The 112,979-nt window shown below is 47.3% G+C and overlaps 3 long non-coding RNA genes across 3 annotated transcripts; all 3 read left to right on the plus strand.

The window, feature by feature from the left end:
• Nucleotides 1-3,212: 3,212 nt before the first annotated feature.
• On the plus strand, nt 3,213-30,713 carry LOC144736216 (uncharacterized). Its single transcript, XR_013588736.1, has 2 exons — nt 3,213-3,318; nt 30,169-30,713. It is a non-coding gene; the product is annotated as an uncharacterized LOC144736216 (long non-coding RNA).
• Nucleotides 30,714-41,211: 10,498 nt separating this feature from the next.
• LOC144736218 (uncharacterized) lies at nt 41,212-70,624 on the plus strand. Its single transcript, XR_013588737.1, has 3 exons — nt 41,212-41,393; nt 42,334-42,436; nt 70,455-70,624. It is a non-coding gene; the product is annotated as an uncharacterized LOC144736218 (long non-coding RNA).
• An 8,384-nt stretch (nt 70,625-79,008) lies between these two features.
• LOC144736192 (uncharacterized) lies at nt 79,009-106,480 on the plus strand. The gene is made up of 2 exons (XR_013588729.1): nt 79,009-79,114; nt 105,936-106,480. It is a non-coding gene; the product is annotated as an uncharacterized LOC144736192 (long non-coding RNA).
• Nucleotides 106,481-112,979: the final 6,499 nt, after the last annotated feature.

The raw sequence follows: 112,979 nt of genomic DNA on the forward strand, positions 1-112,979 counted from the left end.
CGGCTTACTCACGCACTCACCCACTCATATCTGCTCACGCACCCACGCATGAAATTTTAAATGCAGGCTACGCAAAGCATCGTGATCAATTTACACCAAAATCTACTCTCAACCACTTAAACCACATATTCGTAAATGATGCGCACCCTAATCAGCCACTATGGCTGTGTGCAGGGTGTTGTGATGTCACGTAGTACGACGTTTTTCTTGCTCCCCCCCCCCACCCCGTTATAACGCGTTGTCTATCTATGGCCTCGTCACATTGGCCTTAATGGACGCGTGGTGATGGTGAAAAATGATTCGGCGGTGGACACTGAATTACCGGAGCCCCATTTAACATTCAGGTGACACGGGGCACGGTACGTGAAGAACCTCTTATGTCCTGTAAACAGACTTCTCTGCGTGGGATAGTTAACACCTCCTAATGCACAGACAACCGCCAACGCAGCCTCGCCTGCCGGAGGAGCTCGCTGATGATCGGACAGTGTTCAGATCTCTCAAGGATCTGTGAGCTACTCGCACACAAAGATCCACGTGTAGCCTTTAACAGACTGTTGGGGCAAGTGCTTTATAACATCATCAAAGGGGCGCTGCAATACGATGCAATCAAAATCACCGATCAGAGATTTTCCCATATATGGTCTTTGTTGATTGTGAATTGATACTAATTGTATTGATTCCACTCAGTCGATACAGCAGCAAGCCTGGTTTGTATGTACTTTTTATAAAAAAATAAATTCATGTAGTCTATCAGACCTTTGTATTAAATCGCTCTGCAAAAAGTCATTTTGTATGCTAGTAAATCAATGTTATGCTAATGCAAAATTTCATCATAGCCGCGACTCGGTTTACTCCGATGTGCAATGTCATCTTCATCTCGATCCTGTGAGTGTACAATTTTATATTAAACTTCATTTACTGAGTGAATACAAGACCACTTATATGCTGATGTCCATTTTTATCATAGCTGTGATTCATTCAGCCATTCACTCACTCAGCCACAAACTCACTCAGCCACACACTCACTCAACGACTCACTCAACTACTCAGCCGCTCACTCACTCAGATATTCACTCACTCAGCCACTCACTCAGCCACTCACTCACTCAGTCACTCAACCACTCGCTCACTAAACCACTCGCTCATTCAACCGCTCGCTCACTCAACCATTCACTCACTCAACCACTCGCTTGCTCACTCAACCCCTCACTCAACCTTTCACTCAACCCCTCACCAAACCACTCACTCAACGACTCACCAGAATCCTCTCGGCTTGGGGACTCACTTAACCATTCACTTAACCACTCACTTAACCATTCACTTAACCACTCATTAGAGCAACCACTCACTCGCTTAATGACTTACTCAACCACTCAACCAATTACTTTCTCACTCCCTCAGCCGCTCACTCCTTCACTCAGCCACTCACCCTTTCACTCAGCCACTCACTCATTTAGCCACTCACTCAGCCACACACTCAACCACTCAGCCGCGCACTCACGAAGTTACTTACTCACGAAGCTACTTACTCACTCAACCACTCACTCACTTAATCACTTACTCAACCACTCAACCATCACTCTTTAACTCACTCAACCATTCACTCAATCAGCCACACTCACTCAACGACTCACTAACTTAACCGCTCAGCCGCTCAGTCAATATCTCAATCACTCAACCAGTCGCTCACTCAGCCACTCACTCCCTCAACCACTAACTGACTGAACCACTCACTCATTCAACCATTCCCGAATTCATTCAACCAGTCACTCAACCATTATGTCGCTGGACGAGTCCCACCTTGATAGGTCTGCGACGTTTCCTTCCAGAGTTATTGCCAAAAAACCACAAACATCCCAGAATCCTCTCGGTTTGGGGTCCAAATTTTGTCGCTTATTATATCCCATGAGAAACATCGCATCGAATAAATGTGATTGGATTCTCCCCGCCTGGACGAGCAGAATTGAATATGTAAGCGTCAGGGTTTGGATCAAACCTACAACCTCCTGTATACCGGGCGAAGTAGTGAACTTCTCGTCACCCGGGTCACCCTAATCCATTCCCGTATCTCTTCTTCTGTGTGTGTGCTACAGGCGGGTGTCTCAGATTGCCAGCACCATGTGATGGGAGCTCCAGGGCATGCTGCGTGCTCGCCAGGAGGGGCTGGGCAAGATGGTGTAGTCGCTGGAGCAGCTGCGGGCGCGGCACCGCCGCTCTCACCCTGGCGGAGTGCAGCAACACAGTGGGGCGGCACCAGCGGGACACTCTGGACAACGCAGGCAAGCTGCGCGCCAGCCACTCACTCACTCATCCACTCGCTCACTCACTCACTCAGCCACTCATACAACCACTCACTCACTCAGCCACTCATACAACCACTCACTCACTCATCCACTAACTTAAACCACTCACTCAACTACTCATTCACTCAAACACTCACTCAACCATTCACTCAACCATCCACTTACTCAACCACTCAATCAATCACTCACTCAGTCATTAACTCAACCACTCACTCAACCACACACTCATGCACTCAAACACTCACTCATTGGTTCAAACACTCACTCATTCAAATACTCATTCAACCACTCACTAATTCACTCAACCACTCACTCACTGAACCACTCACTCGCTCACTCAACCACCCGCTCGCTCACTGAACCAATCGTTCCATAAATCACTCATTCAGCCACTCACTCAACTATTCACTCACTCACTCACCCAGCCACTCACTCAACCAATCAGTCACTCAATCATGAATTAAACCGCTCACTCACTCAACCCCTTACACACAGACTCATCACCTGTGTCTCAACCATCTTACTGAGTAACATAACTCTTTTTTTAGAAGTGACCTGGCCACAAATGATAGGTCAACAACGTGCCTTATGTGGAAATTTATAGCAGCCAACTACTCTAAACGCCTGTTTCTAAATGTGTAGGGACCAGAATAAACATCCACTTGACCACGGAGAGAACATGCAAACTCCAAATATACAGGTGTCAGGGTTGGGATCTAACCGACAACCTCCTGTATACCAGACGAGGTAGTTAACATTGTATCCGGGCAAGCCGTACATCGAGCTGGAGTGGACCATGCGGTCCATCCCTATCGCGTGAGTGGCTCCCACTGTTGTTATTGTGTTCATATGTGTGTGGTCTGCTTGTGTGTATGTGTGTGCCGCACTGCGCTATGAACCCAACATGACCAGGCTGTTGCCCCGCTCGCCCGACTCGTTGAGAGGCTTGACCACCCCCCAGGGCGTTGTCGTGAAGATACCGCTGGAGGAAGAATATCTCACAATACTGGAAGAGGTGAGGACTACACAGTGATTAACTGAGTGGGTGTGTGAGTGAGTCGGTGGGTGAGTCGGTGGGTGAGTCGGTGGGTGAGTCGGTGGGTGAGTCGGTGGGTGAGTCGGTGGGTGAGTCGGTGGGTGAGTCGGTGGGTGAGTCGGTGGGTGAGTCGGTGGGTGAGTCGGTGGGTGAGTCGGTGGGTGAGTCGGTGGGTGAGTCGGTGGGTGAGTCGGTGGGTGAGTCGGTGGGTGAGTCGGTGGGTCAGTGGTTGAGGGAGTAGGTGAGTGAGTGTGTTAGAGAAGTGGGTGTGTTGAATGGAAGGAGTGGATTGTTGAGTGAGTCGTTGGGTGAGTGAGTAGGTGGGTGTGGGTTAGAGATTGAGTGGGTGGTGGGAGATTGTGTGAATTAGTGGGTGGGTGGGTGAGTGAATGGTTTGAAGTTATTTATTAGGTGAGGGTCCCTATCGCGTGAGTGGCTCCCACTGTTGTTATTGTGTTCATATGTGTGTGGTCTGCTTGTGTGTATGTGTGTGCCGCACTGCGCTATGAACCCAACATGACCAGGCTGTTGCCCCGCTCGCCCGACTCGTTGAGAGGCTTGACCACCCCCCAGGGCGTTGTCCTGAAGATACCGCTGGAGGAAGAATATCTCACAATACTGGAAGAGGTGAGGACTACACAGTGATTAACTGAGTGGGTGTGTGAGTGAGTCGGTGGGTGAGTCGGTGGGTGAGTCGGTGGGTGAGTCGGTGGGTGAGTCGGTGGGTGAGTCGGTGGGTGAGTCGGTGGGTGAGTCGGTGGGTGAGTCGGTGGGTGAGTCGGTGGGTCAGTTGTTGAGGGAGTAGGTGAGTGAGTGTGTTAGAGAAGTGGGTGTGTTGAATGGAAGGAGTGGATTGTTGAGTGAGTCGTTGGGTGAGTGAGTAGGTGGGTGTGGGTTAGAGATTGAGTGGGTGGTGGGAGATTGTGTGAATTAGTGGGTGGGTGGGTGAGTGAATGGTTTGAAGTTATTTATTAGGTGAGGGAGTGGGTTAGAGGTGGGTTGGTGAGTGGATGAGAAAATTGGTGGGTTAGAGATTGAGTGGGTGGGTAACTAGGTGATTGGGAGGGTGAGTGGGTGAGTGGCTTAATGGGTGATTAAGTCGGTGGGTGAGTAGGTGAGTGCCTGGATAAGTAAGTGAGTGTATGGGAGCATGAGTGGGTGGATGGTTGAGTAGGTGGGTGAATAGGTGAGTGGGTGGTGGGCGGGTGAATTAGTGAATGACTGTGTGAGTGAGTGCGTGGGTAGGTCAGTGCGATATTGTGTGGGGGAGTGGGTGAGTGAGGGGTTGAGTGAATAGGTTAGTGGGCGGGTGAGTAGATTGTTGGGTGAGTGGGTGGGTGAGTCAGTTAGTGGGTGGGTGAGTGAATATCGAAGGTTGAGCAGGTGAGTTGTTAGTGTGTGATTGGGTGCGTGGGTGAATCAAAGAGTGAGGCACCACGGTGGCGAGATGTTAACTACCTCGCCTAGTATACAGGATTTTGTGAATTAGATCCCATCCCTTCCACCTGTATATTTGGAGTTGGCATGTTCTCCCTGTGGTCGTGTGGATTTTTCTCCGGGTCCTCCCGGTTTTCTCTCCATATTTAAAATCAACATTCATTTAGAGGATGTGGCTGCAATAAATGTCTCCATGATAATCCACTTCGTTAACCTATCATTTGTAACCAGGTCACTTCTGAAAAATATTAATTTAGTTATCTGAACCAGAGGTCGCAACCGGGTACCCGATACCCGTACCCTACCCGATACCCGGCTACCCGTACCCGGCCGGGTACGGTACGGGTAACCGTTTGCGACCCTGGGCGGCCGGGTACGGGTACGGATAGGCCGTGAGTCACTGGTGAGTAACCGTTTGTCACTCATTTTGGGTAGGGTACGGGTACGGGTAGGGAACGGGTACCCGTACCTCTGATCTGAACCTTTTCTGGTAAAATAAAAAAATATTGTTTAATTTAGTTTATTGGGTGGGTGAGTGGGTAGGTGGGTTATTGAGTGATTTGGTGGGTAGGTTAGAGATTGAGTGGGTTAATGGGTGGGTGTGTGAGTGGGGGTGTGATTAGTTGAGTAGGTGAGTGGGTGAGTAAATTGTTGAGTGAGTGGATTAGAGATTGAGTGGGTGGCAGGGTGAGTGGGTTTGTGAGTGGGTTGGTGGGTGGTTTTGAATGGGTGAGTGGGTGGAGTGCCGTGGTGGCGAGCTATTAACTACCTCGCCTTTTATACAGGAGGTCGTGAGGTCGATCCCGACCCTGACACCTGTATATTTGCATGTTCTCCCCATGGTCGCGTGGAATTTTCTCCAGGTGCTCCGGGTTCTCCCTCCACATTTAAAAACATGCAATTATAGAATTTGGCTGCTATAACTTTATACGTGAAAAGCCACTTAATTGAGTTGAATATTTGTGGTCAAATGGTTTTTGAAAAATATCTATATAGCTGAGTGCCTTACCTGGTAAAATAAAAAAGCGTAATTTTCATTTAGTGTGCAGAGGAGTGGCTGGGTGGGTGAGTGGATGAGTGAGTGCGATGTTTGATGGGTGTTTTATTTTACTTTTATTAATTTACATTTTTTTTTACCCATGTGACTTTACCGAAAAAAACCTAAGAATAGTTTGATGGGTAGTAGGTCAGTGGTGGGGTGAGTGAGTGTGGGCTATAGATTGAGTGGGTGGCTTGGTGAGTGGGTGGGTGAGTGCGTGCTTGGCTCGGTGGTTGAATGAATGGATGGTTGAGTTAGTGGGTGGGTGTTTGAGTGTGTGTTATCGTGGGTGGGAGAGTCAGAGAGTGGAGTGCCATGTTGGCAAATTGTTAACTATCTTGCCTGGTATTTTTAAGTTCGTAGGTTCGATCCAAACCCTGCTTCTCAAAACAATCTATATAGCTCAGTGGGCCTTACCTGGGGAATTTTTTTTTTTAGTTAAGGGTGTTGGTGAGTGGGTGGGTGGGTGAGTGCATCAGTGTGGGTTTGAGATTTAGTGGGTGGCTTTGTGAGTGGGTAAGTTCGAGTAACTCAGTGGTTGAGTTTGTGGGTTGTTACGTTAGTAGGTGATTAAATTAGTGGGTGGGTCAATAATTACGGTGGTAGTGGGTGAGTAGCTGAGTGGCTGAGGGAGTAGGCGGGTGGTTGGCTGGGTGGGTGGGTGAGAGTAGGTGGGTTATAAATTGAGTAGGTGGCAGGGTGAGTGGATCTGAAAGTGGGTGAGTGAGTAGGTGCACGGCTGGGTGAGTTAGTGAGTGGATGGTTGAGTGAGTGGGTGCATGGATGTGTGGGTGGGTGAGTGTGTGTGGGTAGGAGGTTAGGTGGGTAGTGCGTGAATGGATGGGTTAGAAATCGAGTGAGTGGGTTAGTCACTGGGTGAGTGAGTGGATGGGTGGGTTTATGAGCTTTGGTTAAGAGATTGAGTCAGTAGCAGGGTTTGTGTGTGGTTTAGAGATTGAGTGGGTGGTTGGGTGAGTGGGTGGTTGGGTGAGTGGGTGGGTGGGTGATTCAGTAAGTGGGTGAGTGAGGGGTTGGGTGAGCGATGGGTTGAGTGGGTGTGTTTTTTGTTCGTGAGTTTGTGGGTGGGTGAGTTGGTCAGTTAGTGGTTGGGTGAGTAAGTAGGTGGGTGAGCAAGTGAATGGTGTGTTGGTAGGTGAGTGTGTAGCTTGGTGAGTGGTCGTAGGGTGAGTGGGTGGGTGAGAAAGTGGTTAACGGAGTGAGTGGTTGGGTGGGTGGGTGAGTTGTTGACTGAGTGGGGTCAGCGAGTGGGTGGGTGAGTTGATGTGGGAGGTTGAGTGGGTACGTTAGCGTGTGAGTGATTGGATGGGTGAGTCAGAGAGTGAGGCATCAAGGTGGTGAGACGTGCACTGCCTCGCCTGGTATACAGGAGGTTGTGGATTCGATCCTGACCCTGTCGCCTGTATATTTGGAGTTTGCATGTTCTACACATGGTCGCGTGGATTTTGCTGCAGGTCCTCCGGGTTTTCCCCTCTGCATTTAGAATCAACATGCGTTTAGAGGATTTGGCTGCAATACATGTCTATGTGATAAGCCACTTCGTTTATCTATAATTTGTTCACAGGTCTATTCTGATAAGGATCTATATAGCTCAATGGGCCTTACCTGGTGAAATAAAAAGTAGTTTAGTTTAGGGGGCTCGTTGGGTCGGTAGGTCTGTTGCAGGTCGAGTAGGTGGCAGGGTGAGTTGGTGAGTAGGTAAGTGGCTAGGTGAGTGGGTGGACTGGTGAGTGTGTGAGTTAGAGATGGGGTGGGTGGATGGGTGGGTGTATGATTGGGGGACTGAAATGGTGAGTGGATGGGTGAATGAATTGTTGAGTGAGTCAGTGAGTGGGTGTGTAGGTGGGTGCGTAGGTAAGTGGTTAGCAAGGTGTGTGGGTCTTTGAATGGGTATGTGGCTGAATGGGTAGGTGGCTGAATGGGTATGTGGCTGAATGGGTATGTGGCTGAATGGGTAGGTGAGTGGGTGGCTGCGAGTCAGAGAGTGGAGCCCCATGGTGGCGAGATGTTAACTACCTTACCTTTTGTACAGGAGGTTGTGGGTTCGGTCTCGATCTTGATGCCTGTATATTTGGAGTTTGCATGTTCTCCTCGTGGTTCATGGATTTTTCTCCGAGGCCTCTGGGTTTTTTGTGGCCACGTTGCTTCTGAATAAGATCTGTATAGCTCTGTGGGCCTTACCTTGTAAAAAAAAATGTGTTTACAGTTGGGTGAGTGGGTATTTGAGTGCGTATGTGGGTGAGTGAGTTGGTGGGTGGTTAGGTTAGTAGGTGAGGGGCTGGGTGAGTGAGTTGTTGGGTTAGATATGGAGTAGGTCACAGTGTGAGTGGGTGGGTTGGTGCGTGAGTTGGTCAGGGAGTGGGTGGGTGAGTTAATGGGTGGGTTGTTGGGTGAGTGAGTTAGTGAGTGCATGTGCAGGTGGGTGCGTGGATGAGTGGCTTAGTGAGTGGGTTAGAAATTGAGTGCGTGGCAGGGTGAGTGGGTTTGTGAGTCGGTTAGTGGGTGGCTTTAGTAGTTGAGTGGGTGAGTCAAAGAATTGAACGCCACGGTGGCAAGATGTTAACTACCTCGCCTACTATGCAGAATGTTGTGGGTTCGATCCCGACCCTGACGCCTGTATATTTCACTCCACATTTAGAAACATGTAATAAGAGGAATTGGGTGCAATAAATGTATACAGCGACTTTGTTGAACTATCATTTGTGGCGAGGATGCTTCTGAAAACAATCTTTATAGCTCAGTGGGCCTTAGTTGGTAAAAGAATATCTCACATTACCAGAAGAGGTAAGGACTACATATAGAGTGGGTGATTAACTGGGTGGGTCTGTGAGTGTGGGTCAGTGATTGAGGAAGTAGGTGAGTGAGTGTGTTAGAGATTGTGGGTGATAGGGTAAGCCATGGGTGACGTGAGTGGGTGTGTTGTTTGGGAGTGAATAGACGAGTGGTTGGGTGAGTGGCTGGGTGAGTGGCTGGGTGAGTGGGTGGGTGGGTGGGTTAGAGATTGATTGGGTGAGTTAGTGGGTGGCTGAGTGGGTGGGTGGGTGAATGGGTTTAGAGATTGAGTGGGTGGTGGGTGGTTGGGTGGCTGAGTGGGTGGGTGGGTGAATGGGTTTAGAGATTGAGTGGGTGGTGGGTGGTTGGGTGAATGAGTGGGTGGGTGGGTTTGTGAATGGTTGAGGTGAGTGAGTGGGTGGGTCAGCGCGTGAGTGGGTGGGGGAGTGGGTGAGAGGTGGGTTGGTGAGTTGGTGAGAGGATTAGTGAATTGGTGGGTTCGAGATTGCGTGGCTGGGTGAGTGAGTCGGTTAGAGATTGAGTGGGTGGCAGGGTAAGTGGGTGGGTTGCTTAATGGGTGTGTGAGTGGGTGGATGAATAGGTGAGTGGATAAGTGCATGGTTTAGTGGGTGGGTGAATAAGTGAGTGGGTGGGTTAGTGGATTGTTGCGTGAATGTGCGGGTGGTTGAGTTTTTGGGTAGATGGGTGTGTGAATATGGGAGGTGAGTTCGTGTGCTAGTAGGTGGGTGAGTCGGAGAGTGAGGCACCACGGTGGCGAGATGTTAACTACTTCGCCTGGTATGCAGAAGGTTGTGGGTTTGATCCCGACCCTGACACCTGTATATTTCCCTCCACATTTAAAATCAACAAGAATTTATAGGATTTGGCTGCAATACATGTCATAAGCCACTTCGTTGACCTATAACTTTTAACCAGGTAATTTCTGAAAAAGATGTTTAGCTCTGTCGGCCTTACCTGGTAAAATAACCACAATTTAGATTTAGTTTAGTGTGTTGGTGAGTGGGCGGGTGAGTGGATGGGTGGGTGGGTGAGTGGGTGAGTGTGAGTGGCTCGGTGGTTGAGTTAGTGGGTGGTAGTGGGTGGTTGAGTTAGTGGGTGGTGGAATGTTTTGGTGGTTGAATTATTGGGTGGTTGAGTGATGGGTGGGTGGGTGAATAATTACGTGGTTAGTGGGTGAGTTGCTGAGAGAGTGGTTGGGCGAATGGGTGGGTTAGAAATTGAGTGGGTGGCATGGTGAGTGGATGTGTATGTGACTGGGTGAGTAGGTGAGTATGTGAGTGGATGGATGAGTGAGGGGGTGAGTGGGTTTGTGGATGAGTGAGTGTGGGTAGGAGGTTACGTGGGTAGTGGGTGGGTTATAAATTAAGTGAGTGGGTTAGTGACTGGGTGAGTTGTAGTTGAGAGAGTCAGTTTAAAAGTGAGTTGGTGGGTTAGAGATTGACTGGCTCGGTGAGTGAGTGCTGGGTGGGTTAGTGAGTTGTTGGGTGGGTGAGTGTTAGTGGGTGGATGATCGACTGGGTGGGTGGTTGAGTGAGGGTGTGGGTGGGTGGGTTGCAGTGACGTGTGGTGGAGAGCCAGATTCACACACTGAGGGGGACGTGGCCTCACGGAGGGGGGCGTGTTAGACGCATCACCCTCAGTGAGGCAAATGTGATGGCTGCCTCCCCTGGTGCTTTTTCATTGCAGTTTCATGACGAGACCAGCGAGCCTAAATATCTTTATACACATACGTGAAATATGTTACCTGGAGTATGGAAGGCGAGGACATGAAATGAAGGGGTCTACAAACATTACATTGGTGACATACTGTGATAGTAACAGGCACGCGCTTATTGCGCGCGCTCCATCCAGTTACTGAGGGGTTGCGTAATCAGGGGAGGCTGAGCTCGTCGCTGCCTCACCTCTCGTCTCTTCCTGTATTTGCAGCGGAGCTCCGCAAATTTGGCGATTTTGACTATAAAAATGATTGGAATCATACAGAAATGACATTTATAACACAGATCAGTGGAAAAATCTTAATTTTTCTTTTATTATTCTCTTTTTTTTACTTTTCATAACAACTATTGTCATTGGAGTATGACAGGTGAGGCTCTGCCTTCCCTGACCGCACGTCGCTGGTGGGTTGGTAGGTTGGTGAGGAAGTGAGAGAGTTAGTGGGTACGAGATTGAGTGGGTGGCTGGCTGAGTGGTTGAGAAGATGGGTGTGCGATTTCATGGGTGAGTGAGTCGGTAAGTGAGTGGGTGAGTGGGTTTTTGTATGGGTGAGTGCTTCAGTGGGTTCATGAGTGAGTGGATGGGTTATTGAGTGAGAGGGGTGGGTATTTGAGTAAGTGGTGTGCGTGAATAGGTGAATGGGTGGGTGTTTGAGTGAGTGAGTCAGAGAATGGAGTGCCACGGTGGTGAGATGGTAACTTCCTTACCTAGTATACAGGAGGTTGTCGATTCGATCCCGACCCTGTCGCAAGTATATTTGATTGTGCTTGTTCTCCTCGTGGTCGTGTGGATTTTTTTCCAGGTCCACTGAGTTTTCGCTCTGCATTGAGAATAAACTTGCATTCAGAGGATTTGGCTGCAATGCATGTGTATGTGATAAGCCACTTAGTTAACCTGTCATTTGTAACAAGGTCGCTTTTGAAAAAGATCTATATAGCCCTGTGGGCCTTACCTGGTAAAATAATAACAGTTTAGTTTTTGTTTCGTGGGTGAGTGAGTGAATGGGTGGGTTGGTGGTTGGGTGGTTGAATGGGGGTTGGGTGGGTAAGCTGGTGGGTGTTCGAGTCAGTGGCTGGGTCATTGTGTGAGTGGATGGGTATTTGAGTAAGTGGTGCGAGCCAGTAGGTGAATGGGTGGGTGTTTGGGTGAGTGGCTGGTAGGTGGGTGAGTAAGTTAGTGTAGGAGGTTGAGTGGGGAAGTTAGTGTGCGAGTGGGTGGGTGAGTGAGTCAGAGAATGGGGCACCACGGTAGTGAGATGTTAACTACCTTGCATAGTATACAGGAGGTCATGGAATTGATCCCGACCCTGCCGCCTGTATATTTCGAGTTTACATCTTCTCTCTGTGGTCACGTGGATTTTTCTCCGGGTCATCGGGGTTTTACATCTGCATTGAGAATAAACTTGCATTCAGAGGATTTGGCTGCAATAAATGTATATGTGATAAGCCACTTTGTTTACCTGTAATTTGTAACAAGGTCGCTTTTGAAAAAGATCTATATAGCTCTGTGGGCCTTAGCTGGTACAATGAGAAATAGTTCAGTTTTCGTTTATTGGGTGGGTGAGTGGTTGGTGGGTAATTGATTGAGTGGGTGGTTGGGTTGGTGGGTGAGTGAGTGTGTGAGTGTGTGAGTGGGTGGGTGGATAGGTGGATGAGTGGGTGGGTGGATGGGTGGGTGTGTGAGTGGGGGAGTGAATAGGTGAGTGGGTGGGTGAGTGGAGTCTAGAGTGAGTGAGTGAGTGGGTTGGTGGGTGGGTCGTTGAGTTAATGAATGGGTGTGTAGGTGGGTGCACAGGTATGTTCTTGAGTGGCTGTGTGTGTGCTTGAGCGAGTGAGTTAGCAGTTGAGTGGGTGGCAGGGTGAGTGGGTGAGTGAGTGTGTGGGTGGCTTTCGTAGTTTAGTGGGTGGGTGAGTCAGAGAATGAGGCGCCACAGTGGCGAGATGCAAACTCCCTCGCGAAAGTCGACGTGTTAAACTGGTTTATTGGAATTCGTATTTTTGACCCCAACCCTGATGTCTGTATTTTTGGAGTTTGCATCTTCTCCCGTGGTCACGTCGATTTTCCTCTGATTCCTTCGGGTTTGTTTAACACGTAGACTTTCGCGACCAATATCATCCATAATAGAGGTTTCTTTTTTGGGTTAGATCGCGTAAATATATAAATGTGTCGTTAAAACCCACCACCACCCGACACAGCCAACTAGTAAGGGTTGTCACGTACGCAGAACATGCCAATTTGTAACTAGTACAGCTCACGGTGTGTTGGAGAGTCAAGCCACAACATTTACAATCTGAGTACGACGTTTCGCCAGTAATTACAACTAGATTCATCAGGCAACAGCCAGATTTGTGGAGACATTCACCTGTTTCGTTCCTTATGTAGAGGCGTAGATGTGGTGCCTGTTTTTTTTAATTTGCCTGTTATCATTCGCCTGTTATTAAGTTAAAAGTAGAAATAGTTATTATTATTGTAATCACGTTATAAGTAGAAATAATTGTTATTTCGTTAAAAGTAGAAATAATTATTGTTATCAAGTTCTAAGTGGAAATAATAATTACTGTTCGCCTGTCGTTATCATTTGCCTGTTGTTATTTTTCGCCTATTGTTATCAAGTTAGAAGTAGAAAGTTATTATTGTTATCATTCGCCTGGTGTTGGTAGCGCACGTCTCTAATCCAGCACTGTGGAAGGTAGCGAGGGTTGGTGAATCACCGCACAATGATGTTGGCAAATCACCTTCCCGTGGGCGTCGAGGTGCCATAACCTGACTCGCCAGGAGAAGGCAGTAGAGCAAGTGGACTAATCGCCATCTTCACCTGTACAGGGATAGAGTGTTTCACCCTCGCACGCATGGGTTTTCTCCGGGTTCTCCGGTTTCCCCCACTTGTGTAAGAACTCATCATTCATTCGTCGAAAACTTAAAAAAAAAAAAAATTCAGGACCCGACTGTGACTCAGTGTGGATTTCCTGGAGTAAGTCTATTTTATTATTAAAGATTTGAAGGGGCTGTTTGATGACACGACTAGAGAGCTGGCTTGCACTGCAGGGAACTTAATATTCAACTTGGATTCCCTAACCCTCAATGGCCATTTTAAGTTAAATTTGTGCATGTAAGACTCGCACAAACAACCATACCCAGAAACCCATAGACTCCAACAGAGACCCATACATTCCTACAGACACTCAGACTCACACAGCGACCCCATACTCACAGAGACCGATAGACATGCACAGAGACCCATCGCCTCGCACAGAGATCCATACACTCAAAGGCCCAAAAACTCACACAGAAATCCATATATTCGCACAGAGGTCAATAGAATTAGAATTTGAATATTTATTCATACTGGATCAATCTGATGAGCTATAACGATCTGTTTTCACAGACGTCCAATCGGGTGGGTCAGAAAATAACAACAAAAATACAATACAAAAACATCACAGGAAAGATAAACAAACTGTTTCGAAATATACAAATTAAACTGAACTCTTTTTATCTTACCATAGACTCATACAAACCTGTTGGACTCGCACAGAGACCTTAACCACTAAACCTCGAACAATTAAAACCCTCTAAACCCCTAACTATCTAAATCCATAACCATCTAAACCGCTAACCCTCTCAACCCCTTTACCCTTAAAACCATATCCGTCTAAACTCACCCTTTTAAATCCTAACCCAAATACACCGAAAACCCTAACCCTCTAAACCCCTCAACCTCTAACATACTCAACCCCGAAACATCATAACCCTTGAAACACCCAAAACCTCTAAACCCCTAAGCCCATAACCTTATAAACTCCTAACCCTCTAAACCACTAACCCTTTAACAATCAAACCCCATAAATCCTCTAAACACCTAATTATCTAAACCGAGAACCCTTTAAACCCATATCCTTCTAAACTGTAACCCTCTAAAACCCAACCCTCAAAACCCCTTTACCCTTAAAACCATAACGGTCTAAACCCATCACCCTCTAAAATCCTAACCCATAAACCCCCAAACCTCTAACCCACTGAACCCTTAACCTAAACCCTTACAGTGAGGGAAAAAAGTATTTGATCCCCTGCTGATTTTGTACGTTTGCCCACTGACAACGAAATTATCAGTCTATAATTTTAATGGTAGGTTTATTTGAACAGTGAGAGACAGAATAACAACAACAAAATCCAGAACAACGCATGTCAAAAATGTTATACATTGATTTGCATTTAATGAGGGCAATAAGTATTTGACCCCCTCTCAATCAGAAAGATTTCTGGCTCCCAGGTGTCTTTTATACAGGTAACGAGCTGAGATTAGGAGCACACTCTTAAAGGGAGTGCTCCTAATCTCAGCTTGTTACCTGTATAAAAGACACCTGTTCACAGAAGAAATCAATCAGATTCCAAACTATCCACCAAGGCCAAGACTAAAGAGCTCTCCAAGGATGTCAGGGACAAGATTGTAGATCTACACAAGGCTGGAATGGGCTACAAGACCATCGCCAAGCAGCTTGGCGATGAGGTGACAACAGTTGGTGCGATTATTCGCAAATGGAAGAAACACAAAATAACTGTCAATCTCCCTCGGCCTGGGGCTCCATGCAAGATCTCACCTCGTGGAGGTGAGAACTACACAGGAGGATCTTGTCAATGATCTCAAGGCAGCTGGGACCATAGTCATCAAGAAAACAGTTGGTAACACACTACGCCGTGAAGGACTGAAATCCTGCAGCGCCCGCAAGGTCCCCCTGCTCAAGAAAGCACATATACATGCCCGTCTGAAGTTTGCCAATGAACATCTGAATGATTCAGAGGACAACTGGGTGAAAGTGTTGTGGTCAGATGAGACCAAAATGGAGCTCTTTGGCATCAACTCAATTCGCCGTTTTTGGAGGAGGAGGAATGCTGCCTATGACCAAGAACACCATCCCCACCATCAAACATGGAGGTGGAAACATTATTCTTTGGGAGTGTTTTTCTGCTAAGGGGACAGGACAACTTCACCGCATCAAAGGGACGATGGACGGGGCCATGTACCATCAAATCTTGGGTGAGAACCTCCTTCCCTCAGCCAGGGCATTGAAAATGGGTCGTGGATGGGTATTCCAGCATGACAATGACCCAAAACACACGGCCAAGGCAACAAAGGAGTGGCTCAAGAAGAAGCACATTAAGGTCCTGGACTGGCCTAGCCAGCCTCCAGACCTTAATCCCATAGAAAATCTGTGGAGGGAGCTGAAGGTTTGAGTTGCCAAACGTCAGCCTCGAAACCTTAATGACTTGGAGAATTTTTCGATTTAAAGCTTTCGTGACTGCAGGGATTCATATTCTTGGTTCTTTCGGTAAAGTCACGTAGAAGGGAAGTAATAAAATAATAAAAATAAAACATAATAAAACAATTCTCACGACGTTTCGGCCACAACGCAAGCAGCCGTCCTCAGGTGAAAACCAGGTCTGTCGAGGCGACAGCGCCTGAATGAAACAGCACACGTGCTTGGAGCATATATAAGCTGGGTTGGAAGGGGGGAAAAGGGCGCCTTGACAAAAGAATATGCATATCAAGAGGAATTTAGCATATTTATGGGAAATGCAGGTATGTGATTAGTAATACTTATGCCCGTGCATTATGCAGGATTAGCAGCATCAAAGGGAGGGGATATGGGAAATGCAGGTATGTGAATAGTACTACTTATGTCCGTGCATTATGCAGGATTAGCAGCATCAAAGGGAGGGGATAGGGGTAGCATTAATAAAGGGAAGGAGTGTTAATAGTATGTAGCTGCAGTAACTAAAACCACCACGTAAACAACTAAAGTATAAACTACATAGTATCATCAGTATACTAAATATACTCTACAATAAGCTGAGTTACTAACAGTAAGTAATACATTACAATTCTACGTCGTAAAAAATATATAATATGCTTCCATCTAAACTTTATTCTCTTACATCACACGAGTCTACACCGTACTATATACTGCCATAGACAAACGCAACATTAAATTACATACTGTATTGCTATAAACCACCTTATACATTGTAATATTACACTATGTATTATTCTACCCACCCTAATGTATATCACACTGCTGTATATTGACTATACAATTACGATACTATATATTACTTTGTACATTGTATTAAGCATATAAATGTTATACTATTTGTTATTATACACTGTACCATTGACCGTCGTGTGAAAGATACTAAGAGGAAGCAACGAAATATGTCAATGGGTGAGTAGGGGTAGGAAACTTGCAGCGGAGCAAAGAATCCATTCCCTGCGGAGAATACAATGCCAGTGAGTGGAACGCGGTCTGAAAGTCACCGTAAACGTGAACACAATCAGTTAAGATCCGAAATGGTTTATTACGTCCTTCCAATGATTGCTAAGCCAGAATCCATCTTCTCGGTTGAAATTGTCTCTGTGTTTGTGTATGTGGATCGCCTCATGAACAAATCTCTCATGGTAGCCAGATGGCTTGCAGAGACCCTCTGTCTTGGAGAAGTCAATATCATGTGAGCCCACTGAATTGTAACAGTGATCTGCCACGGCTGAGGTGTTTGTCCTACCGTGTTTCAAGTCTGCTTTATGTTCACGGATGCGGTCCGAGACATGTCGTTTGGTTTCTCCAATGTAACTGCTACAACAGAGGCAACTTAGTTTGTAGACGCCAGGGTACTGTATGTCTGGAACCACATATTTTACAGACGGGACCAGATCACGGATTTTATGTACTGTGTTGAATCGGACCTGGATCTTGTGTTTTATCAGGATTTTGGAGATCTTTTTTGTGACCCCAGCAATGTAGGGTAAGGTGATGGTCTTGAAAGGCTCCTCAACAGGATCCTTCTTGATGGTTGGAGTGATGGCTTTGCGGATTGTGTAGTCGGAGTAACCATTAGCCTTAAGAGCTTGGCGTACGTGTTTGAGTTCACTGGCAATGTGTTCCTGGTCGGATATGCATTGGGCTCTATGGTATAGAGTCTTGATGAGGGAATTCTTCTGGGATGGATGGTGGTGGGAATCCGGTTTTAGGTAAGCATCCGTATGGGTGGCTTTCCTGTAGACAGTGGCTCATTGAACCATCAGGTCTCCTTTTAATTAGGACATCCAAAAAGGGTAGCTTGCCATCTTTTTCGACTTCCATGGTGAATCTGATGGCTGGGTGTATGGAATTGATGTGGTCGAGAAATTGGTCTAGAGCAGGCCGGCCATGTGGCCAGATGACAAAAGTGTCATCTACGTACCTCTTCCATAAGGTCAGGCGTAGAGTGGCAGTCTGGATGGCGTCAGTCTCAAATTTCTCCATGAACACGTTGGCTACAACCGGAGACAGGGGGGGGGCCCATTGGGGTGCCCTCAGTTTGCTTGTAGAAAGTTCCATTCCAGGTGAAGTATGTATTGGTTAAGCAGTGTCTCACCAGGGGGGGTACCCCAGCGTTCAGTCCTTGATGAACCAAGTCTTCAATGATTGCGATGGTGTCAGGTACAGGAACTTTGGTGAATAAGGAAACCACATCAAAACTGACAAGCAGGTCGTCTGGGGACAGGGAAATTCCCTTGATTGTCGATACCAGGTCAGTAGAGTTTAGTACCGCAGAGGTGGTTTTTCCAGTGAAAGGCCGTAGGATTTCAGACAAAAAACGAGCCAGTTTGTAGGTGGGGGAGTTGATAGTAGAGACAATGGGACGAAGAGGTGTATCTTCTTTATGTATCTTTGGCAAGCCGTATAATCTTGGTGGCCTGGCTGCACAAGGTTTCAACGAGAACTGTTTGGTCTGATCAATTAATGCGGTTGAAGCAGAAATGCTTTTGTTGGTTTTAGAGACGAGGCTGTTGGTGGGGTCTCTTTTTATTTTTGTATAGCTGCCATCGTTGAGTAGTTCTTGAATTTTGTTGTTGTATTCTATTTTGTCCATGATGACAGTGGCATTGCCTTTGTCGGCTGAGAGGATGACAATGTCATCCCTCTTTTTTAATTGAGCTAATTCAAAACGCTCATCTTTGCTGATGTTGCTTAGCTGGCATCTTAGCGTTTTTGAGGGTTGCAGAGATTTCAGATCTTGCTACGTCTGCAGCGATGTGACTCAGGCCCTTGAGAGCTACATCTACTCTAGCAATTATATCATTAACTGGTATGTGTCTAGGTGTGACTGCAAAGTTCAGTCCTTTAGCTAAAACGGATTTCAGACCTTCAGAAATAGAACTGTTATTGCGATTAATTACGACTTTATTAACGTCTAGCTTTTCAATGTGTGGGTCCGGTCTCTTGTTTGAGAGGCGGTTGAATTTGGAAATCAAGTTGTCCTTACATTTGGTCGACATAGCGGCAGCTGAAGAGGCAGTCATTTTGTCTACATGTTCCCAATCCGATGTGGACATTGTTGCACTCAAAGATAAGTGTGATTTGTAGAGTGTCTTGTCTAACTGATCTAGATCGGTGCGCGTAAGTCTGATTTTCTCTGAGATAAGAGCTAAGCTAGTTCTAGATAGAATTCGTTTAGCATTATCTCAGAGAAAATCAGACTTACGTGCACCGATCTAGATCAGTTAGACAAGACACTCTACAAATCACACTTATCTTTGAGTGCAACAATGTCCACATAGGATTGGGAATATGTAGACAAAATGACTGCCTCTTCAGCTGCCGCTATGTCGACCAAATGTAAGGACAACTTGATTTCCAAATTCAACCGCCTCTCAAACAAGAGACCGGACCCACACATTGAAAAGTTAGACGTTAACAAAGTCGTAATTAATCACAGTAACAGTTCTATTTTTGAAGGTCTGAAATCCGTTTTAGCTAAAGGACTAAACTTTGCAGTCACACCTAGACACATACCAGTTAATGATATAATTGCTAGAGTAGATGTAGCTCTCAAGGGCCTGAGTCACATCGCTGCAGACGTAGCAAGATCTGAAATCTCTGCAACCCTCAAAAACGCTAAGATGCCAGCTAGCAACATCAGCAAAGATGAGCGTTTTGAATTAGCTCAATTAAAAAAGAGGGATGACATTGTCATCCTCTCAGCCGATAAAGGCAATGCCACTGTCATCATGGACAAAATAGAATACAACAACAAAATTCAAGAACTACTCAACGATGGCAGCTATACAAAAATAAAAAGAGACCCCACCAACAGCCTCGTCTCTAAAACCAACAAAATCATTTCTGCTTCAACCGCATTAATTGATCAGACCAAACAGTTCTCGTTGAAACCTTCTGCAGCCAGGCCACCAAGATTATACGGCTTGCCAAATATACGTAAAGAAGATACACCTCTTCGTCCCATTGTCTCTACTATCAACTCCCCCACCTACAAACTGGCTCGTTTTTCGTCTGAAATCCTACGGCCTTTCACTGGAAAACCCACCTCTGCGGTACTAAACTCTACTGACCTGGTATCGACAATCAAGGGGATTTCCCTGTCCCCAGACGACCTGCTTGTCAGTTTTGATGTGGTTTACTTATTCACCAAAGTTCCTGTACCTGACACCATCGCAATAATTGAAGACTTGGTTCATCAATGACTGAACGCTGGGGTACCCCCCCTGGTGAGACACTGCTTAACCAATACATACTTCACCTGGAATGGAACTTTCTACAAGCAAACTGAGGGCACCCCAATGGGCTCCCCCCTATCTCCGGTTGTAGCCAACGTGTTCATGGAGAAATTTGAGACTGACGCCATCCAGACTGCCACTCTACGCCCGACCTTATGGAAGAGGTACGTAGATGACACTTTTGTCATCTGGCCACATGGCCGGCCTGCTCTAGACCAATTTCTCGACTACATCAATTCCATACACCCAGCCATCAGATTCACCATGGAAGTCGAAAAAGATGGCAAGCTACCCTTTTTGGATGTCCTAATTAAAATGAGACCTGATGGTTCAATGAGCCACTCTGTCTACAGGAAAGCCACCCATACGGATGCTTCCCTAAAACCGGATTCCCACCACCATCCATCCCAGAAGAATTCCCTCATCAAGACTCTATACCATAGAGCCCAATGCATATCCGACCAGGAACACATTGCCAGTGAACTCAAACACGTACGCCAAGCTCTTCAGGCTAATGGTTACTCCGACTACACAATCCGCAAAGCCATCACTCCAACCATCAAGAAGGATCCTGTTGAGGAGCCTTTCAAGACCATCACCTTACCGTACATTGCTGGGGTCACAAAAAAGATCTCCAAAATCCTGATAAAACACAAGATCCAGGTCCAAATCAACACAGTACATAAAATCCGTGATCTGGTCCCGTCTGTAAAAGATGTGGTTCCAGACATACAGTACCCTGGCGTCTACAAACTAAGTTGCTTCTGTGGTAGCAGTTACATTGGAGAAACCAAACAACATGTCTCGGACCGCATCCGTGAACATAAAGCAGACTTGAAACACGGTAGGACAAACACCTCAGCCGTGGCAGATCACTGTTACAATTCAGTGGGCTCACATGATATTGACTTCTCCAAGACAGAGGTTCTCTGCAAGCCATCTGGCTACCATGAGAGATTCGTTCATGAGGCGATCCACATATACAAACACAGAGACAATTTCAACCGAGAAGATGGATTCTGGCTTAGCAATCATTGGAAGGACGTAATAAACCATTTCGGATCTTAACTGATTGTGTTCACGTTTACGGTGACTTTCAGACCGCGTTCCACTCACTGGCATTGTATTCTCCGCAGGGAATGGATTCTTTGCTCCGCTGCAAGTTTCCCACACTACTCACCCATTGACATATTTTGTTGCTTCCTCTTAGTATCTTTCACACGACGGTCAATGGTACAGTGTATAATAACAAATAGTATAACATTTATATGCTTAATACAATGTACAAAGTAATATATAGTATCGTAATTGTATAGTCAATATACAGCAGTGTGATATACATTAGGGTGGGTAGAATAATACATAGTGTAATATTACAATGTATAAGATGGTTTATAGCAATACAGTATGTAATTTAATGTTGGGTTTGTCTATGGCAGTATATAGTACGGTGTAGACTCGTGTGATGTAAGAGAATAAAGTTTAGATGGAAGCATATTATATATTTTTTACGACATAGAATTGTAATGTATTACTTACTGTTAGTAACTCAGCTTATTGTAGAGTATATTTAGTATACTGATGATACTATGTAGTTTATACTTTAGTTGTTTACGTGGTGGTTTTAGTTACTGCAGATACATACTATTAACACTCCTTCCCTTTATTAATGCTACCCCTATCCCCTCCCTTTGATGCTGCTAATCCTGCATAATGCACGGGCATAAGTAGTACTAATCACATACCTGCATTTCCCATAAATATGCTAAATTGCTATTGATATGCATATTCTTTTGTCAAGGCGCCCTTTTCCCCCCTTCCAACCCAGCTTATATATGCTCCAAGCACGTGTGCTGTTTCATTCAGGCGCTGTCGCCTCGACAGACCTGGTTTTCACCTGAAGACGGCTGCTTAGGTTGTGGCCGAAACGTCGTGAGAATTGGTTTATTATGTTTTATTTGTATTATTTCCCTTCTACGTGACTTTACCGAAAGAACCAAGAAGACTTGGAGAATATCTGCAAAGAGGAGTGGGACAAAATCCCTCCTGAGATTTGTGCAAACCTGGTGGCCAACTACAAGAAACGTCTGACCTCTGTGATTGCCAACAAGGATTTTGCCACCAAGTACTAAGTCATGTTTTGCAGAGGGGTCAAATACTTATTTCCCTCATTAAAATGCAAATCAAGTTATAACATTTTTGACATGCGTTTTTCTGGATTTTGTTGTTGTTATTCTGTCTTTCACTGTTCAAATAAACCTAGCATTAAAATTATTGACTGATCATTTCTTTGTCAGTGGGCAAACGTACAAAATCAGCAGGGGATCAAATACTTTTTTCCCTCACTGTAAACCCAAAACCCTATAAACCCCTAACCCTCTGAACCCCCTTTACCCTGAAAACCCTAACCCTCTAAACCTCTAACTCTCGAATCCCCTCAACCCCTGACACTCTCAACACCTAAACCCTATAACCCTCGAAATCCCGAAACCTCTAAACCCCTTATCCCTGAAATAACCCAAAACCTGTGGAATGTGGTGGGGGTGGCATCATGGGGTGGGTGGGTGCAGGGTGTGTGTGGTGTGCGGTGGGTGGTGGGTATTACAGGGGGGTGAATGGGTGCAGGGTGTGTGTGGTGGGTATGGTGATAGTGGTCGTGGTTCACAACGATCCGTGACCACCACCACCACCTCTACTGTGTGGTGGACCGGCCACCACACAGCAGCACGCGTCGGAGGAGTGAACGGATGGTTCTCGCTATGCGGGCCAGACTCCCTCGCTTCCTCTTCTCCTCCTGCATCACCATCACCTGATCCTCTTTCCTTGTCATCTCCTTCTCCACCATCTTCTCCACCAATGTCTCCTCCACCTGCACCACCATCTCCTCCTCCTGCTCCTTCGTCCATACCTCCTCTGTCTCCCCCCTCATCTCTTCTTCCTGCACCATCAGCTCTTCCACCATGGTCTCCTCCTCCTGCACCACCAGCTCCTCCACCAGGGTCTCCTCCTCCTGCACCACCAGCTCCTCCACCAGGGTCTCCTCCTCCTGCACCAACAGCTCCTCCACCAGGGTCTCCTCCTCCTGCACCACCAGCTCCTCCACCATGGTCTCCTCCTCCTGCACCACCAGCTCCTCCACCAGGGTCTCCTCCTCTTGCACCACCAACGCCTCCACCAGGGTCTCCTCCTCCTGCACCACCAGCTCCTCCACCAGGGTCTCCTCCTCCTGCATCAACAGCTCCTCCACCAGGGTCTCCTCCTCCTGCACCACCAGCTCCTCCACCAGGGTCTCCTCCTCCTGCACCAACAGCTCCTCCACCGGAGTGTCCTCTTCCTCCACAACAACCGTCAGCCATTTAGAGGCCTGGGCAAGCGCGGAGGATGGGGGCAGCGCCGGCTCCGCTCTGTAAAGAGATGCGCACGACACCGTTCCAACTTCCTGCTACAGCAGAGATTGCACTCCCCCCCCCCACCATCGTGCGGAGATAGATTAACCAGGTTAATAACGATGCTGCAGTAACACAGCATACCTTTGCCCATCGTGGGTCTGGTTACAAAATTGGCATTAGTCTTGCGATATCACACTGGATGAAAGGCTACATGGCAAATATATGGCTGCTTCATTATTTGTCCTCACCCAGAAACCAATTATAAAAATACATCCGTATATAACCGAATGTACACGTGGGGTTTGAACTGTACATGTGTTCGTTTGCAGGCGGCAGGGCTGGAACTCAGTCAGAGGGACCTGGGTTTGATGCCCAAACTTGGGCCACTTTCTCCGTGTGGAATGTGGAAAATTACACTGGTCAACACTTTTTCTGGCATAAGGTATTCCAACGGGTTTAAGGTAATTTTGGGGTGCTGATTCCAAATCTGGCTTCAGTTTTTGTCTATCACATCAGGTTTTTGAGATCTCAAATATTGCACTTTCAATAAAAACTGCAGAAGAAAAATATTAAATAAATGTGGATATCTACATAAAATGATATTATAAACACACTATCCTAAAAATACAGCACCATATTTTAACACTAAAGCAGTCACTGACTCGCAACAACTTGCAATCATAAGTGACAGAGTTAATTTCAGATAAAAGCAATGAAAATGGGGTATGCCGATAGCATAAAAATGAGATGTGATCGAGCAAATCTGAGATAAGATTTGGAATCAGCATACTGAAATTAGTCTAAAACAGCTGCAAAAGTCCAGGCCAGAAAAACATGTTTTTTTTGTTGACCAGTGTTATTTAGACTGGATGAAGAGGAATCCGATAAGCTATGAAGCTCTTCTTTCACAGATATGCAGTCGAGGCACAAGGTCAGCAAGTTACAACAACAAACATAAGAAAATGAGTGCAACGTGTAAATATGTAAGAAAGTCACAAAATAATTCAGCATATAAGCACAAAGTACGTAAAATCCTGCCAGTTTTTCAACACTAAATACAAACTTGGGCAAGGCAGCAAAACATCAACAAAAACAGCCCCAGACCTCACCAAGACAACACACAGTCCCTCAATGAAATTGTACATTAAAATGTAACTTTCATTCCTTGGGGTTTGGCATTTTCCTCCACGTAACCGAACCCTGACACACACGCCACACAACCAGTGTTGGATGGACATCCTCGGCAGTGTTAGAAATTGAACCCCCAAATCACTCAATAGGAATCGCATAGCAGCAGTAACAAAAGCAAATTTGTTCTGTACTGCAAACAACTTGGCAGGACTCTAATTAAAAAGAGTCTTGAGACTGAGTGAGGCTCATGCTGGCTAAATCAGGGTAGTAGTAATCAATATAGAGCCGGGTACGGTGTACTGGGGAAACCGCCCCGGGCACCGTGCTTCTGGCGGCCCTGTGCTTCGATGTCACGGTGTCAGACGTAATGTCTTTTTAACACGTAGGCTTTCGTACCAGATTGGCTCACAAATGATGACATCACATTTCTCCACAATTCTCCCCGGCAAAATGTCGTACTCGAATTGTAAATGTGGTGGGTTTACTTTCCAACACACTGGTGTGCTGATCTAGTAACTAATTGTCACATTTTGTTTACATGATTCAGACGCTGTCTCCCCGACAGACCTGATCTTCACCTGAGGACGGCTGCTTGCGTTGTGGCCGAAACGTCGTGAGAATTATTTTAGTATGTTTTATTTGTATTATTTTATTACTTCCCTTCTACGTGACTTTACCGAAAGAACCAAGAAGATGATACACCTTATTAATTGGCTGTGGTGGGTGATGGTGGGTTTAACAACACACGTATATCTACGCGATATAACCGAAACAAACCTGTATTATTAGTAATACTTCCGGTTTAATTGTGACTTGCCCCGGGCTCCACACCTCCCTATGGACTGTCTTGAATATTTGACAAGCAGATCGTGGCTTACCGTCGCTCAGCAGCTCCAAAACACTGTACACTGCCAGGAGTAGCAGTGGTGGTGGCGTTGCTGGTGGTGCTGGTGGCCGCGGTCCGGAGCCAGCTGTGACCCAGCGCCTGCGCTGGCGTCATGCGACAATCCGGATCCCATCTGTTGAGAGACACACGGGGGTCACACGCGGCGCACATGATGAGGCGTGGTGAGAGCATTGACGTTCCTTCCCTTCTCCCACGAGGTCCAGGAATGCACGGCAGCAGCGGTAGTCGTGGTAGCAGCGGGAATCCTTCAATACGCAGTACTCTAAAAATGCCCTGAGCCTCGCACTGCCGAGTAGAATCTTTAATGAGCCTCCAAAGAGGGCGATCTTAACACCGGTGGTACTGGTCATCGGCAGGTTCACTCAGCTCCACATCTTCCTGGTGATCGAAGGAGAGCGATCGTTGATCACCTTGGTGGGGGAAATCCTCATGGGGAGGGGGGAGGGGGATGATTCTTACCGCAGGCAGGAGCTGACGAAATCAACAAACTCCGGGTCGTGGCTATTGAGTGCCCCATGAAGTGACAAGCTCCCTGGCACCCTTCTCTTGACTGGGCAGAACATCATGCCCACACGATCTGCAGGAGACATGCACAGCAGGAGAGACACACAGTCACCAACCACCACTTTGCCCACCTACCCACTTACCCACCCACCCACTCTCCCACACAGCCATTTACCCACCCACTCACCCAAGGAATTGAAAATACAAAGAGGCCCCCCCCATGGCCACCCCAACAGCTCCAGGCCACACCCTAACACTGAATCCGGTCGGTTGCTCGCCCCACCCTTCAACTCACCAAAGTAGTGCATTCCGTCAGGAGCTGCATCCATCATACATCTTGGAGGCAACCCGAGGATCTGCACATGGTTGAGATAAAGGCAAATGTCACCCGTGTAGGCGCAGCAAACTGTAGGGGCAAGTGCTTTTAGTAGTGAGTAGAAACAGCAGCAACAGCAGCGGCACCTGTTGAGGGCCAGGACTGTGGTACACACAGAGAGGGGATGGTTGGCCATATTGAAGCAGGTACACACCGCACCAGGTACTCATTTGAGGCTGAGTCGAACTCGGGGATGTCCAGTACCGGTTCAGATAATCCTCACTGATGTTGGCCGTGATTTGGAATCAAACTCGCATTACCGGGTTTGTAGCTGAGCACGCTAACCGCTGCACCACCGCTTCCCCCACACATACAAGACACACACATGTACACACATACAACATACGATGGCTGCCATTCGCCAGGTCACCAAGTACCCAATCGCCCCCCCCCTCTCCTTACAACTTTAAGGAAGGGGAGGGGGGAATCACGAGTGGGTGAACGCCCAGTTGGAAATACCTCCATGCAGCACGGGAGGTGGTCGTCGCGGCTGTCCGACTGGAATAATTCCCTGCCGGTCACCAACTCCGCCACCGTGCAGCCCAGTGCCCACATGTCCACTGCACAGGTCAATCTGTAGCCCAGCAATACCTCCGGAGATTGGAATGGCCTGGTCCCACCAGCATACAGAGCTGCACAACAATCACAACAACAACAAATATGTATGTATGTGTGTACTCACTATGTCATGAACAGCATCGTTATCACACACTGTCACATGTACAGACACTAAGAGACTTGCACACACACTGGTACACAGACACACCCACACGCAGAAACTCACACCCAGGTGAGGTTACTCACGTTGACGTTTCACAAAAAAGCTGGTGCCAAAGTCCGTGACCCTGATGGTGCCGGTCACGGTGTCCTTGATTAGAACATTTTCCTAAAGGAAGAGAGGCAGAAGGAATTCACACTCGAAGGTTACGCCAATAGCATTCAGCCAGCAGTGGATCAATCACGTACCACAGTACATACTAAACAGGGGAACTAGGTGAGGCGTAGCGCCGTCGTCAACCTTTAGTCAAGTGCAACATTCCCTGTTTTCTGCGTCAAGACGAGCGATGTTCGTCGAGGCTCATCACATGTAAAGCTCTCTGAAGCACCATCTAAGTAAAAGGGTGCGGCTCTATAGACAACTTATCCTAGTTGCTCACAGCTGTCCGTTAACGAGTTACGAACCAAAAACCACACTCGAGGGCGCAAGGATTTAGTGACGATTTGGGAAGTTTTCCATTCACAGCATGGAAGCCGACAATGGGCACCTGTCAGTTCAAACGCGTGTTTGGCACGTTTTGAAAATCATTCTTTTCAGCTCCGGTTTGTGTTTGCCAAAGTTTGTGGCAACGCTGTGATCTACATTGCTGGTTTTCTCTGTGGCGAGTCCCCCAATAGCGACACGACTCTACACGACAGTTTAATTCATACCGGATCATCACCAGAGGTAACGTGACCCTGTCTCCTTCCAGATAGACGGACAGAGCTAACACATCGACCCTGTGACCAACGTGGGCGGTTTTCTCTATGGTCCGAGTCCCCAATAATGACACAACTCCGGAACAAAGTCGCGCTGAATGCTGTGTCCACTCACTGGCTTGATGTCCGCATGGATGATGCTCCTGGCCTTGGTGTGGCAAAGGAACTTGAGGATGCCCCTGGTGTAAGTTTTCACCATCCCCATGTGCAATTGCCGGAGCCCCGCTTCCTTAATCACATCATGGAGGCTCTCCCTGTGAAAGAGGCAGAAGCAACAACAACAATTACAACAACGACGCAGTGTCAGTGTCATACCCTGCAATACTACGTGGATTATGATAACGACAATATTAATATTCTATTTGCACATTCACGACTAATATGAGTCATAGCTCCGTGTGGGTTTAGGTCATTGGTTTGCTGATAAACCGAATCAGCTAGCACATCTGACCACTTGCTTTCATTGGCTCTGTTTCCGGGTGGTGGAGTTCTCTATTAGGAGATACAAACTCCACGCAGAAAGGCGTCCGTGTTGAGAATCAAACTCAGGGATTTTCACCGAGGGGCACAAGCGTCACCACTGCGCTGCAGCCAACCTGCTGATCGAGTGGAGGCGTGGCTATATAAAAGTGGGCGGTGCTGATTGAGAAAAGAGGAGTGGCCTCTAGTGCACCTGGGGCACATGACAGCTCCACAGTATCGCAATACGAGGTTGGCACGGGAATCCCAGAAGTAACATCTAGCCCCGGTGGTGTGATGTTATCACCCCCCCTGGTGTGGAAGAGATCGGGGCTTTGATCCTGACCCTGACGCATGTATATTCTGAGTTTGCATGTTCGCCCCCTGGTCACGTGGATTTTTCTCCGGGTCCTCTGGTTTTTCCCTCTACATTTAGAAACATGTGTTTAGAGTATTTGGCTGCCATACATTTCCACATCAGCCACTTTTTTGAGCTATAATTTGTAGCCAGGCCGCTTGTGAAAAATAACTAATCGGGCAGTGGGCTTTACCTGCTAAATAAAATAGTTTTTGTTTAGCTAATGAAGTTAACCACGCCAAGGGGGGGGGGGGCGGTGGGAACACATGGTACGTACTTCAACAGCTCCAGGACAATGCAGTGGTGTCCTCTGAAGTCAAAATATTTCAGGACTTTGACGACGTTGTAGTCCTCATCACTGTCCTTGCCCTGAAGTGCCAGAGCCATCTTGATCTCCATTCTCTGAAATTTATCACGCTTGGAGCTGTGCAGAGAAAATCCACAAATGAATCATGACTTAGACTTGCTTAAGGAATGACCAGAAACAAATTATATTCAGAATTAAATAATTATACGTTCCCCAAGTGTAATGTCATTGTGAGTTCCAGTAGCGCGCTCATGGAAGGTTCCAGAAAGGATAGGGAAGAGGATCAAATAAGCAAGGGATAGAGGGGGGTTTGGGGTGCTGCCTTAACGTAGTGATTCCCTAATGTGTGAATTGAGCCGACTCCGAGCATGGCCCCAGCCACACTCAGGATTTCCAGGAGCTGAGCCAAGCCACGGCTGAGCCACTCGTGTATCTTTATCAGCAGCTGAGTGGCTCAAGCCTGAGCCAAACCACGGCTGAGCTGGAGCTGAGCCTGAGTTTTAGAGACTGAGCCATAGCTGATTCGTGACTGAATGTGGCTCTCACAAAGCAAGGCATTATAACGTGGAACATCATGGGACCTCCTTTGCTAATACCAAAATATGAGAATAGATTTTCCCCTTTTTCCTGGCAACAAAACAGGTGTTAAGATGTAAAAAAAAACTTAAACCTTTTACAAGGAATCATGTCTGAATTAACCACAATACTTGTGGTCAGTATGCAAAAAAAAACACTCCGATAATATATGCATTGTCTTTTAAACTGATTGGTCCACACTAGACAGCTTTCTGTTGAGTCTAGTCTCAAAACGGTGTTAAACCAGAGGACGCCAAAAGGCGTACAGCACAAAGACAAACACTAACAGAGGAATGAGAGCTCGGGGTGAGCAGCTACATCATGGGACCTCCTTTGCCAGTATATCTTTGGTACTGGCAAAGGAGGTCCCATGATGTAGCTGCTATAACGCAGAACGCACATGTTATAACACGGAACGCGCCCGTTATGACATGGGACAACCTCATTAAAGCGTGGAACGTGCCTTTTATTGCGTGGAACGTGCCCATTATAACGTGGAAGGCTCCCGTTATAACGCGGACCGCACCCATTATAATCCGGAATGCATCTGTTCTAATGCAAGAAAGTGCCCATTATAACGTGGAATGTGCCCGCTATGAAACTGCACGGCTGAGCGGTATGATACAGTAGGCGGAATGCGGAATGATAACGTGACGTGACAGCATACCCTCCATTATTGGTATCTTCATATCACTGTGTGCGTGTATTATATCTTGCAAAACTTTATCGTTACATTATATATGGGGATATTATGTTTGCTTAATGTGCTTTCCCTTAACGCGGCACTTTTCAGGAATGCATCTACCAGGTGAAATGAAGAATTTATGTAATGTAAGAGTGAGCTGATCCAGAACAGGAGGAGAACATACAAACTCCACGCAGGAGGGCACCCGAGTCAGATGTCGAACCGGGGACCCTCTGTGAGGCACGAGTTGTCACCACCTCATCACACGGCCGCCCACAGCAAAGGACTGAACAACAACGTCGTCCTTGTGACAACACCGCTCTGAATTCTTACCTCAATGGTGATACCAAGATCTTCACGGCCACCAGGGTGTTCCTCATGTGGTCAAGGCACCGGATCACCTGGCCTTGACCTCCGTACCCAATCTTCTTCAGCACCTCATAGCGGTAGTGGAGGTGCTCATGCTGGACCTGCACCAAATTACAATCATTTGGACTGTCTATATTTTACGAAATAATTGTTTTATTAAGTGTTTGGTTTTCTTAAATCTGTAATTGTGGAATGCTCTGATGTCTGCTGGCTGAGACACCCTTAAAAAAAGCTCATTAGCTCAATGGGCTTAGCTTGTGAAATAAACTTGATTGTGAAGTGTGTGGGAGAGTGCATGTGTGCTGTCTCTGGTTGGTTGGTACTTCAGGTGCAATGACAAGAAGCCACGAACCTCGCGACCGCTGCGCCTGTGACCGCCCCCACGGCGTGGGGGCTTTGTGGCGAGTCTCACCGGAATGTAATGATGTTCGTGGTCGTCGTATCCATCGTTGTTTGGTCCCCGGGATCTGTTGCGGAGCGCAAAGTACCATACTTCCTGTATGGCGACAAGCTCCAGCTTCTCCCGGTGGGTCATTTGAGAGCCAAAGAGAGCCAGGATTGCTGCAGGCAAGAGAATAACAACAACAGCTGTCGGTGATCATTTGTTTAGATTCCTTTTCAGGAGGTTCCTGCAGATTTATAGAGAATGGGGGTGACGCTGCTGCCATTACGTCTGCTGTGTGATGCCAATTTGAGGAGTTTGCAGGGGATTTGGATGTTTTGGCCAATACCAGTTATGTCTGTATGTTGAACTTATTTTGCACCGTGCTTCGGCAACCCTGCTAATCAGAAGTGAGGGGGAAGGACAATAAACTAAAAAGTTCGCAAAAATTATAGATTTAAAAGAACATCGCTCCAGTGGCTTCCTAATGTCAGAAGAGCATTCCAGATGACTGCAGAAGCACATCTGAAAACGTGCGATGCAGTGACCATCTTCGTTCGATGTCCAGCTATATGCAGCTTTGATGACGTCTTAGGTTGCTTGGATTTGACAACGGGGTTAATGAATTAGATAAACATAACACAGATATGCCAAGGATTTTATGAAATAAGAATAGCTTTTACCCTTTCTGGCACAAAAACAGGTGTTAATATGTTCAAACACCAAATAGATACCTTTTGCAAGGCATCAAGTCTGCATTTACCACACATACTTGTGGAAAAATATGCAAACAAACATGCTCCGATAATATATGCAGTCTTTGAAATTGACTGGCCTGCACCAGAGACAACCTTCTTTATGACTTTGTCTCGCCGGTGTGAAACCAGAGAACGGCAAAAGTCGAACGGTACATCACCCATGCAACATGGCCACCATGAAGTCCCCCATGCATCATGGTCACTGTCACGTCCCCCTTGAAACATGACCATCGTGATGTCCCACCATTCAGTGTGGCCATCTTGACGTCACTCATTTCTGTTCTTACCTTGTGGCGATTTGCTGCGGATGGAGGCGGTGCGCGCTGAGGACAGCGCACTCCACGTGGTGCAAGACTCGCCGTTACTCCGAGCCTCTCCAGCTCGGCTGATCTACACACACACACAAAAAGGTCCACCACTAGAGCTTGAGGAGTGAGTGGGACTCGGGCAGGACGAGCCATGGCCAGGATGGACAACAATGGCTGACAGTCAAGAATAATAACAGCGACAACCAAGGAACGGAACACATCAGAGAGGAGAGCCGCCAGAGAGATGGTGCGACGAAACCGGCGCTTGGCGGATTATTCCATCACAGGATGTGAGGGGTAGCAGGGTCTCAGGGAGCGAGGCATTCATCCATCAGTGGATAGATAACAGTGCTGTAGATGCTCACGCGTAGACAGGCATGTACACCAACAGGATCTCGGAGAGACACTGATAGACGCACACACACTCAGGCGGGCAAGGAGAAGCACATCCAGGTATACAGGTCACAGGTAGGCACACGCAGAGGGGAGAACACACGTCCACCCATACTTCACCACACAAGTCGAGGAGCCACATGTACCTCCATGGTAGCAACTTGCAGACGAGGGTGCTCAGAGCTCACGGTGTCTCTCGCGCGGTCCGGGTCTCTGCGTGGAGAGCGGGAGACAGAGGCGAGGGTCACAGAGTCGAAGGGGCGTGACACGCCCACGTCTAAACACACGTCACTTCACAATGCGGACTCTCATCATCAACACAGACTCACCAGTCACCCACAATACGAAAAACACAAAAAGCAACAACTGCCTTTCCTCAGCATCTCTGGCAAGGCGGTGTTGAATAATCCTTGCCAGGACCTTTCCCGGCACACTGAGGAGTGAGATGCCCCTGTAGTTGTTACAGTCTGTGCGGTCTCCCTTCTTAAAGATGGGGACCACCAGGGCATCCTGCCACCTCACTAACACCACCACCACTAATACCACCAACACCACCATCACTAACACCAGTAACACCACCACTATCACCACTAATAACAACCACAATCACTAACACCACCACCATCACAAGCACCACCCCCACTAATACCACCAACATTAACACCACCAACATTAACACCACCACTCCTCCCCCTGCCAGTATGGGACAACAAAGACAAAGAAGGCTCAGCTAATCGAGTCTCTCATCTTTCTAAAGAGATGCCGCGACTCTAAGGTAATACCAATCGCATTTACATTAACCTCTGCTGCTGTAACTTCTTCTAATGCTAAACGAATTCTGTATAGAACTAGCTTAGCTCTTATCTCAGAGAAAATCAGACTTACGCGCACCGAACTAGATCAGTTAGACAAGACACTCTACAAATCACACTTATATTTGACTGCAACAATGTCCACATCGGATTGGGAACATGTAGACAATATGACTGCCTCTTCAGCTGCCGCTATGTCGACCAGATGTAAGGACAACTTGATTTCCAAATTCAACCGCCTCTCAAATAAGAGACCGGACCCACACACTGAAAAGCTAGACGTTAACAAAGTCGTAATTAATCGCTAATCCTACATACTGCACGGGCATAATATGACTTTGAAACCCCCCGCCAAACCTCCTACGCATTTCACAAGTAGTACTAATCACATACCTGCATTTCTCATAAATATGCTAAATTCCTCTTGATATGCAAATTATTTTGTCAAGGCGCCCTTCCACCCTTCCAACCCAGCTTAAATATACGCTCCAAGCGTGGTGGTGTTTCATTCAGACGCTGTCTCCCCTACAGACCTGGTCTTCACTTGAGGACGGCTGCTTGCGTTGTGGCCGAAACGTCGTGAGAATTATTTTATTATGTTTTATTTTTATTATTTTATTAATACCCTTCTACGTGACTTTACCGAAAGAACCAAGAAGATGAATCCCTGCAGTCACGAAAGCTTTAAATCGAAATAAAAACAAAGATCCCCATAGAGACTTAACAGTCTGTAGGGGAAAGTGCTGTTAGCCAGCAGTACGTATGAAGGCTGACACGACACCACGCCCGGCCGCCTTTGTCTCCCTAGTGGCGATCTTTACACACCGCACCAGGTACTCATTCGAGGTTGAGTCGACCTAGGGGAGGCCCAGCACCGGTTCAGATAATCGTCACTGCTGTTGGCCTTGAGAGAGAATCCACCTCGGGGTCTCCCAGTTAATAGCGCGGCGCGCTGTCAGCTACACGACCGTTCCACACACACAGACTCACACAGATAGTCTCACACACACAGACTCACACAGAGAGACTCACACACACACACACAGACTCACACACACAGACTCACATAGAGAGACTCACACAGAGAGACTAACACCACCACCACCACTCGCCCACAGCTCGGTTCTACTCCTCACCTGCTCTGGGGTCTGTCCGCGCCTCTCTAACGGGCAAACTGCCAGTGGGAAGCACGTGGCGCGAGACGCGGGGGCGGTACAAGTTAACCACGCCCCCCCGTGATGTCACAGCCATGAGCTCCTCCCCCCCACCTGAGCTCCTCACCCCATGCCTCCTCTGCCCCCCACCCGAGACCCCCATGCCCCCCCTCAATACCCCCACCATGACCGTTCCACACAGACAGACTCACACACACACAGACTCACACGGAGAGACTCACATACAGAGACTCACACAGCCACCACTCACCCACAGCTCGGTTCCACTCCTGCAGAAGACCGACTCAGGGAAGTCCCAGGGCTTGCGAGCTGGTTTTCAATCTTCAACGGCTCTTCTGCTCCAACGACTGCCTCGAGCTCTCTCGCGCACCGCCTTATATAGCCAACTGCCCCCGAGGGGCGGGGCTGTATGCGGACGTTGATGTAGACACCCCACGCACAGACCGTGATATAGACACCGCAACGTAATGGCTTGCTACACCCGGTACGTAACACCTCTACATCTCGATTTAAAGCTTTCGTGATTGCAGGGATTCATCTTCTTGGTTCTTTCGGTAAAGTCACGTAGAAGGGAAATAATAAAATAATAAAAATAAAACAATAAAATTATTCTTACGACGTTTCGGCCACAACGCAAGCAGCCGTCCTCAGGTGAAGGCCAGGTCTGTCGGGGAGACAGCGTCTGAATGAAAGACCACCACGCTTGGAGCGTATATTTAAGCTGGGTTGAAAGGGGGAAAGGGCGCCTTGACAAAATAATTTGCATATCAAGAGGAATTTAGCATATTTATGGAAAATGCAGATATGTGATTAGTACTACTTGTGAAATGCGTAGGAGGTGGGCGGGGGGTTTCAAAGTCATATTATGCCCGTGCATTATGCAGGATTAGCAGCATCAAAGGGAGGGGATAGGGGTAGCATTAATAAAGGGAAGGAATGTTAATAGTATGTAGCTGCAGTAACGAAACCACCACGTAAACAACTAAAGTATAAACTACATAGACATCTCTAACGGCCAAATTGCCAGTGGCGCGAGACGCGGGGGCGGTACAAGGTAACCACGCCCCCCCCGTGATGTCACAGCCATGAGCTCCTCCCCCCATGCCCCCCCTGCCTCCCCTCGCGACCATCTTCCATGTCCCCTCCCCCCCTCGCGAACCCCCCATGCCCCTCCCCCCTCATGACCCACCCCCTCACCCCCATGCCCCTCCCCCTCACCCCCCATGCCCCACCCCCCTCCCCCCGCTGCTACTTCCGCTGGGGCCGGGGACGAGTGGAGGCGGCGCGCGCTGTGGATTGTGGGTGGCGAGCGGCAGATTTTGATTCCCGCTCACGGCCACCGTCAGTGGCGAGCGAAAGCTTCTGAAGCGGCGGCTCGCTGGGCCTCCTCTACGTCGACTCAGCCTGAAGGTGAGAACCTCGCGCGGTGTGTCCACATCAGCAGTGGCGGCGGCGGTGGGAGGAGACAGAGGAGGCGCCTGGCCCACAGCCGTCACGTTCTGCGGAGTTCACGGCGCAGCTTCAAGCAGAGCTCGTCCCTGCTGCTGCTGCTGCTGAGAGGCACTCCCAGACGGCCGCGTGGCTGATAGTTGTGGTTACATTATAGTTGTGGTTGCAGTTGTTGGTCGTGGTTATTGTTGTGATTATAGTTGTGTGGTTGTTACTGTGGTGGTTGTGCAGGTGGTGGCACACGAGTTAACCCATAGCACCAGGGTCTAGCCCTCCTCTTGTACCGAGCCAGGCAGAGCAGTCGGCCCATGGCACCTGAGTCTGGCCCGTGACCTCCTCCTGCACTTAGCCTGGCACAGCCGTCAATCCATGGCACCTGGGTTATTGTGGTGACGTCACCGCCACGTAGTGGTGAATGGCGACTGTTGATGTGTGTGGGATTGTGTGTGAGTATGATGGTGAATGCGAGAGTATGATGGTGAGTATGATGGTGAATGCGTGAGTATGATGGTGAGTATCATGGTGAGTGTGATGGTGAGTGTATCATGGTTGGTGAGTAATACTGAGTGTGAGTTTGACTAATTATCTTCCCTCTCGCTGTCTCTGCTTTCCCCCCTAACTACCTCGCCTGGTATACAGGAGTTTGTAGGTTCTATCCCGACCCTGATGCCTGCTGTATATTTGGAGTTTGCGTGTCTCTGTCTCTCCCCGTGGTCGCGTGAATTTTTCTCCGGGTCCTCCGGTTTTTCTCTCCACATTAAGAAACATTCGTTTAAAGTTTTGACTTTAAACTTTCGTGACTGCAGGAATTCATATGCTTGGTTCTTTTGGTAAAGTTACGTAAATAGAAAAAAAAATCTATTTTTTTTAAATAAAAAAATATACAAAATAAGATTAATTGAAAATAATAAAAGCAATTTCTTATTTCTTTTATTTTCATTACTAATTTTTTTATTTTTTGGTTTTCTATTTACGTGACTTTACTGAAAGAACCAAGAAGATGAATCCCTGCAGTCACGAAAGCTTTAAATCGAAATTGTTTGGCTGCTATAAATTACACGTGATGATGAGCCACTAAGTTGAGCTATCATTGGTGCCAAGTCGCTTCTGAATGAGTAATATTTAAAATAACTTTTTTTTAAAACACGCTTTAATTAAATGAAATGTACCACGACTCCAGGAAGTGGCCCCGAGGCTTGCCATAACGTAAGGGATCGTGGTGATTTACAGCCAACGTCAGTTGAGCGTGGACAATTAGACCCAAGCCGAAACATAACATATAAAAATGAATGTTTAAACATACTTTTTTTATAGAATGTAGTTTATGCATCAGTATGACATAAGTATACCAAGTTGTCAGTCGATACCACATTGGGAAGTGGGTTAAAATTGAGTTGCAAGATTTGAGGATACGACAACAACAGACTGAGTGAATTAAATTAAAGTGCATAATAAAAGAGATGTTTATCTCAGTGGACCTTACCTGGTAAAATTAAAATCGTTGAGATTTTAGTCTAGTTTTATCTCCTTCCCGAGCACAACAACAAGCAGGAGTAGTGGGAGGAGCTTTTTCCACTAAGTGGTCGTGACGACACCACGGCGCTTGTGCCAGGATATGTGCACCACAGATATCCATCACATAGAGACCCATAGAGTCATCACACATAGACCTATACACTCACTACGCACAGACCCTCAGACTTGCACAGAGAACCATAGACTCACAACAAAGACCCATATACTCATCAGACAGAGAATCACAGACTCAAACAGATCCACAGACTCGCACAGAGCCCTATAGACTCACCAAACAGAGACATAGACTCACCACAGAGAGACACATAGACTCACCAGACAGATACCCATAGACTCAATCGTACCCATACTCGCACAGAGACCCACAGACTCGCCACACATACCCATATAATTACCACACAGAGACCCATAGATCTACACAAAAGCGCATAGACTCATCACACAGAACCACAGACTCAAACACACCCACAGACTCGCACAGAGGTCTATAGACTCACCACACAAAGACACGGACTCACCACAGAGCCCCATAGACTCACCACAGAGCCCCATAGACTCACCACAGAGACCCATATACTCACCCCACAGAGACCCATAGACTCACCCCACAGAGACCCATAGAGTTATACAAAAACGCATAGACTCATCACACGGAGAACCACCAACTCAAACAGACTCACACAGAGCCCTATAGACTCACAAAGCAGAGACACATAGACTCACCACAGAGAGACACATAGAGTCACCAGACAGATACCCATAGACTCAATCGTACCCATACTCGCACAGAGACCCACAGACTCGCCACACATACCCATATAATTACCACACAGAGACCCATAGATCTACACAAAAGCGCATAGACTCATCACACAGAACCACAGACTCAAACACACCCACAGACTCGCACAGAGGTCTATAGACTCACCACACAAAGACACGGACTCACCACAGAGCCCCATAGACTCACCACAGAGCCCCATAGACTCACCACAGAGACCCATATACTCACCCCACAGAGACCCATAGACTCACCCCACAGAGACCCATAGAGTTATACAAAAACGCATAGACTCATCACACGGAGAACCACCAACTCAAACAGACTCACACAGCCCTATAGACTCACAAAGCAGAGACACATAAACTCACCACACAGAGACACATAGACTCACCTCACAGAGACCCACGGACTATCACAGAGACCCATAGACTCACCACACAGAGATCCATCGACTCACAGAGAGACCCAAGGGCTAGCACGTGAATGTGTGGTGATTTAGTTGAAGGTGGAGGGGGGTTACCAGCCCCTCGCACCCATCCAGAACTCCCCGTGGCCACTGGTGGCTGCGGGCAACGTGAGGTGGTTCACAGCTGGTCAGGGTTGGCACCCCCCCCCCCCCCCCCCCCAAAATGGCATTTCTCACAACCACCGCTGCATTATCAATCGTCACCATTCGCCAATAAGTGACAGTGACGTCACCACAGCGCCTGTGCCAGGCCAGGTGCACTTTGAAGCCACGTGAAGTGTCGAAGGCTCGCTGACCGGAGGTCCTGGAACAGACCCAGGTGCCATGGGTTGGCCGACTGAGATGACTGGCAGCTGTGCCAAATTGCTGCATATTTATCATCCGGTGTTCCGCTCGTTGTTGTGAGTGTCACTCCTCCGTTGTTGTTGGAGGGCGATTGTCGCCAACTGCCAAGTAGAAGCATCCTTCACGAGCCTCCCTGCAGAGGCCGATCTCGACACCACCAGTACCAGTCGTCGACAAAGCCCACTCAGCTCCACATCCTCCCGTACCGCATCAGTCCACCTCCACTCCAGCCCATGCCGTGCCCGCCCAGCTCCCTCCATCCACCCACATACTCACTTACCGGCTTACTCACGCACTCACCCACTCATATCTGCTCACGCACCCACGCATGAAATTTTAAATGCAGGCTACGCAAAGCATCGTGATCAATTTACACCAAAATCTACTCTCAACCACTTAAACCACATATTCGTAAATGATGCGCACCCTAATCAGCCACTATGGCTGTGTGCAGGGTGTTGTGATGTCACGTAGTACGACGTTTTTCTTGCTCCCCCCCCCCCCGTTATAACGCGTTGTCTATCTATGGCCTCGTCACATTGGCCTTAATGGACGCGTGGTGATGGTGAAAAATGATTCGGCGGTGGACACTGAATTACCGGAGCCCCATTTATCATTCAGGTGACACGGGGCACGGTACGTGAAGAACCTCTTATGTCCTGTAAACAGACTTCTCTGCGTGGGATAGTTAACACCTCTTAATGCACAGACAACCGCCAACGCAGCCTCGCCTGCCGGAGGAGCTCGCTGATGATCGGACAGTGTTCAGATCTCTCAAGGATCTGTGAGCTACTCGCACACAAAGATCCACGTGTAGCCTTTAACAGACTGTTGGGGCAAGTGCTTTATAACATCATCAAAGGGGCGCTGCAATACGATGCAATCAAAATCACCGATCAGAGATTTTCCCATATATGGTCTTTGTTGATTGTGAATTGATACTAATTGTATTGATTCCACTCAGTCGATACAGCAGCAAGCCTGGTTTGTATGTACTTTTTATAAAAAAATAAATTCATGTAGTCTATCAGACCTTTGTATTAAATCGCTCTGCAAAAAGTCATTTTGTATGCTAGTAAATCAATGTTATGCTAATGCAAAATTTCATCATAGCCGCGACTCGGTTTACTCCGATGTGCAATGTCATCTTCATCTCGATCCTGTGAGTGTACAATTTTATATTAAACTTCATTTACTGAGTGAATACAAGACCACTTATATGCTGATGTCCATTTTTATCATAGCTGTGATTCATTCAGCCATTCACTCACTCAGCCACAAACTCACTCAGCCACACACTCACTCAACGACTCACTCAACTACTCAGCCGCTCACTCACTCAGATATTCACTCACTCAGCCACTCACTCAGCCACTCACTCACTCAGTCACTCAACCACTCGCTCACTAAACCACTCGCTCATTCAACCGCTCGCTCACTCAACCATTCACTCACTCAACCACTCGCTTGCTCACTCAACCCCTCACTCAACCTTTCACTCAACCCCTCACCAAACCACTCACTCAACGACTCACCAGAATCCTCTCGGCTTGGGGACTCACTTAACCATTCACTTAACCACTCACTTAACCATTCACTTAACCACTCATTAGAGCAACCACTCACTCGCTTAATGACTTACTCAACCACTCAACCAATTACTTTCTCACTCCCTCAGCCGCTCACTCCTTCACTCAGCCACTCACCCTTTCACTCAGCCACTCACTCATTTAGCCACTCACTCAGCCACACACTCAACCACTCAGCCGCGCACTCACGAAGCTACTTACTCACGAAGCTACTTACTCACTCAACCACTCACTCACTTAATCACTTACTCAACCACTCAACCATCACTCTTTAACTCACTCAACCATTCACTCAATCAGCCACACTCACTCAACGACTCACTAACTTAACCGCTCAGCCGCTCAGTCACTATCTCAATCACTCAACCAGTCGCTCACTCAGCCACTCACTCCCTCAACCACTAACTGACTGAACCACTCACTCATTCAACCATTCCCGAATTCATTCAACCAGTCACTCAACCATTATGTCGCTGGACGAGTCCCACCTTGATAGGTCTGCGACGTTTCCTTCCAGAGTTATTGCCAAAAAAACACAAACATCCCAGAATCCTCTCGGTTTGGGGTCCAAATTTTGTCGCTTATTATATCCCATGAGAAACATCGCATCGAATAAATGTGATTGGATTCTCCCCGCCTGGACGAGCAGAATTGAATATGTAAGCGTCAGGGTTTGGATCTAACCTACAACCTCCTGTATACCGGGCGAAGTAGTGAACTTCTCGTCACCCGGGTCGCCCTAATCCATTCCCGTATCTCTTCTTCTGTGTGTGTGCTACAGGCGGGTGTCTCAGATTGCCAGCACCATGTGATGGGAGCTCCAGGGCATGCTGCGTGCTCGCCAGGAGGGGCTGGGCAAGATGGCGTAGTCGCTGGAGCAGCTGCGGGCGCGGCACCGCCGCTCTCACCCTGGCGGAGTGCAGCAACACAGTGGGGCGGCACCAGCGGGACACTCTGGACAACGCAGGCAAGCTGCGCGCCAGCCACTCACTCACTCATCCACTCGCTCACTCACTCACTCAGCCACTCATACAACCACTCACTCACTCAGCCACTCATACAACCACTCACTCACTCATCCACTAACTTAAACCACTCACTCAACTACTCATTCACTCAAACACTCACTCAACCATTCACTCAACCATCCACTTACTCAACCACTCAATCAATCACTCACTCAGTCATTAACTCAACCACTCACTCAACCACACACTCATGCACTCAAACACTCACTCATTGGTTCAAACACTCACTCATTCAAATACTCATTCAACCACTCACTAATTCACTCAACCACTCACTCACTGAACCACTCACTCGCTCACTCAACCACCCGCTCGCTCACTGAACCAATCGTTCCATAAATCACTCATTCAGCCACTCACTCAACTATTCACTCACTCACTCACTCACCCAGCCACTCACTCAACCAATCAGTCACTCAATCATGAATTAAACCGCTCACTCACTCAACCCCTTACACACAGACTCATCACCTGTGTCTCAACCATCTTACTGAGTAACATAACTCTTTTTTTAGAAGTGACCTGGCCACAAATGATAGGTCAACAACGTGCCTTATGTGGAAATTTATAGCAGCCAACTACTCTAAACGCCTGTTTCTAAATGTGTAGGGACCAGAATAAACATCCACTTGACCACGGAGAGAACATGCAAACTCCAAATATACAGGTGTCAGGGTTGGGATCTAACCGACAACCTCCTGTATACCAGACGAGGTAGTTAACATTGTATCCGGGCAAGCCGTACATCGAGCTGGAGTGGACCATGCGGTCCATCCCTATCGCGTGAGTGGCTCCCACTGTTGTTATTGTGTTCATATGTGTGTGGTCTGCTTGTGTGTATGTGTGTGCCGCACTGCGCTATGAACCCAACATGACCAGGCTGTTGCCCCGCTCGCCCGACTCGTTGAGAGGCTTGACCACCCCCCAGGGCGTTGTCGTGAAGATACCGCTGGAGGAAGAATATCTCACAATACTGGAAGAGGTGAGGACTACACAGTGATTAACTGAGTGGGTGTGTGAGTGAGTCGGTGGGTGAGTCGGTGGGTGAGTCGGTGGGTGAGTCGGTGGGTGAGTCGGTGGGTGAGTCGGTGGGTGAGTCGGTGGGTGAGTCGGTGGGTGAGTCGGTGGGTGAGTCGGTGGGTGAGTCGGTGGGTGAGTCGGTGGGTGAGTCGGTGGGTGAGTCGGTGGGTGAGTCGGTGGGTGAGTCGGTGGGTGAGTCGGTGGGTGAGTCGGTGGGTGAGTCGGTGGGTGAGTCGGTGGGTGAGTCGGTGGGTGAGTCGGTGGGTGAGTCGGTGGGTGAGTCGGTGGGTGAGTCGGTGGGTCAGTGGTTGAGGGAGTAGGTGAGTGAGTGTGTTAGAGAAGTGGGTGTGTTGAATGGAAGGAGTGGATTGTTGAGTGAGTCGTTGGGTGAGTGAGTAGGTGGGTGTGGGTTAGAGATTGAGTGGGTGGTGGGAGATTGTGTGAATTAGTGGGTGGGTGGGTGAGTGAATGGTTTGAAGTTATTTATTAGGTGAGGGAGTGGGTTAGAGGTGGGTTGGTGAGTGGATGAGAAAATTGGTGGGTTAGAGATTGAGTGGGTGGGTAAGTAGGTGATTGGGAGGGTGAGTGGGTGAGTGGCTTAATGGGTGATTAAGTCGGTGGGGTGAGTAGGTGAGTGCCTGGATAAGTAAGTGAGTGTATGGGAGCATGAGTGGGTGGATGGTTGAGTAGGTGGGTGAATAGGTGAGTGGGTGGTGGGCGGGTGAATTAGTGAATGACTGTGTGAGTGAGTGCGTGGGTAGGTCAGTGCAATATTGTGTGGGGGAGTGGGTGAGTGAGGGGTTGAGTGAATAGGTTAGTGGGCGGGTGAGTAGATTGTTGGGTGAGTGGGTGGGTGAGTCAGTTAGTGGGTGGGTGAGTGAATATCGAAGGTTGAGCAGGTGAGTTGTTAGTGTGTGATTGGGTGCGTGGGTGAATCAAAGAGTGAGGCACCACGGTGGCGAGATGTTAACTACCTCGCCTAGTATACAGGATTTTGTGAATTAGATCCCATCCCTTCCACCTGTATATTTGGAGTTGGCATGTTCTCCCTGTGGTCGTGTGGATTTTTCTCCGGGTCCTCCCGGTTTTCTCTCCATATTTAAAATCAACATTCATTTAGAGGATGTGGCTGCAATAAATGTCTCCATGATAATCCACTTCGTTAACCTATCATTTGTAACCAGGTCACTTCTGAAAAATATTAATTTAGTTATCTGAACCAGAGGTCGCAACCGGGTACCCGATACCCGTACCCTACCCGATACCCGGCTACCCGTACCCGGCCGGGTACGGTACGGGTAACCGTTTGCGACCCTGGGCGGCCGGGTACGGGTACGGATAGGCCGTGAGTCACTGGTGAGTAACCGTTTGTCACTCATTTTGGGTAGGGTACGGGTACGGGTAGGGAACGGGTACCCGTACCTCTGATCTGAACCTTTTATGGTAAAATAAAAAAATATTGTTTAATTTAGTTTATTGGGTGGGTGAGTGGGTAGGTGGGTTATTGAGTGATTTGGTGGGTAGGTTAGAGATTGAGTGGGTTAATGGGTGGGTGTGTGAGTGGGGGTGTGATTAGTTGAGTAGGTGAGTGGGTGAGCAAATTGTTGAGTGATTGGATTAGAGATTGAGTGGGTGGCAGGGTGAGTGGGTTTGTGAGTGGGTTGGTGGGTGGTTTTAAATGGGTGAGTGGGTGGAGTGCCGTGGTGGCGAGCTGTTAACTACCTCGCCTTTTATACAGGAGGTCGTGAGGTCGATCCCGACCCTGACACCTGTATATTTGCATGTTCTCCCCATGGTCGCGTGGAATTTTCTCCAGGTGCTCCGGGTTCTCCCTCCACATTTAAAAACATGCAATTATAGAATTTGGCTGCTATAACTTTATACGTGAAAAGCCACTTAATTGAGTTGAATATTTGTGGTCAAATGGTTTTTGAAAAATATCTATATAGCTGAGTGCCTTACCTGGTAAAATAAAAAAGCGTAATTTTCATTTAGTGTGCAGAGGAGTGGCTGGGTGGGTGAGTGGATGAGTGAGTGCGATGTTTGATGGGTGTTTTATTTTACTTTTATTAATTTACATTTTTTTTACCCACGTGACTTTACCGAAAAAAACCTAAGAATAGTTTGATGGGTAGTAGGTCAGTGGTGGGGTGAGTGAGTGTGGGCTATAGATTGAGTGGGTGGCTTGGTGAGTGGGTGAGTGCGTGCTTGGCTCGGTGGTTGAATGAATGGATGGTTGGGTTAGTGGGTGGGTGTTTGAGTGTGTGTTATCGTGGGTGGGAGAGTCAGAGAGTGGAGTGCCATGTTGGCAAATTGTTAACTATCTTGCCTGGTATTTTTAAGTTCGTAGGTTCGATCCAAACCCTGCTTCTCAAAACAATCTATATAGCTCAGTGGGCCTTACCTGGGGAATTTTTTTTTTTAGTTAAGGGTGTTGGTGAGTGGGTGGGTGGGTGAGTGCATCAGTGTGGGTTTGAGATTTAGTGGGTGGCTTTGTGAGTGGGTAAGTTCGAGTAACTCAGTGGTTGAGTTTGTGGGTTGTTACGTTAGTAGGTGATTAAATTAGTGGGTGGGTCAATAATTACGGTGGTAGTGGGTGAGTGGCTGAGTGGCTGAGTGGCTGAGGGAGTAGGCGGGTGGTTGGCTGGGTGGGTGGGTGAGAGTAGGTGGGTTATAAATTGAGTAGGTGGCAGGGTGAGTGGATCTGAAAGTGGGTGAGTGAGTAGGTGCACGGCTGGGTGAGTTAGTGAGTGGATGGTTGAGTGAGTGGGTGCATGGATGTGTGGGTGGGTGAGTGTGTGTGGGTAGGAGGTTAGGTGGGTAGTGCGTGAATGGATGGGTTAGAAATCGAGTGAGTGGGTTAGTCACTGGGTGAGTGAGTGGATGGGTGGGTTTATGAGCTTTGGTTAAGAGATTGAGTCAGTAGCAGGGTTTGTGTGTGGTTTAGAGATTGAGTGGGTGGTTGGGTGAGTGGGTGGTTGGGTGAGTGGGTGGGTGGGTGATTCAGTAAGTGGGTGAGTGAGGGGTTGGGTGAGCGATGGGTTGAGTGGGTGTGTTTTTTGTTCGTGAGTTTGTGGGTGGGTGAGTTGGTCAGTTAGTGGTTGGGTGAGTAAGTAGGTGGGTGAGCAAGTGAATGGTGTGTTGGTAGGTGAGTGTGTAGCTTGGTGAGTGGTCGTAGGGTGAGTGGGTGGGTGAGAAAGTGGTTAACGGAGTGAGTGGTTGGGTGGGTGGGTGAGTTGTTGACTGAGTGGGGTCAGCGAGTGGGTGGGTGAGTTGATGTGGGAGGTTGAGTGGGTACGTTAGCGTGTGAGTGATTGGATGGGTGAGTCAGAGAGTGAGGCATCAAGGTGGTGAGACGTGCACTGCCTCGCCTGGTATACAGGAGGTTGTGGATTCGATCCTGACCCTGTCGCCTGTATATTTGGAGTTTGCATGTTCTACACATGGTCGCGTGGATTTTGCTGCAGGTCCTCCGGGTTTTCCCCTCTGCATTTAGAATCAACATGCGTTTAGAGGATTTGGCTGCAATAAATGTCTATGTGATAAGCCACTTCGTTTATCTATAATTTGTTCACAGGTCTATTCTGAAAAGGATCTATATAGCTCAATGGGCCTTACCTGGTGAAATAAAAAGTAGTTTAGTTTAGGGGGCTCGTTGGGTCGGTAGGTCTGTTGCAGGTCGAGTAGGTGGCAGGGTGAGTTGGTGAGTAGGTAAGTGGCTGGGTGAGTGGGTGGACTGGTGAGTGTGTGAGTTAGAGATGGAGTGGGTGGATGGGTGGGTGTATGATTGGGGGACTGAAATGGTGAGTGGATGGGTGAATGAATTGTTGAGTGAGTCAGTGAGTGGGTGTGTAGGTGGGTGCGTAGGTAAGTGGTTAGCAAGGTGTGTGGGTCTTTGAATGGGTATGTGGCTGAATGGGTATGTGGCTGAATGGGTATGTGGCTGAATGGGTATGTGGCTGAATGGGTATGTGGCTGAATGGGTATGTGGCTGAATGGGTATGTGGCTGAATGGGTATGTGGCTGAATGGGTAGGTGAGTGGGTGGCTGCGAGTCAGAGAGTGGAGCCCCATGGTGGCGAGATGTTAACTACCTTACCTTTTGTACAGGAGGTTGTGGGTTCGGTCTCGATCTTGATGCCTGTATATTTGGAGTTTGCATGTTCTCCTCGTGGTTCATGGATTTTTCTCCGAGGCCTCTGGGTTTTTTGTGGCCACGTTGCTTCTGAATAAGATCTGTATAGCTCTGTGGGCCTTACCTTGTAAAAAAAAAAGTGTTTACAGTTGGGTGAGTGGGTATTTGAGTGCGTATGTGGGTGAGTGAGTTGGTGGGTGGTTAGGTTAGTAGGTGAGGGGCTGGGTGAGTGAGTTGTTGGGTTAGATATGGAGTAGGTCACAGTGTGAGTGGGTGGGTTGGTGCGTGAGTTGGTCAGGGAGTGGGTGGGTGAGTTAATGGGTGGGTTGTTGGGTGAGTGAGTTAGTGAGTGCATGTGCAGGTGGGTGCGTGGATGAGTGGCTTAGTGAGTGGGTTAGAAATTGAGTGCGTGGCAGGGTGAGTGGGTTTGTGAGTCGGTTAGTGGGTGGCTTTAGTAGTTGAGTGGGTGAGTCAAAGAATTGAACGCCACGGTGGCAAGATGTTAACTACCTCGCCTACTATGCAGAATGTTGTGGGTTCGATCCCGACCCTGACGCCTGTATATTTCACTCCACATTTAGAAACATGTAATAAGAGGAATTGGGTGCAATAAATGTATACAGCGACTTTGTTGAACTATCATTTGTGGCGAGGATGCTTCTGAAAACAATCTTTATAGCTCAGTGGGCCTTAGTTGGTAAAAGAATATCTCACATTACCAGAAGAGGTAAGGACTACATATAGAGTGGGTGATTAACTGGGTGGGTCTGTGAGTGTGGGTCAGTGATTGAGGAAGTAGGTGAGTGAGTGTGTTAGAGATTGTGGGTGATAGGGTAAGCCATGGGTGACGTGAGTGGGTGTGTTGTTTGGGAGTGAATAGACGAGTGGTTGGGTGAGTGGCTGGGTGGGTAGGTGAGTGGGTTAGAGATTGATTGGGTGAGTTAGTGGTTGGCTGAGTGGGTGGGTGGGTGGGTGAATGGGTTTAGAGATTGAGTGGGTGGTGGGTGGTTGGGTGAATGAGTGGGTGGGTGGGTTTGTGAATGGTTGAGGTGAGTGAGTGGGTGGGTCAGCGCGTGAGTGGGTGTGGGAGTGGGTGAGAGGTGGGTTGGTGAGTTGGTGAGAGGATTAGTGAATTGGTGGGTTCGAGATTGCGTGGCTGGGTGAGTGAGTCGGTTAGAGATTGAGTGGGTGGCAGGGTAAGTGGGTGGGTTGCTTAATGGGTGTGTGAGTGGGTGGATGAATAGGTGAGTGGATAAGTGCATGGTTTAGTGGGTGGGTGAATAAGTGAGTGGGTGGGTTAGTGGATTGTTGCGTGAATGTGCGGGTGGTTGAGTTTTTGGGTAGATGGGTGTGTGAATATGGGAGGTGAGTTCGTGTGCTAGTGGGTGGGTGAGTCGGAGAGTGAGGCACCACGGTGGCGAGATGTTAACTACTTCGCCTGGTATGCAGAAGGTTGTGGGTTTGATCCCGACCCTGACACCTGTATATTTCCCTCCACATTTAAAATCAACAAGAATTTATAGGATTTGGCTGCAATACATGTCATAAGCCACTTCGTTGACCTATAACTTTTAACCAGGTAATTTCTGAAAAAGATGTTTAGCTCTGTCGGCCTTACCTGGTAAAATAACCACAATTTAGATTTAGTTTAGTGTGTTGGTGAGTGGGCGGGTGAGTGGATGGGTGGGTGGGTGAGTGGGTGAGTGTGAGTGGCTCGGTGGTTGAGTTAGTGGGTGGTAGTGGGTGGTTGAGTTAGTGGGTGGTGGAATGTTTTGGTGGTTGAATTATTGGGTGGTTGAGTGATGGGTGGGTGGGTGAATAATTACGTGGTTAGTGGGTGAGTTGCTGAGAGAGTGGTTGGGCGAGTGGGTGGGTTAGAAATTGAGTGGGTGGCATGGTGAGTGGATGTGTATGTGACTGGGTGAGTAGGTGAGTGGCTGGGTGAGTATGTGAGTGGATGGATGAGTGAGGGGGTGAGTGGGTTTGTGGATGAGTGAGTGTGGGTAGGAGGTTACGTGGGTAGTGGGTGGGTTATAAATTAAGTGAGTGGGTTAGTGACTGGGTGAGTTGTAGTTGAGAGAGTCAGTTTATAAGTGAGTTGGTGGGTTAGAGATTGACTGGCTCGGTGAGTGAGTGCTGGGTGGGTTAGTGAGTTGTTGGGTGGGTGAGTGTTAGTGGGTGGATGATCGACTGGGTGGGTGGTTGAGTGAGGGGGTGGGTGGGTGGGTTGCAGTGACGTGTGGTGAGGTCAATGGCTGGGGAGGCACTGGCTTGTGTCAGAGCCAGATTCACACACTGAGGGGGACGTGGCCTCACGGAGGGGGGCGTGTTAGACGCATCACCCTCAGTGAGGCAAATGTGATGGCTGCCTCCCGTGGTGCTTTTTCATTGCAGTTTCATGACGAGACCAGCGAGCCTAAATATCTTTATACACATACGTGAAATATGTTACCTGGAGTATGGAAGGCGAGGACATGAAATGAAGGGGTCTACAAACATTACATTGGTGACATACTGTGATAGTAACAGGCACGCGCTTATTGCGCGCGCTCCATCCAGTTACTGAGGGGTTGCGTAATCAGGGGAGGCTGAGCTCGTCGCTGCCTCACCTCTCGTCTCTTCCTGTATTTGCAGCGGAGCTCCGCAAATTTGGCGATTTTGACTATAAAAATGATTGGAATCATACAGAAATGACATTTATAACACAGATCAGTGGAAAAATCTTAATTTTTCTTTTATTATTCTCTTTTTTTTACTTTTCATAACAACTATTGTCATTGGAGTATGACAGGTGAGGCTCTGCCTTCCCTGACCGCACGTCGCTGGTGGGTTGGTAGGTTGGTGAGGAAGTGAGAGAGTTAGTGGGTACGAGATTGAATGGGTGGCTGGCTGAGTGGTTGAGAAGATGGGTGTGCGATTTCATGGGTGAGTGAGTCGGTAAGTGAGTGGGTGAGTGGGTTTTTGTATGGGTGAGTGCTTCAGTGGGTTCATGAGTGAGTGGATGGGTTATTGAGTGAGAGGGGTGGGTATTTGAGTAAGTGGTGTGCGTGAATAGGTGAATGGGTGGGTGTTTGAGTGAGTGAGTCAGAGAATGGAGTGCCACGGTGGTGAGATGGTAACTTCCTCACCTAGTATACAGGAGGTTGTCGATTCGATCCCGACCCTGTCGCAAGTATATTTGATTGTGCTTGTTCTCCTCGTGGTCGTGTGGATTTTTTTCCAGGTCCACTGAGTTTTCGCTCTGCATTGAGAATAAACTTGCATTCAGGGGATTTGGCTGCAATGCATGTGTATGTGATAAGCCACTTAGTTAACCTGTCATTTGTAACAAGGTCGCTTTTGAAAAAGATCTATATAGCCCTGTGGGCCTTACCTGGTAAAATAATAACAGTTTAGTTTTTGTTTCGTGGGTGAGTGAGTGAATGGGTGGGTTGGTGGTTGGGTGGTTGAATGGGGGTTGGGTGGGTAAGCTGGTGGGTGTTCGAGTCAGTGGCTGGGTCATTGTGTGAGTGGATGGGTATTTGAGTAAGTGGTGCGAGCCAGTAGGTGAATGGGTGGGTGTTTGGGTGAGTGGCTGGTAGGTGGGTGAGTAAGTTAGTGTAGGAGGTTGAGTGGGGAAGTTAGTGTGCGAGTGGGTGGGTGAGTGAGTCAGAGAATGGGGCACCACGGTAGTGCGATGTTAACTACCTTGCATAGTATACAGGAGGTCATGGAATTGATCCCGACCCTGCCGCCTGTATATTTCGAGTTTACATCTTCTCCCTGTGGTCACGTGGATTTTTCTCCGGGTCATCGGGGTTTTACCTCTGCATTGAGAATAAACTTGCATTCAGAGGATTTGGCTGCAATAAATGTATATGTGATAAGCCACTTTGTTTACCTGTAATTTGTAACAAGGTCGCTTTTGAAAAAGATCTATATAGCTCTGTGGGCCTTAGCTGGTACAATGAGAAATAGTTCAGTTTTCGTTTATTGGGTGGGTGAGTGGTTGGTGGGTAATTGATTGAGTGGGTGGTTGGGTTGGTGGGTGAGTGAGTGTGTGAGTGTGTGAGTGGGTGGGTGGATGGGTGGGTGAGTGGGTGGGTGGATGGGTGGGTGTGTGAGTGGGGGAGTGAATAGGTGAGTGGGTGGGTGAGTGGAGTCTAGAGTGAGTGAGTGAGTGGGTTGGTGGGTGGGTCGTTGAGTTAATGAATGGGTGTGTAGGTGGGTGCACAGGTATGTTCTTGAGTGGCTGTGTGTGTGCTTGAGCGAGTGAGTTAGCAGTTGAGTGGGTGGCAGGGTGAGTGGGTGAGTGAGTGTGTGGGTGGCTTTCGTAGTTTAGTGGGTGGGTGAGTCAGAGAATGAGGCGCCACAGTGGCGAGATGCAAACTCCCTCGCGAAAGTCGACGTGTTAAACTGGTTTATTGGAATTCGTATTTTTGACCCCAACCCTGATGTCTGTATTTTTGGAGTTTGCATCTTCTCCCGTGGTCACGTCGATTTTCCTCTGATTCCTTCGGGTTTGTTTAACACGTAGATTTTCGCGACCAATATCATCCATAATAGAGGTTTCTTTTTTGGGTTAGATCGCGTAAATATATAAATGTGTCGTTAAAACCCACCACCACCCGACACAGCCAACTAGTAAGGGTTGTCACGTACGCAGAACATGCCAATTTGTAACTAGTACAGCTCACGGTGTGTTGGAGAGTCAAGCCACAACATTTACAATCTGAGTACGACGTTTCGCCAGTAATTACAACTAGAAGGTAGCGAGGGTTGGTGAATCACCGCACAATGATGTTGGCAAATCACCTTCCCGTGGGCGTCGAGGTGCCATAACCTGACTCGCCAGGAGAAGGCAGTAGAGCAAGTGGACTAATCGCATCTTCTCCCGTGGTCACGTCGATTTTCCTCTGATTCCTTCGGGTTTGTTTAACACGTAGACTTTCGCGACCAATATCATCCATAATAGAGGTTTCTTTTTTGGGTTAGATCGCGTAAATATATAAATGTGTCGTTAAAACCCACCACCACCCGACACAGCCAACTAGTAAGGGTTGTCACGTACGCAGAACATGCCAATTTGTAACTAGTACAGCTCACGGTGTGTTGGAGAGTCAAGCCACAACATTTACAATCTGAGTACGACGTTTCGCCAGTAATTACAACTAGATTCATCAGGCAACAGCCAGATTTGTGGAGACATTCACCTGTTTCGTTCCTTATGTAGAGGCGTAGATGTGGTGCCTGTTTTTTTTAATTTGCCTGTTATCATTCGCCTGTTATTAAGTTAAAAGTAGAAATAGTTATTATTATTGTAATCACGTTATAAGTAGAAATAATTGTTATTTCGTTAAAAGTAGAAATAATTATTGTTATCAAGTTCTAAGTGGAAATAATAATTACTGTTCGCCTGTCGTTATCATTTGCCTGTTGTTATTTTTCGCCTATTGTTATCAAGTTAGAAGTAGAAAGTTATTATTGTTATCATTCGCCTGGTGTTGGTAGCGCACGTCTCTAATCCAGCACTGTGGAAGGTAGCGAGGGTTGGTGAATCACCGCACAATGATGTTGGCAAATCACCTTCCCGTGGGCGTCGAGGTGCCATAACCTGACTCGCCAGGAGAAGGCAGTAGAGCAAGTGGACTAATCGCCATCTTCACCTGTACAGGGATAGAGTGTTTCACCCTCGCACGCATGGGTTTTCTCCGGGTTCTCCGGTTTCCCCCACTTGTGTAAGAACTCATCATTCATTCGTCGAAAACTTAAAAAAAAAAACAATTCAGGACCCGACTGTGACTCAGTGTGGATTTCCTGGAGTAAGTCTATTTTATTATTAAAGATTTGAAGGGGCTGTTTGATGACACGACTAGAGAGCTGGCTTGCACTGCAGGGAACTTAATATTCAACTTGGATTCCCTAACCCTCAATGGCCATTTTAAGTTAAATTTGTGCATGTAAGACTCGCACAAACAACCATACCCAGAAACCCATAGACTCCAACAGAGACCCATACATTCCTACAGACACTCAGACTCACACAGCGACCCCATACTCACAGAGACCGATAGACATGCACAGAGACCCATCACCTCGCACAGAGATCCATACACTCAAAGGCCCAAAAACTCACACAGAAATCCATATATTCGCACAGAGGTCAATAGAATTAGAATTTGAATATTTATTCATACTGGATCAATCTGATGAGCTATAACGATCTGTTTTCACAGACGTCCAATCGGGTGGGTCAGAAAATAACAACAAAAATACAATACAAAAACATCACAGGAAAGGTAAACAAACTGTTTCGAAATATACAAATTAAACTGAACTCTTTTTATCTTACCATAGACTCATACAAACCTGTTGGACTCGCACAGAGACCTTAACCACTAAACCTCGAACAATTAAAACCCTCTAAACCCCTAACTATCTAAATCCATAACCATCTAAACCGCTAACCCTCTCAACCCCTTTACCCTTACAACCCTAATCTTTAAACCCCTCGCCCTCTAAAAGCTTAACCTCTAAACCCCCAAAACCCTAACCATCTCAACCCCTAACCCTCTAAATTCCTATACCCCTAACCCTCAACCCCTTTACCCTTAAAACCCTAACCCACCAAAACCCTCGCTCTCTAAACCCCTTATTCTTTTAACCCTAACCGTCTAAGCCATTAATAACCAAACCCTCTAAACCCTCTGAATCCCTAACCCTCTAAACCTTGAAACCCTAACCTTCTAAAACCATAAATCCGTAACCTAATTCCAACACATTTAAACCCCAACCCTCTAAAGAACGAACCCTCTAGACGCATAACCCTTAAAACACCTATGCCCCTAAAATGCTAACCCTCTAAACACATAATCCACTAAACCCGTAACCCTCTAAACCCATAAAGGGTTTTTTTGTTAGATTATGTAAATATAAACGTGTCGTTAAACCAACCACCACCCGCAACAGCCAATTAGTAAAATTTGTCACATCAACAAAAAGTGCCATTAAGTGTTGGAGACTAACGAAAAAAACCCACTTTATTACGGACAATATTAGTTGTGAAAGTCTAGGTGTTAACCCTCAACTCTCAAACCACTAAACCCCTAACACTGTAAATCACTAACCCTTGAAACCCCGATACCTCTAAACCCCTAAACACATACCCTTATAACCTCCTCAACTTCTAACCATCTAAACCATTCAACATCCAACAATTGAAACCCATAAACCTCTAAACACGTAACTCTCTAAACCCCTAACCCTCTAAAACCTATAAACCTCTAAACATGTAACTCTCTAAACCCTCAACTCAAAACGTTCTAAACTCTAACCCTCTAAACACCACATCCTCTGAAGGACTTTCCCCTTAAGACCCCAACCGTCTAAACACCTCACCCTATAAAACGGCAACCCATAAACCCCCAACACTCTTAACTGCCTAAACCCTTAACCTTATAAACCCCAAACCGTCGAAACCCCTAAACCTGTAAAACCGTAATCCACTAAACATCAAAACCTCTAAACCCATAACTTTCTAAAACTCCTAACCTTGTAAACCAATACACCGAGCAATCAAAACCCATGAACCCTCTAAACCTCTAAACACCCAACTCTCTAAACCCCAAACCCTCTAAACTCAACCCCTTTACCCTTAAAACCATATCCGTCTAAACTCACCCTTTTAAATCCTAACCCAAATACACCGAAAACCCTAACCCTCTAAACCCCTCAACCTCTAACATACTCAACCCCGAAACATCATAACCCTTGAAACACCCAAAACCTCTAAACCCCTAAGCCCATAACCTTATAAACTCCTAACCCTCTAAACCACTAACCCTTTAACAATCAAACCCCATAAATCCTCTAAACACCTAATTATCTAAACCGAGAACCCTTTAAACCCATATCCTTCTAAACTGTAACCCTCTAAAACCCAACCCTCAAAACCCCTTTACCCTTAAAACCATAACGGTCTAAACCCATCACCCTCTAAAATCCTAACCCATAAACCCCCAAACCTCTAACCCACTGAACCCTTAACCTAAACCCTTACAGTGAGGGAAAAAAGTATTTGATCCCCTGCTGATTTTGTACGTTTGCCCACTGACAACGAAATTATCAGTCTATAATTTTAATGGTAGGTTTATTTGAACAGTGAGAGACAGAATAACAACAACAAAATCCAGAACAACGCATGTCAAAAATGTTATACATTGATTTGCATTTAATGAGGGCAATAAGTATTTGACCCCCTCTCAATCAGAAAGATTTCTGGCTCCCAGGTGCCTTTTATACAGGTAACGAGCTGAGATTAGGAGCACACTCTTAAAGGGAGTGCTCCTAATCTCAGCTTGTTACCTGTATAAAAGACACCTGTTCACAGAAGAAATCAATCAGATTCCAAACTATCCACCAAGGCCAAGACTAAAGAGCTCTCCAAGGATGTCAGGGACAAGATTGTAGATCTACACAAGGCTGGAATGGGCTACAAGACCATCGCCAAGCAGCTTGGCGATGAGGTGACAACAGTTGGTGCGATTATTCGCAAATGGAAGAAACACAAAATAACTGTCAATCTCCCTCGGCCTGGGGCTCCATGCAAGATCTCACCTCGTGGAGGTGAGAACTACACAGGAGGATCTTGTCAATGATCTCAAGGCAGCTGGGACCATAGTCATCAAGAAAACAGTTGGTAACACACTACGCCGTGAAGGACTGAAATCCTGCAGCGCCCGCAAGGTCCCCCTGCTCAAGAAAGCACATATACATGCCCGTCTGAAGTTTGCCAATGAACATCTGAATGATTCAGAGGACAACTGGGTGAAAGTGTTGTGGTCAGATGAGACCAAAATGGAGCTCTTTGGCATCAACTCAATTCGCCGTGTTTGGAGGAGGAGGAATGCTGCCTATGACCCCAAGAACACCATCCCCACCATCAAACATGGAGGTGGAAACATTATTCTTTGGGAGTGTTTTTCTGCTAAGGGGACAGGACAACTTCACCGCATCAAAGGGACGATGGACGGGGCCATGTATCATCAAATCTTGGGTGAGAACCTCCTTCCCTCAGCCAGGGCATTGAAAATGGGTCGTGGATGGGTATTCCAGCATGACAATGACCCAAAACACACGGCCAAGGCAACAAAGGAGTGGCTCAAGAAGAAGCACATTAAGGTCCTGGACTGGCCTAGCCAGCCTCCAGACCTTAATCCCATAGAAAATCTGTGGAGGGAGCTGAAGGTTTGAGTTGCCAAACGTCAGCCTCGAAACCTTAATGACTTGGAGAATTTTTCGATTTAAAGCTTTCGTGACTGCAGGGATTCATATTCTTGGTTCTTTCGGTAAAGTCACGTAGAAGGGAAGTAATAAAATAATAAAAATAAAACATAATAAAACAATTTTCACGACGTTTCGGCCACAACGCAAGCAGCCGTCCTCAGGTGAAAACCAGGTCTGTCGAGGCGACAGCGTCTGAATGAAACAGCACACGTGCTTATAGCATATATAAGCTGGGTTGGAAGGGGGGAAAAGGGCACCTTGACAAAAGAATATGCATATCAAGAGGAATTTAGCATATTTATGGGAAATGCAGGTATGTGATTAGTAATACTTATGCCCGTGCATTATGCAGGATTAGCAGCATCAAAGGGAGGGGATATGGGAAATGCAGGTATGTGAATAGTACTACTTATGTCCGTGCATTATGCAGGATTAGCAGCATCAAAGGGAGGGGATAGGGGTAGCATTAATAAAGGGAAGGAGTGTTAATAGTATGTAGCTGCAGTAACTAAAACCACCACGTAAACAACTAAAGTATAAACTACATAGTATCATCAGTATACTAAATATACTCTACAATAAGCTGAGTTACTAACAGTAAGTAATACATTACACTTCTACGTCGTAAAAAATATATAATATGCTTCCATCTAAACTTTATTCTCTTACATCACACGAGTCTACACCGTACTATATACTGCCATAGACAAACACAACATTAAATTACATACTGTATTGCTATAAACCACCTTATACATTGTAATATTACACTATGTATTATTCTACCCACCCTAATGTATATCACACTGCTGTATATTGACTATACAATTACGATACTATATATTACTTTGTACATTGTATTAAGCATATACATGTTATACTATTTGTTATTATACACTGTACCATTGACTGTCGTGTGAAAGATACTAAGAGGAAGCAACGAAATATGTCAATGGGTGAGTAGGGGTAGGAAACTTGCAGCGGAGCAAAGAATCCATTCCCTGCGGAGAATACAATGCCAGTGAGTGGAACGCGGTCTGAAAGTCACCGTAAACGTGAACACAATCAGTTAAGATCCGAAATGGTTTATTACGTCCTTCCAATGATTGCTAAGCCAGAATCCATCTTCTCGGTTGAAATTGTCTCTGTGTTTGTGTATGTGGATCGCCTCATGAACGAATCTCTCATGGTAGCCAGATGGCTTGCAGAGACCCTCTGTCTTGGAGAAGTCAATATCATGTGAGCCCACTGAATTGTAACAGTGATCTGCCACGGCTGAGGTGTTTGTCCTACCGTGTTTCAAGTCTGCTTTATGTTCACGGATGCGGTCCGAGACATGTCGTTTGGTTTCTCCAATGTAACTGCTACAACAGAGGCAACTTAGTTTGTAGACGCCAGGGTACTGTATGTCTGGAACCACATATTTTACAGACGGGACCAGATCACGGATTTTATGTACTGTGTTGAATCGGACCTGGATCTTGTGTTTTATCAGGATTTTGGAGATTTTTTTGTGACCCCAGCAATGTAGGGTAAGGTGATGGTCTTGAAAGGCTCCTCAACAGGATCCTTCTTGATGGTTGGAGTGATGGCTTTGCGGATTGTGTAGTCGGAGTAACCATTAGCCTTAAGAGCTTGGCGTACGTGTTTGAGTTCACTGGCAATGTGTTCCTGGTCGGATATGCATTGGGCTCTATGGTATAGAGTCTTGATGAGGGAATTCTTCTGGGATGGATGGTGGTGGGAATCCGGTTTTAGGTAAGCATCCGTATGGGTGGCTTTCCTGTAGACAGTGGCTCATTGAACCATCAGGTCTCCTTTTAATTAGGACATCCAAAAAGGGTAGCTTGCCATCTTTTTCGACTTCCATGGTGAATCTGATGGCTGGGTGTATGGAATTGATGTGGTCGAGAAATTGGTCTAGAGCAGGCCGGCCATGTGGCCAGATGACAAAAGTGTCATCTACGTACCTCTTCCATAAGGTCAGGCATAGAGTGGCAGTCTGGATGGCGTCAGTCTCAAATTTCTCCATGAACACGTTGGCTACAACCGGAGATAGGGGGGGGGGCCCATTGGGGTGCCCTCAGTTTGCTTGTAGAAAGTTCCATTCCAGGTGAAGTATGTATTGGTTAAGCAGTGTCTCACCAGGGGGGGTACCCCAGCGTTCAGTCCTTGATGAACCAAGTCTTCAATGATTGCGATGGTGTCAGGTACAGGAACTTTGGTGAATAAGGAAACCACATCAAAACTGACAAGCAGGTCGTCTGGGGACAGGGAAATCCCCTTGATTGTCGATACCAGGTCAGTAGAGTTTAGTACCGCAGAGGTGGTTTTTCCAGTGAAAGGCCGTAGGATTTCAGACAAAAAACGAGCCAGTTTGTAGGTGGGGGAGTTGATAGTAGAGACAATGGGACGAAGAGGTGTATCTTCTTCATGTATCTTTGGCAAGCCGTATAATCTTGGTGGCCTGGCTGCACAAGGTTTCAACGAGAACTGTTTGGTCTGATCAATGAATGCGGTTGAAGCAGAAATGCTTTTGTTGGTTTTAGAGACGAGGCTGTTGGTGGGGTCTCTTTTTATTTTTGTATAGCTGCCATCGTTGAGTAGTTCTTGAATTTTGTTGTTGTATTCTATTTTGTCCATGATGACAGTGGCATTGCCTTTGTCGGCTTAGAGGATGACAATGTCATCCCTCTTTTTTAATTGAGCTAATTCAAAACGCTCATCTTTGCTGATGTTGCTAGCTGGCATCTTAGCGTTTTTGAGGGTTGCAGAGATTTCAGATCTTGCTACGTCTGCAGCGATGTGACTCAGGCCCTTGAGAGCTACATCTACTCTAGCAATTATATCATTAACTGGTATGTGTCTAGGTGTGACTGCAAAGTTCAGTCCTTTAGCTAAAACGGATTTCAGACCTTCAGAAATAGAACTGTTATTGCGATTAATTACGACTTTATTAACGTCTAGCTTTTCAATGTGTGGGTCCGGTCTCTTGTTTGAGAGGCGGTTGAATTTGGAAATCAAGTTGTCCTTACATTTGGTCGACATAGCGGCAGCTGAAGAGGCAGTCATTTTGTCTACATGTTCCCAATCCGATGTGGACATTGTTGCACTCAAAGATAAGTGTGATTTGTAGAGTGTCTTGTCTAACTGATCTAGATCAGTGCGCGTAAGTCTGATTTTCTCTGAGATAAGAGCTAAGCTAGTTCTAGATAGAATTCGTTTAGCATTATCTCAGAGAAAATCAGACTTACGTGCACCGATCTAGATCAGTTAGACAAGACACTCTACAAATCACACTTATCTTTGAGTGCAACAATGTCCACATAGGATTGGGAATATGTAGACAAAATGACTGCCTCTTCAGCTGCCGCTATGTCGACCAAATGTAAGGACAACTTGATTTCCAAATTCAACCGCCTCTCAAACAAGAGACCGGACCCACACATTGAAAAGTTAGACGTTAACAAAGTCGTAATTAATCGCAGTAACAGTTCTATTTCTGAAGGTCTGAAATCCGTTTTAGCTAAAGGACTAAACTTTGCAGTCACACCTAGACACATACCAGTTAATGATATAATTGCTAGAGTAGATGTAGCTCTCAAGGGCCTGAGTCACATCGCTGCAGACGTAGCAAGATCTGAAATCTCTGCAACCCTCAAAAACGCTAAGATGCCAGCTAGCAACATCAGCAAAGATGAGCGTTTTGAATTAGCTCTCAGCCGATAAAGGCAATGCCACTGTCATCATGGACAAAATAGAATACAACAACAAAATTCAAGAACTACTCAACGATGGCAGCTATACAAAAATAAAAAGAGACCCCACCAACAGCCTCGTCTCTAAAACCAACAAAATCATTTCTGCTTCAACCGCATTAATTGATCAGACCAAACAGTTCTCGTTGAAACCTTCTGCAGCCAGGCCACCAAGATTATACGGCTTGCCAAATATACGTAAAGAAGATACACCTCTTCGTCCCATTGTCTCTACTATCAACTCCCCCACCTACAAACTGGCTCGTTTTTCGTCTGAAATCCTACGGCCTTTCACTGGAAAACCCACCTCTGCGGTACTAAACTCTACTGACCTGGTATCGACAATCAAGGGGATTTCCCTGTCCCCAGACGACCTGCTTGTCAGTTTTGATGTGGTTTACTTATTCACCAAAGTTCCTGTACCTGACACCATCGCAATAATTGAAGACTTGGTTCATCAATGACTGAACGCTGGGGTACCCCCCCTGGTGAGACACTGCTTAACCAATACATACTTCACCTGGAATGGAACTTTCTACAAGCAAACTGAGGGCACCCCAATGGGCTCCCCCCTATCTCCGGTTGTAGCCAACGTGTTCATGGAGAAATTTGAGACTGACGCCATCCAGACTGCCACTCTACGCCCGACCTTATGGAAGAGGTACGTAGATGACACTTTTGTCATCTGGCCACATGGCCGGCCTGCTCTAGACCAATTTCTCGACTACATCAATTCCATACACCCAGCCATCAGATTCACCATGGAAGTCGAAAAAGATGGCAAGCTACCCTTTTTGGATGTCCTAATTAAAATGAGACCTGATGGTTCAATGAGCCACTCTGTCTACAGGAAAGCCACCCATACGGATGCTTCCCTAAAACCGGATTCCCACCACCATCCATCCCAGAAGAATTCCCTCATCAAGACTCTATACCATAGAGCCCAATGCATATCCGACCAGGAACACATTGCCAGTGAACTCAAACACGTACGCCAAGCTCTTCAGGCTAATGGTTACTCCGACTACACAATCCGCAAAGCCATCACTCCAACCATCAAGAAGGATCCTGTTGAGGAGCCTTTCAAGACCATCACCTTACCGTACATTGCTGGGGTCACAAAAAAGATCTCCAAAATCCTGATAAAACACAAGATCCAGGTCCAAATCAACACAGTACATAAAATCCGTGATCTGGTCCCATCTGTAAAAGATGTGGTTCCAGACATACAGTACCCTGGCGTCTACAAACTAAGTTGCTTCTGTGGTAGCAGTTACATTGGAGAAACCAAACAACATGTCTCGGACCGCATCCGTGAACATAAAGCAGACTTGAAACACGGTAGGACAAACACCTCAGCCGTGGCAGATCACTGTTACAATTCAGTGGGCTCACATGATATTGACTTCTCCAAGACAGAGGTTCTCTGCAAGCCATCTGGCTACCATGAGAGATTCGTTCATGAGGCGATCCACATATACAAACACAGAGACAATTTCAACCGAGAAGATGGATTCTGACTTAGCAATCATTGGAAGGACGTAATAAACCATTTCGGATCTTAACTGATTGTGTTCACGTTTACGGTGACTTTCAGACCGCGTTCCACTCACTGGCATTGTATTCTCAGCAGGGAATGGATTCTTTGCTCCGCTGCAAGTTTCCCACACTACTCACCCATTGACATATTTTGTTGCTTCCTCTTAGTATCTTTCACACGACGGTCAATGGTACAGTGTATAATAACAAATAGTATAACATTTATATGCTTAATACAATGTACAAAGTAATATATAGTATCGTAATTGTATAGTCAATATACAGCAGTGTGATATACATTAGGGTGGGTAGAATAATACATAGTGTAATATTACAATGTATAAGGTGGTTTATAGCAATACAGTATGTAATTTAATGTTGGGTTTGTCTATGGCAGTATATAGTACGGTGTAGACTCGTGTGATGTAAGAGAATAAAGTTTAGATGGAAGCATATTATATATTTTTTACGACATAGAATTGTAATGTATTACTTACTGTTAGTAACTCAGCTTATTGTAGAGTATATTTAGTATACTGATGATAGTATGTAGTTTATACTTTAGTTGTTTACGTGGTGGTTTTAGTTACTGCAGATACATACTATTAACACTCCTTCCCTTTATAAATGCTACCCCTATCCCCTCCCTTTGATGCTGCTAATCCTGCATAATGCACGGGCATAAGTAGTACTAATCACATACCTGCATTTCCCATAAATATGCTAAATTGCTATTGATATGCATATTTTGTCAAGGCGCCCTTTTCCCCCCTTCCAACCCAGCATATATATGCTCCAAGCACGTGTGCTGTTTCATTCAGGCACTGTCGCCTCGACAGACCTGGTTTTCACCTGAGGACGGCTGCTTAGGTTGTGGCCGAAACGTCGTGAGAATTGGTTTATTATGTTTTATTTTTATTATTTTATTATTTCCCTTCTACGTGACTTTACCGAAAGAACCAAGAAGACTTGGAGAATATCTGCAAAGAGGAGTGGGACAAAATCCCTCCTGAGATTTGTGCAAACCTGGTGGCCAACTACAAGAAACGTCTGACCTCTGTGATTGCCAACAAGGATTTTGCCACCAAGTACTAAGTCATGTTTTGCAGAGGGGTCAAATACTTATTTCCCTCATTAAAATGCAAATCAAGTTATAACATTTTTGACATGCGTTTTTCTGGATTTTGTTGTTATTCTGTCTTTCACTGTTCAAATAAACCTAGCATTAAAATTATTGACTGATCATTTCTTTGTCAGTGGGCAAACGTACAAAATCAGCAGGGGATCAAATACTTTTTTCCCTCACTGTAAACCCAAAACCCTATAAACCCCTAACCCTCTGAACCCCCTTTACCCTGAAAACCCTAACCCTCTAAACCTCTAACTCTCGAATCCCCTCAACCCCTGACACTCTCAACACCTAAACCCTATAACCCTCGAAATCCCGAAACCTCTAAACCCCTTATCCCTGAAATAACCCAAAACCTGTGGAATGTGGTGGGGGTGGCATCATGGGGTGGGTGGGTGCAGGGTGTGTGTGGTGTGCGGTGGGTGGTGGGTATTACAGGGGGGTGAATGGGTGCAGGGTGTGTGTGGTGGGTATGGTGATAGTGGTCGTGGTTCACAACGATCCGTGACCACCACCACCACCTCTACTGTGTGGTGGACCGGCCACCACACAGCAGCACGCGTCGGAGGAGTGAACGGATGGTTCTCGCTATGCGGGCCAGACTCTCTCGCTTCCTCTTCTCCTCCTGCATCACCATCACCTGATCCTCTTTCCTTGTCATCTCCTTCTCCACCATCTTCTCCACCAATGTCTCCTCCACCTGCACCACCATCTCCTGCTCCTTCGTCCATACCTCCTCTGTCTCCCCCCTCATCTCTTCTTCCTGCACCATCAGCTCTTCCACCATGGTCTCCTCCTCCTGCACCACCAGCTCCTCCACCAGGGTCTCCTCCTCCTGCACCAACAGCTCCTCCACCAGGGTCTCCTCCTCCTGCACCACCAGCTCCTCCACCAGGGTCTCCTCCTCCTGCACCAACAGCTCCTCCACCAGGGTCTCCTCCTCCTGCACCACCAGCTCCTCCACCAGGGTCTCCTCCTCCTGCACCACCAGCTCCTCCACCAGGGTCTCCTCCTCCTGCACCACCAACGCCTCCACCAGGGTCTCCTCCTCCTGCACCACCAGCTCCTCCACCAGGGTCTCCTCCTCCTGCATCAACAGCTCCTCCACCAGGGTCTCCTCCTCCTGCACCACCAGCTCCTCCACCAGGGTCTCCTCCTCCTGCACCAACAGCTCCTCCACCGGAGTGTCCTCTTCCTCCACAACAACCGTCAGCCATTTAGAGGCCTGGGCAAGCGCGGAGGATGGGGGCAGCGCCGGCTCCGCTCTGTAAAGAGATGCGCACGACACCGTTCCAACTTCCTGCTACAGCAGAGATTGCACTCCCCCCCCCCCCCCCACCATCGTGCGGAGATAGATTAACCAGGTTAATAACGATGCTGCAGTAACACAGCATACCTTTGCCCATCGTGGGTCTGGTTACAAAATGGGCATTAGTCTTGCGATATCACACTGGATGAAAGGCTACATGGCAAATATATGGCTGCTTCATTATTTGTCCTCACCCAGAAACCAATTATAAAAATACATCCGTATATAACCGAATGTACACGTGGGGTTTGAACTGTACATGTGTTCGTTTGCAGGCGGCAGGGCTGGAATTCAGTCAGAGGGACCTGGGTTTGATGCCCAAACTTGGGCCACTTTCTCCGTGTGGAATGTGGAAAATTACACTGGTCAACACTTTTTCTGGCATAAGGTATTCCAACGGGTTTAAGGTAATTTTGGGGTGCTGATTCCAAATCTGGCTTCAGTTTTTGTCTATCACATCAGGTTTTTGAGATCTCAAATATTGCACTTTCAATAAAAACTGCAGAAGAAAAATATTAAATAAATGTGGATATCTACATAAAATGATATTATAAACACACTATCCTAAAAATACAGCACCATATTTTAACACTAAAGCAGTCACTGACTCGCAACAACTTGCAATCATAAGTGACAGAGTTAATTTCAGATAAAAGCAATGAAAATGGGGTATGCCGATAGCATAAAAATGAGATGTGATCGAGCAAATCTGAGATAAGATTTGGAATCAGCATACTGAAATTAGTCTAAAACAGCTGCAAAAGTCCAGGCCAGAAAAACATGTTTTTTTTGTTGACCAGTGTTATTTAGACTGGATGAAGAGGAATCCGATAAGCTATGAAGCTCTTCTTTCACAGATATGCAGTCGAGGCACAAGGTCAGCAAGTTACAACAACAAACATAAGAAAATGAGTGCAACGTGTAAATATGTAAGAAAGTCACAAAATAATTCAGCATATAAGCACAAAGTACGTAAAATCCTGCCAGTTTTTCAACACTAAATACAAACTTGGGCAAGGCAGCAAAACATCAACAAAAACAGCCCCAGACCTCACCAAGACAACACACAGTCCCTCAATGAAATTGTACATTAAAATGTAACTTTCATTCCTTGGGGTTTGGCATTTTCCTCCACGTAACCGAACCCTGACACACACGCCACACAACCAGTGTTGGATGGACATCCTCGGCAGTGTTAGAAATCGAACCCCCAAATCACTCAATAGGAATCGCATAGCAGCAGTAACAAAAGCAAATTTGTTCTGTACTGCAAACAACTTGGCAGGACTCTAATTAAAAAGAGTCTTGAGACTGAGTGAGGCTCATGCTGGCTAAATCAGGGTAGTAGTAATCAATATAGAGCCGGGTACGGTGTACTGGGGAAACCGCCCCGGGCACCGTGCTTCTGGCGGCCCTGTGCTTCGATGTCACGGTGTCAGACGTAATGTCTTTTTAACACGTAGGCTTTCGTACCAGATTGGCTCACAAATGATGACATCACATTTCTCCACAATTCTCCCCGGCAAAATGTCGTACTCGAATTGTAAATGTGGTGAGTTTACTTTCCAACACACTGGTGTGCTGATCTAGTAACTAATTGTCACATTTTGTTTACATGATTCAGACGCTGTCTCCCCGACAGACCTGATCTTCACCTGAGGACGGCTGCTTGCGTTGTGGCCGAAACGTCGTGAGAATTATTTTAGTATGTTTTATTTGTATTATTTTATTACTTCTCTTCTACGTGACTTTACCGAAAGAACCAAGAAGATGATACACCTTATTAATTGGCTGTGGTGGGTGATGGTGGGTTTAACAACACACGTATATCTACGCGATCTAACCGAAACAAACCTGTATTATTAGTAATACTTCCGGTTTAATTGTGACTTGCCCCGGGCTCCACACCTCCCTATGGACTGTCTTGAATATTTGACAAGCAGATCGTGGCTTACCGTCGCTCAGCAGCTCCAAAACACTGTACACTGCCAGGAGTAGCAGTGGTGGTGGCGTTGCTGGTGGTGCTGGTGGCCGCGGTCCGGAGCCAGCTGTGACCCAGCGCCTGCGCTGGCGTCATGCGACAATCCGGATCCCATCTGTTGAGAGACACACGGGGGTCACACGCGGCGCACATGATGAGGCGTGGTGAGAGCATTGACGTTCCTTCCCTTCTCCCACGAGGTCCAGGAATGCACGGCAGCAGCGGTAGTCGTGGTAGCAGCGGGAATCCTTCAATACGCAGTACTCTAAAAATGCCCTGAGCCTCGCACTGCCGAGTAGAATCTTTAATGAGCCTCCAAAGAGGGCGATCTTAACACCGGTGGTACTGGTCATCGGCAGGTTCACTCAGCTCCACATCTTCCTGGTGATCGAAGGAGAGCGATCGTTGATCACCTTGGTGGGGGAAATCCTCATGGGGAGGGGGGAGGGGGATGATTCTTACTGCAGGCAGGAGCTGACGAAATCAACAAACTCCGGGTCGTGGCTATTGAGTGCCCCATGAAGTGACAAGCTCCCTGGCACCCTTCTCTTGACTGGGCAGAACATCATGCCCACACGATCTGCAGGAGACATGCACAGCAGGAGAGACACACAGTCACCAACCACCACTTTGCCCACCTACCCACTTACCCACCCACCCACTCTCCCACACAGCCATTTACCCACCCACTCACCCAAGGAATTGAAAATACAAAGAGGCCCCCCCCATGGCCACCCCAACAGCTCCAGGCCACACCCTAACACTGAATCCGGTCGGTTGCTCGCCCCACCCTTCAACTCACCAAAGTAGTGCATTCCGTCAGGAGCTGCATCCATCATACATCTTGGAGGCAACCCGAGGATCTGCACATGGTTGAGATAAAGGCAAATGTCACCCGTGTAGGCGCAGCAAACTGTAGGGGCAAGTGCTTTTAGTAGTGAGTAGAAACAGCAGCAACAGCAGCGGCACCTGTTGAGGGCCAGGACTGTGGTAGACACAGAGAGGGGATGGTTGGCCATATTGAAGCAGGTACACACCGCACCAGGTACTCATTTGAGGCTGAGTCGAACTCGGGGATGCCCAGTACCGGTTCAGATAATCCTCACTGATGTTGGCCGTGATTTGGAATCAAACTCGCATTACCGGGTTTGTAGCTGAGCACGCTAACCGCTGCACCACCGCTTCCCCCACACATACAAGACACACACATGTACACACATACAACATACGATGGCTGCCATTCGCCAGGTCACCAAGTACCCAATCGCCCCCCCCCTCTCCTTACAACTTTAAGGAAGGGGAGGGGGGAATCACGAGTGGGTGAACGCCCAGTTGGAAATACCTCCATGCAGCACGGGAGGTGGTCGTCGCGGCTGTCCGACTGGAATAATTCCCTGCCGGTCACCAACTCCGCCACCGTGCAGCCCAGTGCCCACATGTCCACTGCACAGGTCAATCTGTAGCCCAGCAATACCTCCGGAGATTGGAATGGCCTGGTCCCACCAGCATACAAAGCTGCACAACAATCACAACAACAACAAATATGTATGTATGTGTGTACTCACTATGTCATGAACAGCATCGTTATCACACACTGTCACATGTACAGACACTAAGAGACTTGCACACACACTGGTACACAGACACACCCACACGCAGAAACTCACACCCAGGTGAGGTTACTCACGTTGACGTTTCACAAAAAAGCTGGTGCCAAAGTCCGTGACCCTGATGGTGCCGGTCACGGTGTCCTTGATTAGAACATTTTCCTAAAGGAAGAGAGGCAGAAGGAATTCACACTCGAAGGTTACGCCAATAGCATTCAGCCAGCAGTGGATCAATCACGTACCACAGTACATACTAAACAGGGGAACTAGGTGAGGCGTAGCGCCGTCGTCAACCTTTAGTCAAGTGCAACATTCCCTGTTTTCTGCGTCAAGACGAGCGATGTTCGTCGAGGCTCATCACATGTAAAGCTCTCTGAAGCACCATCTAAGTAAAAGGGTGCGGCTCTATAGACAACTTATCCTAGTTGCTCACAGCTGTCCGTTAACGAGTTACGAACCAAAAACCACACTCGAGGGCGCAAGGATTTAGTGACGATTTGGGAAGTTTTCCATTCACAGCATGGAAGCCGACAATGGGCACCTGTCAGTTCAAACGCGTGTTTGGCACGTTTTGAAAATCATTCTTTTCAGCTCCGGTTTGTGTTTGCCAAAGTTTGTGGCAACGCTGTGATCTACATTGCTGGTTTTCTCTGTGGCGAGTCCCCCAATAGCGACACGACTCTACACGACAGTTTAATTCATACCGGATCATCACCAGAGGTAACGTGACCCTGTCTCCTTCCAGATAGACGGACAGAGCTAACACATCGACCCTGTGACCAACGTGGGCGGTTTTCTCTATGGTCCGAGTCCCCAATAATGACACAACTCCGGAACAAAGTCGCGCTGAATGCTGTGTCCACTCACTGGCTTGATGTCCGCATGGATGATGCTCCTGGCCTTGGTGTGGCAAAGGAACTTGAGGATGCCCCTGGTGTAAGTTTTCACCATCCCCATGTGCAATTGCCGGAGCCCCGCTTCCTTAATCACATCATGGAGGCTCTCCCTGTGAAAGAGGCAGAAGCAACAACAACAATTACAACAACGACGCAGTGTCAGTGTCATACCCTGCAATACTACGTGGATTATGATAACGACAATATTAATATTCTATTTGCACATTCACGACTAATATGAGTCATAGCTCCGTGTGGGTTTAGGTCATTGGTTTGCTGATAAACCGAATCAGCTAGCACATCTGACCACTTGCTTTCATTGGCTCTGTTTCCGGGTGGTGGAGTTCTCTATTAGGAGATACAAACTCCACGCAGAAAGGCGTCCGTGTTGAGAATCAAACTCAGGGATTTTCACCGAGGGGCACAAGCGTCACCACTGCGCTGCAGCCAACCTGCTGATCGAGTGGAGGCGTGGCTATATAAAAGTGGGCGGTGCTGATTGAGAAAAGAGGAGTGGCCTCTAGTGCACCTGGGGCACATGACAGCTCCACAGTATCGCAATACGAGGTTGGCACGGGAATCCCAGAAGTAACATCTAGCCCCGGTGGTGTGATGTTATCACCCCCCCTGGTGTGGAAGAGATCGGGGCTTTGATCCTGACCCTGACGCATGTATATTCTGAGTTTGCATGTTCGCCCCCTGGTCACGTGGATTTTTCTCCGGGTCCTCTGGTTTTTCCCTCTACATTTAGAAACATGTGTTTAGAGTATTTGGCTGCCATACATTTCCACATCAGCCACTTTTTTGAGCTATAATTTGTAGCCAGGCCGCTTGTGAAAAATAACTAATCGGGCAGTGGGCTTTACCTGCTAAATAAAATAGTTTTTGTTTAGCTAATGAAGTTAACCACGCCAAGGGGGGGGGGGGGGGGGTGGGGGCGGTGGGAACACATGGTACGTACTTCAACAGCTCCAGGACAATGCAGTGGTGTCCTCTGAAGTCAAAATATTTCAGGACTTTGACGACGTTGTAGTCCTCATCACTGTCCTTGCCCTGAAGTGCCAGAGCCATCTTGATCTCCATTCTCTGAAATTTATCACGCTTGGAGCTGTGCAGAGAAAATCCACAAATGAATCATGACTTAGACTTGCTTAAGGAATGACCAGAAACAAATTATATTCAGAATTAAATAATTATACGTTCCCCAAGTGTAATGTCATTGTGAGTTCCAGTAGCGCGCTCATGGAAGGTTCCAGAAAGGATAGGGAAGAGGATCAAATAAGCAAGGGATAGAGGGGGGTTTGGGGTGCTGCCTTAACGTAGTGATTCCCTAATGTGTGAATTGAGCCGACTCCGAGCATGGCCCCAGCCACACTCAGGATTTCCAGGAGCTGAGCCAAGCCACGGCTGAGCCACTCGTGTATCTTTATCAGCAGCTGAGTGGCTCAAGCCTGAGCCAAACCACGGCTGAGCTGGAGCTGAGCCTGAGTTTTAGAGACTGAGCCATAGCTGATTCGTGACTGAATGTGGCTCTCACAAAGCAAGGCATTATAACGTGGAACATCATGGGACCTCCTTTGCTAATACCAAAATATGAGAATAGATTTTCCCCTTTTTCCTGGCAACAAAACAGGTGTTAAGATGTAAAAAAAAAACTTAAACCTTTTACAAGGAATCATGTCTGAATTAACCACAATACTTGTGGTCAGTATGCAAAAAAAAAACACTCCGATAATATATGCATTGTCTTTTAAACTGATTGGTCCACACTAGACAGCTTTCTGTTGAGTCTAGTCTCAAAACGGTGTTAAACCAGAGGACGCCAAAAGGCGTACAAGCACAAAGACAAACACTAACAGAGGAATGAGAGCTCGGGGTGAGCAGCTACATCATGGGACCTCCTTTGCCAGTATATCTTTGGTACTGGCAAAGGAGGTCCCATGATGTAGCTGCTATAACGCAGAACGCACATGTTATAACACGGAACGCGCCCGTTATGACATGGGACAACCTCATTAAAGCGTGGAACGTGCCTTTTATTGCGTGGAACGTGCCCATTATAACGTGGAAGGCTCCCGTTATAACGCGGACCGCACCCATTATAATCCGGAATGCATCTGTTCTAATGCAAGAAAGTGCCCATTATAACGTGGAATGTGCCCGCTATGAAACTGCACGGCTGAGCGGTATGATACAGTAGGCGGAATGCGGAATGATAACGTGACGTGACAGCATACCCTCCATTATTGGTATCTTCATATCACTGTGTGCGTGTATTATATCTTGCAAAACTTTATCGTTACATTATATATGGGGATATTATGTTTGCTTAATGTGCTTTCCCTTAACGCGGCACTTTTCAGGAATGCATCTACCTGGTGAAATGAAGAATTTATGTAATGTAAGAGTGAGCTGATCCAGAACAGGAGGAGAACATACAAACTCCACGCAGGAGGGCACCCGAGTCAGGAGTCGAACCGGGGACCCTCTGTGAGGCACGAGTTGTCACCACCTCATCACACGGCCGCCCACAGCAAAGGATTATTAAGTGTTTGGTTTTCTTAAATCTGTAATTGTGGAATGCTCTGATGTCTGCTGGCTGAGACACCCTTAAAAAAAGCTCATTAGCTCAATGGGCTTAGCTTGTGAAATAAACTTGATTGTGAAGTGTGTGGGAGAGTGCATGTGTGCTGTCTCTGGTTGGTTGGTACTTCAGGTGCAATGACAAGAAGCCACGAACCTCGCGACCGCTGCGCCTGTGACAGCCCCCACGGCGTGGGGGCTTTGTGGCGAGTCTCACCGGAATGTAATGATGTTCGTGGTCGTCGTATCCATCGTTGTTTGGTCCCCGGGATCTGTTGCGGAGCGCAAAGTACCATACTTCCTGTATGGCGACAAGCTCCAGCTTCTCCCGGTGGGTCATTTGAGAGCCAAAGAGAGCCAGGATTGCTGCAGGCAAGAGAATAATAACAACAGCTGTCGGTGATCATTTGTTTAGATTCCTTTTCAGGAGGTTCCTGCAGATTTATAGAGAATGGGGGTGACGCTGCTGCCATTACGTCTGCTGTGTGATGCCAATTTGAGGAGTTTGCAGGGGATTTGGATGTTTTGGCCAATACCAGTTATGTCTGTATGTTGAACTTATTTTGCACCGTGCTTCGGCAACCCTGCTAATCAGAAGTGAGGGGGAAGGACAATAAACTAAAAAGTTCGCAAAAATTATAGATTTAAAAGAACATCGCTCCAGTGGCTTCCTAATGTCAGAAGAGCATTCCAGATGACTGCAGAAGCACATCTGAAAACGTGCGATGCAGTGACCATCTTCGTTCGATGTCCAGCTATATGCAGCTTTGATGACGTCTTAGGTTGCTTGGATTTGACAACGGGGTTAATGAATTAGATAAATATAACACAGATATGCCAAGGATTTTATGAAATAAAAGCTTTTACCCTTTCTGGCACAAAAACAGGTGTTAATATGTTCAAACACCAAATAGATACCTTTTGCAAGGCATCAAGTCTGCATTTACCACACATACTTGTGGAAAAATATGCAAACAAACATGCTCCGATAATATATGCAGTCTTTGAAATTGACTGGCCTGCACCAGAGACAACCTTCTTTATGACTTTGTCTCGCCGGTGTGAGACCAGAGAACGGCAAAAGTCGAACGGTACATCACCCATGCAACATGGCCACCATGAAGTCCCCCATGCATCATGGTCACTGTCACGTCCCCCTTGAAACATGACCATCGTGATGTCCCACCATTCAGTGTGGCCATCTTGACGTCACTCATTTCTGTTCTTACCTTGTGGCGATTTGCTGCGGATGGAGGCGGTGCGCGCTGAGGACAGCGCACTCCACGTGGTGCAAGACTCGCCGTTACTCCGAGCCTCTCCAGCTCGGCTGATCTACACACACACACAAAAAGGTCCACCACTAGAGCTTGAGGAGTGAGTGGGACTCGGGCAGGACGAGCCATGGCCAGGATGGACAACAATGGCTGACAGTCAAGAATAATAACAGCGACAACCAAGGAACGGAACACATCAGAGAGGAGAGCCGCCAGAGAGATGGTGCGACGAAACCGGCGCTTGGCGGATTATTCCATCACAGGATGTGAGGGGTAGCAGGGTCTTAGGGAGCGAGGCATTCATCCATCAGTGGATAGATAACAGTGCTGTAGATGCTCACGCGTAGACAGGCATGTACACCAACAGGATCTCGGAGAGACACTGATAGACGCACACACACTCAGGCGGGCAAGGAGAAGCACATCCAGGTATACAGGTCACAGGTAGGCACACGCAGAGGGGAGAACACACGTCCACCCATACTTCACCACACAAGTCGAGGAGCCACATGTACCTCCATGGTAGCAACTTGCAGACGAGGGTGCTCAGAGCTCACGGTGTCTCTCGCGCGGTCCGGGTCTCTGCGTGGAGAGCGGGAGACAGAGGCGAGGGTCACAGAGTCGAAGGGGCGTGACACGCCCACGTCTAAACACACGTCACTTCACAATGCGGACTCTCATCATCAACACAGACTCACCAGTCACCCACAATACGAAAAACACAAAAAGCAACAACTGCCTTTCCTCAGCATCTCTGGCAAGGCGGTGTTGAATAATCCTTGCCAGGACCTTTCCCGGCACACTGAGGAGTGAGATGCCCCTGTAGTTGTTACAGTCTGTGCGGTCTCCCTTCTTAAAGATGGGGACCACCAGGGCATCCTGCCACCTCACTAACACCACCACCACTAATACCACCAACACCACCATCACTAACACCAGTAACACCACCACTATCACCACTAATAACAACCACAATCACTAACACCACCATCACTAAAACTAACACCACCACCATCACAAGCACCACCCCCACTAATACCACCAACATTAACACCACCAACATTAACACCACCAACATTAACACCACCACTCCTCCCCCTGCCAGTATGGGACAACAAAGACAAAGAAGGCTCAGCTAATCGAGTCTCTCATCTTTCTAAAGAGATGCCGCGACTCTAAGGTAATACCAATCGCATTTACATTAACCTCTGCTGCTGTAACTTCTTCTAATGCTAAACGAATTCTGTATAGAACTAGCTTAGCTCTTATCTCAGAGAAAATCAGACTTACGCGCACCGAACTAGATCAGTTAGACAAGACACTCTACAAATCACACTTATCTTTGACTGCAACAATGTCCACATCGGATTGGGAACATGTAGACAATATGACTGCCTCTTCAGCTGCCGCTATGTCGACCAGATGTAAGGACAACTTGATTTCCAAATTCAACCGCCTCTCAAATAAGAGACCGGACCCACACACTGAAAAGCTAGACGTTAACAAAGTCGTAATTAATCGCTAATCCTACATACTGCACGGGCATAATATGACTTTGAAACCCCCCGCCAAACCTCCTACGCATTTCACAAGTAGTACTAATCACATACCTGCATTTCTCATAAATATGCTAAATTCCTCTTGATATGCAAATTATTTTGTCAAGGCGCCCTTCCACCCTTCCAACCCAGCTTAAATATACGCTCCAAGCGTGGTGGTGTTTCATTCAGACGCTGTCTCCCCTACAGACCTGGTCTTCACTTGAGGACGGCTGCTTGCGTTGTGGCCGAAACGTCGTGAGAATTATTTTATTATGTTTTATTTTTATTATTTTATTAATACCCTTCTACGTGACTTTACCGAAAGAACCAAGAAGATGAATCCCTGCAGTCACGAAAGCTTTAAATCGAAATTGTTTGGCTGCTATAAATTACACGTGATGATGAGCCACTAAGTTGAGCTATCATTGGTGCCAAGTCGCTTCTGAATGAGTAATATTTAAAATAACTTTTTTTTAAAACACGCTTTAATTAAATGAAATGTACCACGACTCCAGGAAGTGGCCCCGAGGCTTGCCATAACGTAAGGGATCGTGGTGATTTACAGCCAACGTCAGTTGAGCGTGGACAATTAGACCCAAGCCGAAACATAACATATAAAAATGAATGTTTAAAAATACTTCTTTTATAGAATGTAGTTTATGCATCAGTATGACATAAGTATACCAAGTTGTCAGTCGATACCACATTGGGAAGTGGGTTAAAATTGAGTTGCAAGATTTGAGGATACGACAACAACAGACTGAGTGAATTAAATTAAAGTGAATAATAAAAGAGATGTTTATCTCAGTGGACCTTACCTGGTAAAATTAAAATCGTTGAGATTTTAGTCTAGTTTTATCTCCTTCCCGAGCACAACAACAAGCAGGAGTAGTGGGAGGAGCTTTTTCCACTAAGTGGTCGTGACGACACCACGGCGCTTGTGCCAGGATATGTGCACCACAGATATCCATCACATAGAGACCCATAGAGTCATCACACATAGACCTATACACTCACTACGCACAGACCCTCAGACTTGCACAGAGAACCATAGACTCACAACAAAGACCCATATACTCATCAGACAGAGAATCACAGACTCAAACAGATCCACAGACTCGCACAGAGCCCTATAGACTCACCAAACAGAGACATAGACTCACCACAGAGAGACACATAGACTCACCAGACAGATACCCATAGACTCAATCGTACCCATACTCGCACAGAGACCCACAGACTCGCCACACATACCCATATAATTACCACACAGAGACCCATAGATCTACACAAAAGCGCATAGACTCATCACACAGAACCACAGACTCAAACACACCCACAGACTCGCACAGAGGTCTATAGACTCACCACACAAAGACACGGACTCACCACAGAGCCCCATAGACTCACCACAGAGCCCCATAGACTCACCACAGAGACCCATATACTCACCCCACAGAGACCCATAGACTCACCCCACAGAGACCCATAGAGTTATACAAAAACGCATAGACTCATCACACGGAGAACCACCAACTCAAACAGACTCACACAGAGCCCTATAGACTCACAAAGCAGAGACACATAAACTCACCACACAGAGACACATAGACTCACCTCACAGAGACCCACGGACTATCACAGAGACCCATAGACTCACCACACAGAGATCCATCGACTCAGAGAGACCCAAGGGCTAGCACGTGAATGTGTGGTGATTTAGTTGAAGGTGGAGGGGGGTTACCAGCCCCTCGCACCCATCCAGAACTCCCCGTGGCCACTGGTGGCTGCGGGCAACGTGAGGTGGTTCACAGCTGGTCAGGGTTGGCACCCCCCCCCCCCCCAAAATGGCATTTCTCACAACCACCGCTGCATTATCAACCGTCACCATTCGCCAATAAGTGACAGTGACGTCACCACAGCGCCTGTGCCAGGCCAGGTGCACTTTGAAGCCACGTGAAGTGTCGAAGGCTCGCTGACCGGAGGTCCTGGAACAGACCCAGGTGCCATGGGTTGGCCGACTGAGATGACTGGCAGCTGTGCCAAATTGCTGCATATTTATCATCCGGTGTTCTGCTCGTTGTTGTGAGTGTCACTCCTCCGTTGTTGTTGGAGGGCGATTGTCGCCAACTGCCAAGTAGAAGCATCCTTCACGAGCCTCCCTGCAGAGGCCGATCTCGACACCACCAGTACCAGTCGTCGGCAAAGCCCACTCAGCTCCACATCCTCCAATACCGCATCAGTCCACCTCCACTCCAGCCCATGCCGTGCCCGTCCAGCTCCCTCCATCCACCCACATACTCACTTACCGGCTTACTCACGCACTCACCCACTCATATCTGCTCACGCACCCACGCATGAAATTTTAAATGCAGGCTACGCAAAGCATCGTGATCAATTTACACCAAAATCTACTCTCAACCACTTAAACCACATATTCGTAAATGATGCGCACCCTAATCAGCCACTATGGCTGTGTGCAGGGTGTTGTGATGTCACGTAGTACGACGTTTTTCTTGCTCCCCCCCCCCACCCCGTTATAACGCGTTGTCTATCTATGGCCTCGTCACATTGGCCTTAATGGACGCGTGGTGATGGTGAAAAATGATTCGGCGGTGGACACTGAATTACCGGAGCCCCATTTAACATTCAGGTGACACGGGGCACGGTACGTGAAGAACCTCTTATGTCCTGTAAACAGACTTCTCTGCGTGGGATAGTTAACACCTCCTAATGCACAGACAACCGCCAACGCAGCCTCGCCTGCCGGAGGAGCTCGCTGATGATCGGACAGTGTTCAGATCTCTCAAGGATCTGTGAGCTACTCGCACACAAAGATCCACGTGTAGCCTTTAACAGACTGTTGGGGCAAGTGCTTTATAACATCATCAAAGGGGCGCTGCAATACGATGCAATCAAAATCACCGATCAGAGATTTTCCCATATATGGTCTTTGTTGATTGTGAATTGATACTAATTGTATTGATTCCACTCAGTCGATACAGCAGCAAGCCTGGTTTGTATGTACTTTTTATAAAAAAATAAATTCATGTAGTCTATCAGACCTTTGTATTAAATCGCTCTGCAAAAAGTCATTTTGTATGCTAGTAAATCAATGTTATGCTAATGCAAAATTTCATCATAGCCGCGACTCGGTTTACTCCGATGTGCAATGTCATCTTCATCTCGATCCTGTGAGTGTACAATTTTATATTAAACTTCATTTACTGAGTGAATACAAGACCACTTATATGCTGATGTCCATTTTTATCATAGCTGTGATTCATTCAGCCATTCACTCACTCAGCCACAAACTCACTCAGCCACACACTCACTCAACGACTCACTCAACTACTCAGCCGCTCACTCACTCAGATATTCACTCACTCAGCCACTCACTCAGCCACTCACTCACTCAGTCACTCAACCACTCGCTCACTAAACCACTCGCTCATTCAACCGCTCGCTCACTCAACCATTCACTCACTCAACCACTCGCTTGCTCACTCAACCCCTCACTCAACCTTTCACTCAACCCCTCACCAAACCACTCACTCAACGACTCACCAGAATCCTCTCGGCTTGGGGACTCACTTAACCATTCACTTAACCACTCACTTAACCATTCACTTAACCACTCATTAGAGCAACCACTCACTCGCTTAATGACTTACTCAACCACTCAACCAATTACTTTCTCACTCCCTCAGCCGCTCACTCCTTCACTCAGCCACTCACCCTTTCACTCAGCCACTCACTCATTTAGCCACTCACTCAGCCACACACTCAACCACTCAGCCGCGCACTCACGAAGTTACTTACTCACGAAGCTACTTACTCACTCAACCACTCACTCACTTAATCACTTACTCAACCACTCAACCATCACTCTTTAACTCACTCAACCATTCACTCAATCAGCCACACTCACTCAACGACTCACTAACTTAACCGCTCAGCCGCTCAGTCAATATCTCAATCACTCAACCAGTCGCTCACTCAGCCACTCACTCCCTCAACCACTAACTGACTGAACCACTCACTCATTCAACCATTCCCGAATTCATTCAACCAGTCACTCAACCATTATGTCGCTGGACGAGTCCCACCTTGATAGGTCTGCGACGTTTCCTTCCAGAGTTATTGCCAAAAAACCACAAACATCCCAGAATCCTCTCGGTTTGGGGTCCAAATTTTGTCGCTTATTATATCCCATGAGAAACATCGCATCGAATAAATGTGATTGGATTCTCCCCGCCTGGACGAGCAGAATTGAATATGTAAGCGTCAGGGTTTGGATCAAACCTACAACCTCCTGTATACCGGGCGAAGTAGTGAACTTCTCGTCACCCGGGTCACCCTAATCCATTCCCGTATCTCTTCTTCTGTGTGTGTGCTACAGGCGGGTGTCTCAGATTGCCAGCACCATGTGATGGGAGCTCCAGGGCATGCTGCGTGCTCGCCAGGAGGGGCTGGGCAAGATGGTGTAGTCGCTGGAGCAGCTGCGGGCGCGGCACCGCCGCTCTCACCCTGGCGGAGTGCAGCAACACAGTGGGGCGGCACCAGCGGGACACTGGACAACGCAGGCAAGCTGCGCGCCAGCCACTCACTCACTCATCCACTCGCTCACTCACTCACTCAGCCACTCATACAACCACTCACTCACTCAGCCACTCATACAACCACTCACTCACTCATCCACTAACTTAAACCACTCACTCAACTACTCATTCACTCAAACACTCACTCAACCATTCACTCAACCATCCACTTACTCAACCACTCAATCAATCACTCACTCAGTCATTAACTCAACCACTCACTCAACCACACACTCATGCACTCAAACACTCACTCATTGGTTCAAACACTCACTCATTCAAATACTCATTCAACCACTCACTAATTCACTCAACCACTCACTCACTGAACCACTCACTCGCTCACTCAACCACCCGCTCGCTCACTGAACCAATCGTTCCATAAATCACTCATTCAGCCACTCACTCAACTATTCACTCACTCACTCACCCAGCCACTCACTCAACCAATCAGTCACTCAATCATGAATTAAACCGCTCACTCACTCAACCCCTTACACACAGACTCATCACCTGTGTCTCAACCATCTTACTGAGTAACATAACTCTTTTTTTAGAAGTGACCTGGCCACAAATGATAGGTCAACAACGTGCCTTATGTGGAAATTTATAGCAGCCAACTACTCTAAACGCCTGTTTCTAAATGTGTAGGGACCAGAATAAACATCCACTTGACCACGGAGAGAACATGCAAACTCCAAATATACAGGTGTCAGGGTTGGGATCTAACCGACAACCTCCTGTATACCAGACGAGGTAGTTAACATTGTATCCGGGCAAGCCGTACATCGAGCTGGAGTGGACCATGCGGTCCATCCCTATCGCGTGAGTGGCTCCCACTGTTGTTATTGTGTTCATATGTGTGTGGTCTGCTTGTGTGTATGTGTGTGCCGCACTGCGCTATGAACCCAACATGACCAGGCTGTTGCCCCGCTCGCCCGACTCGTTGAGAGGCTTGACCACCCCCCAGGGCGTTGTCGTGAAGATACCGCTGGAGGAAGAATATCTCACAATACTGGAAGAGGTGAGGACTACACAGTGATTAACTGAGTGGGTGTGTGAGTGAGTCGGTGGGTGAGTCGGTGGGTGAGTCGGTGGGTGAGTCGGTGGGTGAGTCGGTGGGTGAGTCGGTGGGTGAGTCGGTGGGTGAGTCGGTGGGTGAGTCGGTGGGTGAGTCGGTGGGTGAGTCGGTGGGTGAGTCGGTGGGTGAGTCGGTGGGTGAGTCGGTGGGTCAGTGGTTGAGGGAGTAGGTGAGTGAGTGTGTTAGAGAAGTGGGTGTGTTGAATGGAAGGAGTGGATTGTTGAGTGAGTCGTTGGGTGAGTGAGTAGGTGGGTGTGGGTTAGAGATTGAGTGGGTGGTGGGAGATTGTGTGAATTAGTGGGTGGGTGGGTGAGTGAATGGTTTGAAGTTATTTATTAGGTGAGGGTCCCTATCGCGTGAGTGGCTCCCACTGTTGTTATTGTGTTCATATGTGTGTGGTCTGCTTGTGTGTATGTGTGTGCCGCACTGCGCTATGAACCCAACATGACCAGGCTGTTGCCCCGCTCGCCCGACTCGTTGAGAGGCTTGACCACCCCCCAGGGCGTTGTCCTGAAGATACCGCTGGAGGAAGAATATCTCACAATACTGGAAGAGGTGAGGACTACACAGTGATTAACTGAGTGGGTGTGTGAGTGAGTCGGTGGGTGAGTCGGTGGGTGAGTCGGTGGGTGAGTCGGTGGGTGAGTCGGTGGGTGAGTCGGTGGGTGAGTCGGTGGGTGAGTCGGTGGGTGAGTCGGTGGGTCAGTTGTTGAGGGAGTAGGTGAGTGAGTGTGTTAGAGAAGTGGGTGTGTTGAATGGAAGGAGTGGATTGTTGAGTGAGTCGTTGGGTGAGTGAGTAGGTGGGTGTGGGTTAGAGATTGAGTGGGTGGTGGGAGATTGTGTGAATTAGTGGGTGGGTGGGTGAGTGAATGGTTTGAAGTTATTTATTAGGTGAGGGAGTGGGTTAGAGGTGGGTTGGTGAGTGGATGAGAAAATTGGTGGGTTAGAGATTGAGTGGGTGGGTAACTAGGTGATTGGGAGGGTGAGTGGGTGAGTGGCTTAATGGGTGATTAAGTCGGTGGGTGAGTAGGTGAGTGCCTGGATAAGTAAGTGAGTGTATGGGAGCATGAGTGGGTGGATGGTTGAGTAGGTGGGTGAATAGGTGAGTGGGTGGTGGGCGGGTGAATTAGTGAATGACTGTGTGAGTGAGTGCGTGGGTAGGTCAGTGCGATATTGTGTGGGGGAGTGGGTGAGTGAGGGGTTGAGTGAATAGGTTAGTGGGCGGGTGAGTAGATTGTTGGGTGAGTGGGTGGGTGAGTCAGTTAGTGGGTGGGTGAGTGAATATCGAAGGTTGAGCAGGTGAGTTGTTAGTGTGTGATTGGGTGCGTGGGTGAATCAAAGAGTGAGGCACCACGGTGGCGAGATGTTAACTACCTCGCCTAGTATACAGGATTTTGTGAATTAGATCCCATCCCTTCCACCTGTATATTTGGAGTTGGCATGTTCTCCCTGTGGTCGTGTGGATTTTTCTCCGGGTCCTCCCGGTTTTCTCTCCATATTTAAAATCAACATTCATTTAGAGGATGTGGCTGCAATAAATGTCTCCATGATAATCCACTTCGTTAACCTATCATTTGTAACCAGGTCACTTCTGAAAAATATTAATTTAGTTATCTGAACCAGAGGTCGCAACCGGGTACCCGATACCCGTACCCTACCCGATACCCGGCTACCCGTACCCGGCCGGGTACGGTACGGGTAACCGTTTGCGACCCTGGGCGGCCGGGTACGGGTACGGATAGGCCGTGAGTCACTGGTGAGTAACCGTTTGTCACTCATTTTGGGTAGGGTACGGGTACGGGTAGGGAACGGGTACCCGTACCTCTGATCTGAACCTTTTCTGGTAAAATAAAAAAATATTGTTTAATTTAGTTTATTGGGTGGGTGAGTGGGTAGGTGGGTTATTGAGTGATTTGGTGGGTAGGTTAGAGATTGAGTGGGTTAATGGGTGGGTGTGTGAGTGGGGGTGTGATTAGTTGAGTAGGTGAGTGGGTGAGTAAATTGTTGAGTGAGTGGATTAGAGATTGAGTGGGTGGCAGGGTGAGTGGGTTTGTGAGTGGGTTGGTGGGTGGTTTTGAATGGGTGAGTGGGTGGAGTGCCGTGGTGGCGAGCTATTAACTACCTCGCCTTTTATACAGGAGGTCGTGAGGTCGATCCCGACCCTGACACCTGTATATTTGCATGTTCTCCCCATGGTCGCGTGGAATTTTCTCCAGGTGCTCCGGGTTCTCCCTCCACATTTAAAAACATGCAATTATAGAATTTGGCTGCTATAACTTTATACGTGAAAAGCCACTTAATTGAGTTGAATATTTGTGGTCAAATGGTTTTTGAAAAATATCTATATAGCTGAGTGCCTTACCTGGTAAAATAAAAAAGCGTAATTTTCATTTAGTGTGCAGAGGAGTGGCTGGGTGGGTGAGTGGATGAGTGAGTGCGATGTTTGATGGGTGTTTTATTTTACTTTTATTAATTTACATTTTTTTTTACCCATGTGACTTTACCGAAAAAAACCTAAGAATAGTTTGATGGGTAGTAGGTCAGTGGTGGGGTGAGTGAGTGTGGGCTATAGATTGAGTGGGTGGCTTGGTGAGTGGGTGGGTGAGTGCGTGCTTGGCTCGGTGGTTGAATGAATGGATGGTTGAGTTAGTGGGTGGGTGTTTGAGTGTGTGTTATCGTGGGTGGGAGAGTCAGAGAGTGGAGTGCCATGTTGGCAAATTGTTAACTATCTTGCCTGGTATTTTTAAGTTCGTAGGTTCGATCCAAACCCTGCTTCTCAAAACAATCTATATAGCTCAGTGGGCCTTACCTGGGGAATTTTTTTTTTTAGTTAAGGGTGTTGGTGAGTGGGTGGGTGGGTGAGTGCATCAGTGTGGGTTTGAGATTTAGTGGGTGGCTTTGTGAGTGGGTAAGTTCGAGTAACTCAGTGGTTGAGTTTGTGGGTTGTTACGTTAGTAGGTGATTAAATTAGTGGGTGGGTCAATAATTACGGTGGTAGTGGGTGAGTAGCTGAGTGGCTGAGGGAGTAGGCGGGTGGTTGGCTGGGTGGGTGGGTGAGAGTAGGTGGGTTATAAATTGAGTAGGTGGCAGGGTGAGTGGATCTGAAAGTGGGTGAGTGAGTAGGTGCACGGCTGGGTGAGTTAGTGAGTGGATGGTTGAGTGAGTGGGTGCATGGATGTGTGGGTGGGTGAGTGTGTGTGGGTAGGAGGTTAGGTGGGTAGTGCGTGAATGGATGGGTTAGAAATCGAGTGAGTGGGTTAGTCACTGGGTGAGTGAGTGGATGGGTGGGTTTATGAGCTTTGGTTAAGAGATTGAGTCAGTAGCAGGGTTTGTGTGTGGTTTAGAGATTGAGTGGGTGGTTGGGTGAGTGGGTGGTTGGGTGAGTGGGTGGGTGGGTGATTCAGTAAGTGGGTGAGTGAGGGGTTGGGTGAGCGATGGGTTGAGTGGGTGTGTTTTTTGTTCGTGAGTTTGTGGGTGGGTGAGTTGGTCAGTTAGTGGTTGGGTGAGTAAGTAGGTGGGTGAGCAAGTGAATGGTGTGTTGGTAGGTGAGTGTGTAGCTTGGTGAGTGGTCGTAGGGTGAGTGGGTGGGTGAGAAAGTGGTTAACGGAGTGAGTGGTTGGGTGGGTGGGTGAGTTGTTGACTGAGTGGGGTCAGCGAGTGGGTGGGTGAGTTGATGTGGGAGGTTGAGTGGGTACGTTAGCGTGTGAGTGATTGGATGGGTGAGTCAGAGAGTGAGGCATCAAGGTGGTGAGACGTGCACTGCCTCGCCTGGTATACAGGAGGTTGTGGATTCGATCCTGACCCTGTCGCCTGTATATTTGGAGTTTGCATGTTCTACACATGGTCGCGTGGATTTTGCTGCAGGTCCTCCGGGTTTTCCCCTCTGCATTTAGAATCAACATGCGTTTAGAGGATTTGGCTGCAATACATGTCTATGTGATAAGCCACTTCGTTTATCTATAATTTGTTCACAGGTCTATTCTGATAAGGATCTATATAGCTCAATGGGCCTTACCTGGTGAAATAAAAAGTAGTTTAGTTTAGGGGGCTCGTTGGGTCGGTAGGTCTGTTGCAGGTCGAGTAGGTGGCAGGGTGAGTTGGTGAGTAGGTAAGTGGCTAGGTGAGTGGGTGGACTGGTGAGTGTGTGAGTTAGAGATGGGGTGGGTGGATGGGTGGGTGTATGATTGGGGGACTGAAATGGTGAGTGGATGGGTGAATGAATTGTTGAGTGAGTCAGTGAGTGGGTGTGTAGGTGGGTGCGTAGGTAAGTGGTTAGCAAGGTGTGTGGGTCTTTGAATGGGTATGTGGCTGAATGGGTAGGTGGCTGAATGGGTATGTGGCTGAATGGGTATGTGGCTGAATGGGTAGGTGAGTGGGTGGCTGCGAGTCAGAGAGTGGAGCCCCATGGTGGCGAGATGTTAACTACCTTACCTTTTGTACAGGAGGTTGTGGGTTCGGTCTCGATCTTGATGCCTGTATATTTGGAGTTTGCATGTTCTCCTCGTGGTTCATGGATTTTTCTCCGAGGCCTCTGGGTTTTTTGTGGCCACGTTGCTTCTGAATAAGATCTGTATAGCTCTGTGGGCCTTACCTTGTAAAAAAAAATGTGTTTACAGTTGGGTGAGTGGGTATTTGAGTGCGTATGTGGGTGAGTGAGTTGGTGGGTGGTTAGGTTAGTAGGTGAGGGGCTGGGTGAGTGAGTTGTTGGGTTAGATATGGAGTAGGTCACAGTGTGAGTGGGTGGGTTGGTGCGTGAGTTGGTCAGGGAGTGGGTGGGTGAGTTAATGGGTGGGTTGTTGGGTGAGTGAGTTAGTGAGTGCATGTGCAGGTGGGTGCGTGGATGAGTGGCTTAGTGAGTGGGTTAGAAATTGAGTGCGTGGCAGGGTGAGTGGGTTTGTGAGTCGGTTAGTGGGTGGCTTTAGTAGTTGAGTGGGTGAGTCAAAGAATTGAACGCCACGGTGGCAAGATGTTAACTACCTCGCCTACTATGCAGAATGTTGTGGGTTCGATCCCGACCCTGACGCCTGTATATTTCACTCCACATTTAGAAACATGTAATAAGAGGAATTGGGTGCAATAAATGTATACAGCGACTTTGTTGAACTATCATTTGTGGCGAGGATGCTTCTGAAAACAATCTTTATAGCTCAGTGGGCCTTAGTTGGTAAAAGAATATCTCACATTACCAGAAGAGGTAAGGACTACATATAGAGTGGGTGATTAACTGGGTGGGTCTGTGAGTGTGGGTCAGTGATTGAGGAAGTAGGTGAGTGAGTGTGTTAGAGATTGTGGGTGATAGGGTAAGCCATGGGTGACGTGAGTGGGTGTGTTGTTTGGGAGTGAATAGACGAGTGGTTGGGTGAGTGGCTGGGTGAGTGGCTGGGTGAGTGGGTGGGTGGGTGGGTAGGTGAGTGGGTTAGAGATTGATTGGGTGAGTTAGTGGGTGGCTGAGTGGGTGGGTGGGTGAATGGGTTTAGAGATTGAGTGGGTGGTGGGTGGTTGGGTGGCTGAGTGGGTGGGTGGGTGAATGGGTTTAGAGATTGAGTGGGTGGTGGGTGGTTGGGTGAATGAGTGGGTGGGTGGGTTTGTGAATGGTTGAGGTGAGTGAGTGGGTGGGTCAGCGCGTGAGTGGGTGGGGGAGTGGGTGAGAGGTGGGTTGGTGAGTTGGTGAGAGGATTAGTGAATTGGTGGGTTCGAGATTGCGTGGCTGGGTGAGTGAGTCGGTTAGAGATTGAGTGGGTGGCAGGGTAAGTGGGTGGGTTGCTTAATGGGTGTGTGAGTGGGTGGATGAATAGGTGAGTGGATAAGTGCATGGTTTAGTGGGTGGGTGAATAAGTGAGTGGGTGGGTTAGTGGATTGTTGCGTGAATGTGCGGGTGGTTGAGTTTTTGGGTAGATGGGTGTGTGAATATGGGAGGTGAGTTCGTGTGCTAGTAGGTGGGTGAGTCGGAGAGTGAGGCACCACGGTGGCGAGATGTTAACTACTTCGCCTGGTATGCAGAAGGTTGTGGGTTTGATCCCGACCCTGACACCTGTATATTTCCCTCCACATTTAAAATCAACAAGAATTTATAGGATTTGGCTGCAATACATGTCATAAGCCACTTCGTTGACCTATAACTTTTAACCAGGTAATTTCTGAAAAAGATGTTTAGCTCTGTCGGCCTTACCTGGTAAAATAACCACAATTTAGATTTAGTTTAGTGTGTTGGTGAGTGGGCGGGTGAGTGGATGGGTGGGTGGGTGAGTGGGTGAGTGTGAGTGGCTCGGTGGTTGAGTTAGTGGGTGGTAGTGGGTGGTTGAGTTAGTGGGTGGTGGAATGTTTTGGTGGTTGAATTATTGGGTGGTTGAGTGATGGGTGGGTGGGTGAATAATTACGTGGTTAGTGGGTGAGTTGCTGAGAGAGTGGTTGGGCGAATGGGTGGGTTAGAAATTGAGTGGGTGGCATGGTGAGTGGATGTGTATGTGACTGGGTGAGTAGGTGAGTATGTGAGTGGATGGATGAGTGAGGGGGTGAGTGGGTTTGTGGATGAGTGAGTGTGGGTAGGAGGTTACGTGGGTAGTGGGTGGGTTATAAATTAAGTGAGTGGGTTAGTGACTGGGTGAGTTGTAGTTGAGAGAGTCAGTTTAAAAGTGAGTTGGTGGGTTAGAGATTGACTGGCTCGGTGAGTGAGTGCTGGGTGGGTTAGTGAGTTGTTGGGTGGGTGAGTGTTAGTGGGTGGATGATCGACTGGGTGGGTGGTTGAGTGAGGGTGTGGGTGGGTGGGTTGCAGTGACGTGTGGTGGAGAGCCAGATTCACACACTGAGGGGGACGTGGCCTCACGGAGGGGGGCGTGTTAGACGCATCACCCTCAGTGAGGCAAATGTGATGGCTGCCTCCCCTGGTGCTTTTTCATTGCAGTTTCATGACGAGACCAGCGAGCCTAAATATCTTTATACACATACGTGAAATATGTTACCTGGAGTATGGAAGGCGAGGACATGAAATGAAGGGGTCTACAAACATTACATTGGTGACATACTGTGATAGTAACAGGCACGCGCTTATTGCGCGCGCTCCATCCAGTTACTGAGGGGTTGCGTAATCAGGGGAGGCTGAGCTCGTCGCTGCCTCACCTCTCGTCTCTTCCTGTATTTGCAGCGGAGCTCCGCAAATTTGGCGATTTTGACTATAAAAATGATTGGAATCATACAGAAATGACATTTATAACACAGATCAGTGGAAAAATCTTAATTTTTCTTTTATTATTCTCTTTTTTTTACTTTTCATAACAACTATTGTCATTGGAGTATGACAGGTGAGGCTCTGCCTTCCCTGACCGCACGTCGCTGGTGGGTTGGTAGGTTGGTGAGGAAGTGAGAGAGTTAGTGGGTACGAGATTGAGTGGGTGGCTGGCTGAGTGGTTGAGAAGATGGGTGTGCGATTTCATGGGTGAGTGAGTCGGTAAGTGAGTGGGTGAGTGGGTTTTTGTATGGGTGAGTGCTTCAGTGGGTTCATGAGTGAGTGGATGGGTTATTGAGTGAGAGGGGTGGGTATTTGAGTAAGTGGTGTGCGTGAATAGGTGAATGGGTGGGTGTTTGAGTGAGTGAGTCAGAGAATGGAGTGCCACGGTGGTGAGATGGTAACTTCCTTACCTAGTATACAGGAGGTTGTCGATTCGATCCCGACCCTGTCGCAAGTATATTTGATTGTGCTTGTTCTCCTCGTGGTCGTGTGGATTTTTTTCCAGGTCCACTGAGTTTTCGCTCTGCATTGAGAATAAACTTGCATTCAGAGGATTTGGCTGCAATGCATGTGTATGTGATAAGCCACTTAGTTAACCTGTCATTTGTAACAAGGTCGCTTTTGAAAAAGATCTATATAGCCCTGTGGGCCTTACCTGGTAAAATAATAACAGTTTAGTTTTTGTTTCGTGGGTGAGTGAGTGAATGGGTGGGTTGGTGGTTGGGTGGTTGAATGGGGGTTGGGTGGGTAAGCTGGTGGGTGTTCGAGTCAGTGGCTGGGTCATTGTGTGAGTGGATGGGTATTTGAGTAAGTGGTGCGAGCCAGTAGGTGAATGGGTGGGTGTTTGGGTGAGTGGCTGGTAGGTGGGTGAGTAAGTTAGTGTAGGAGGTTGAGTGGGGAAGTTAGTGTGCGAGTGGGTGGGTGAGTGAGTCAGAGAATGGGGCACCACGGTAGTGAGATGTTAACTACCTTGCATAGTATACAGGAGGTCATGGAATTGATCCCGACCCTGCCGCCTGTATATTTCGAGTTTACATCTTCTCTCTGTGGTCACGTGGATTTTTCTCCGGGTCATCGGGGTTTTACATCTGCATTGAGAATAAACTTGCATTCAGAGGATTTGGCTGCAATAAATGTATATGTGATAAGCCACTTTGTTTACCTGTAATTTGTAACAAGGTCGCTTTTGAAAAAGATCTATATAGCTCTGTGGGCCTTAGCTGGTACAATGAGAAATAGTTCAGTTTTCGTTTATTGGGTGGGTGAGTGGTTGGTGGGTAATTGATTGAGTGGGTGGTTGGGTTGGTGGGTGAGTGAGTGTGTGAGTGTGTGAGTGGGTGGGTGGATAGGTGGGTGAGTGGGTGGGTGGATGGGTGGGTGTGTGAGTGGGGGAGTGAATAGGTGAGTGGGTGGGTGAGTGGAGTCTAGAGTGAGTGAGTGAGTGGGTTGGTGGGTGGGTCGTTGAGTTAATGAATGGGTGTGTAGGTGGGTGCACAGGTATGTTCTTGAGTGGCTGTGTGTGTGCTTGAGCGAGTGAGTTAGCAGTTGAGTGGGTGGCAGGGTGAGTGGGTGAGTGAGTGTGTGGGTGGCTTTCGTAGTTTAGTGGGTGGGTGAGTCAGAGAATGAGGCGCCACAGTGGCGAGATGCAAACTCCCTCGCGAAAGTCGACGTGTTAAACTGGTTTATTGGAATTCGTATTTTTGACCCCAACCCTGATGTCTGTATTTTTGGAGTTTGCATCTTCTCCCGTGGTCACGTCGATTTTCCTCTGATTCCTTCGGGTTTGTTTAACACGTAGACTTTCGCGACCAATATCATCCATAATAGAGGTTTCTTTTTTGGGTTAGATCGCGTAAATATATAAATGTGTCGTTAAAACCCACCACCACCCGACACAGCCAACTAGTAAGGGTTGTCACGTACGCAGAACATGCCAATTTGTAACTAGTACAGCTCACGGTGTGTTGGAGAGTCAAGCCACAACATTTACAATCTGAGTACGACGTTTCGCCAGTAATTACAACTAGATTCATCAGGCAACAGCCAGATTTGTGGAGACATTCACCTGTTTCGTTCCTTATGTAGAGGCGTAGATGTGGTGCCTGTTTTTTTTAATTTGCCTGTTATCATTCGCCTGTTATTAAGTTAAAAGTAGAAATAGTTATTATTATTGTAATCACGTTATAAGTAGAAATAATTGTTATTTCGTTAAAAGTAGAAATAATTATTGTTATCAAGTTCTAAGTGGAAATAATAATTACTGTTCGCCTGTCGTTATCATTTGCCTGTTGTTATTTTTCGCCTATTGTTATCAAGTTAGAAGTAGAAAGTTATTATTGTTATCATTCGCCTGGTGTTGGTAGCGCACGTCTCTAATCCAGCACTGTGGAAGGTAGCGAGGGTTGGTGAATCACCGCACAATGATGTTGGCAAATCACCTTCCCGTGGGCGTCGAGGTGCCATAACCTGACTCGCCAGGAGAAGGCAGTAGAGCAAGTGGACTAATCGCCATCTTCACCTGTACAGGGATAGAGTGTTTCACCCTCGCACGCATGGGTTTTCTCCGGGTTCTCCGGTTTCCCCCACTTGTGTAAGAACTCATCATTCATTCGTCGAAAACTTAAAAAAAAAAAAAATTCAGGACCCGACTGTGACTCAGTGTGGATTTCCTGGAGTAAGTCTATTTTATTATTAAAGATTTGAAGGGGCTGTTTGATGACACGACTAGAGAGCTGGCTTGCACTGCAGGGAACTTAATATTCAACTTGGATTCCCTAACCCTCAATGGCCATTTTAAGTTAAATTTGTGCATGTAAGACTCGCACAAACAACCATACCCAGAAACCCATAGACTCCAACAGAGACCCATACATTCCTACAGACACTCAGACTCACACAGCGACCCCATACTCACAGAGACCGATAGACATGCACAGAGACCCATCGCCTCGCACAGAGATCCATACACTCAAAGGCCCAAAAACTCACACAGAAATCCATATATTCGCACAGAGGTCAATAGAATTAGAATTTGAATATTTATTCATACTGGATCAATCTGATGAGCTATAACGATCTGTTTTCACAGACGTCCAATCGGGTGGGTCAGAAAATAACAACAAAAATACAATACAAAAACATCACAGGAAAGATAAACAAACTGTTTCGAAATATACAAATTAAACTGAACTCTTTTTATCTTACCATAGACTCATACAAACCTGTTGGACTCGCACAGAGACCTTAACCACTAAACCTCGAACAATTAAAACCCTCTAAACCCCTAACTATCTAAATCCATAACCATCTAAACCGCTAACCCTCTCAACCCCTTTACCCTTAAAACCATATCCGTCTAAACTCACCCTTTTAAATCCTAACCCAAATACACCGAAAACCCTAACCCTCTAAACCCCTCAACCTCTAACATACTCAACCCCGAAACATCATAACCCTTGAAACACCCAAAACCTCTAAACCCCTAAGCCCATAACCTTATAAACTCCTAACCCTCTAAACCACTAACCCTTTAACAATCAAACCCCATAAATCCTCTAAACACCTAATTATCTAAACCGAGAACCCTTTAAACCCATATCCTTCTAAACTGTAACCCTCTAAAACCCAACCCTCAAAACCCCTTTACCCTTAAAACCATAACGGTCTAAACCCATCACCCTCTAAAATCCTAACCCATAAACCCCCAAACCTCTAACCCACTGAACCCTTAACCTAAACCCTTACAGTGAGGGAAAAAAGTATTTGATCCCCTGCTGATTTTGTACGTTTGCCCACTGACAACGAAATTATCAGTCTATAATTTTAATGGTAGGTTTATTTGAACAGTGAGAGACAGAATAACAACAACAAAATCCAGAACAACGCATGTCAAAAATGTTATACATTGACTTGCATTTAATGAGGGCAATAAGTATTTGACCCCCTCTCAATCAGAAAGATTTCTGGCTCCCAGGTATCTTTTATACAGGTAACGAGCTGAGATTAGGAGCACACTCTTAAAGGGAGTGCTCCTAATCTCAGCTTGTTACCTGTATAAAAGACACCTGTTCACAGAAGAAATCAATCAGATTCCAAACTATCCACCAAGGCCAAGACTAAAGAGCTCTCCAAGGATGTCAGGGACAAGATTGTAGATCTACACAAGGCTGGAATGGGCTACAAGACCATCGCCAAGCAGCTTGGCGATGAGGTGACAACAGTTGGTGCGATTATTCGCAAATGGAAGAAACACAAAATAACTGTCAATCTCCCTCGGCCTGGGGCTCCATGCAAGATCTCACCTCGTGGAGGTGAGAACTACACAGGAGGATCTTGTCAATGATCTCAAGGCAGCTGGGACCATAGTCATCAAGAAAACAGTTGGTAACACACTACGCCGTGAAGGACTGAAATCCTGCAGCGCCCGCAAGGTCCCCCTGCTCAAGAAAGCACATATACATGCCCGTCTGAAGTTTGCCAATGAACATCTGAATGATTCAGAGGACAACTGGGTGAAAGTGTTGTGGTCAGATGAGACCAAAATGGAGCTCTTTGGCATCAACTCAATTCGCCGTTTTTGGAGGAGGAGGAATGCTGCCTATGACCAAGAACACCATCCCCACCATCAAACATGGAGGTGGAAACATTATTCTTTGGGAGTGTTTTTCTGCTAAGGGGACAGGACAACTTCACCGCATCAAAGGGACGATGGACGGGGCCATGTACCATCAAATCTTGGGTGAGAACCTCCTTCCCTCAGCCAGGGCATTGAAAATGGGTCGTGGATGGGTATTCCAGCATGACAATGACCCAAAACACACGGCCAAGGCAACAAAGGAGTGGCTCAAGAAGAAGCACATTAAGGTCCTGGACTGGCCTAGCCAGCCTCCAGACCTTAATCCCATAGAAAATCTGTGGAGGGAGCTGAAGGTTTGAGTTGCCAAACGTCAGCCTCGAAACCTTAATGACTTGGAGAATTTTTCGATTTAAAGCTTTCGTGACTGCAGGGATTCATATTCTTGGTTCTTTCGGTAAAGTCACGTAGAAGGGAAGTAATAAAATAATAAAAATAAAACATAATAAAACAATTCTCACGACGTTTCGGCCACAACGCAAGCAGCCGTCCTCAGGTGAAAACCAGGTCTGTCGAGGCGACAGCGCCTGAATGAAACAGCACACGTGCTTGGAGCATATATAAGCTGGGTTGGAAGGGGGGAAAAGGGCGCCTTGACAAAAGAATATGCATATCAAGAGGAATTTAGCATATTTATGGGAAATGCAGGTATGTGATTAGTAATACTTATGCCCGTGCATTATGCAGGATTAGCAGCATCAAAGGGAGGGGATATGGGAAATGCAGGTATGTGAATAGTACTACTTATGTCCGTGCATTATGCAGGATTAGCAGCATCAAAGGGAGGGGATAGGGGTAGCATTAATAAAGGGAAGGAGTGTTAATAGTATGTAGCTGCAGTAACTAAAACCACCACGTAAACAACTAAAGTATAAACTACATAGTATCATCAGTATACTAAATATACTCTACAATAAGCTGAGTTACTAACAGTAAGTAATACATTACAATTCTACGTCGTAAAAAATATATAATATGCTTCCATCTAAACTTTATTCTCTTACATCACACGAGTCTACACCGTACTATATACTGCCATAGACAAACGCAACATTAAATTACATACTGTATTGCTATAAACCACCTTATACATTGTAATATTACACTATGTATTATTCTACCCACCCTAATGTATATCACACTGCTGTATATTGACTATACAATTACGATACTATATATTACTTTGTACATTGTATTAAGCATATAAATGTTATACTATTTGTTATTATACACTGTACCATTGACCGTCGTGTGAAAGATACTAAGAGGAAGCAACGAAATATGTCAATGGGTGAGTAGGGGTAGGAAACTTGCAGCGGAGCAAAGAATCCATTCCCTGCGGAGAATACAATGCCAGTGAGTGGAACGCGGTCTGAAAGTCACCGTAAACGTGAACACAATCAGTTAAGATCCGAAATGGTTTATTACGTCCTTCCAATGATTGCTAAGCCAGAATCCATCTTCTCGGTTGAAATTGTCTCTGTGTTTGTGTATGTGGATCGCCTCATGAACAAATCTCTCATGGTAGCCAGATGGCTTGCAGAGACCCTCTGTCTTGGAGAAGTCAATATCATGTGAGCCCACTGAATTGTAACAGTGATCTGCCACGGCTGAGGTGTTTGTCCTACCGTGTTTCAAGTCTGCTTTATGTTCACGGATGCGGTCCGAGACATGTCGTTTGGTTTCTCCAATGTAACTGCTACAACAGAGGCAACTTAGTTTGTAGACACCAGGGTACTGTATGTCTGGAACCACATATTTTACAGACGGGACCAGATCACGGATTTTATGTACTGTGTTGAATCGGACCTGGATCTTGTGTTTTATCAGGATTTTGGAGATCTTTTTTGTGACCCCAGCAATGTAGGGTAAGGTGATGGTCTTGAAAGGCTCCTCAACAGGATCCTTCTTGATGGTTGGAGTGATGGCTTTGCGGATTGTGTAGTCGGAGTAACCATTAGCCTTAAGAGCTTGGCGTACGTGTTTGAGTTCACTGGCAATGTGTTCCTGGTCGGATATGCATTGGGCTCTATGGTATAGAGTCTTGATGAGGGAATTCTTCTGGGATGGATGGTGGTGGGAATCCGGTTTTAGGTAAGCATCCGTATGGGTGGCTTTCCTGTAGACAGTGGCTCATTGAACCATCAGGTCTCCTTTTAATTAGGACATCCAAAAAGGGTAGCTTGCCATCTTTTTCGACTTCCATGGTGAATCTGATGGCTGGGTGTATGGAATTGATGTGGTCGAGAAATTGGTCTAGAGCAGGCCGGCCATGTGGCCAGATGACAAAAGTGTCATCTACGTACCTCTTCCATAAGGTCAGGCGTAGAGTGGCAGTCTGGATGGCGTCAGTCTCAAATTTCTCCATGAACACGTTGGCTACAACCGGAGACAGGGGGGGGGCCCATTGGGGTGCCCTCAGTTTGCTTGTAGAAAGTTCCATTCCAGGTGAAGTATGTATTGGTTAAGCAGTGTCTCACCAGGGGGGGTACCCCAGCGTTCAGTCCTTGATGAACCAAGTCTTCAATGATTGCGATGGTGTCAGGTACAGGAACTTTGGTGAATAAGGAAACCACATCAAAACTGACAAGCAGGTCGTCTGGGGACAGGGAAATCCCCTTGATTGTCGATACCAGGTCAGTAGAGTTTAGTACCGCAGAGGTGGTTTTTCCAGTGAAAGGCCGTAGGATTTCAGACAAAAAACGAGCCAGTTTGTAGGTGGGGGAGTTGATAGTAGAGACAATGGGACGAAGAGGTGTATCTTCTTTATGTATCTTTGGCAAGCCGTATAATCTTGGTGGCCTGGCTGCACAAGGTTTCAACGAGAACTGTTTGGTCTGATCAATTAATGCGGTTGAAGCAGAAATGCTTTTGTTGGTTTTAGAGACGAGGCTGTTGGTGGGGTCTCTTTTTATTTTTGTATAGCTGCCATCGTTGAGTAGTTCTTGAATTTTGTTGTTGTATTCTATTTTGTCCATGATGACAGTGGCATTGCCTTTGTCGGCTGAGAGGATGACAATGTCATCCCTCTTTTTTAATTGAGCTAATTCAAAACGCTCATCTTTGCTGATGTTGCTTAGCTGGCATCTTAGCGTTTTTGAGGGTTGCAGAGATTTCAGATCTTGCTACGTCTGCAGCGATGTGACTCAGGCCCTTGAGAGCTACATCTACTCTAGCAATTATATCATTAACTGGTATGTGTCTAGGTGTGACTGCAAAGTTCAGTCCTTTAGCTAAAACGGATTTCAGACCTTCAGAAATAGAACTGTTATTGCGATTAATTACGACTTTATTAACGTCTAGCTTTTCAATGTGTGGGTCCGGTCTCTTGTTTGAGAGGCGGTTGAATTTGGAAATCAAGTTGTCCTTACATTTGGTCGACATAGCGGCAGCTGAAGAGGCAGTCATTTTGTCTACATGTTCCCAATCCGATGTGGACATTGTTGCACTCAAAGATAAGTGTGATTTGTAGAGTGTCTTGTCTAACTGATCTAGATCGGTGCGCGTAAGTCTGATTTTCTCTGAGATACGAGCTAAGCTAGTTCTAGATAGAATTCGTTTAGCATTATCTCAGAGAAAATCAGACTTACGTGCACCGATCTAGATCAGTTAGACAAGACACTCTACAAATCACACTTATCTTTGAGTGCAACAATGTCCACATAGGATTGGGAATATGTAGACAAAATGACTGCCTCTTCAGCTGCCGCTATGTCGACCAAATGTAAGGACAACTTGATTTCCAAATTCAACCGCCTCTCAAACAAGAGACCGGACCCACACATTGAAAAGTTAGACGTTAACAAAGTCGTAATTAATCACAGTAACAGTTCTATTTCTGAAGGTCTGAAATCCGTTTTAGCTAAAGGACTAAACTTTGCAGTCACACCTAGACACATACCAGTTAATGATATAATTGCTAGAGTAGATGTAGCTCTCAAGGGCCTGAGTCACATCGCTGCAGACGTAGCAAGATCTGAAATCTCTGCAACCCTCAAAAACGCTAAGATGCCAGCTAGCAACATCAGCAAAGATGAGCGTTTTGAATTAGCTCAATTAAAAAAGAGGGATGACATTGTCATCCTCTCAGCCGATAAAGGCAATGCCACTGTCATCATGGACAAAATAGAATACAACAACAAAATTCAAGAACTACTCAACGATGGCAGCTATACAAAAATAAAAAGAGACCCCACCAACAGCCTCGTCTCTAAAACCAACAAAATCATTTCTGCTTCAACCGCATTAATTGATCAGACCAAACAGTTCTCGTTGAAACCTTCTGCAGCCAGGCCACCAAGATTATACGGCTTGCCAAATATACGTAAAGAAGATACACCTCTTCGTCCCATTGTCTCTACTATCAACTCCCCCACCTACAAACTGGCTCGTTTTTCGTCTGAAATCCTACGGCCTTTCACTGGAAAACCCACCTCTGCGGTACTAAACTCTACTGACCTGGTATCGACAATCAAGGGGATTTCCCTGTCCCCAGACGACCTGCTTGTCAGTTTTGATGTGGTTTACTTATTCACCAAAGTTCCTGTACCTGACACCATCGCAATAATTGAAGACTTGGTTCATCAATGACTGAACGCTGGGGTACCCCCCCTGGTGAGACACTGCTTAACCAATACATACTTCACCTGGAATGGAACTTTCTACAAGCAAACTGAGGGCACCCCAATGGGCTCCCCCCTATCTCCGGTTGTAGCCAACGTGTTCATGGAGAAATTTGAGACTGACGCCATCCAGACTGCCACTCTACGCCCGACCTTATGGAAGAGGTACGTAGATGACACTTTTGTCATCTGGCCACATGGCCGGCCTGCTCTAGACCAATTTCTCGACTACATCAATTCCATACACCCAGCCATCAGATTCACCATGGAAGTCGAAAAAGATGGCAAGCTACCCTTTTTGGATGTCCTAATTAAAATGAGACCTGATGGTTCAATGAGCCACTCTGTCTACAGGAAAGCCACCCATACGGATGCTTCCCTAAAACCGGATTCCCACCACCATCCATCCCAGAAGAATTCCCTCATCAAGACTCTATACCATAGAGCCCAATGCATATCCGACCAGGAACACATTGCCAGTGAACTCAAACACGTACGCCAAGCTCTTCAGGCTAATGGTTACTCCGACTACACAATCCGCAAAGCCATCACTCCAACCATCAAGAAGGATCCTGTTGAGGAGCCTTTCAAGACCATCACCTTACCGTACATTGCTGGGGTCACAAAAAAGATCTCCAAAATCCTGATAAAACACAAGATCCAGGTCCAAATCAACACAGTACATAAAATCCGTGATCTGGTCCCGTCTGTAAAAGATGTGGTTCCAGACATACAGTACCCTGGCGTCTACAAACTAAGTTGCTTCTGTGGTAGCAGTTACATTGGAGAAACCAAACAACATGTCTCGGACCGCATCCGTGAACATAAAGCAGACTTGAAACACGGTAGGACAAACACCTCAGCCGTGGCAGATCACTGTTACAATTCAGTGGGCTCACATGATATTGACTTCTCCAAGACAGAGGTTCTCTGCAAGCCATCTGGCTACCATGAGAGATTCGTTCATGAGGCGATCCACATATACAAACACAGAGACAATTTCAACCGAGAAGATGGATTCTGGCTTAGCAATCATTGGAAGGACGTAATAAACCATTTCGGATCTTAACTGATTGTGTTCACGTTTACGGTGACTTTCAGACCGCGTTCCACTCACTGGCATTGTATTCTCCGCAGGGAATGGATTCTTTGCTCCGCTGCAAGTTTCCCACACTACTCACCCATTGACATATTTTGTTGCTTCCTCTTAGTATCTTTCACACGACGGTCAATGGTACAGTGTATAATAACAAATAGTATAACATTTATATGCTTAATACAATGTACAAAGTAATATATAGTATCGTAATTGTATAGTCAATATACAGCAGTGTGATATACATTAGGGTGGGTAGAATAATACATAGTGTAATATTACAATGTATAAGATGGTTTATAGCAATACAGTATGTAATTTAATGTTGGGTTTGTCTATGGCAGTATATAGTACGGTGTAGACTCGTGTGATGTAAGAGAATAAAGTTTAGATGGAAGCATATTATATATTTTTTACGACATAGAATTGTAATGTATTACTTACTGTTAGTAACTCAGCTTATTGTAGAGTATATTTAGTATACTGATGATACTATGTAGTTTATACTTTAGTTGTTTACGTGGTGGTTTTAGTTACTGCAGATACATACTATTAACACTCCTTCCCTTTATTAATGCTACCCCTATCCCCTCCCTTTGATGCTGCTAATCCTGCATAATGCACGGGCATAAGTAGTACTAATCACATACCTGCATTTCCCATAAATATGCTAAATTGCTATTGATATGCATATTCTTTTGTCAAGGCGCCCTTTTCCCCCCTTCCAACCCAGCTTATATATGCTCCAAGCACGTGTGCTGTTTCATTCAGGCGCTGTCGCCTCGACAGACCTGGTTTTCACCTGAAGACGGCTGCTTAGGTTGTGGCCGAAACGTCGTGAGAATTGGTTTATTATGTTTTATTTGTATTATTTCCCTTCTACGTGACTTTACCGAAAGAACCAAGAAGACTTGGAGAATATCTGCAAAGAGGAGTGGGACAAAATCCCTCCTGAGATTTGTGCAAACCTGGTGGCCAACTACAAGAAACGTCTGACCTCTGTGATTGCCAACAAGGATTTTGCCACCAAGTACTAAGTCATGTTTTGCAGAGGGGTCAAATACTTATTTCCCTCATTAAAATGCAAATCAAGTTATAACATTTTTGACATGCGTTTTTCTGGATTTTGTTGTTGTTATTCTGTCTTTCACTGTTCAAATAAACCTAGCATTAAAATTATTGACTGATCATTTCTTTGTCAGTGGGCAAACGTACAAAATCAGCAGGGGATCAAATACTTTTTTCCCTCACTGTAAACCCAAAACCCTATAAACCCCTAACCCTCTGAACCCCCTTTACCCTGAAAACCCTAACCCTCTAAACCTCTAACTCTCGAATCCCCTCAACCCCTGACACTCTCAACACCTAAACCCTATAACCCTCGAAATCCCGAAACCTCTAAACCCCTTATCCCTGAAATAACCCAAAACCTGTGGAATGTGGTGGGGGTGGCATCATGGGGTGGGTGGGTGCAGGGTGTGTGTGGTGTGCGGTGGGTGGTGGGTATTACAGGGGGGTGAATGGGTGCAGGGTGTGTGTGGTGGGTATGGTGATAGTGGTCGTGGTTCACAACGATCCGTGACCACCACCACCACCTCTACTGTGTGGTGGACCGGCCACCACACAGCAGCACGCGTCGGAGGAGTGAACGGATGGTTCTCGCTATGCGGGCCAGACTCCCTCGCTTCCTCTTCTCCTCCTGCATCACCATCACCTGATCCTCTTTCCTTGTCATCTCCTTCTCCACCATCTTCTCCACCAATGTCTCCTCCACCTGCACCACCATCTCCTCCTCCTGCTCCTTCGTCCATACCTCCTCTGTCTCCCCCCTCATCTCTTCTTCCTGCACCATCAGCTCTTCCACCATGGTCTCCTCCTCCTGCACCACCAGCTCCTCCACCAGGGTCTCCTCCTCCTGCACCACCAGCTCCTCCACCAGGGTCTCCTCCTCCTGCACCAACAGCTCCTCCACCAGGGTCTCCTCCTCCTGCACCACCAGCTCCTCCACCATGGTCTCCTCCTCCTGCACCACCAGCTCCTCCACCAGGGTCTCCTCCTCTTGCACCACCAACGCCTCCACCAGGGTCTCCTCCTCCTGCACCACCAGCTCCTCCACCAGGGTCTCCTCCTCCTGCATCAACAGCTCCTCCACCAGGGTCTCCTCCTCCTGCACCACCAGCTCCTCCACCAGGGTCTCCTCCTCCTGCACCAACAGCTCCTCCACCGGAGTGTCCTCTTCCTCCACAACAACCGTCAGCCATTTAGAGGCCTGGGCAAGCGCGGAGGATGGGGGCAGCGCCGGCTCCGCTCTGTAAAGAGATGCGCACGACACCGTTCCAACTTCCTGCTACAGCAGAGATTGCACTCCCCCCCCCCCCCCCCACCATCGTGCGGAGATAGATTAACCAGGTTAATAACGATGCTGCAGTAACACAGCATACCTTTGCCCATCGTGGGTCTGGTTACAAAATTGGCATTAGTCTTGCGATATCACACTGGATGAAAGGCTACATGGCAAATATATGGCTGCTTCATTATTTGTCCTCACCCAGAAACCAATTATAAAAATACATCCGTATATAACCGAATGTACACGTGGGGTTTGAACTGTACATGTGTTCGTTTGCAGGCGGCAGGGCTGGAACTCAGTCAGAGGGACCTGGGTTTGATGCCCAAACTTGGGCCACTTTCTCCGTGTGGAATGTGGAAAATTACACTGGTCAACACTTTTTCTGGCATAAGGTATTCCAACGGGTTTAAGGTAATTTTGGGGTGCTGATTCCAAATCTGGCTTCAGTTTTTGTCTATCACATCAGGTTTTTGAGATCTCAAATATTGCACTTTCAATAAAAACTGCAGAAGAAACATATTAAATAAATGTGGATATCTACATAAAATGATATTATAAACACACTATCCTAAAAATACAGCACCATATTTTAACACTAAAGCAGTCACTGACTCGCAACAACTTGCAATCATAAGTGACAGAGTTAATTTCAGATAAAAGCAATGAAAATGGGGTATGCCGATAGCATAAAAATGAGATGTGATCGAGCAAATCTGAGATAAGATTTGGAATCAGCATACTGAAATTAGTCTAAAACAGCTGCAAAAGTCCAGGCCAGAAAAACATGTTTTTTTTGTTGACCAGTGTTATTTAGACTGGATGAAGAGGAATCCGATAAGCTATGAAGCTCTTCTTTCACAGATATGCAGTCGAGGCACAAGGTCAGCAAGTTACAACAACAAACATAAGAAAATGAGTGCAACGTGTAAATATGTAAGAAAGTCACAAAATAATTCAGCATATAAGCACAAAGTACGTAAAATCCTGCCAGTTTTTCAACACTAAATACAAACTTGGGCAAGGCAGCAAAACATCAACAAAAACAGCCCCAGACCTCACCAAGACAACACACAGTCCCTCAATGAAATTGTACATTAAAATGTAACTTTCATTCCTTGGGGTTTGGCATTTTCCTCCACGTAACCGAACCCTGACACACACGCCACACAACCAGTGTTGGATGGACATCCTCGGCAGTGTTAGAAATTGAACCCCCAAATCACTCAATAGGAATCGCATAGCAGCAGTAACAAAAGCAAATTTGTTCTGTACTGCAAACAACTTGGCAGGACTCTAATTAAAAAGAGTCTTGAGACTGAGTGAGGCTCATGCTGGCTAAATCAGGGTAGTAGTAATCAATATAGAGCCGGGTACGGTGTACTGGGGAAACCGCCCCGGGCACCGTGCTTCTGGCGGCCCTGTGCTTCGATGTCACGGTGTCAGACGTAATGTCTTTTTAACACGTAGGCTTTCGTACCAGATTGGCTCACAAATGATGACATCACATTTCTCCACAATTCTCCCCGGCAAAATGTCGTACTCGAATTGTAAATGTGGTGGGTTTACTTTCCAACACACTGGTGTGCTGATCTAGTAACTAATTGTCACATTTTGTTTACATGATTCAGACGCTGTCTCCCCGACAGACCTGATCTTCACCTGAGGACGGCTGCTTGCGTTGTGGCCGAAACGTCGTGAGAATTATTTTAGTATGTTTTATTTGTATTATTTTATTACTTCCCTTCTACGTGACTTTACCGAAAGAACCAAGAAGATGATACACCTTATTAATTGGCTGTGGTGGGTGATGGTGGGTTTAACAACACACGTATATCTACGCGATATAACCGAAACAAACCTGTATTATTAGTAATACTTCCGGTTTAATTGTGACTTGCCCCGGGCTCCACACCTCCCTATGGACTGTCTTGAATATTTGACAAGCAGATCGTGGCTTACCGTCGCTCAGCAGCTCCAAAACACTGTACACTGCCAGGAGTAGCAGTGGTGGTGGCGTTGCTGGTGGTGCTGGTGGCCGCGGTCCGGAGCCAGCTGTGACCCAGCGCCTGCGCTGGCGTCATGCGACAATCCGGATCCCATCTGTTGAGAGACACACGGGGGTCACACGCGGCGCACATGATGAGGCGTGGTGAGAGCATTGACGTTCCTTCCCTTCTCCCACGAGGTCCAGGAATGCACGGCAGCAGCGGTAGTCGTGGTAGCAGCGGGAATCCTTCAATACGCAGTACTCTAAAAATGCCCTGAGCCTCGCACTGCCGAGTAGAATCTTTAATGAGCCTCCAAAGAGGGCGATCTTAACACCGGTGGTACTGGTCATCGGCAGGTTCACTCAGCTCCACATCTTCCTGGTGATCGAAGGAGAGCGATCGTTGATCACCTTGGTGGGGGAAATCCTCATGGGGAGGGGGGAGGGGGATGATTCTTACCGCAGGCAGGAGCTGACGAAATCAACAAACTCCGGGTCGTGGCTATTGAGTGCCCCATGAAGTGACAAGCTCCCTGGCACCCTTCTCTTGACTGGGCAGAACATCATGCCCACACGATCTGCAGGAGACATGCACAGCAGGAGAGACACACAGTCACCAACCACCACTTTGCCCACCTACCCACTTACCCACCCACCCACTCTCCCACACAGCCATTTACCCACCCACTCACCCAAGGAATTGAAAATACAAAGAGGCCCCCCCCATGGCCACCCCAACAGCTCCAGGCCACACCCTAACACTGAATCCGGTCGGTTGCTCGCCCCACCCTTCAACTCACCAAAGTAGTGCATTCCGTCAGGAGCTGCATCCATCATACATCTTGGAGGCAACCCGAGGATCTGCACATGGTTGAGATAAAGGCAAATGTCACCCGTGTAGGCGCAGCAAACTGTAGGGGCAAGTGCTTTTAGTAGTGAGTAGAAACAGCAGCAACAGCAGCGGCACCTGTTGAGGGCCAGGACTGTGGTACACACAGAGAGGGGATGGTTGGCCATATTGAAGCAGGTACACACCGCACCAGGTACTCATTTGAGGCTGAGTCGAACTCGGGGATGTCCAGTACCGGTTCAGATAATCCTCACTGATGTTGGCCGTGATTTGGAATCAAACTCGCATTACCGGGTTTGTAGCTGAGCACGCTAACCGCTGCACCACCGCTTCCCCCACACATACAAGACACACACATGTACACACATACAACATACGATGGCTGCCATTCGCCAGGTCACCAAGTACCCAATCGCCCCCCCCCTCTCCTTACAACTTTAAGGAAGGGGAGGGGGGAATCACGAGTGGGTGAACGCCCAGTTGGAAATACCTCCATGCAGCACGGGAGGTGGTCGTCGCGGCTGTCCGACTGGAATAATTCCCTGCCGGTCACCAACTCCGCCACCGTGCAGCCCAGTGCCCACATGTCCACTGCACAGGTCAATCTGTAGCCCAGCAATACCTCCGGAGATTGGAATGGCCTGGTCCCACCAGCATACAGAGCTGCACAACAATCACAACAACAACAAATATGTATGTATGTGTGTACTCACTATGTCATGAACAGCATCGTTATCACACACTGTCACATGTACAGACACTAAGAGACTTGCACACACACTGGTACACAGACACACCCACACGCAGAAACTCACACCCAGGTGAGGTTACTCACGTTGACGTTTCACAAAAAAGCTGGTGCCAAAGTCCGTGACCCTGATGGTGCCGGTCACGGTGTCCTTGATTAGAACATTTTCCTAAAGGAAGAGAGGCAGAAGGAATTCACACTCGAAGGTTACGCCAATAGCATTCAGCCAGCAGTGGATCAATCACGTACCACAGTACATACTAAACAGGGGAACTAGGTGAGGCGTAGCGCCGTCGTCAACCTTTAGTCAAGTGCAACATTCCCTGTTTTCTGCGTCAAGACGAGCGATGTTCGTCGAGGCTCATCACATGTAAAGCTCTCTGAAGCACCATCTAAGTAAAAGGGTGCGGCTCTATAGACAACTTATCCTAGTTGCTCACAGCTGTCCGTTAACGAGTTACGAACCAAAAACCACACTCGAGGGCGCAAGGATTTAGTGACGATTTGGGAAGTTTTCCATTCACAGCATGGAAGCCGACAATGGGCACCTGTCAGTTCAAACGCGTGTTTGGCACGTTTTGAAAATCATTCTTTTCAGCTCCGGTTTGTGTTTGCCAAAGTTTGTGGCAACGCTGTGATCTACATTGCTGGTTTTCTCTGTGGCGAGTCCCCCAATAGCGACACGACTCTACACGACAGTTTAATTCATACCGGATCATCACCAGAGGTAACGTGACCCTGTCTCCTTCCAGATAGACGGACAGAGCTAACACATCGACCCTGTGACCAACGTGGGCGGTTTTCTCTATGGTCCGAGTCCCCAATAATGACACAACTCCGGAACAAAGTCGCGCTGAATGCTGTGTCCACTCACTGGCTTGATGTCCGCATGGATGATGCTCCTGGCCTTGGTGTGGCAAAGGAACTTGAGGATGCCCCTGGTGTAAGTTTTCACCATCCCCATGTGCAATTGCCGGAGCCCCGCTTCCTTAATCACATCATGGAGGCTCTCCCTGTGAAAGAGGCAGAAGCAACAACAACAATTACAACAACGACGCAGTGTCAGTGTCATACCCTGCAATACTACGTGGATTATGATAACGACAATATTAATATTCTATTTGCACATTCACGACTAATATGAGTCATAGCTCCGTGTGGGTTTAGGTCATTGGTTTGCTGATAAACCGAATCAGCTAGCACATCTGACCACTTGCTTTCATTGGCTCTGTTTCCGGGTGGTGGAGTTCTCTATTAGGAGATACAAACTCCACGCAGAAAGGCGTCCGTGTTGAGAATCAAACTCAGGGATTTTCACCGAGGGGCACAAGCGTCACCACTGCGCTGCAGCCAACCTGCTGATCGAGTGGAGGCGTGGCTATATAAAAGTGGGCGGTGCTGATTGAGAAAAGAGGAGTGGCCTCTAGTGCACCTGGGGCACATGACAGCTCCACAGTATCGCAATACGAGGTTGGCACGGGAATCCCAGAAGTAACATCTAGCCCCGGTGGTGTGATGTTATCACCCCCCCTGGTGTGGAAGAGATCGGGGCTTTGATCCTGACCCTGACGCATGTATATTCTGAGTTTGCATGTTCGCCCCCTGGTCACGTGGATTTTTCTCCGGGTCCTCTGGTTTTTCCCTCTACATTTAGAAACATGTGTTTAGAGTATTTGGCTGCCATACATTTCCACATCAGCCACTTTTTTGAGCTATAATTTGTAGCCAGGCCGCTTGTGAAAAATAACTAATCGGGCAGTGGGCTTTACCTGCTAAATAAAATAGTTTTTGTTTAGCTAATGAAGTTAACCACGCCAAGGGGGGGGGGGGGCGGTGGGAACACATGGTACGTACTTCAACAGCTCCAGGACAATGCAGTGGTGTCCTCTGAAGTCAAAATATTTCAGGACTTTGACGACGTTGTAGTCCTCATCACTGTCCTTGCCCTGAAGTGCCAGAGCCATCTTGATCTCCATTCTCTGAAATTTATCACGCTTGGAGCTGTGCAGAGAAAATCCACAAATGAATCATGACTTAGACTTGCTTAAGGAATGACCAGAAACAAATTATATTCAGAATTAAATAATTATACGTTCCCCAAGTGTAATGTCATTGTGAGTTCCAGTAGCGCGCTCATGGAAGGTTCCAGAAAGGATAGGGAAGAGGATCAAATAAGCAAGGGATAGAGGGGGGTTTGGGGTGCTGCCTTAACGTAGTGATTCCCTAATGTGTGAATTGAGCCGACTCCGAGCATGGCCCCAGCCACACTCAGGATTTCCAGGAGCTGAGCCAAGCCACGGCTGAGCCACTCGTGTATCTTTATCAGCAGCTGAGTGGCTCAAGCCTGAGCCAAACCACGGCTGAGCTGGAGCTGAGCCTGAGTTTTAGAGACTGAGCCATAGCTGATTCGTGACTGAATGTGGCTCTCACAAAGCAAGGCATTATAACGTGGAACATCATGGGACCTCCTTTGCTAATACCAAAATATGAGAATAGATTTTCCCCTTTTTCCTGGCAACAAAACAGGTGTTAAGATGTAAAAAAAAACTTAAACCTTTTACAAGGAATCATGTCTGAATTAACCACAATACTTGTGGTCAGTATGCAAAAAAAAACACTCCGATAATATATGCATTGTCTTTTAAACTGATTGGTCCACACTAGACAGCTTTCTGTTGAGTCTAGTCTCAAAACGGTGTTAAACCAGAGGACGCCAAAAGGCGTACAGCACAAAGACAAACACTAACAGAGGAATGAGAGCTCGGGGTGAGCAGCTACATCATGGGACCTCCTTTGCCAGTATATCTTTGGTACTGGCAAAGGAGGTCCCATGATGTAGCTGCTATAACGCAGAACGCACATGTTATAACACGGAACGCGCCCGTTATGACATGGGACAACCTCATTAAAGCGTGGAACGTGCCTTTTATTGCGTGGAACGTGCCCATTATAACGTGGAAGGCTCCCGTTATAACGCGGACCGCACCCATTATAATCCGGAATGCATCTGTTCTAATGCAAGAAAGTGCCCATTATAACGTGGAATGTGCCCGCTATGAAACTGCACGGCTGAGCGGTATGATACAGTAGGCGGAATGCGGAATGATAACGTGACGTGACAGCATACCCTCCATTATTGGTATCTTCATATCACTGTGTGCGTGTATTATATCTTGCAAAACTTTATCGTTACATTATATATGGGGATATTATGTTTGCTTAATGTGCTTTCCCTTAACGCGGCACTTTTCAGGAATGCATCTACCAGGTGAAATGAAGAATTTATGTAATGTAAGAGTGAGCTGATCCAGAACAGGAGGAGAACATACAAACTCCACGCAGGAGGGCACCCGAGTCAGATGTCGAACCGGGGACCCTCTGTGAGGCACGAGTTGTCACCACCTCATCACACGGCCGCCCACAGCAAAGGACTGAACAACAACGTCGTCCTTGTGACAACACCGCTCTGAATTCTTACCTCAATGGTGATACCAAGATCTTCACGGCCACCAGGGTGTTCCTCATGTGGTCAAGGCACCGGATCACCTGGCCTTGACCTCCGTACCCAATCTTCTTCAGCACCTCATAGCGGTAGTGGAGGTGCTCATGCTGGACCTGCACCAAATTACAATCATTTAGACTGTCTATATTTTACGAAATAATTGTTTTATTAAGTGTTTGGTTTTCTTAAATCTGTAATTGTGGAATGCTCTGATGTCTGCTGGCTGAGACACCCTTAAAAAAAGCTCATTAGCTCAATGGGCTTAGCTTGTGAAATAAACTTGATTGTGAAGTGTGTGGGAGAGTGCATGTGTGCTGTCTCTGGTTGGTTGGTACTTCAGGTGCAATGACAAGAAGCCACGAACCTCGCGACCGCTGCGCCTGTGACCGCCCCCACGGCGTGGGGGCTTTGTGGCGAGTCTCACCGGAATGTAATGATGTTCGTGGTCGTCGTATCCATCGTTGTTTGGTCCCCGGGATCTGTTGCGGAGCGCAAAGTACCATACTTCCTGTATGGCGACAAGCTCCAGCTTCTCCCGGTGGGTCATTTGAGAGCCAAAGAGAGCCAGGATTGCTGCAGGCAAGAGAATAACAACAACAGCTGTCGGTGATCATTTGTTTAGATTCCTTTTCAGGAGGTTCCTGCAGATTTATAGAGAATGGGGGTGACGCTGCTGCCATTACGTCTGCTGTGTGATGCCAATTTGAGGAGTTTGCAGGGGATTTGGATGTTTTGGCCAATACCAGTTATGTCTGTATGTTGAACTTATTTTGCACCGTGCTTCGGCAACCCTGCTAATCAGAAGTGAGGGGGAAGGACAATAAACTAAAAAGTTCGCAAAAATTATAGATTTAAAAGAACATCGCTCCAGTGGCTTCCTAATGTCAGAAGAGCATTCCAGATGACTGCAGAAGCACATCTGAAAACGTGCGATGCAGTGACCATCTTCGTTCGATGTCCAGCTATATGCAGCTTTGATGACGTCTTAGGTTGCTTGGATTTGACAACGGGGTTAATGAATTAGATAAACATAACACAGATATGCCAAGGATTTTATGAAATAAGAATAGCTTTTACCCTTTCTGGCACAAAAACAGGTGTTAATATGTTCAAACACCAAATAGATACCTTTTGCAAGGCATCAAGTCTGCATTTACCACACATACTTGTGGAAAAATATGCAAACAAACATGCTCCGATAATATATGCAGTCTTTGAAATTGACTGGCCTGCACCAGAGACAACCTTCTTTATGACTTTGTCTCGCCGGTGTGAAACCAGAGAACGGCAAAAGTCGAACGGTACATCACCCATGCAACATGGCCACCATGAAGTCCCCCATGCATCATGGTCACTGTCACGTCCCCCTTGAAACATGACCATCGTGATGTCCCACCATTCAGTGTGGCCATCTTGACGTCACTCATTTCTGTTCTTACCTTGTGGCGATTTGCTGCGGATGGAGGCGGTGCGCGCTGAGGACAGCGCACTCCACGTGGTGCAAGACTCGCCGTTACTCCGAGCCTCTCCAGCTCGGCTGATCTACACACACACACAAAAAGGTCCACCACTAGAGCTTGAGGAGTGAGTGGGACTCGGGCAGGACGAGCCATGGCCAGGATGGACAACAATGGCTGACAGTCAAGAATAATAACAGCGACAACCAAGGAACGGAACACATCAGAGAGGAGAGCCGCCAGAGAGATGGTGCGACGAAACCGGCGCTTGGCGGATTATTCCATCACAGGATGTGAGGGGTAGCAGGGTCTCAGGGAGCGAGGCATTCATCCATCAGTGGATAGATAACAGTGCTGTAGATGCTCACGCGTAGACAGGCATGTACACCAACAGGATCTCGGAGAGACACTGATAGACGCACACACACTCAGGCGGGCAAGGAGAAGCACATCCAGGTATACAGGTCACAGGTAGGCACACGCAGAGGGGAGAACACACGTCCACCCATACTTCACCACACAAGTCGAGGAGCCACATGTACCTCCATGGTAGCAACTTGCAGACGAGGGTGCTCAGAGCTCACGGTGTCTCTCGCGCGGTCCGGGTCTCTGCGTGGAGAGCGGGAGACAGAGGCGAGGGTCACAGAGTCGAAGGGGCGTGACACGCCCACGTCTAAACACACGTCACTTCACAATGCGGACTCTCATCATCAACACAGACTCACCAGTCACCCACAATACGAAAAACACAAAAAGCAACAACTGCCTTTCCTCAGCATCTCTGGCAAGGCGGTGTTGAATAATCCTTGCCAGGACCTTTCCCGGCACACTGAGGAGTGAGATGCCCCTGTAGTTGTTACAGTCTGTGCGGTCTCCCTTCTTAAAGATGGGGACCACCAGGGCATCCTGCCACCTCACTAACACCACCACCACTAATACCACCAACACCACCATCACTAACACCAGTAACACCACCACTATCACCACTAATAACAACCACAATCACTAACACCACCACCATCACAAGCACCACCCCCACTAATACCACCAACATTAACACCACCAACATTAACACCACCACTCCTCCCCCTGCCAGTATGGGACAACAAAGACAAAGAAGGCTCAGCTAATCGAGTCTCTCATCTTTCTAAAGAGATGCCGCGACTCTAAGGTAATACCAATCGCATTTACATTAACCTCTGCTGCTGTAACTTCTTCTAATGCTAAACGAATTCTGTATAGAACTAGCTTAGCTCTTATCTCAGAGAAAATCAGACTTACGCGCACCGAACTAGATCAGTTAGACAAGACACTCTACAAATCACACTTATCTTTGACTGCAACAATGTCCACATCGGATTGGGAACATGTAGACAATATGACTGCCTCTTCAGCTGCCGCTATGTCGACCAGATGTAAGGACAACTTGATTTCCAAATTCAACCGCCTCTCAAATAAGAGACCGGACCCACACACTGAAAAGCTAGACGTTAACAAAGTCGTAATTAATCGCTAATCCTACATACTGCACGGGCATAATATGACTTTGAAACCCCCCCGCCAAACCTCCTACGCATTTCACAAGTAGTACTAATCACATACCTGCATTTCTCATAAATATGCTAAATTCCTCTTGATATGCAAATTATTTTGTCAAGGCGCCCTTCCACCCTTCCAACCCAGCTTAAATATACGCTCCAAGCGTGGTGGTGTTTCATTCAGACGCTGTCTCCCCTACAGACCTGGTCTTCACTTGAGGACGGCTGCTTGCGTTGTGGCCGAAACGTCGTGAGAATTATTTTATTATGTTTTATTTTTATTATTTTATTAATACCCTTCTACGTGACTTTACCGAAAGAACCAAGAAGATGAATCCCTGCAGTCACGAAAGCTTTAAATCGAAATAAAAACAAAGATCCCCATAGAGACTTAACAGTCTGTAGGGGAAAGTGCTGTTAGCCAGCAGTACGTATGAAGGCTGACACGACACCACGCCCGGCCGCCTTTGTCTCCCTAGTGGCGATCTTTACACACCGCACCAGGTACTCATTCGAGGTTGAGTCGACCTAGGGGAGGCCCAGCACCGGTTCAGATAATCGTCACTGCTGTTGGCCTTGAGAGAGAATCCACCTCGGGGTCTCCCAGTTAATAGCGCGGCGCGCTGTCAGCTACACGACCGTTCCACACACACAGACTCACACAGATAGTCTCACACACACAGACTCACACAGAGAGACTCACACACACACACAGACTCACACACACAGACTCACATAGAGAGACTCACACAGAGAGACTAACACCACCACCACCACTCGCCCACAGCTCGGTTCTACTCCTCACCTGCTCTGGGGTCTGTCCGCGCCTCTCTAACGGGCAAACTGCCAGTGGGAAGCACGTGGCGCGAGACGCGGGGGCGGTACAAGTTAACCACGCCCCCCAGTGATGTCACAGCCATGAGCTCCTCCCCCCCACCTGAGCTCCTCACCCCATGCCTCCTCTGCCCCCCACCCGAGACCCCCATGCCCCCCCTCAATACCCCCACCATGACCGTTCCACACAGACAGACTCACACACACACAGACTCACACGGAGAGACTCACACAGCCACCACTCACCCACAGCTCGGTTCCACTCCTGCAGAAGACCGACTCAGGGAAGTCCCAGGGCTTGCGAGCTGGTTTTCAATCTTCAACGGCTCTTCTGCTCCAACGACTGCCTCGAGCTCTCTCGCGCACCGCCTTATATAGCCAACTGCCCCCGAGGGGCGGGGCTGTATGCGGACGTTGATGTAGACACCCCACGCACAGACCGTGATATAGACACCGCAACGTAATGGCTTGCTACACCCCGGTACGTAACACCTCTACATCTCGATTTAAAGCTTTCGTGATTGCAGGGATTCATCTTCTTGGTTCTTTCGGTAAAGTCACGTAGAAGGGAAATAATAAAATAATAAAAATAAAACAATAAAATTATTCTTACGACGTTTCGGCCACAACGCAAGCAGCCGTCCTCAGGTGAAGGCCAGGTCTGTCGGGGAGACAGCGTCTGAATGAAAGACCACCACGCTTGGAGCGTATATTTAAGCTGGGTTGAAAGGGGGGAAGGGCGCCTTGACAAAATAATGTGCATATCAAGAGGAATTTAGCATATTTATGGAAAATGCAGATATGTGATTAGTACTACTTGTGAAATGCGTAGGAGGTGGGCGGGGGGTTTCAAAGTCATATTATGCCCGTGCATTATGCAGGATTAGCAGCATCAAAGGGAGGGGATAGGGGTAGCATTAATAAAGGGAAGGAATGTTAATAGTATGTAGCTGCAGTAACGAAACCACCACGTAAACAACTAAAGTATAAACTACATAGACATCTCTAACGGCCAAATTGCCAGTGGCGCGAGACGCGGGGGCGGTACAAGGTAACCACGCCCCCCCCGTGATGTCACAGCCATGAGCTCCTCCCCCCATGCCCCCCCTGCCTCCCCTCGCGACCATCTTCCATGTCCCCTCCCCCCCTCGCGAACCCCCCATGCCCCTCCCCCCTCATGACCCACCCCCTCACCCCCATGCCCCTCCCCCTCACCCCCCATGCCCCACCCCCCTCCCCCCGCTGCTACTTCCGCTGGGGCCGGGGACGAGTGGAGGCGGCGCGCGCTGTGGATTGTGGGTGGCGAGCGGCAGATTTTGATTCCCGCTCACGGCCACCGTCAGGGGCGAGCGAAAGCTTCTGAAGCGGCGGCTCGCTGGGCCTCCTCTACGTCGACTCAGCCTGAAGGTGAGAACCTCGCGCGGTGTGTCCACATCAGCAGTGGCGGCGGCGGTGGGAGGAGACAGAGGAGGCGCCTGGCCCACAGCCGTCACGTTCTGCGGAGTTCACGGCGCAGCTTCAAGCAGAGCTCGGCCCTGCTGCTGCTGCTGCTGAGAGGCACTCCCAGACGGCCGCGTGGCTGATAGTTGTGGTTACATTATAGTTGTGGTTGCAGTTGTTGGTCGTGGTTATTGTTGTGATTATAGTTGTGTGGTTGTTACTGTGGTGGTTGTGCAGGTGGTGGCACACGAGTTAACCCATAGCACCAGGGTCTAGCCCTCCTCTTGTACCGAGCCAGGCAGAGCAGTCGGCCCATGGCACCTGAGTCTGGCCCGTGACCTCCTCCTGCACTTAGCCTGGCACAGCCGTCAATCCATGGCACCTGGGTTATTGTGGTGACGTCACCGCCACGTAGTGGTGAATGGCGACTGTTGATGTGTGTGGGATTGTGTGTGAGTATGATGGTGAATGCGAGAGTATGATGGTGAATGCGTGAGTATGATGGTGAGTATCATGGTGAGTGTGATGGTGAGTGTATCATGGTTGGTGAGTAATACTGAGTGTGAGTTTGACTAATTATCTTCCCTCTCGCTGTCTCTGCTTTCCCCCCTAACTACCTCGCCTGGTATACAGGAGTTTGTAGGTTCTATCCCGACCCTGATGCCTGCTGTATATTTGGAGTTTGCGTGTCTCTGTCTCTCCCCGTGGTCGCGTGAATTTTTCTCCGGGTCCTCCGGTTTTTCTCTCCACATTAAGAAACATTCGTTTAAAGTTTTGACTTTAAACTTTCGTGACTGCAGGAATTCATATGCTTGGTTCTTTTGGTAAAGTTACGTAAATAGAAAAAAAAAATCTATTTTTTTTAAATAAAAAAATATACAAAATAAGATTAATTGAAAATAATAAAAGCAATTTCTTATTTCTTTTATTTTCATTACTAATTTTTTTATTTTTTGGTTTTCTATTTACGTGACTTTACTGAAAGAACCAAGAAGATGAATCCCTGCAGTCACGAAAGCTTTAAATCGAAATTGTTTGGCTGCTATAAATTACACGTGATGATGAGCCACTAAGTTGAGCTATCATTGGTGCCAAGTCGCTTCTGAATGAGTAATATTTAAAATAACTTTTTTTTAAAACACGCTTTAATTAAATGAAATGTACCACGACTCCAGGAAGTGGCCCCGAGGCTTGCCATAACGTAAGGGATCGTGGTGATTTACAGCCAACGTCAGTTGAGCGTGGACAATTAGACCCAAGCCGAAACATAACATATAAAAATGAATGTTTAAACATACTTTTTTTATAGAATGTAGTTTATGCATCAGTATGACATAAGTATACCAAGTTGTCAGTCGATACCACATTGGGAAGTGGGTTAAAATTGAGTTGCAAGATTTGAGGATACGACAACAACAGACTGAGTGAATTAAATTAAAGTGCATAATAAAAGAGATGTTTATCTCAGTGGACCTTACCTGGTAAAATTAAAATCGTTGAGATTTTAGTCTAGTTTTATCTCCTTC

The sequence above is a fragment of the Lampetra planeri genome, chromosome 59 (genome assembly GCF_965212315.1).
Source record: "Lampetra planeri chromosome 59, kcLamPlan1.2.h2, whole genome shotgun sequence".
Lineage (NCBI taxonomy): Eukaryota > Metazoa > Chordata > Hyperoartia > Petromyzontiformes > Petromyzontidae > Lampetra > Lampetra planeri.